General features: G+C 37.6%; 4 protein-coding genes across 5 annotated transcripts; 2 read left to right on the top strand and 2 right to left on the bottom strand.

The window, feature by feature from the left end:
• Nucleotides 1–26510: 26510 nt before the first annotated feature.
• Nucleotides 26511–44712, bottom strand: Tmem18 (transmembrane protein 18). The gene is made up of 5 exons (XM_089250410.1): nucleotides 44464–44712; nucleotides 39338–39455; nucleotides 36741–36795; nucleotides 34317–34410; nucleotides 26511–30676 (listed from the first exon to the last, which is right to left on the bottom strand). The coding sequence occupies exons 1-5, from the start codon at nucleotides 44545–44547 to the stop codon at nucleotides 30455–30457; spliced, it is 573 nt and encodes a 190-aa protein (XP_089106536.1). The 5' UTR covers nucleotides 44548–44712; the 3' UTR covers nucleotides 26511–30454.
• A 13631-nt stretch (nucleotides 44713–58343) lies between these two features.
• LOC149069093 (uncharacterized) lies at nucleotides 58344–62366 on the top strand. Its single transcript, XM_089251131.1, has 2 exons — nucleotides 58344–58453; nucleotides 59200–62366. Exons 1-2 carry the CDS (start codon nucleotides 58451–58453, stop codon nucleotides 60280–60282), a joined length of 1086 nt encoding a protein of 361 aa, XP_089107257.1. The 5' UTR covers nucleotides 58344–58450; the 3' UTR covers nucleotides 60283–62366.
• Nucleotides 62367–69561: 7195 nt separating this feature from the next.
• Nthl1 (Nth-like DNA glycosylase 1) lies at nucleotides 69562–82635 on the top strand. Of its 2 annotated transcripts, XR_016195135.1 has the most exons (6): nucleotides 69562–69666; nucleotides 71884–72359; nucleotides 73667–73837; nucleotides 75349–75614; nucleotides 80708–80932; nucleotides 82416–82635. XR_016195135.1 is itself a non-coding variant. In XM_089250908.1 (5 exons), the coding sequence occupies exons 2-5, from the start codon at nucleotides 71952–71954 to the stop codon at nucleotides 82546–82548; spliced, it is 978 nt and encodes a 325-aa protein (XP_089107034.1). In that variant the 5' UTR covers nucleotides 69562–69666; nucleotides 71884–71951; the 3' UTR covers nucleotides 82549–82635. The 2 variants fall into 2 exon arrangements, 1 of the variants encoding a protein (XP_089107034.1); XM_089250908.1 differs by lacking the exon at nucleotides 80708–80932.
• A 1358-nt stretch (nucleotides 82636–83993) lies between these two features.
• LOC149069095 (platelet-activating factor acetylhydrolase-like) lies at nucleotides 83994–94460 on the bottom strand. The gene is made up of 8 exons (XM_089250909.1): nucleotides 94133–94460; nucleotides 91897–92005; nucleotides 91638–91806; nucleotides 91229–91415; nucleotides 88639–88847; nucleotides 88232–88408; nucleotides 85601–85749; nucleotides 83994–84209 (listed from the first exon to the last, which is right to left on the bottom strand). Exons 1-8 carry the CDS (start codon nucleotides 94271–94273, stop codon nucleotides 84130–84132), a joined length of 1221 nt encoding a protein of 406 aa, XP_089107035.1. The 5' UTR covers nucleotides 94274–94460; the 3' UTR covers nucleotides 83994–84129.
• Nucleotides 94461–141084: the final 46624 nt, after the last annotated feature.

Here is a 141084-nt window from a genome sequence, read left to right on the forward strand (position 1 = left end):
AAGTTTCTGGCAAGGACGAACCGGGTATCGAACTCACGGAACACCTCTAAACGTCCTTCTGCACTTTATGCGAGTATCTCATCGACCTGGGCTACCACGCCCACAAAGTGTTTTTATACGACATAGCACATAAATCCATGATATGAGCAGAAAAACTGAAATCGGAAGAATAAATTACTCAAACATTGCTCTCAACCTGAAAAACTCTCGCGCATTTTTCTCAAGACTTTTTCAACGGAAAAAAAAATGGACACCAGAGGGAGAAAAATGAGATCCTTTTCACTGGTATTCAGTTTTTGTTCAGCATGCAATAAATTACAATTTCATCTCAAGAACGCTTACATACATACATGCGCTTTACGCGGCATCAACAAGGAACAAAACATCGTGAGAGTAATGTAGAAAATCGAACACAAAAGGAGGTAAATGGCCTCTTATATCTATATATATGTAACATGATCTAATATAATATACAGCAAAATATACAACAGGAAAAAAAATAGCTTAAAACGCAATTTGTCAAAAGAAAAAAGAATCTCTACCAATGAAAAGCGTTCTTTCGTTTCCTTCAAGTTCGAAAAAAAAAACGAAAGCTTCTTGACTTTACAGAATAAAAAACCCTCCTTTTAATGGGATGAAAAGAAAACTGGAAAAACAGGAGCGAGGGAAAAAAGTATATTCGAGATCATCGTCATAAAAATTTCAGGCATTTTTCCTGTGGAACAAATATCTACAGACAATTCGCCGGATTGGAATTGAAACAGCTGTCGAGAAGTCCATATTATGATATTCAGGGTGTCCCTGAACTCATGGGCCAAACTTTAAGCATTTTTTGTACAGCAGTGTGGGGTCGGAAATGAAAAATATTGGCGGGGAATGATGAGTATATGAAAAAAAACCTTTTTATTTGCATTAAATAATTGCAGCAAGTGCTCGAATGTGCCACCACCAACATCGATACAGGCCCTGGTAGCGCCTAGCAAGTGATTGGCGTACACTTTCGAAGATGCCAGGTGTTTCACGAACAGTTGCAGCAGCGACTGAAAGTTTCACAACGAGGTCCTCATCAGAGTCAATTGCATTTACAATCTTAGCGCTGCTCTTCCGTTACAATTCGCAGTCCCGTATAAGATGCATTTCTGTTTTCTCAGAAAGTGTAAATGGGTCCACCAAGCACCTCCTAGAGATAGAAGGACTCCGCAGTCTGCTTGTGACGTCAGTAAGTAGTTCATTTTCCCTCAGAATATTCAGGAAAAAAAAATTTCAGTATCATCGTTGTGAGAAAAAGAAATGATCGGGTTCAGAATTGGTGATTTCCATGGCCCACATCCAATCACTATGCAGTATTTGTGAGCCAATCGAGAAGATTCTACGCCAAAATAAGAAGAAACGAAATAGAATGCTGTGTTTCAACATGTGGCAAACGGTAGCCCAGGTCGATAAGATACTCGCCTAAAGTACCAAAGGATGTTTAGAGGTGTCGCGAGTTCGATACCCGTTTCGTCCTTGTCAGAAACTTTCCTGACACAGGGATACAACAGAAACGGTGGCGTGACCACAGAAAACGATCCCAAACACAGGGAGAGTCCCACATCGAGGGGCTAGCGCACCAACCTCTGGGTGAGTATAAAAAAGGCTGCCGTTTGTAGGTCCCGGTCTAATTAGCGATCGTGTGTATAAAAATTACCGTGGTGCAACAAAAGTTATCAAAAATGAAATGCGCCTTTGAAATGATATTGCCTACTTGCAGCAGAGGACCGCATCATGCTGCCCTCTACCGACCACAATGCACGCCAATCATTGCATCGACACTTCCAGGGCTTCACCACTGTTAATGGTAGCACGTTTCAGCATTTAATTGTGCCCATCACTCTTGGCAAGACTTTCACACAATGTGATGTAATTAAATTTTTTTTTTCGTTTCCTCAGCATTTCGTATTTTTCCGCTAACACTTTTCACTTCGAATCCCACATTGCGATACGAAAAATGCTTGTTTATGTGTATTTTACCTTCCCTTAAAGTTTGGCCCCGTGCGTTCAGGGACACCCTGTATATCGAAGATGATTTTTAGGGTGATTTTTTCACGGATTTTAATTCTTTACAGAAATCGTGCACACGGACAAATATAAAAGCAGGGCCGGAACTGAGGGGAAACTGCCTTGGGCTGCAAAATTTAGGGGGGGGGGGAGTGGCAGTTTTAGGCGGGAACAAAGAACACCGTTACAAAATTACCGAATTTTAAAGTTGTGGGGCGCCAAAATAACGTTTGCCCCAGACAGCAAAGATCCTAGTTATAGCCCTGATAAAAGGGATTCTTTTAAAACCAAAGTAGAGATTTTTCATAAATGAAGTAAAATTGCATAGATTTTTTTCCCTTTAACAAAAACGTGACATCGTATTTGCCATCGCCCAGAATGATGCAGTCTCCAATTATCTCCAACCTGTGATTCTCAACCGCGAACCAGATGACTTCCTAACGGTTATGAGATACCCTGAGATGGGGAAGGTTGGCACGAGTAGAAATCAAATGGAAGGGTGTTGATCCCCCCCTTCCCTCCCCCCCACACCAACCACCTGTCACGGTGGTTATATCGGGTATACAAATGGTACCTTTTTCAGAATCCTGCAGGATTCTTCTCATAGAACGAGCACCATCTTATCCGATGAGTATGAAACAACTCTGACATGATCGGGGAGGGGGGAATTCAGAAGTTCTTCCAACTAGGATCAAAGATGTTTGGGGTTGATTAGTTTCTGATTGTTAAATATACTATGTTGTACAGGTTTGGAATTTTCCAAAATCATGGAGAACCATGCGAAAATTATCTCTGGACACGAACCATCTACCATCCTGAGGCGAGATATGTCCATCGGGGGGGGGGGGGGCTACATGATGATGAGATCTTGTACTATAGACAAACATGACCACTGACCGCTCAGAGAAACCACCTTGGAATGGTCGGATGGTTTGGGCTCTTTCCCAAAGGGTTGGATGGTCTTCTAGTACTACAGTACATCTGTCTGTAACGATACTGTAGGGACCTAGAAAAATGTATTGTTATAGACAGATTATATCTTTGTGGACAGTTTGAGCATTTGCGCTATTTCCTACTGAATAGGAGGACCTCCGCAGGGACCAAATAAAGTATGTTTATTGGCAGATTTATCGTTATACACAGGTTTCACATTATACACATCGTTATACACACTGTATTATGACGGTCGGTGTTCCCCCATACGCGAGACGTGAATTCGAGCCGGTCTTCCATTCAAATAAAGTCTCTCCGCAGGCAAGCAGGCTGACCTACAACACGATACTGACATAACATAAAAATTCAAGCATTACATCAAGATAATATGGAAGACAGATGGCAGCACCAACAAGAACACGAAACTAACACAATTCTGAAGCACGAACACGTTAGGGCGATACATACCCCCTTTATACATAAGACACACATTCTGGCATGTTTACGAATTCGTTAGAAATTCCGTAGAGGAATATGTACGAGGTGCGTGTACGGTTAAGTAGTAGTTGTAGTAGTAGTAGTACTATTATGATTCTTGCCCAGAGGTTTCGGGATGTTAAGATGGCCCCTATTTGGACGGAAGCTCTTGAATCCATCTCAGGGGGTCCGGAGGCTGACCTTATTCCTGAGGTACTCAACTATAAATTTATTGGAAAAATCAGTGCAATTAATGGAAAGGGGTCTGGCTTCTGAATGATAGGGGAGGGGGCGGATTAGATAAGGAACCACGAAAACAAATGGGTTATAAAAAATGTTAAAAAAAACACTAATCTACGTGAACATGGTTCAAATCTGAAGTCAAAGAAACCGGATAATATATGTATGCTATTGTTATTGAAGTTTCGTGCATTATTTTAATCATCATGTAATAGAAAATGAATGGAGCGAGAGAATGTGATAAATTCCTCTTTTCTCTCTCTCGGAAATACAAGCTTTAAAATGCTGTTATTTCCTCGATAAAGAAAAATTTCCAAATTTTCTGAAATTGCATTTTATAAAACCGAAAAGGGGGTAAATAAAATACGGCAGCAAAAAAAAAGGGGGGGGGAGAGAGAACTTCTCTAGGAGCCATTTTTCTGATCAATCTTCGTCAGAATTGCCAGAAGCAATTCAACTTCCTTTTCATGGACATACACACACATACATATATATATTACTTTATATATATTAGACAACTTTTCTTCCCTTTTGATATTTTTCCCCCTTCAAGAAAAGCTGACAAGTTTCTGATATTTTAATACGATAAATCTGCAGATGGGGAAAAAAATGAAATAAAATAGAAGAGAGAATATTTTTCTCTTCCACGTAAAAAGCATTCATTTTGATTTCTTTGAAGATTTTGCGCGATATTTTCACGCGTTATTTGTGTCGAGAGACTCGCATCAACCCTTTATTTTGGCAATGTTGCTGCTCTCAAGCGCAAACATGGTTTTCTTATATTTTTCAAGTAACTTCATATCTCGCATTTTGAGCTGCTTATCGATGCTTCTGAGCAACTCCTAAACACTCGATTTTTACGTGTGAGATGTTTTAATGAAATTTCTATGATTAAGCAGCACACAATGGCTCAAAGGTACGCGTGCTTCCTATTCCTTTTCAAACCAAAGAAGAACGATTTTTAACCCTTGAATTCTGAAGAGAAATGCCACGTGGGAAAGAGACATTGCTGTGCGTAATCCGAAGGCCGCTAATCTTCAAACTCCAGATGAACCTCTATGGCCAAGGAGCTTTGCCCACCGATTATTGCATTAGAATCTATTGAAAAGACATGGCAATCTAGTTGGAATTCCATTGCAGCCAAAGACGCCATTAAAGTCCGCTGGCATCATCATCGTTTTTGACCCAGAGAAAAGACAAAGCACTGCCCATTTCCGGTCTTAATTCATTATAATTACAGAAAAACACTAGACTCTGCGAGTTTCATTAAAGTTACTTTACAACACATAAATAACAACTATTAAAATTTCAAAGTAAATTTATGATTTAACTAATATTATGGCTCATAAAATATTTACTGATATCATATTATTAGGGCATGGGCGGAGATACGGGGGTGCGTGGGCGCCCCACCAGCATCAAAGGTGAAGTCGACTGATCTAATGCCTATATGTATGTATGAATTGACATCATCATCATCATCATCATCATCATCATCGTGACCCCCCCCCAAGCAATGATGACCGTGCCACCCCCCCCCCCCAGACTTATAGACTTGCCTAATACATAGGCGGAGATAGACTCTCCGCCTATGTATTAGGGATACGTAAATTTCGTATTTACGAAATAACCGCGATAAATGCGAAATTTGCCAATTTTAACGAATAAATGCCGAAATTTGATTTTTCACTACTTTTAGCGAAATGTAAGTAAGTTACACATTTTAAAGTGAGAAATCGTAATTTTGCTCAGTACTTATGCTTGAAAAGGAAACCACAAGCATCAGTTCTTTCCCCTTCAGATATTGTGTTAGATGTAAATACAGTCGAGTTCCGTTATAACATAGCCCCTAGGTGATTCGGGAATCGTATGTAATAACCGACGTGTATGTTATAAGCAAACGTTAGTGTAATAAATTCAAATAGGTTCTCTCTATTTTCTTTCCTCTCTCTTTATCATCGCGGAGCTTTGTGAGGATAAAAGTTGCTCTTTTTAACCCTCCGTTTATTTCTGTACTCCTATTAGTGATTTTTTTTCCGACATGTGATGTATCCTTATGCTATATGCATGTAAGAACGAAAGAGAACAGGTAGGGTGAGGGTGAAAAGAGAAATTTATTTCGTACGTACTCTCTTATCAACTTATCTGTTTTTCCCCTTTTATTCTTTTTCGTTTCCTTTTTCTAACGTGTAGAACAATGTTACCGTATTTATCACCGATTCGTCAAATAACGATCATTCGAGTTTATTACCAACATCTTGTAAGCGAAGGGTCTCGCTTGTAAATCTCATGACGAGAAAGAGATTTTTTGTCGCATAAATTAGTGTGTATAGTACTTATACTATAATCGCAGGTCAGTGGACTGTCGCCACCCCGTACGTAATTTCCTGCTGCGAGCCGATCTCCCTCTTTAAAAAGTCTCGCCGCCGTCAACAACAGACCTACAAGGGTAAAATCTTCAAACATTACACTTCACTCATAGTTCGAAAAATATGTGGTAGATGGAAGCACCATAACAAGCATTACACAGAAACAAGCTTCACGTGAGGTTCACAACACGGACGTGCGCATCCCAACATGTACCAATTCGTTAGAAGTTCCACAGAGGAATATGAACGAGGTGCATGTGGGGGTTTAGTAGTAGGTAATTAATTACCGAAATATTTTAACAATCAATATTTTTTGTATCAATAATTTATTTCTTAGGGGCCGTTCAAGTATTACGTCATCATCGATGGGGGGGGGGTTCCGATTTGCTGACTTTTGATGACAAGAGCGGAGGGGGGCAGGATAATGTTTACGTCATCAACCACCCTTTATGAAAATATGAGTTAGGATTCAGAGGGGCAGAGCTGATGACGAAATTTTGCTGGCAGGGGGGGGGGTTCAGCGTTTTGCTGACTTTTGGTGACAAGGGGAGCCAGGGGGTCAAAAATAGCTAAAAATTTGCTCACGTAATACTTGAACGGCCCCTTAATACAAATATTTATTTATTAATACTCATTTAATTCGGCACACTAACGGCCGTATTCACCGACTAACAGTTTAAACTACAATTGCAGGTGAAAGGATTGGAGATCGACACGGATTGGTTAAATTCAGGATTTTAACCAATCCATGTCGATCTCTAATCCTCCAACCTGAGATTGTAGTTTAAACTGTGTCGGGGTGAATACGGCCATAAAAGTAATAGATGAAATTCTACGGTAAACACGAAAAACATAGCAACCGGTAAATAGTTAACCTGTGTGCAGTATTGAAGTGAATAAACAAATGGTAGCATGAAAAAGTTTACGCTTGGATAATAAAAAAAAACCAGTTTTGTTTTATTTGACAGGTGGCAGCAGAAGAGCCCGATGTTTTCTTTCTCCTCTCATACAGGTAGGGTTGCCAACCGCCCTCCTTTTCGATGCGATCCCCCCCCCCCCCACTGGTGAAACATATATTTCTTCATTGATATGAGTGTTTTTGTGTTTATATTTCCTCCACACGCATTCACCAATATATAGTCGTCGAAATTCAAAGAATTTTTTTCTGTTTCTGCTTTTTTTTTGCAGTTCTGTATTAGAGGTGGGAAAAATTATTGCTGTAACTGATTTTATTGATTGGATTTGTGACGCCATTTATTGTGGAAATTGGGATAAGTCCGAGGATGACGTCACACTCTCCGCTATCCATACAAAGGTTTTTAACAGCTGGCTGATGCAAAGATATATTTTGGAAAGAGAGAAAATTCAACTGCCCCTGCGGGGAATCGAACCCACGCCCTAGACCACTAGACTAGAGAGGCAACGAATATCTCGATGTTTCCTTGGAACTCGTGCGCACTGAACGGGGCCGTACATGGACGGTCGGACCTCACAATTGCTGACAATGCCACCAGATGGTGACTTATCTGAGGATGATGTCATTCTCCGCTATCCATAAAAAGGTTTTTACTTTGTATTGGGATAAGTGACGTCACTAAGGGTGAACCCGCAAGCGTCCTCCTGTCTCAGTTTGCGAATCTAGTAACCCTACATACAGGGCGCATAGGAAAATCCCTTTACACTGGAATAATTCGCGGAACCGTTGATCCTATTGAATTTTTCCATTACAATGAAAAGAATAATCATATGATAATAAATTCATGAAAATTAAAATTTCAAAGTAATCAAAACATTATTATTTTTTTCCATAACTGCTTTCCAGGAATCCATTAGAGATTATTAGAATCTTGATTTTCTTAAAACCCTTCGGGATGAAATTATTATAAAAAAAACTTCCATTAATTAATATCTACGTTTTTGGTTTCAACAGTTTTTTTTTTCCCCGTCGTATTTAAGAATCAATAAATGTATAAATTATTTATTAGAGACTAATCTCACAACGTTGATCGCGAGCTATATTTTCTCATTAAATATTAAATTGTGCTTTAATCATTTCATTGTATCTTTTATTAATTTGTTCATCGAGAGAGAGAGAGAGAGAGTTACTCATTACAAAATGATTACCTCTTGCTCAAAAACTATTCGAGCAAATTTCAAATTAATTTATTCGAGTAACATTTGCATTTTTTTTCTTTAGAAATGAATTCCAGTGATAAAGGTCACATACACATTATACGTTATGTGTAGGCGTATTAGAGAAACTGTGACGTCAGTTGCAATTTGACTCTGGAGCTCCATAAAAATATTTACAGGCGTTTTTTACCTTTGTAATCTTTAAAAATATATTTTTGTTTTTGACGTATGAAAGGTGACGTCAGTTGTCCGTAATATTTTGTGAAGTCAAAAGAAAACGAATTCTTCACTTCACCAACGTAATATGCGTGGGCGCCATTTTACCCTGAGTCCTCAGGTTCCGGTGTCTAAATATCATTCACATGCTCAGATATTTACCAAGTATTTGTTATATGCAAAAAGTTTTATTTATAGATAAACACTAGATGCATAAACACTACAGATTTCTAGACGTTCCCAAGGAGTGGTCCTTGGGAACGTCTAGAAATCTGTAAAAGATGCCCAACATGGTGTAGGTAAGATGCGGACAATATACGTACATACACAATCAGCATTGCGGATAATCGAATTTACGACTCAAAAGAAAAACAATTTAGAATTCAAACGAATGGCAAGCTAAACATTTTTGCGAAAATAAGACGAACAGCGGAACGATATTTTGCTGAAACGTGAAGAAAATTCGTGTCCCGTAAAAACGGGATGTGTGGTCTTGGTGTTAAAATTGGTGTGGCACGCACATCGAGGATAATCTTCATTGTGGCACGGCTTGAAAAAAAAGTTGGTCTTCCTTTGGCTAGACCTTATCAAGAAAAAATAAATCTTGGCACCTGACCAATCAGTGAAGTTATTTTTCCTGGATGTTATGGTAACCCCTCGTTAGAAATGGGCTACCATCTCTGTATCTAAATTCTTTGTGAACTAGAACTACGATTCTGGTGTATAGCTTCAATAAGCATGAGACGTACGACCACTTTTAATAACTTACACGTTAGTTTTGAAATGAAATGGCTTTTTTTAAAAAAGATGGATTCAGTAAAAAACCGAAGTGGCAACACTACTAGTTCGTTCCTTGCTAATCAAGCAAAACATTACATTAGATCATAGTTTCCCAAACCTTTCATTTCATCGGCCCCTTCTCCAGAATTATTTTTCTCTCATCGCCCCCCAACTCAAGTAAACCCATAGGATAGTTTGCTGAATCCGTAGCTTCTATCGCCCCCCTGGACCATTCCATCAACCACCAGGGGGCGATATTGCCCACTTTGGGAAACACTGCATTAGATCGTGAACAATCATGCCAAAACACAGTAGCTTACTAAACTTTTTTCTCCTTAATGTCTAGTGCCACTGGGACCAGTGCCGTCTTAACGCGTGGGCTCAACCAAGTACTGCGCGGGGGGGAAGGGGGGGTGACTCAAAAAAAAAAGAGAAGTAGTTGAATTTTTCAAGAATTTTCCAGTTAGGTCAGAAAAATCACTTGGCCCGGAAGCCCATGTTGCTCTTAAGACTGCCCTGACTGGGACACGTGTAAAAACAAACCTTACATTCCTACGTTTCATGGAACGTTTCATTTTCTCACGTCGGTAGTTTTTTTCGATTCTTGTTTTACTCAATGTTTTATTTTAATTACCTTTTAGTTGCACTTTTTAGTTGAAGTTTTTAGCATAGAACCCTTCTAGTTTAGCGCCCAGCGAGTTATTTGGCGAAATTCGGTTTCGCCAAAATCTCCGCTCTTCGTGACGTCTTGCTATCTTTTTTAGTTCGTAGTTACCAATCACTGCGTGCTAATGCCTTTTGTGTCACTAAGAATGTAAGGATTGTAATTAAGTGGCAGTACCTTCAAACCAGCATGTCTGGTCACCCTTATGAACGTTGTTCATTCTCATGATCTCTACCTCTCCCTACCGTTTACCTTACAGTTCCTGGTTGAATTTTTGAACATGGCTCTACGAAAATAGCAAAAGAAATTGCAATTTTTTTACTTACGTTAAAGACATATAAATTCCAAAATCTATTGTCATTTCAGACCATTTCCATTTGTGAAAATACATTCATGTATAGGTACACATTGGGAATTTCGGATACTTATAATCGGGAAAGTATAGGGGAATAATACAAATAAAAAAGGGATCATTTGGACAAGGGAAAAGAAATCCGCTATCCGTTAAAGAGCGAAAAAGGGATAGCAGCAGCAGCAGCAGAAATAAGTAAAAGAGACACATTAATGCTATCCTACCAACAGAAGAGGATAGGCGAAAGCAGGAGAGAGGGGAAAAATAAAACAGGAGCTAAAGTGGTTTTCGGGTTATTTGTAACGGGAGTCAGCAACAGCATTCCCGGGTATTTTAAAAAAAAATAGAATTTTTTTTCCTCCCTTTTCCTCTAAAAGAGGAGTTGTTTACGAGTCGGGAAAATAAGGCGTTTCTTCTCATTTATTTATGTATTATTTTCCGAACCGTGTGTGTGTCTCTCTCTTTCTCTATGTGTTGTGTATTAAACCTGATGTATTTTTATTCTCTGCGCTCCATTTGCTTCATTCTCCCCCGTTCCTGCCAGTATTTTCCGACACTCCCGGGAATAAGACCGAATGGAATTCGAGATTTTTAAAAAAATGGCAGCACAGCAAAAAATGCCAGATATGAACTTACTGTTTATTTTATGGGATGCGCATTCATATACAGTCAACCTGGGTTATAACGACTTTGAATTGTCGTCTAGGTGTCGTTGCAACAGACATTGAATTCTGTCACTTCTGTGACAATCTAGAACTGCTTTCGGCATATTGCGAAAACAAATGTTTTTGAAAACGAAACCGAATCTCAAGAACCATTTTTTTTTTATTGGCGAAGTTGAATATCGTGGAATTTTGACGGCTGATCAATTCGAAGAATACGTCGAAGTCGATGAAAACATTCCAACTGTTGGCAATCAGACAGACGATGACATTATCTATGCATGTAACCAAGACCAAGATATGAGTAATTCAGATGATGAATCAGAAGCCGACTTTTGACCCCTGCGTTTCGGGAAATCAAGCTACGAAAGATTTGGTAACACTTATTAGGGACTTTTTAATGCACCAAAGGGAACGCTTCCTCCACTCCCAACTATTTGGATGAAATTGAAAAGTTTCTGTAACTGCGAACTACAAATAAAATGAAGCAGTAAGCTATCCACAGACTTTTTCAGAACATGATTGAATGTTGCTGGTCCGCAAATTTTTCATTTTAAAAATTATGAAAAAAAAATAGTGTTTTAAAAGTGAGTTTGATCAATTTTCTTCAGTATATTATATTTGCGTAAATTCACTGTTTAAATTCAGACTAACGCCACAGCAGAATGTCAAAAAAAATGTCGGTTAACGTGAAAAAATTTCGGTGGAACCTTCAGTTTCACGTTAAAGCGATTCGACTGTGATACTTACTGCTCGCTTTTGTTGCTTTTCATCTCTCGTCATTGGAATGCGCAGGTTTCACTGTTTTGTTTGTTCAAAGTGTGAAGTAGAAAAGAAAAGAAGTAAAGTGTTCTTCAACCTTTTTATACTTGAAGACCATTGAAATTAAGTGAATGATTTCGTCGATCAGCGTGAGAAATAATTTTCGAACTGGTGGGAAAAAAATAAAAAAGGAGGAAGTTTCCTGACCTTTGGGGGCGGGACTTGTAATATTATTAGACTGATTATAGCGTAATTTGTTTTATTTTTGTAGACGATAGCAGGAGTTTTAATGTAGTGCTATGCTCTATTATATTATGCACGAGAGAAAAAAGCTTTACAGTGGGAGCACCGCTCTCAAAAAAAAAGCAAAACTATCTGTTATAACTTTTGAAATGAAATCGGTTGTTGTTTTAAACCGTGCGCAGTGAGAATGAGCATCATGCGGTATGATGCCGTCAAATTCCGTAGAGCAATGTGTACGAGGTGCGTGCACGATTGAGTAGTAGTTGCGATGACGTATGTTTGCTTTTAAACGACATACCGACGTATATTTTATGCACCAGATTACCGGTTTATACGTTCATACCGGTCTTTTTAAGAGATTATTGTGCGTCAAACTTAAAAACATAGTAACGGGTATTTTGGTACCGGTGTAAATTTTTGGCGCATAAAATTTACACCGGTGTGCAGTAAAAATAAATAATATATGGTATCATAATGCATTGTGTTCCTTTTCAAGCTGCATATACCGGTTTGAAACAAACAATTAACTTAGCTTCAAAAAATTATATCAGATAGTTTCGTTTTATTTAGTAGGTGTCAGATATTTCTGTGGGGGATATTTTTTACGATATTTTTCTGTAGAAAAGTTGAGGGGGAAGAAGAGGGCTCAAAAATTGTTTGAATTCGAAATTTTAAGCAATATTTATGTGCCTATTGCCCACCTACACGTAAAAATTCCTTCTAAAAAATCGGAACGAAGGAGAACGAGTGTGATTTTCAGTTCTCACTTAAAATGGGATGACCATATACATACCACCCGTATTAAACTGAGACAGGCAACGGGCGTCATTGCCAAATTATCTATTATCATTCCGTTAAAAATTAAACTTTTACTGTACTACACTCTTATACTTCCTACACTCACTTACTGTCACTTGATTTGGGGTCGTACATCATCTGAAAACCTGAGTAATTTAGCCACCATCCAGAGACGCTTTTCCTGAGAACAATTTCTCATCATTCCCCCTCCCATACTACTAAGAACCTTTCTTGTTCATTTACCCCGCTGCAGCTCGCAGTAATACGTTTTTCAACAATATAAATAATACGGGCCCACGATGCTGGAATATATGAAAAAGTCGCTTTAAGAGAAATTAATAGCCTACGCATGTTTGAGACCCGTCTAAAAATCTATTTAACACAACAGCCATCTGAGATTTAGTATATTTCTTCCTTTTCCTCATTATAATAGCATCAATTTATTTTGTTGTTTTCCGACTTTTTCATTTTGTTTTCCTGTTTGTTTTTGCCAACCCTTCTTATCGACCACGGAGCTCGTCAGGGCATTTCTATGCCCTTTTCTTCGGGTTCGACTGTACATGTACAGTTTTTTTTTTTTTTTTTTTTTTTGTTATATTGTTCAATGCTCTCACCTGTGTCAATAATCATACATGTTTTATAATGCACTGTAATATTCATGTACGGAAATAAATTGAAATTGGAAAGCGGATGAATTCCGAACATTCTTTTTTTTAAGCAATGAAATTTATCTTTCTGACAAACTCAAATGTTTGGAGTTATCTAGAAAAACATCTTTCATGTTCACATCTCGCGGCTCTAAAGTTATTGAGAAATCCAGTATTAAAATACTATTTTAATCAAATGAGGACGCGTGCCCTCACAAATCACACTGTTATTTTACCTCGGTTTACCCTATTAGAAACTTATTTATCATTCCATGAGTGCGCATACAGTGTGATATTTGATTATACATGATTGTTCCCCATAAATATCTGAAAATGCCTGATACTTTCATGCCCAGCCTGTGTAACAGAAAATCTGTTCCTAATAAGACTAGGCTTCGATAGTGTCAGTCACGCGTCACACATTAGTGTATTATTTCTCTCATTTATACCAAAAAAAAAAAAATCTCTCAGAACTGTACGATGCACGGCTGATAACCCCCTGAAGGAATTCACTCGAAAAATGACACAAGTTTTATACACGTACTAACTTTTCAGCGATGTATATTATCCACGGATGAATCTCTTCAACAGGGGCTCTAAGCACCTCGTAAATTCGTATTTACGTCATACGAGAAACAGAAATATTATTCATAAAATACCCGTTAGTGCTCGTAAATAACACGGAATTTCCAACTTGAAAACATATACATTTTTTTCGTGTCTATCTTATTCAAGTCGATATTTCCAGAATGCCTCCATACTCTGTAACGTTAATGTCGTATCCAAAACGATTCATGAATGATTCATAAGCATTAGAAAAACATTCGGAGGGGAAATTCTCACTAAATGGCGCAACTTAGATATAGCCAGAGCTTATGTGACGTTCATTCAAAAAAGACCGAACACGCCATTTCAAGTCATAGTCAAGGTCCTCTTTATGGTAATACGGTACACATAAGAATCAACAACAACAACAGGTCTCTTGGATTGTAAACACGCATCTTTGGATTCGAATCATGCATAAAACAACGGAACGCGACGTACAAAAACGAATGTGTGTGTGTGTGTGTGTAGCTTAGAGATTACGTCGAGTTGCGAGAGAGAGAGAGAGGATCATCGTCGTTCAAGAGTAAAGCTTTAAAATGCAACGTTATTACATCTAGTACTAGTATGTGATATCAAATACTAAAAGATTGTTTGATGTAGATGTCTTCATAGAGTGTCCATCTTCTTTCTGGTTCATAGGTAATGCTGCTACATCAACATTACAGGAGGCGTCAAAAGTTCGTTAAAGCTTTGAAAACTAATTAAAAAGGAACATATGATGACAAAAAAATTTGATTTTCACGAATCAGAGGGGTTATATTTTTTTTAAACCTGAAAAATTTGTTGCTAGGGTCATCAATAGATGGTGCTGAAATGCAATTGAAATATAATTCATAAGACCATCCAGGCATAAGGGGCCATTCAAGTATTACGTAAGCAGATTTCCAGCCATTTTTGACTCCCCACCCCCCCCCCCTTGTCAACAAAAGTCAGCAAAACACTGACCCCCCCCCCCCCTCCGTCAGCAGCTTAGAATATTTCATATCTTCAAAAGGGGTGGTTGATGACGTAAGCAACCTTCAAACCTCCCTCCCCCTTGTCATCAAAAGTCAGCAAATCCAAAACCCCCCTTCCCCCCCCCTCGATGCTGACGTAATACTTGAATGACATCTAATGCACTCATCATCTGCATTGGCTGATATAAGTGGGGGGGGGAGCCCCCAACCCTATTTACAAGCCATCAAGTTAGACGAGATATCTCGTCACTGCCGCTGAGTGGGATAAGCTCAGTTGAAAGGAAAAAAAATGTGAAATCATAAGCATTTCGGAATTATGAGGATACGCAGAAATTGTGGGATTCGCAATGGCTTTTGCATTTCATTATTGTAGAAATTTGTCTGATCAAACGGAAATGATGCTGGTTCCACGTATTGCAAGGATTTGGAAAGAAACGGCCACGTGGCATCATCTACCGTGAAAAATCGAAACCATCCACACTTTTGTACTTCGTTACTCGTTTCATTTTATTTATTGATTCACTATTGTTTGGCTGAGGCCTATACAAGAGGATACGGAAGTTATGTATGACGAAAATGACGATTGATATGGAACAGGAAAATTCGCAAATCGTAGTACAATCTACAATATTTGGTGGTAGGTTTTTCCAGTCGATAATAGTTCTTGGGAAGATGCTAAATTTGTGACAATCTGAAGAGGCAAAGATGGGCTGAAGTTCTTGGGAATGATTGAGTCACACACAGAGAAATGTGAGGGTTTAATTAGAATGTTGGAAAAGTGTCAATATTAAAAAACCCATAGAGGATTTTGTAAAGAAAAGTTAAACGAGAGATAAGAAGACGAGAGGAAAGTGGTTGGATATTGAGTTGGCGCTTCAGTTCCAATATGGAGACAGATGAAGACCAACAGTTAAAAATGAAGCGATTGGGCGTATTTTGGATAGATTCTAATTTGTCTGTGTTGGTTTGGGTATGGGCAAAGCGCTTGCAGAGAGCGCTTTGGGTATGGGGATCCCAGGCTTCACACGCATAGGGGGAGAGTAGGGAGAATGTCTTGTAGCACAAGTGACGGACATGACGGGTGGAGTTTTTCAGGTTACGGCGAAGGAAAAAGAGTTTTTGGAGACATTTATTAAAAATATAATCAACGTGAAGGTTCCAGCGGTGATCGTTAGAGATTATAATGCCCAGGTATTTATAATGGGAAACCTCAGAGATCGAAGAGTTGTTTATCGAGTAAGGGAAATCGTGGGGAATTCTTTTACGGGTAACTTTCATAAAGACAGTTTTTGACAAATTAAGGGGTAATTCCCAGGTTGAGCACCATTCAGAAATAATGTTAAGGTCGTGTTGGAGAGATTCTTGGTCTGAAAGATTGGACACTGTTTTGTAGATGACGCAATCATCAGTGAAGAGTCTGATACGGCAGTTTATGAAATCGGGTAGATCATTTATATAAATTAGAAATGGTAATAGTGAGAGGACTATTTTATAATAAATAGGACTCTATATATAATAGGACTATATAAAGTTTATTATGGGACACCTTGTCAAATGCTTTGGAAAAATCTAGGAAAATGATATCGGATTGAAGGTTTTTGTCAATGGTGTCTGTTAAGTCATGCATAAAAAGTGTTGTTTGGGTAGATGCAGATAACGAAGATCTAAATCCATGTTGGTTTGGAAAGAAAAAGTCATCTCCTACGTTTATTCACTCCACAATTTTTTGTGAACAAATTATTGAAATGATTGAAATGATTAATTTCACAAAAAACGGGGGTAAATAAACGTTCGAAGTAAAATGAATTCGAAAATGAGGGTGATTTCGACATTTTCCGATAGATGACGCAACCTAGCTGTTACTTTCCAATTTCTTACCACAGGTGGCACGAGCATCATTTTTCGATGCTACTTCGAAATTATAAGACTACGCGCAGAAATTTGTAGGATTCGTAATGTCTTTTGTTTGTCATTTTTGTAGCAGTTTGGCTAATGCTAAACAAACGAAAAACAATGATAGCGTCATCTATCGTAATAAATTTTAAAAATAACTGTTACGTGGCGCTATCTACCGTGAAAAATCGAAACCATCCCCACTTTCGTTTTATTACGTACGTTTATTTATTCAACATTTTTTTTCTCCATTAAGGCATTAGAGAAAGTCCCAATTTCCATCCAGTCGACAATGAAGTCATGCGACCACATTCTTAGAATATTTTTGAATTAAACAAAAAGAAATTAACATGCATGAAAATAATGTTTGTTTTTTTTCCTTTTCTGGAATGTTTGTATCCAGTTTGATTGCATAGTTTTCCTCAATGGAAAATTCCTGGAATGCTAGAGAGAGAGAGACGTGACCCCGGGATTTTTTTTTTTTTTCTTAATTTCCGCGATTCTCTGTTAATGAGAAGTTGGCGTTCAGTCATCCATCCATACATGACTCTCGCGCTTTTAATTGATGTTAATTAAAACTACAACTCCGGTGGGAGGGAGGAGAAAGAGAGACTGAAGAGGCTCCTTTAAATGGAATTTCTGATGAGAGCATAAATCAGTCCCGATTAATATACTGTGTATTAATGAGCATCGCTTGATGCGCATTCGATCGACACAGTTTCCTTGTCTTTGGGTAGAAAAAAGAAAGGGAAAATCGAACTCTTTCTTCCAGAAAATTGTCATGTAAGGTTTTAGAAGATTTTAATGTTTCAATTTACTTAGTCGATCAGCAATATGTAAATTTCTCCTGCGCAGAATTAGAATCCGGTTCCGATTTTATCGAGTTCCAGACACTCGGAAACAAAGCACGGTCATACTTGGTTATAGAGAAGTCGAAGGTTCCGCGAAATTTTGTCTTTGAAACCGAGGTTGACGATTTTCAGACCTTTTTCAGGTCAGGTTCCATCAAACGCTGTGCATGTTATATGATTGCGATTAGGGTGGCCAACCGAATTTCATCGTGAAACATACGGAATATCCGCCAATTCTCGCCAACATTGTTGCCGATTGCTTGCGAAATCACCGAATATATTGCTTATAAATAACTTTTTGCGAGAAATGAAGCCTTTACAGCAAGTCTGCAGTGATTTAAATTCTATTTCAAGGGAGGAAGAACTGAAACAGCGTAAATATATAAGATGAATAAAATTCTTGTACAGTGAAACCTCACTACAACGATACTCGATAAAACGATAAATCCCTCCATAACGATATTTTTACAAAACTTGTTTTTAATCGCTTATAGCATAGTTTCCCAAACTTTTTTGCCTCATCGCCCCCTTCTTCAGAATTTTTTTTCTCCCATCGCCCCCAACGCAAACTAACCCATAGGATCCTATGTTATACCCGTAGCTTCTACCGCCCCCTGGAACATTCTATCGCCCCCCCCCCCAAGGATCATTAACGACCACGTTGGGAATCATTGGCTTATGTCTAATATGCATACTTTAGTACGATAAATCCCTCTATAACGATATTTTTAGGATATTTCGAAACTGGCTGGCGCGCCCTTATAACGGTATTTTTTTTATATTCCGCTCGAAAAATATTATTCAATGTGTTTTTAAACTAGTCGCATATATTTTCGTTCTTCTGAGGGTGCATAATAACATCTGCATTTGGCACTAGCCTGCATTGGGCGGAGATACGGGGGGCGTGAGGGCATTGCCCCCCCCCCCCAGCGTCAAAGGTGAAGTTTACTGATCTAATGTATATATGAATTGACATCATCATCATCGTGCCCCCCCCCCAGACTTCCAAGTCTATCTCCGCCTATGCTAGCCTGATCACCGAAAGTGTTGATGAAGCTATCTGTAAAGCTACTTTTTGTAAGATACGTCAAAGTGTGTTGCGATAAACCCCTTTACAGGCGAATATATCTAACTGAATTTTGTACAACTACTACTTCTACTAAATACTACATACACATCGTCTACATTTGTTGGAATGTGCGTGTACATGTTGTGAACCTAACGTAAAGTTTGCTGATGTGTAATTCTTGATATGCGTAGTGCTGTGTCATCTGCTATCATTTTTTTTCTAACAATGAGCGAAGTGCAATGATTGGATAATTGCACCTGTTGTTCTCTGTGGCGAAACTTTATAAAGGAGGAGATCGGATCTCATTTTCACCTCGAAGTTAAGAACCACATAAAACCAACTTCAGCCGACCACCACTGCGGTGACGGTGGGGTTCCTCGCGATGAGAATCCGTCACTATTACCACCCCCCCCCCCTCGACCACTACAACGGCTCGTTTATCTGCTAGTCCAAATGCATATGTGCATATGCACTTGAATATTTTGGCCTTTTTTAGCATTAATGCATATAAATGCATGAAATTGAAGAATTTTCAGAATAAATGCATATTTTTGGAAGTTTATTTAAGCGTAATCACTTTTTTATGATTTTTGAAGTAAATATTGCCAATAATGCAGTAAAGCCTCTCTTTTGCGTTCTCCGGATAAAAAAATTCGTTCGTAAAAGAGGGGTGGTCGTTGACCAGGGATTTGAAATGTATACTTCTAATATGCAAGGGGGAAATATTAGTTGGCCGTAAAAGAAGGGTGACCGCATTTGACAAGTCTCCGTTAAGAGGGTGGGGTTTACTATTATTTTTATAACATCGGTTTTTCTGCCGCAGGTGGAATTTAGTGAATTAATAGAGATGTTCGTATTTTCCAAATATTAAGTATTCTAATACAAATACAACGCCACAACAGGCAAAATGCCCAACGAGGTGGCTGAGAAAAAGATGCCCATAAAAATACGGATGTCATATATTTCAAAAATACAGCAACCCAATTAAAAATACAATTAACAGAAATTATAAACAATATATACACATGATAAAATATTATACAATGCCCATAAAGAACACTTATGGTTGTCTTATTATTCTATTATTAAGGCTATTTCTGGAGATATGTCAAAAGCGTTCAATTTTTTCAGAAATAGTGTTGAAATTCTTTTGTTACTGGTATTTCGTTACTGAGCAGCTACAACAAACTAGAAATTGAAAATGCCTAAATAAAAAAATGTGTAGAAGTTTTTTGCATATGCAGGTATATTTTTGTAAATCAAATATGCACTAAGAAATAGAAAATATTCATTTTAAAACTTTCTCATGATTTTTTAGTGTATATTTTGTTTTTTAATGCATATTTGGGCATTTTTGAGTGCATATTTTAGCATTTTTGATTGCATATTTTGGCGTTTTTAAGTGCATATTTGCATATTTTTAGAGCATATTTCGGCACTTTTCAGTGCATATAATCCGGGATCTAGTAATCACGTTTCGTAACTTTAAAAAACTAGAATTAGAGATGAGATGTCCCATTACATTTTCACCCCGAGTGGTCTCTTTTGCTTCAATTCAACATGTCAATTATTTTTTTCTTCATGTGATATTAATGAGCATGAAACTAACGGTACCAGCTGTGCGAATAATATCGCGATGATTCGGCGTAACCTTGAATGTAAATGTCTCTTAAATTTCGTTTTAAAATGATGCATATGAAAGCTCGTTCACAAAATTAAAGTTATCTGAAGGGAAGGCCAAATAAGCCAGTTCTTCGAATGTTCCAGTAATTAGGAATTACGATATTACGGTTAGAATTAATTGGATTAATTAAGAGTTACTTCACCGTATTTTACTTACACACAGTATTTATTACTCAATATCGAGGCATGAAACATTTCTTTTCATTTTTTTCTGCTCTCTAATTCACGAGATCACACATATTTATCCTTCAATACATCGTGCAAACATAAGCAGATACAGGCTGTTTGAACGGGGGGGGGGGGGTGCGACTCACTGAGGGTGTGTTTGTGAAAGGGGGGATGGGGGAGGGGGCAAATATCTACCTCCAACCTCCCGCCTAGGTCAATAACACAGTTTTTTCACTGAAGGGGGAGGGGGGGTTGCCCCTCAGCCCTGCCACAGCAACTGCCTATTAATCATAGGTGGTTACAGTGGGCGTCGAACACTTCAAAGCCTGGGGGGGGGGGGGGGCACGATGATTGCTGGGAGGTATGATCATGTCAATTCATATATACGCAAATACATTAGATCAGTTGGCTTTAACTTTGACAATGGGCCTCGTATCTCTGCCCATTCTATGAGTACAGCTGATGAGCTCAACTCAATCGATAATAATAATTGATTATTCCACTTGAATGGCATTATGAGAGAAAAAAGAAACTCCTATTTATTTTAGTTCCAGCTCGTAGAAACTAATATTAACATTCAAATTAAAAGCACAATAAACAATATGTCATGTACCATATTAGAGAGATGGTAGGCTTAAAAAAAAGTGATAACAAAGGCTAGATGGACCTGAATGGGGTGCATCTACTGCTATCTATCGACCAAATAGAGAAACTGAAAAGCACAACATTTTGTCAACAGATGGCGACATGTATTAACAAATTACTTTTAATAATCTTTTCTGATCTCTCTTTACTATTCGTAGCACTCTTGTGAATGTGATTAGATTATTAAATGTTATATCTTGCGGCACTCTTGCTTGACCTCAAGACACGCTAGTAGCAATCCTAAAGTATGGTGAAACACTGAAAATTGCTACATTCGACTTCAGAAAACATTAAATTTTCAGTTGGAATTTCCAAATTAGTTACATGTTTTTGCAACAGATGGCACCACAGTCTAGAAAAATTAGGTTGTGTATTTTTTATTTTTTTCAAAATATCCACTGTTTTCAAAAAACAACAGCGAATTCTAACCGGGATAGCCTGAATTGAATTCAGACTAGGGTTACCAGATTCGAAAACTGAGAGAGGAGACCGCCTGCTCACGCATCCTTTTTAAATGTCACTTTTCTCAATTTCCTCAACAGATGGCGCCACCAGAATACAACATTGATTGTTGTTGCTTATTGTCATACTATTGTCTGTGTTTCGGAATGGAAGATATAACAGACAGCCTCCCTTCCCCCTTCAGCACACGGCATTGGTGAGCAAACAATGTTATCGTCAAACTGCGTGAATATTATCCTGGGACAAGCTGGGCTATGGTTAGAAGAGCATCTGCCCTGCTTGGAGGCAACGTGGGTTCTTTATTCTAGGAGTTTCGACGGCGATTGGTCAAAGCGTGTAAACATGTGTGGAAAAAAAACCCACAAACACTCATTTCAATGAAGTGAATGTGTTTCACAGTGGGAAAAAAAATTTCGCAGGAAAAAAATCTCACAGGAACAGGAGGACACACAGGACGTCATAGGAGGACAAAAGGGTGAATTTTCTAAAACGTAAAGGGGAGGACGTCTGGTAACCCTAATTCAGACGGAATTTTTAAATTAGTTAAAAAGTTCATTGACAAATGGCACTATAGTCTGAAAGACTAAAATAGCACATTCGCACGGGTTTCTGATAATTTTGTTCTCAGGTTAAAATTTTGAAAACATCGTATCTCAGTTCCCTCCTCTCAATACTACAGTGCCAGTGGCGACGGAGCTGTCGACCACCCACAAAATTTTGTACAACAGGTCCAAGCACCCCCCCCCCCCCCCCCAGAAGTGATTCATAAATCGAAATTTCTTACATGAAACTCAAGACGAGCAACCACAGATTCGAAATACAGTAAAACCTCGATAAGTCGTCACTCCGATTAAGTCATCATTTCTCTTCGGTCTCATCCATCTTCCATAGATGCGCCCGAGTGGCGTGGTGGTAGGTTGCTGTCACGGTCCTGAGTTCGAACCCGAGGGAGAATATAGGTATATTCCCTAACGAACTTGAGGCGACCACCAGTAGAGACTTCGACATCGCCGCTGTGGTGGTCGCGAGTGGTCATAGTGACGGACTCGCGTCGTGAGTTGCCGGGTTCGAACCCTCACCGTCGCCACAGTGGTGGTCGGCTGAAGTTGGTTTTCTGTGGTTCCCAACTTCAAGGCGCGAATGCGAGCCGATCTCCCTCTTTAAAAGTCTCGCCACAGAGAGCAAGAGACCTGCAAAGAGTACAAATGTGATTCAATCATAACACATTATTCACTTCTGAAATATAGATGGCAGCACTAAAAAATTAAACACAACCCCACAGACGCACTCGGACTGTTAGGTACACACACACACAGTTACACTTCCGGCACAACTCACTAGATAGTAAGTCGCCCATAGATGTCGATAGACCTGAGTTGTGCTCGATTTGAAAGAAAGTAGACAGCACTTTCATTTCCAACCTATCTCATTAATGGCAGTAAATTGCAATATAGCGATATGGCCAGAGTTGAAGTAGTAGCTTCCATAGATAACAATGCTATTGAATCCTCGGTTACTCGTCACTATAGGAAAGTTTGAGAGACAGAGGAACAGATGATGTCCATGGCTTCTTTTGAAGAAAAGGCTTGATAGCAACATTGCTATACGTTCGAAAGTGACCATAAACGTATTATATAACAAAACGGAACCGTCAAATAAAGGAAGTGACGCCGAGGAAGTTTATTTTTCCGACTAAAAAGGCAGAAGTTGAAGTGTTACAGACTGTTCGAGCTGGACCTAATTTTTGCATTGGCTCCCATTAACTCTGGGCTTCCTTCAACAAGGCCGTCTTAAGAGCATCACGGTCCAAGTGATTTTTCTGAGGAGCTACCTGGCAAATTCTAGAAAAATTCAACTACTTCTCATTTTTCTGAGGCCCCTATTCTCTTGAGGCCCCCCAGGCCGTACCCGGGTGGGACCCATGCGTTAAGACGACACTAGCTTCAAATTTAAACAAAGTGTCTTTGTTGATAAACCAGACTTTTTCTTCTAATTTGAGAAGGTTCACCAACGTGTTTTGCCTTGCCCAGGGACCAAGTGAAAATTTGGCCCTGTGTTCGAGATTACGTCATATTTGTATGCTGATGATTTTACCATAAAAAATGCTGATGAAAAGTTGAAATAACAAACTTAAATGTGCCATGTACGTATAAAATTAATGTGCATTAAATTTGGTTGTAGAGTAACTATTCTAACATTTGCACTGATTAGTGTAAATTAAAAAATATACTGGTATGAATCGTATATATGTTTACCAGTTTAAAAATTCAACCATAAAACAGTAAGTTGAATACACTGGTGAAATAAATTAAGAGAATTTGCATATTTTATCGAATTTCATGAAAAGAACTGAACTGAATGTAAAACCACTGCTTCTAGACAAAAATGCAAATCTTGTACGTCAAATACGTAAGCGTACACGTGTTTGTAGGCGGAGCCAGTAGAGAAACAGGCTTTATAAGCGCGCGTAAGTTAAGACGCATTTCGTTCGCTAGCACACCTCGGCGAATTTCTTGGTGTTATTTTGCAGCAATCGGTTAATTTCAAATTATAACAGTAAAAATGAGTAACCACCAACGTTTAGATGATGGAATGAGGTGGCGAATTGTGGGGAGGCTAGAAGCAGGCCAATCTCAAGTCCAGATTTGTAGAGAGTTCAATTTAACGCCCAGCGTCGTGTGTAACTTATGGAAACAGTTCCAGGATACCGGATCCATCGAGAAAAAGCCTGGGCAAGGTCGTCCACGAGGCCAGAGAAGATCGCCATTTGTCGATTATAGAGAGGCATAACAGGAGTACTACAGCTTCTCAGCTCTCTCGTGACTTGTATGCAGCCACAGGAACCCGTGTATCAAGGGTGACTGTTTCCAAAAGACTTCATGAGAGAGGGTTGTTTGCAAGAAGACCTGCTGTTTGCGTTCCGCTCACTTCTACGGACAGGAAAATCCGTTTATCATGGTGCAGAGAGATTGGAGTATGGATCAATGGGCGACCGTTCTCTTCACTGATGGGTTGAGCCTAAGCCACGATTCTCGCCGTACGTTCATATGGAGAGAACCAGGGACCCGCTACCTACCCTCCAATGTCCGAGAAATCGACCATTATGGCGGAGGAGGTTTAATGGTCTGGGCAGGCATCATGTTGGATGGCCGCACACCTCTCCATGTCTTTGAAAGAGGCACTGTGACTGGTGTGAGGTATAGGGATGAGGTCTTGGAGCCCTATGTTCGCCTTTTCAGGAGTGCAGTTGGCCCCGAGTTCATTTTAATGGACGATAACGCGAGGTCACATAGAGCTCTTCTGCTCGACGATTTTCTAGAGAGTGAGGATATTAGCCGGATGGATTGGCCACCCAGATCTCCAGACCTTAACCCTATAGCGCATGTCTGGGACGCTCTGGGGAGGGCAATTGCAACTCGCAACCCCCCTCCGGGAACCATCCGGGAATGAAAACAGCGTTGCTGAACGAGTGGGACAATTGCCACAGGAAATGATAAACTGCCTTATTTCAACTATGAAATCACGCTGCGAGACCTGTATATCTGTAAGAGGGGACTATACCCCCTATTAACAAATTTTTTTGTTTATTCTGCAACCGCTGTTTCATACCTTCCGACTCCAACGAGTGTTACGCACGATCATGCGTGTGTGTGTATTACAATTATTGAATGGTTATTTGTTTTGTATTGTATCAATGTATGTACATATCAAATTTCATTAAAATCGGTACAGTAGTTCTAGAGATAATCGACCAACTCTGCAAATTCTCTTAATTTCTTACACCAGTGTACTAAACGCTGAAAAAGTTCAGAGAAATTCGGTTTTTTTTTCATTATTCATAAATTTTATTGATATTGTAGTTTTAATTCAGTTTGACAAAAAAATGGTGTATTATTTTAAATTTATATTTTAAACTTGTAAACATGGAAATTGATGGCACCTCGTTCAAGTCGTCACTCCGCTTAAGCAGTCATAATTTCTCGATAACTGAGTAACGACTTATCGAGCCCCTATGCAGTGCCATTTGTTTCAAAATTTTGTAATTATTTTTTTAAATTCTGTTCGATAGATAATTTACGATTTTCCCAAGAAAAATTCAAAAAAAAAAAAAAACGGTACATTTCTTCCTCTTTCCCCCATTTAGGAAATGGGTCTGTGAATTTTGGGACACTCTATAAACGCAGGTTTCTGAAAAAAAGCGGTGTATGTGTTGCTCATAGGCGGAGATAGACTTGGAAGTTTGGGGGGCACGATGATGTGAATTCATATATAGCCCTACACATACATTAAATCTGCCCACTCCACTTTTGACGCTTGGGGGGCCCGTATCTCCACCCATGGTGTTGCTACCCATCTTCCAATCGGCAAACTACCAGTTGCTTACGAGTTCAAGTGTGGTGAGGACTTTTTTAATCGCTGTTTATTTTTTTTGTTCAAAGGAGAGTGGATAACATTTACACACCTAGAAATTGCAACAGAAAACCACACACAACTTCTGACCACCACTGCGCCTTCGACAGAAATCGAACTCGGCCTTAGTAATAATTATGCCTTTACAACCGAACAAAGGCCCCTTTGCAAATTTCTGTTTCAGGCCCTAAAACAGGGCGATAAAAAAATGTGAAATTTATCATTTCTACTCTCTTTTTTTCCGCTGTGCACACGCTGGGATGGGGGGGGGGTGAATTATACGATGCGACTCATAGCTTATTGCAAGTTTTTTTGGCAACACTTTTCTCAAACATTGTAGGATAAAAAAAATTATCTCGGAATTATGCAGTAATCGCAACCATTAATTGTATAACGTACAACTTCATAACTGTCAAATCAATGGCCATCTCAATGTAAACTATGACTGAAAACATGCTTTACGCACTTCCTCGAATACACTTGGAGGAAGAACCTTTATTATGCAACAACAATTTCCGCACAAGTGCAATACATCATTTCACCATTATAAAAGTGGCATACATGTACATGTTTAAACAATTTTCTCTTTTCCTCGTACAAAAATAGGTACTTCGTGGTGCATACAAATGAATGCAATGAAGCACAAGGAAATTCTCTTAGTTTGTTGAATGGTAAAACAAAAATATAACGAAACACATATTACAACAATAATACAAAAAAAGTCAATATTTAAACCAATATGAACATTGGGACAACTGTGTTATATCATTTTCAAATCACCTTTGAATTTTCTGAAGTAAGAACTCATAAGTGTAATGATATTCAAGCTAAAAAAAGTACAGATTCATGTATTTTAGAAACATTATCGTATCAAGACATCGTCTGCGTTATTCAACACAAAAAGATCTTGTTTGTGAAAGCAACATTTCCCCATATTTAATCCCCATAGAAAGCCTGATGAGATCAATCAATAGGCAATATTCTATACATGAAAGTAATATGTACATTGAATGGGAACTATGGACAGTTATGCATACACACACATGCCAAGTTATCTTTGGGAGACACATATAATGGTATTTGTATAGAACTTAGTGATATTAATCCAATGAGTCATAGTACTCAGTTTTTTTTAATGCAATAGACTGACTAATCCAGCATATATAAGACCAGGATATGCTGCATTACTGAAAGGTAGTTGGAAAAAAGTCCCCCCATCTAAATACAGTCAAATCCCATTTTAAAGAATACCGTTATAGCAGAAATCTCATTTTAGCAAAAACTTTTCTAATCATCCAGAAAACTTTACATAAGAACCACGTAAATTCCTTTACAACAAAACATTGTTATAATGAAGTGATTTTTCTGGTCTCTTGGAGAGAGTTCATTATAACAGGATTCGACTGCAGTATAAATTTCTGGATGGGCCGAATTGGCGCACAGCCAGATTGATAGAGTCTACTGTATGATGCTTTTCCAGTCAGATATAACTTATAAAAATATGTTTCATAATAATAACTCTTCCAGAAAATTTTACCAGTGAAAAGATGTATATTGACTTCTAAAAAGTAAGAATTATTTTTGGATAACACTAATTAAATCTCAAGATAATTGCTTTCAGAAATGCTGGAGGCACATCTACACGCACATGGTTTACATTGCCTTTGAATAGTTTGCCAAGATTTCCTATTCATGTGTAAAACTCTGTTATGAAATATTTCAGTTAGCCAAGCAATGAGCACTAGACAAATGTCAAACTTGAGACCAGCCAACAGTTGGCACATCAAAGGCATTCGAATTGCAACTATTAAATTTTGTGCAGCCGGGGTTGTGCTTTTCCAGCCAGATACAACTTATAAAAGTGTCTGAACTGTTTGTGCATGGGGAAGGGGAAAGAAGAGAAGAAAAAAAAGCGACACAGCAAATATTTTGCGAACTTTAAAATCACTGCGAACAAAAGTCAAAGCGAGTAAGCATATGTGGACGCACCTTGAAAGTCCATACAAGATTCCTTGCAAAATCTGCTTGATCATTTCTTTGACCCAAACTCCCTATGAAAGATACATTATTCACAAAATCCTAATCTTTCAAACATTTTTTCAAGTTTACATTTCCCCCCCCCCCACACCTTTTGGAGAATATTTCCCTGACTTTTATCAAAAATATTTTATATTTTTCCTTAACCCCATTTTTCATTTCCTTAATTTTCCAGGACCTTGCTGTAGATTTGACAAAAAAGTAGCAGAGACTGAAATTGTTCAAACCCTTTTTGATCATTTGGGTTTTTTTATTTTCCCAGAATAAAGGATATTTAATATCTGGAGAGAAGTTTGCATGCATAAACTGCTTCTCTCATGATCATACAGGAGGGAAAACTATTAGCCAGCATACCCTAAAACTTGGGAGTCACTAGCTCTGTCAAAAATCTCAGATATCAAATGCCTCCAGAAAAATACATAAGTCTTACTTTCTCCCCTGATAAAATGGGAACAGTCAGTAATGAACTAGGAGAAAGGTTAAAACAAGACATTAGAACTATGGAGGAGGCAGGTGGGATCCTCCATTGATGAGTGATTACACTGTTGGTTTTTACAAAAAGATGACAACACGATATGAAAGAGAAATGAATCATTTTTATAAAATACTGAAAAAATTTGTATAAATATTGTTTATTGTTTTGTGTACATACATGTACACTTTATATGGATATTATAGGTATGAGGGAAAAAAAATTTTTTTCCTATTTCATATATATAATGATGCATGGATATAATAAAATAACTATCATAATAAACATATTATAATTTGTTATTAAGAATATGCCAATAATCTTCATTTTCAAGATGTGCAAGTTTTTCATAATGTATATGTTACTTCAGAAAATGGCCATCATGCATACAGAAAAACTGTACATGGAGATTTTTTACATTCATATTTGAATTCAGCACCCCAAAATTAGTCAGGAGAAACTTATTTCACTCATGTTAAAAAAAAAGGTTAAAATTATTGACCAGTGTTACTGTCAACTTAATACAAAATAGATATTTCGCTTGCTTTTCCCATTTGTTCAGAAACTAATGTTGTCGATTTTGTATTATAGTGTTCTGCACTGTAATTTTTTTTTTTTTTTCACTCTTTCTATTCAAATTTTGCCCATGTGCCTCAAAGCAGAATACCGCCATGTACGTTACAGAACAGCCAGTGCTGCTGCAGAAAAATCTAGAGAAGAATTTTAAGAAAAGATCTTAGTAAAAAAATATGGGCATTTTTACCAGAGAAATATTTTTAGTCATCTGAGAGCTCATTGTAGGATTCAATGTAAAACATTCTGCTCTGTGACCCACATGATAAGGAATATAAACACTCTTTGCAGTCAACTTATATATGTCTCTATTTAACTAATTTATAATTTAATCCATGCAAAAAAAATATGCTCAGTATCCGACATTTTTAATGAATCATGACTTGTAATAGCAAAAGCAAACTAAGTTAGAAGCATCTGAATGTAGTTCCTAAAATCAAAAAGAACCCTAAAATGCAGATCAAATTGACCAATTTAATCTATTCTTAAAATATGGATATTCAAGAGTTATCTTGAATCTGTGACTCAAATTTTACAGAATGCTGGTCTCCTTCACTGTTTTGTCCTGGCATGTGAGTTAATGCAAGAGAACACAGTAATGATTTCCAAAACTGAGTGCCTAGAGCTATGCAGGAGAAAAAATAAAATGTGACATATTCCTGACAAGCGAAGATTTTTTTGTTGAATGATATCTAAAATACGACATTTAAAAAAAATAATGAATAAATGGCACATGTTTCTTTGATTGGATTTTGATTTCCCTCATGAAACCCCTTATACAAATCAAAAAAAAAGTAAAGAGCCAAAAACTACAAAAATCACAAAAAAAGCTAAAATCACGAGCAACAAAGAAACTTAGTTTGAAAACACTGTTTCAAGTTAAACACTCGTAAAACACCAGCTTGGTTACTATGTCATACTTGCGAATTCATGCAACACAGACTGAAGCTTTGACACGAATCAATACTACAATATACATGTGTCTTTTCAAACAAACATAGAAATGAATAAAAATATAAACAGAACGTTTGAGTATGTATCCCTATGGGGGAAAAAACAAGCAAATCTTTAACAAACCCAGATCAAAATTTCGGTAAGTTTTACAATTCAGGTGTATATTTTTTGGAAGGGAAAGAACAAATATACATATATAACACATATATATGTGTATATTTGAACTGCATTGACGAGACATCACCGTACTACCACAAGTACCTAGTGTACATTATACATGGACTAGACATTTTTTTTTTCATTCTTTTCACATTAACTAGGATGTCTTCACCTTGATGCAGGTAACAAAAAAAATTAAAACTTCATTCTTTCTTTGAGTGTGACGATGACCGATGCTTGGCATGCGGTGACTCGCGCTTAGAAGATGAACCTTCTCTATCATTTGAGGATTCTGGTTGTTTACCATGAGAAGACGATTCCTTTCGCAACTTGTGCTGTCTGCTCCGTTCCGCTCGCAACTCCCTGCGGAGCTGCGCTTGCTTCACTTTGACCATCAATATTCCTGATGTCCACAACCAGTGTCCCTGAAAAACAAGGAAGTTAAATTTTTAAGTTTTTTAGGAGGGGACAAAGTGAAGCAATACTCCCATGCACATATATTTATATATGCTTTAGCAAGATAAAAAATATTGGCCAAATATCATGATTTCACACCCAACATCTAATGTAAGCTTAGTAGAGAATCACACAAAGTATGAATTACTGAATACAAGCAGAGATGAATTTTGAAAATAAAATCCCCCCACATGCTTCTACGGAGGGAAAGACAACTGTCCCCTAGCAGTCCATACAAATGAGACAGTGATTGGATTCCCCGCAGAGGTATGTGATTTTTCTTTCCAAAATTCATCTTCACTTGGTAACCAGTCATTCCTATTGTATGAACAGCAAATAGAGTGACATTGTTTTACTTAGTAAAAACAAGGTTTGTTTTTTTTTCTCTCTCTCTGATTCACCAATAAAAAGATACCAAAGCAACAAATTTTATAAAATCTTCAAGTAAATTTGCACATCAGGAACATGAATGCATGACCTTTACTTTAAAAATTGTGAAAATATGTCTTATTCTTGATACAACACAGATTCAAAATGCACTACAAATGGTCAAATACTGAAACATTCAATTATATGCAAGATTAATGAGGACTGTGAGCAATGGCTGAAAGACCAGTCATTTTTCACTGCTATGCCAGGGCTCATTCGACCAGAAATTTGAAGTTGATTCTGAGCACCTGAACGAATCAAAATCTGGAATAAATCTAAATTTGCAATAACCATTCTCACAAACCTTCCTTCATATTAACAGAAAGATGGCATGTCCACAAAGTCATGGAATTAAGCTGGGACTGGACAAACCCTAGGTGCCAGGTTGCCCTGCGATTAAAAAAATTAGAATTGCCACTTAATGTTTTTTATCTATGATAATTTAATTGAAGTCAAAAAGCAGAACAAAATTATCAGAAATTATACCAGCGTGTCTGCTAGCACACAAGAATGGGGGGGGGGGGGTCTTCGAGTCCTGGACAAGACAAAAAATACACTAATTTGGATTGATTTTGTCAGGAAAAAAAAATTGCTTGGTGCCTAAATTTTTTTTTAGATTTGTAAAGCCCTGAATTAAGCAACAAGATGATAATTGAAAAGTTTAATTGTTCATACATTTGGCTGGAGTAATTAAAAAACATGAAATTTTATACAAAAACATTTTGAAGACTCAGTTGCTGTTAGCCAAGAATCAATTTTGCTATTTCGCAATTTACTATACAGGTATCCCTCACTTTACACGATTTTGCTGTAACACAATTTCAAAAAGTTTATTTTATAAATTATGAAATGCAAAATTTGGTCTGCAGTTGTATTTTAATCCTTGAAATGGACTTACGAATTAGAGGTATGGAATAGTTAAAAATAAAATGACAAAATCGGTTAGATTTGTTAATCTACCGTAGATGCGACAAGTACAGAAGAAACGCTCAAATCCATCTGAAATGATTTCACTTTTGGTAAAGTATCGGAAATGCCACACTTTTAATTGAAAAAAAAAACTATCCTGATGAATCTCTAGAATTGTCATATTTGCTAGGAATATTCAGAATTCTCTAGATTTGCTTTTAAAGTTGCTGGAGATGAAGAATGCTGCTTTTAAGCTAAATCCTGACAGCTTTCATTAAAAAGTTATCAGCCTATCACATTAGGCTTTTTAGAAAAGAAAACATCCACATTCGCACTAGAATCAATTGGAAGTAGCGAAGAAAGAAGCAGAAAAAGTATTAATAAAACAGTTATTCATACAGCCTAAATTGACAAGATTTATTTCTAAGTTTGAATAATTTAATTCAAATTAAGCCATTTATTTGCTGCTGGAAGTTTGGTTCACTTTTTCCTCGTTCTACTGAAGAAAACCCCTATCTTACTTATGTTAAATTTAACGTACTTTACACAATTTCATCTTATGCGATTATTTTGTGTAATCAATTAATTGTGTAAAGCAAAGGAATGCCTGTATTTTGTATCATGTTCAACTGCTCATGTTGATGACCTCTCAAGAAAAAAAAAGTTTACCCTTTAAGCGGCACTGACAAAATAAACCCTCCTTAAAATACAAATACAAGGCTACAACAGGCAAAATGCCCAATGAGGTGGCTGAGAAAATGATGCCCATAACAAATATGGATGTCATATTTCAAAAACGCAGCAACCTAATTAAAAATTAAAAGCTCCTTACTTCAACATTGACAAGCAAACATCTTTCCCTACACACCTTATTTTACATGAACTGAAAATCAGAAAATGTGTGGCATTTGGGGATAGCGATTTCTGCTGTGCTGCTTAAAAGGTTAAAGAGGTAACAACACAAAGTGATCAGAAAGTATTTTAGAGAGTGATCCATTTAAATTAAAATAATACAATCGACCCTGGTCATAATGTTGCCACATGGAATGTTTTCCCGTTTAGTGACTTATTTTCATGATCCCAACGCTTCTTTTACTCAAAATTTTCCATTTAACATGTTTTCCTACTTATGTTTTTCATGACGGTTTTTTGAAGTATGTTACAAGCAGGATCTATTATATGTACAGTGGAGCAATTTGTGTAACAAGCTTAAATTTTACATATATTTTGACTTGGTTAATGAGTGGCGATTTGAATTACAAGCAAAAATTTTGCACTTTGTTTATTTTCACTATCACACCTGATCAGATGGTTTCTCGCTTTTGTCCTCACACATACTCTGAAACTGGGTAATATTCTACCCTACAGTCTCTGGTCAGCACGACTGTTTCTCCAGAAGAAGAATCTGGAAGGCCATGGAACTGGAGGTGCATGAGGATGACATTAAAGAACTAGTGGAAGAACATGGGAAGGAGTTAGCTGTAAATACGCTGATGGATCTAGAGTCTATAAATCGCCCTAATTATATATATATCTTGTAGTTTAGAGCGAGCTAATTTGTAAACATCGCATTGCATGTTTATTCAGGGCATTATAATATTCATATTACATATATTTTATTGTATTATTTATTATATCATTGTGCTGTATTATTCATTGAATGTCGTTTTTATCAGTCATTTTTATATGAATGAATAATTGTGAAATGAATTATCCAAGTTCCATTATTTCCTATGGGGAAGTTTGGTTTGATACACTAGCAATTCGAATAGTGAGCATGTTGGCGGAATGAATTTAGCTCATTAATAAAAGTTCTACTGTATCATTTATTGATAGGCAACTAGGCATAAATCTCTTTCAAAGTAAGAGCACATATCTAAATGTGAACTCCTCTGGCATTCTGTTAATAGCTAGAAGTCCTTTATTTTGAAATCAGAAATTATGTGGATATACAGCAGAGAGAAGGGTGGCTAGCTATGTCATATAAAGAGACTATTCATTCTTCAGCAGTGAGAAACCGAGTGAAGAAAAGCCTTTCAGGTTGCTTCTATATAGCTTTAGGGTTGCTGCAGCCATTTTCACCATAGTGGCCAATTAAATGCTAGAGACTATGCATGGATTAAAAAAAAGCCTACTCAAAAGCTATTAATGTGTATTATCTATGAATGAATACACATTTTCTTTTATTTTAGCTATCTGAATACTTTTCGATTGCGCCACACATATGAATATTATACCATGCGCTTTAATATTTGAGTAAATGTGCCTTACCACCATGACAAGACAGTTCAGCAATATAGGAGATGAGAACACCACAGATATAAACATCCCGTTGCTGTCAAAGTACTGCTGCCTTGAAAAGTACCTAACATAGAAAATTACATTTTATTAAATATAACTACAAAATAAACAGGGAAAAAAACAAAATGAACAAAATTAAGTCACTTCATTGTTAACAAGCAGCTTATTGTCAGTATATAAATAAGGCGGCCATATTAGAGCGTGCTAGTCATACTGGACAGATCAGCAGTGATGTTGAATGAAACTGTTTGCAATGCATGAATATTATCAGTACAGCCCGGATTATATGCACTAAAAAAGTGGCAAAATATGCTATGCAAATATGCACTTAAAAATACAAAAATATGCACTTAAAAATACAAAAATATGCACTTAAAAATACAAAAATATGCACTTAAAAATGCAAAAATATGCACTTAAAATACAAAATGTGCACTTAAAAGGCCGAAATATGCTTAGAAAATCCCAAAAAATACATTAAACACCCCAGAATATGCATTATAAATCTTGAAAAGTCAAAAATTCCAAAATATGTATAAAAAATGAGAAAATATGAATTAAAAAAATCACCATGCAAAAAAAAGCAGATGTGTTTTTAAAATGCATCTTTTCTATTTCTCAGTGCATATGAATTTCATTTACAAAAAACTATATATCCCCCCTCCCATTTATATATACCGCATATGTACTACATATTTTCTTCTTCTTCTACATATTTTTATTCAGGCATTTTTTTAATTTTCAGTTTGTTGTAGCGGCTCAATAACGAAAATAGCAGTAACAAAAGAATTTCGACACTATTTCTAAAAACAATTTAACACTTTGACATGTCTCTAGAAATAGCTTCGTAATAAACGGTTAATATTCTTAACATACTTTATATAAATGTCTATTAATTCGCTAAATTTAATCTGCGGGGAAAAAAGCCGATGTTATGAAAATATTATGAACAATATTTGTTTGAAAAGTTATAAAAAAATTGAGTGAGCTGAAATATACCTTCAAAAATATGCACTTATACTAAAAATTCTTTGATTTTATGCATTTATATGCATTATTGCTAAAAAAGGCCAAAATATGCAAATGCATATGCACATATGCATTTGCATATAATCTGGGCTCTAATTATCAGTCATGAGATCACTTTATATTATTATTCTCTGAGACAGGTGACTTCAACCATTGACATAGGGCTGGTTTTTAAGCTTTTCTACGCACATTATTAAAGAACTTGGCAGGTTGTGCATTGAAGACTCCCTTTCTAAGGCCATAGTCTAGGTCAGGGGTCAGAATATGGCTCTCTGAGCCAAACACTTTTTGAGGCCCATGATTTAATATATTTCAGGAGCCAAAATTCAGCATTTGTAAGATATACATAACCAGGGACGTAGCCAGAAATTGAGTTCAGAGGGGGACCAAAGTGATAGAACAAGCCATTGGCCATCTTTTCCCTTTTTTTTGGCCATTTTCTAACATTTCGGGGGGGACCAAACCCCCAAGTTCCCCCACTATGCCCTTGTACATAACTATATAATTTACAGAAATGCTGAAAAACAACCCTTTCTCGGCGCAGTGTCCCCACAGTGAAACCACCTTCAAAATTCCGAAAAAAAATAATTCTCACACAGAAATCAATTAAATCCTATTAACTAGCTTAAGATTTATATTTTCTATCAGAGATGGTAGCGCCATACTGGTTTTGTTTTGCAAGTGGTAAAAATACATCTGCAATATATTTTCTCTATTTTTAAGATACTTATTTTAAAATTTATTTCCTAATAAAAAAAAAAATTTCAAAAACTGTGGATGGTTTTTGATAGATTTTGCCCTATTTGTGGAAATCAAGGCATTCAAATAAACTTAAGAATAGTTAAAAATCAAATTATGGAAGTTTTAAAAAGGTGGTTCCATACTGAGGACAACACATCTAGGGCAATGAGATATCCTAAGTGTCAGAATGAAATTACCTCTCTGAGATGGAGTGACCTTGTTTTTATTCATTTTCTCCCCTTTTTCCTTGTTTACTAGAAAATGGGTGACAGAAGCATGGTGTTGAAACATTCAGATATATATTTGTGGAAGAGTTTCGGGGGTTAGAAAGGAAGACAAATATGTCATTTTTTGTCCCGCACATAACCATTCTTTCATTCTAGTGGTTTTAGAGTTTAAGTCACTTCAGAAATGTCTTTTGATTTTGTGCAACAAATTCATTCAGAGTATCAGAAATTCATCTTTTCAGTGCAAATTGATTTATGGCACTCATAAGCATTACAGGTATTTCAAAAGTAAGGGCTGCTAGGCTACTAAAGGATAGTCTACTATCTAGGTTTTGTCAAGCACTGTTTTCATCTCTATATAATAAATGTATTTTTTTTTTGTCAACATAGTACTTACATCCAATTTCTAGCAGCCATTTCATTCAGGTTTGCAGATATGAAGACCAAGAGCACTGCAAGTAATCACAAAGAGACAGAATGAGTAGCCATACAATTCTTCATCAACATGGTTGTGCCTTACAAATTCTACACTAACAATCACTAAACAAATGTTGAATTACAGAACAGTGTTTTGTACATAAGTCTGTCAAACAATTTCATGCATACAAGATGCTGAGGAATTCAAGCTTTAAATTGCAAGATATACTGAATCAATCAGAATTCAATAGCAGTCTCATACAAATGACAAAAAAATTGAGACTGTTGGCAGGTAGTACTACTGTATTTGTCTTGTAAGTAAGTGTAAAGGTAACAGTACCATGTGAGTTCAATTTTATATGAGTATACCTATCACTATTTCAACATGCAAGACAAATTAACAGGGTCTCCAGTATTTTATAAGAGAAAAATGCTGCTTGTTTTAAAAATAGGATTGATGCCAAGACAATGTCTTTTCTCATTGAACTGTCAGATCACATATTTTAATTAAAACAGTATAGTTTGGCAGTAGTAGACGCATTTTAATTTTCCCCCCCCCCCTCCACTGTCAAATCATATAGACCTCATTCATTGCTCAAGGTTCATGTGGAGTGACTTTCAGACAAGTTCAAAAGTTCAAGGTAACTAAAAACAAACAAAAGATTGCATAAAGTCAACCATCGATAAATAAAAGCATAATTAAAACACAATATATTATAAGCGGGAAACGAACAGAGCAGCATGTTGCCAATTTGGTTGCCTTGATGGTACTGATATGTGCAAAGGCAATGGCTGCTCGCTAACTATACACTCAGCCATCTAGTAGTCTTTGCAGCGGTAATCAAGGCAATTCCTCAGGCCGGGATGGAAAATTAAAATTTGATTTTTGTAGCAGGAAAAATTATTTTTGTAGCAGCATTTATATCAGTTTTGTATCACTTTAAAATTTTAGCAGTAAATAAAATACACAGTTTATATGCAGTAGCGTACGCACGATTACTTTTTACTTTAAAAGACTGTGTTATCTCAGCTTAAAAGAAAGGGGTGCCCTCCCCAAAGGCACAAAATACATAGAGATTTCCTCAAGAAGAAGAATTTTTTTTTTAATTTTCAAATCTTAAAAAATTTTTGAGAGCCTTCTTTAGACATTTATATTTTTATATTCTCTACAATATCAAAAAATGAGAGGCTTATAACATATGGTATTCCAGATTTCAAAACTAATCTGAAAAAGAGTTTTTAGATTTAGCTTCTAAACTTGGTAATCACTAATTTAAAAAAATTTCACTGCAGGAGAGACTTGAAACACTTATTAGAAAGGTAATTATTTTTCTCGTTTTTGCCGCTGATGCAAGTATATATTGTGCTTTTGTTTGCAGTTTCAAGCATTTTTGAACGTTTGATCTTGCTTCTTTGATCAGGATTTACCCATTTCATATTTAAGTGTTTCTTTTTGAGTTCGGCTCTTGATCGTTATCTCAGTTTGATTCAATATACTTTGAGATTACTTCTTTTGCTGGGTCATTGTTAGAATATTTATTACAAATTCTAAGAAATTTAATACAGTGATTAAAAACTGTGTAGACTTAAATTATTTTTAACTTTAACTATTTTCTCTAGATTTTATTTCTATAATGATTAAACTATTAGAAATCTAATAGAATGATTCTATTTGCACAAAAAATTCAATCTGAGTACATGTTTTCACTCTCTATTTTTCACTTATTTTGTCTTTTTTTTCCCCCATTTCTTTACTTTTCCATGATTGTAGACACCCTGAATTTACCGAGGGCTTTCGCATCACAACTGGATGGGGAAGACAAATTCATCATTGCTGTTTTTCCAGTGCGATAATACATTCTTTCGCGAACTTTTTCATTCTGTTAAAGGATACGCGAATCTTTTGTCAAATACAGCCAGTCTAAGAAAATTGACGTAATTTAAAAAATAATTACTGTAAGGAACGCATAAATTTGAGAAGCCAACCTTTTTCATTAAAAAAATTAGCTGGAAACCGTAATTGAAAGGGTTTTTATTTTTGTTGTTCTGTGGTTTGACCCCATTTTATATGCTGTTGTACGCCTGAGCGCCAAATCCTGGGGCAGGGGTCTCAAGCTAAGGCCCAAACAAATAAAATTGTGGGGAGGACAAATTATGTTATTGAAAAGTCTGCTTTTATTGTGATGTAACTTCAAAGTTTCTTAAGGAGAAATTTTGTCTTTTGGCATTTTTGTAACAGAATGTAGCAAATGTCTGGAATTGCAGCAAAATGTAGCAGATATGGGAAATTGTAGCAGATTTTCCACCCCTGCCTCAGGTCCCTGAGCTTTTGGTGGACCCCTTGAAAAAAGGAGCTCTGAATGTACCCCGGCAACCTCGGTAGGTCAAGATAACTGACTGAGAATGTTGGATGCAAGATTCTCGTGATATGTACGAGTAATTTTCGGGAATGAATGGATCTCATAGGTGAAGGTACTGCTGTAATTTATCTACAGAAATAAAAAAATCTAATACAATGTTTTTATGGGGGGGAAACCATTAGAAATCAAGAGTAAAAATATATTAAATAAAACTTACATAAAATCATAAAAAATACAGCCTGGAAATTGCCATGATGACGGGTCGTCAGCGTTATGATCGTGACTGCTAAGTGGAAGATTATGAGGCATATTATCCAGGGCTCAGTCCAGTCCACCTGAAACATGTTGAACAGAAATTTAAGTCGATACAGATTTCGATCCAATACGTCACATGCTCGATATGACAAAAAAATAAATAACAGTAACTTTCTTTCAAACTGATGGTGATAGACCTGAGCACAATCAAGGTCTATCACCATCTATGGGCGATTTACTACCTAGTGAGTTGTGCTAGAAGTGTAACTGTGTGTGTACCTAATAGTTTAAGTACGTATGTAGTGTTGTGTTTGATTTTTCAGTGCTGCCATCTATATTTTAGAAGTGAAGTGAGTGACGTGTTATGACTGAATTATATTTGTCTTGTTTGTAGGTCTGTTGCTCTGTGGCGAGACTTTTTAAAGGGGAGATCGGCTCGCATTCCCGCCTTGAAGTTGGGAACCACAGAAAACCAACTTCAGCCGACCACTACTGTAACAACGGTGGGGTTCGAACCTGGGACCTCGCGACGCAAGTCCATCACTGACCACTCGACCACCACAGCGACAATAGCAGTAACTGTGAGAACAATAAAAGTATGATTTATGGTGAAATGTATGTGCCAAAACATACGAAGGGTCGGGGAGGAAAAACGGTTCCCAGTCCAAAAAAAAAATTGATATTTTTGCGGTTCTTTTACAGCTTGGAACCGTTTCTTTCGACCACGCAATACACCAGAAGCAAAAATGTTTTCGGTCCGCTGTAATAAAAAAAGAAAAATATGGCACGGAGGGGAACAATGATTTTAGTCACAGTGCGCAGATGGGAAAACAATCAGAGTCTATCACATGCGCAATAGAAAAGGAATTTGTGACATGTACAGAAAACATGATACCAGATTTCTAAAGAACTTTCTTTTCCATCTCCTGAAAAATTTGGTTTTATGGACTGAAACCATTCTCTTCCCCCCCCCCCCCGGACCCTTCATATATACTGCCCTCCTAAGCCTAAAAGGCATATCTCAATTTCTTTTTCATTTTTATGTTTTTCCAACTTAGCAATGTTTGCGAGCTACCTGATATTATACATAAATATGGAGACTACCTTATTTCGGAATAGTAAAAAACACTAAAGAAATAAGACGTATCTCCAAAAAAACTTAAAATCCTAAGAAAATTGGTAGTATCTAAGTTTTCTTACTTTTTCAAATGCACCTTTTAAACTTAGAATGGCAGTACAGGACTATAGAAAACTTTCGCTAACCCACCACATATCAAACCAAAGTGTGCCAAATAATCAAAATCAATAACTGGAAATCGATTGACAAAGCCCATTTGAATAATAAACTTCTGTGCACATAGTGTTTCAGATGTTTTCCTCTTCTATACTCGAAGAAAACCTGACTAAAACAACACAAGATGATCAAGAGTCTACTGTATATAATTGCCTTACGGGAACGCTTCGATATCTCCTTGAGATGGGAAGCGGGGTGTGTCCGGTCCTTCAATGTTCAATGTATATAATTGCCATTTAGCAGAAAGAAAGCTTTTCACAAAAGAAAAAAAAATTGTCGGACTGTATATGACTGAATGTTCTCTAACCGACCGTATATTTTTACAACTTTTCCAGGTTTTTGTGACCATCTTTCCATGTTGGCACATTATGCTGATATAATTTCCGGAAATTTTGCGTTGAACTCTGACTGCAATTTAACGATCAAACATAAAATACCAGGCACTAATGCCAATTTTTCAGTCACCATGATGACCTGGCACCTGGAATTTTTCAAGCCCTGGTATGAAATTTGTCACGTTTGATCTGATTAAGCTGGGTTAATTAGGCCTAAAACCTGGATTTCAAGTCTTTTTAATCAATCAGCATTTTCAGGCTGTATGAGGAACAAAAAAAAAACCTGTTCTTGGGCAAACCCCACTTTACTAATGCTCATATTTCATACTGGCTTATTTCAGTAACATATTAAACAGTCTACGCTTGTTTCAGGGACTTGAAAACTTGGTTCATAAAATTGAATGCTCATAAGTAGGCAAGAGGTTAAAAGAAATGTCATATTTCAGGGCAAAAAAAAAAATAGTCTAAAAATGTAGGCTATCAGTTCATAGAATCGAGCCCCGCCTGTGTGACGTTACAACTCTTACATATTGATGAACTCCCACAGATACAAGGGAGAAGAGAAACAGAAGCGGAAATCAGAGCAAAAAAAAAGGACCAAAGGGATGTGTGAAAAAAAACAGACGCTTGGCTTGGGGAGAGAAAAGAGAACAAGAAAAGCAGCGACTTACGGGACTGAAGTGGAAGGTCGTGGACTTGGAGGATCCGAGGAAAAAGAGTCCTTTATGATTTTAAACCGTTCGTTTCTCTCGACTTTTGACTTAATTACTACGAAACAAACGAATCTGTGGGGTCAGTTGACCTCACAGCATGTATACAGCTTTCTATTGTTCAAAACAGCTGTCGTAAACTTATTTCCCCACTGCTCCCCTCTCTTTCCATTTTTGACCATGACTGGCCTAGATATGTCTAGGACAGGGCTTGACAAATCCCAGGTGCCAGGTGTTGCCACACAGACTAAAAAAATGGAATTGACACCTAAAATGTTTCATGTGCACTTTAATTGAAATCTGAGGGCAACAAAATATTTCAGTATGTTTACTACCGGACAAAAAAGTCCCCCAGCTGGAGATTTTACATAATCACCTTTAAATGAAAAAAATTCGTAAAATTTATCAAACTTACCAAAATAGTAATTATGCATAATAAAGGGCAATCATGCATAATCACCAGATTAGGATTAATCACATTTAATATAACATATGTGTTCTAAAAAAAATTTTAAAAACGTTTTATCCAAAAACTTAGGATAAAGCAGATGATAAATTGTCAGGAAGGATGACATTGGCAACATTCACTGCTTTGGCATAGTTGAAAACGTTTCGTCAAAGAAATATACAGAAGACAGTGGATCCCACTTAGAATGTTTTCCCAATTAGTAAGACTCGTTTTCGTCATCCCACCTCTTACCACCGTATTTTAACCTATATAAGAACCCATTTTTTCCATGCATAGTTTTATAGACATATTTAACTTTTTTCCAAATTTTAAATCACAATAAAAAATTTAGGGGGATTCTTTTTTATACACATTAAAATACGGTAGTACTCTGGGATTTCCCATTGGAAGTGTTCGCCTGCTTACATTTTTCACAATGGTTTTTTTGGAAGATGATCCTTTTTGGGATCTGTCAAGCCATGCTCCTATTTATTCCAGGGAAATATTTTCCCACGGATCCGTTCTCTTCGTAGCACTTACTATGCCTAGACAAGTCCAGAGGCCGGGTTTAAGATTTCTTTGCCACCTGTGGGCTATACAAATCTTGCCACCTTCTTCTGATTATAGTCTAATTTTCTTGACCATTCATTCCTTAAATTCGCCACCCTGTGCTGTAACCCACTTGCTCGCTCCTGTAAATACACTTGCGTCTCAAAGGCTTTCTCATACACTACCAGATACAGATCTTTTAGCCTTTCACATACTTGTAGAGTCTCTTGGTCACTCTTTTGGCACGGCTGACTCAATTCAAAGATAACTGAAGCTAGATATCACATGACTTTGTCCATCTGACCTCTGCATGGCCGACTCGATGTGGTTGGTCACATGACACATTCTGACTGATTCGCAGGTAATGAACGAATGAAATACATTGAATCGCAGGGAATATATTCTGTAAGGTCAGATAGTTATGTGATCTCTAGCTTTGATGGTCTAATGTTGAGTCAGTTGTGTGTTTGGTTCACTAACCTGTTTTCTTACTCTCTAGGTGGTCTTACTCTCTCTCTCTTAGTCAGTCCCATGATCACATTCTCTATAGATCACTTTTTGATTGTTTACTGATCCTTGCTCACTCTTTTGTGAGTGTGTCATTTCTATGTTTGTACATTTCTCTAGGTCACTCTTTTGATCAGTCCCATGTTTGCGCACTTTATAGGTCACTTTTTCTGGTCCCTCACTTTCTAGGTCAGTCTTTTTACCATTAATATGGTTCCGCACTCTCCAGGTCACTCTTATGGTCATTCACATGCTTTGACACTATCTAGGTCGCGCTTTTAGTCGCTCTCTGAACTGGTCATTTGGTCCCCCCCAGCCCACTCTTTTGGTTACTCGCATGCTTGAGCACTCTTTTGATTACTGTTGTGATAGTGATCTATCTCTCTAGGTCACACGTTTGGTCCCACTCTCTCTGGACAGAGGTTAATTCATGATGGGATTTTGAAATTTTGCCGCCCTTCTCCTATTTTACCAATTTTCTTGGCTGCCCCTTCCTTAAATTTGCTGCCTGTCCGAACTTTCCACTCTGGGCTATGACCCACTAAGTGTTCCCCCCCCCCCCATAAATATATAACTGGGTCCCTTCATAGTGAATTTATAATGTGGCTGAAAAAAAAGAATCACTCAGAGCTAGAGCCTTGCAACCCCAACCATTTATGGGCCACGAGGTCCAACTCAACGCAATTTATGAATTGGTCCATACCAGAATGTGTGTGTACGTGTTGTAAACCGACCTTGAATTTTGTTTCTGTGTAATGCTTTCTTTCTTTAAACCGAGCACAACTCGGGTCTAGCACCTATGTGCAGTGCTACTAAACCACACATGCACTTCGTCCATATTCCTCTGCGGAACTTTGTACGTGTTGGACTGCGCGTGTACACGTGAAGTTTGTTGCTGTGTAATGGTTATGTGCAGTACTGCCATCTGCCATACATTTTCTCTAACTGCGAGCGAAGTGTAATGATAGATTAATTGCACTGTTGTAGGCCTGTTGGTCTCCTGCGAGACTTTTCAATGACTAGCACATTTGCGCCCTCTCGAAGTTGGGAACCACAGAAAACAGTCCACCACTGCGGCGACGGTAGGGCTACCCATAAATACTGATCACGTAGGCATATATTCGAATTTTGTTTTTTTCCCCCCTTAGTAAAATCCCCGAATTCAACAGAAATTCCCCGCGGGCCGATTCTCACGCAACAAAAAATCGTGTCAATAACAAAATGTCAAAATTTGAAAAAACGTACCCCTTGTACGAAGGCCTTGAAGCTGATAAGCTCTTTCTGGAACGGTTGGAAATACTTCATGTTCTCTTCCACAAACTCTTCCATCTTCTATTTCGCGTTATGCCAACTGCCAATTACGCACACATCCGAAAAAAAGCCAAATCAATGCAACAACATAATAGTGGTAGTACTTGGTAATACCAACAGCCTCTTCTCTTCAAGGAAAGGAGTCCTCCGTGTGCTGTGGTCCCTGACGCCACACGCGTGGATGCGTTATCGATTTTTAATACGTGATCGAGGCAGTTCCAAAGGCCAACCCCCTCCACCTGTACATAGAATCGACAAAAACCAGTCAGACCGTGCAAAAATTAACCTTAAAATCAAGGCTTAAAAAAATAAAAAAAATTGTGCATTCTGATGTAATAATGGCTCGTATTTTACTGTGATTTTGATCAGCCCGACTATTCTTTTGTTTCATTGAAATGTCTCTTTTTATTTTTAATTGTTTTATTTGAATGCTTGAGATCACTGAAATCATTAATGGAGACAATTTTTCTGAATGAAAGTCTTGTTTTGTTTTTTCTTTTTCAGGATAATTGAGAGAATACTACGCTGGTGCACCCCGGCGCCCGACCATCACCACCTAGAGATAGAAGGCCTCTGCAGTGTTTGCCATAAACGTCATTCAGAGACTACCTACGGGGGTTATACTTAGCAAGTTTGCCACATTTTGAAACACAACATTCTATTTCCTTTCTTCTTGACATGGCATGACACTTTATTTTACGTCCTTTATACCTACACGGGCTTTAGGACCGGTTTAAAACAAAAATTTACGCTATGTAGTATACATGTAAATATGTGAGTACATATACGTCCCGTATTTCCCGGGACAGTCCCGGTGTTTTCTGTTTATTTGGCTGTCCCGACTTTTTAGCGAAAGTGTCCCGGTTTTTCTCGTATTTTGCGTGAAGCCTACTTGAATTTTTATTCTTTATTGAAGTCAAAGATTGAAATTATTTTCAACTTATAAATTATATTATGATAACTGCAACTATAAATGAGTATATGAATCTCCCACATTTGTCTTAGTGAAAAATTTTTTCCGTGGAATTCATTTTAATCCACTGCAATTAGCAGTAATGCTGCATTTCCCGCCATTGTGATTTTTCCGTTATTTCAACAATATTTGGCGGTTCTTGGGTTTTGGCGTCATTTTTGGCGATAATTGGCGAGGCCCGTATTTGGAATCCCAATTTCCCGTATTTCTCTCGAGGAAATATGGTCACCCTAAGTAATGTGAATACATGAATGCAAAATTTACATTAAAGATGGTAAAATTTGCACAAATCTTTACATGATAGGGATGGGGAAAAATCACACTTGGAAATTCTAACTAAAAATTACACATAGAGAAAGCGAAATATAAAATTTCAGAGAGATTTAAAAAAAAAACCCACACGCAAACAAGAATTACGAATTTTCTTTTCCATTCAAATGCTTCTCACATTCTAAAAAATAAATACATAACATAGAAAATATCTCATTTCACAACTGATGTGAATACAGAAACCAAAAAAATCAAAATTCCACGCAAATTAAAATCTGTTACATGCATAAAGATATTTTTCAAAGGCATGAACAAATTGTTCAGCATTCGCCTTTAATAAATTCATCCAAGACAAATGATTGACATTGGGAATCGAGAGGCTAATAGCAAATTGACGGCGTTGTTGAATCCAATGTTTACAAATGCACATGAAATGTAGTGAAGTCTCAGGATCTGAACAATGGTCACAGATCGGAGATGAAATCTGATTTATTCTATGTAAATAATCTTTGGTGGGTGCTCTGTTTGTAAGTAAACGATAAAAAAGTGTTTCATATTTTCGTTTCTTCTTATTTTGGCGTAGAATATACTTGATTGACTCACAAATACCGCACAAATAGTGATTGGATGTGGGAGCATAGAAATCGCCAATTCTGAGCCCGATCATTTCTTTTCCTCCCAACGATGATACTGGCACGAGCAGGGAATTTTTTTTTCCCCTGAATATTCTGAGGGAAATGGACTACTTACTTGACGTCACAAGCAGAGTGCGAAGGCCTTCTATCTCTAGGTGGTGATGGCCCGACGCATGTTCACCATATCTACAGACAAAATGTTAGAAAACCCGTATTCTGTTCCTTGATTGGCCTATTCGTACGGGTGGCCATGCCTGGCCATTTATCGTTGGCAGCAAAATAATATCGTCACCGAATAGGGTGACCATACATCCCGTATTTCCCGTGACAGTCCCGGTATTTTCTGTTTTTTGGCCTTCCCGACTTTTTGGCAAAAGTGTCCCGGTTTTTCCCGTATTTTACACGAAGCCTACTTGAATTTTTATTCTTTATTGAAGTCAAAGATTGGCATTATTCTTCAACTCATGATAATGCAGGGCCCTTAGGCTGAGATCTTTAGCGGGCCCCAAAGCCAGACTTTTCACGGGCCCTTTTGTAATAAATTTATTGCGTGAAAAAAATTATTGTTATTGTCCCGATCCCAGAGCTGGAGCCCTCTCAGCAGTGTCAATACCTTCTAGAGCAGGTACCTTCAGATCTGGAAGGTATTGGCAGTGCCGTCTTAACGCATGGATCCACCCGGGCACGTAGGGCCTCACAAAAATGAGATATAGTTAAATTTTCAAGGAGCATACATGTAAATTTTCCTGGTAGGGCCTCAGAAAAATCACTTGGCCCGGGGGTCCATGGTGGTCTTAAGACGGCCCTGGCACCCGAACAAAATGATATACCTGAGCCCTTCACCCCCTTCTGGCTGGAAAAACTCACCTAATAATTTGCATGGAAAAATGCTCAGGAAAAAAAGTTCACCAAATCCTATTATTCTCAGCCCCCACCGGGTGGACCCTGGTCCGTAAAAGGACTGGGGCAACCAGAATACTGCTTCTAGCAAATGGGGGGCTAACAAAAAAATATTCACTTATTTGCATGATAATAAATCTTTTCAAGAGGCCCCCAAGAAAGTCTGCACCGGGGTCCCGAGAAGGCACGGTACGTCCCTGGGTAGACCCCACAGGCTCCTTCCCACAAGCAGTGTCGCAACAGGGTCGATGCTTGGTCACCGGGCAAGATCACATTTTGTCGCCCTTTGTAATGTTGAAGGAGTGTTAAAAGTTGAAATTGGTGCCCTCTCTGGTCCGGCGCCAGGAGCACTGGACCCGTTTGCTCCCCCCCCCCCCCACTAGTTGCTTCTCTTCCCACAAGAGTAGCCAGGACTGCAACTATATGCTTTATCAGTCGGGGCAAGCACGCATTTTGGTGCCCCCCCCCGATCCAACACCAGGGTCGCAAGACCTGCCTGCTCCCGAGGGCCGCAACTAGAGGGGAGCAGACACCGGGACGATAATTATCATTTTTTTTGTGTGTTTTCCCAGATTATAAACTTACTCTGGGGGAAGGGGCATGAAAAATTTGGCCTGGAGGCGTACTAGAGATCCCAGCTTAGTAGCCATGCTGTGGATATGGGATCCATGTTTTTTTTTATAAATTCATGAATCCGGTAAAAAAATATGACACAGCGGCCCTGCTTCTGGAGGGTGGAGCACCAATATGTGTTAAGAAAAGGGGTGACTCGAGAAGAAATCTGTACTTGTGCGGAACCTATTTTTGGTGCTCCTGCCCACGTTGTTTTTTTTTTTTTTTGTCGACAAAGCTTCTCACTTTTTCAACTCGAATTTCGCACTCCTCTCAGAGCAGTGCTCAAATGCAAATCCAGACGGCGGGGTGATCGCGTCTGGATAATATTTTGAATAATATGGGAGAAATTTGTCTGTCCCGTGAAATACGGATGATCCAATGCACCTACACAGGAAGTTGCTTTTCCGACGCATCGCCCTGGCTCCGCCGGCTTTCACTACATTCGAAGCTGAAGACGTCTCCCACGGCTTTATTCGCAGCTAAAGATCTCTGCCTCGGCTTTATTCGCAGCTGAAGATGCATGTACCTCCGCTCCATTCGGAGCTAAATATTTCTGCCGCCACTCATTTCGGAGCTGAATATCTCTGCCTCCACTCATTTCGCAGTTTAAGATGTCTGTCTCAGCTTCTTTCCCAGCTGAATATTTCTGCCTCTGCTCCATTCGCAGCTGAAGATATTCACCTCTGCTCCATTCGCAGCTGAATATTTCTGCCTCTGCTCCATTCGCAGCTGAAGATATTCACCTCTGCTCCATTCGCAGCTGAAGATATTCACCTCTGCTCCATTCGCAGCTGAATATTTCTGCCTCTGCTCCATTCGCAGCTGAAGATATTCACCTCTGCTCCATTCGCAGCTGAATATTTCTGCCTCTGCTCCATTCGCAGCTGAAGATATTCACCTCTGCTCCATTCGCAGCTGAAGATATTCACCTCTGCTCCATTCGCAGCTGAAGATATTCACCTCTGCTCCATTCGCAGCTGAAGATATTCACCTCTGCTCCATTCGCAGCAGCTGAAGATGTCTGCCTTTGCTCAGGGACGGATCCAGGGGTGGGGGCGATAGGCAAGAACCGAATAATATTGGGAAATTCTCCTGTCCCGTAAAATACGGGGACGATCCAACGAACTTACACAATTCGTTTCTCTCGACACATCGACCTGGATCCGTATCTGACGGTGCCCCCACACAGCCGCACAGGTCGCACGGCCAAAAAACGTCCCTGGTTAAGAGCATCGATCGTGGTTTCTTTTTTTTTCTTCTGAATATGTGGATAGATAATAAAAAGGGCTGGTAAAATCCACAAAAATTCACATTCATGAATAGATACTTTTTATGCAAGAAATGTATGCATGTGGTTGTGTGAAAAAAATACATGCCTCGTCAAAATATTTACGTTCCCCGGGCATTTCGGGCAATAGCCCTGATGATAACGTTGTCGTTTGTCGAAAGTATTGGTAGACATGTTTTTCTGTAAAAGTACGTGGTGGTTTTTAAGAGCCCCACTTTGATGTGAACGGGCCAATGATAACCAAAACAAGAATTAAAATCAACTACTAAGACCACAGTGAAGGGAGGGGATTTTACCTACCCAAAATGCGAGGAAAACGGCAGATGGGGATGGGATAACATGATCAAGAGTTTGCTGTTCAATGCTTTTGTTACACCCCCCTTCCTCCCACAAGGCCGTCTTAAGTGCACCATATGCACTGGCGAAGTGATTTTTCTGCCGCCCTCTCTCTCTCCAAGCTAGAAATACCCGCCTTCAAACTATTGAAAATTGTAACCAGATCTCATTATCACGAAGCTCCTTTTTTACGTGAGGGGGGCCCTCCGGATCGTTCTCTGGTAGGTAAATGCATTAACACAGCACTGCCCCTTCCAAAATAAATTGCTGGCTTCCACTGAGGTAAAATATTTTTGGTTTTAATTTGGAGGTCCGAAAAATTATGAGACCCCGAGAAATAGCCCATTTTTCCTGTGTAAAAATCGGTGCCCCCCCCCCAACACCTTGCAGCAGGTCCCTAGGCTGGGATCTCTGACGGGCCTCTCTAAAGTGAATTTACGGTGGTAAGAAAACAAAAATATGATAATAGAACCGTCTCTGGGAGCAGGCCTGTAGCCAGAAATGTTGTTTGGATGGGGGCCACTTTCATTTCGGGGGAACCAAAGTGATAAAAGATTTGGCCATCTTTTCCCCATCTGGGGACTCAGATCCCCAAGCCCACCCACCCCACTTCCACTATGGCCCTGCCGGGGCCCAAGGTCAGTGCCTTCTTAACACATGGGTCCACCCGAGCACAGCACAGGGGCCGTGAAATGAGATCTAGTTGAAATTGTAAGAATCAAGAGTGAATTTTACGATGAGAATTTTATGGGCGACTCCCTATTGACTAGTACTTTATCAGCTGATTATGCCCTCTCCCATTCTCGCAAGAGGAGACGGGGCTCAACTATAGAGAGGGGCCTCATGAATATACGATCTGATAGGAAAATTTAAGAATAAACACGCAAATTGGTGGGCAGGTATTTTTTTCTAGACAGATAGGAGGGGGGGGGGGGCTCAGAAAAATCACTTCGCTACAGGGCTTATGCAGGGCCGCAACTAGGGCGGAGCCGGCGGGTTTGGTGAATCGGGTGCTAGACCAGAGGGGCAACAAATTTCACCGTTTCATCTCTGCTTCAACATTACAAGAGGGTGCCAAAATGCTTGCTTGACACAGCTGACCAAACTTTTAGTTGTGTCCCCGGGTCTACGATGGTCTTAATGTACCAATGGGTAAGGGCAGAAAAGATAAAGGAATCTCTGCCCGTGCCTTCCAACTCGGATTTGGCACCATGTCTTAGAGAGGTGCCCCATGTGGCTTCAATGGTCGCACGGCCTCTGTGGGGGGCTGAAAGGCTTCAGCCTAGTATCTTACAATTCTTGTTTTTTCACACTAGAAATTCTTTATCGAGGGACCAGTGAAAAATCTGGCCTGTAAGGCTCCAACAAAGATCCCAGCCTAGCGACCCCTGCTGCAGGACGTGGGTACGATAAATGCATCCAGTCTTCCCGATTAGGCCAGTACGTCCTATAGATATTGTATCTAGGAAGCAATGAGTCCCGTATATACCGGGTGACTCGAAACGTTACGTCGTCCGCCAATAGCAGTTTTTTTTTGTCTTGTAGCATTTGCCGCGAATTCACAATGGCACTAACAATTTTAAGGGAATTAAAATTAAAAAAATTAATACTCTAGAGTCTAGAATATTTTGAGAAATTCATTTTTAAAAATATTGTTGTTGCTGCCATCTACTTTCAAAATCAGAAGTGCCTTATATGGTGATGACGAAGCTCATGTATAAAAAACTAAATTCTTCATTCGGCTTTGCTCCTTATAAACAAAGCTTATAAACTGACCTGAAACATCAAAATTCCAGTTCAGTAATTTTTTTAAGACCCAAAGAGACATCCAAAACAAGGGTCCTCCACACAAGCAGACGACAGGTAAGATCGTAAAAAGTGAATTTTTCCACTCTGCACTTTATAGTAATGTCTGCCATCTACTGTCAAATTTAAAAGTGACTCATGTGGGGATGATGAAGTTCAAAGTGAAAAAACGATATTCTTTATTCCGCTTAGCTCCTTATAAACAAAGCTCGTGAACTGAACTGGAAATTCAAACTTTAAGTTCGGTTATTTTATTTGAGCATAAGGAGACGTCCAAAACAAAGAGCCTCTTAATGAGCAGACGACAGAGAAGAAGTCGGTTCCCTACAAGCTAAGCTCACAAACAGAACTGGAAGTTCAAACTGCCAGTTCAGTAATTTTTTCGGGATACAAGGAGACGCCAAAAACGAGTAACCTGGAGAGAAGCAGACGACATTTCTGGTCGGACTTATTACTGGAGGGAGCATCCAGCCACCGCGACTGCAGCGACATCATATGCAAGGAAATCACGTGACTCGGCCAAAACAAACTTCCCGCCTGGCAATTTTTCCATAGAAATGCAGTTCGGGCTCTAAATATTGGGTTTTTAAAGAGTTAAAAAAAAAGGATAGATAGAAGAACTCATCTAAAGAGAGATGAAAAAAGGTTAAATTATTTTCATTTAATACCGGAATCATTTCTTGAATTTTCCTTGATTATTTTTTGAATATTCCTTCATTAATTCTGGAATTATTTCTTTATTAATTATTATTTCTTTCATTGCTTCTGAAATAATTGCTTTCATTAATTGTGGATTTGTTTCTTTCATTAATGCTGGAATTATTTCTTTTATTAATGTTGGAATTATTTCTGTCAATGATTCTGAAATTATATCTCATTAATTCTGGAATTGTCTCTTTCATTAATTTTGGAATTATCTCTTTCCTTCATTCTGGAATTATCTTTCATTAAGTTTATTATCTCTTTCATTAATTCTTTCACTAATTTTGGAATTATCAATTTTATCAATGCTGAAATTATCTTTCTTTAATGCTGAAATTATCTTTCTTTAATGCTGAAATTATCTTTCTTTAATGCTGAAATTATCTTTCATTAATGCTGAAATTATAACTTTCATTAATTTTGGAATTATCTTTCTTTAATGCTGAAATTATTTTTCTTTAATGCTGAAATTATCTTTCTTTAATGCTGAAATTATCTTTCTTTAATGCTGAAATTATAACTTTCATTAATTTTGGAATTATCTCGTCCATGCTGAAATTATTTTTTCAGTTATTGTTTTAAACAATAACTGATTATGCTGATAACAATAACTGATACTGCTATTTATGCCATAAGAAAATAACGGGGGATCGTGTTTGTTTTCGCCGAGTCACGTGATGTTCCGACAAAAGATGTTCGGGGACACAGTTCTCAGCCAACACCTTCTAGAGCAAGCTTCTGCTTTAGAAGGTATTGTCTCAGCACTGCCAAGGTGGAGACCGCTGAGGTCATACTCTCTCCGGAGGCTTGATTTATATACTGTTGGTGCTGCCATGAAAAAAGAGAGAGTTTTCTTTGTTATTTTTTGGCATAAAATTTTTTTATGACACGAAAATTTTGGTAACAAAAATTGTACATTTGCAACAATCTATTGCAATAATTTTATGTAGAAAAAATAATTATTTCTTTCCACAAAAACAATCGGACAATATGAATGATCGAACAAATAAGTGAAAACACGGATTATGTGGTCTTCAGATAGGGTTACCAGATTCAAAACTGAAAAAGGAGGACGCCTGGTGCGGACCTTAGGCAGTGCCGTCTGAAGCATGCATTTAGACGGCACTGCCTAAGGGTCGCACCAGGCGTCCTCCTTTTTCAGTTTTGCTTCCCCCACCCCGGGCCGTGCCCGAAGGTCCTCAAGAGAAGAGGTGCCTCAGAAAAACGAGAAGTGGTTGAATTTTTCGAGAATTTTTCAGGTAGGGCCTCCAAAAAATCCTTTGGCTCGGGGGCCTATGATGCTATTACGACGATCCTGCCTGTCAGCCCCACTTTGTGGGGGTCATGGAATTTCAGTACTTGGTTCTTTTACTTCTATTAATTTACATTAATTAAACAAAAACATCAATAAAAAATTCGAAAAATGATCAAAGTTATCGAATTGCAACGTATATTTGATAAAGAGATGATGAAACGCTTTAAAAGTATGACGAAACTTTGTCTATTCAATATGGTTGGAGCCACGATGAAGTGTCAGCAGGTGGACCACGCGCTAATTATTATTAATAATTTATGAATTTTTTAAAATCAATTTAAATGTCATTCCTTCTCAATGGATCGTGTTCGATTACGATCCAGACTATCAACGCGTTCCTGAAATAATGAAAAAAAATGACTGTGATAGAATTCGTTCTTTTCGTGAAAACAAAATTTCCCCTTCAAGATTTATGTTCGTAACTCGAAAAGTTTGTAAGTCGGGAGCAACTACATAAAAAAATTTTAGGGGGGGGCCACAATTTTTTTTTTTTTTTTTTTTTTTGCATTGGGCCGTGAAATTCTCTTAAGCCCGGACCTGTCTCCCATTTTTGAATTTAAATATCTCAGGGAATAATGCAGTTAAAAACATGTAATTTGTTTGTTGGTCTCAGAAGGGAAAGAGCAACAACTGTCTAATTGGACTTTAGAGGACGGGGGGGGGGGGGAATCGTATGAAAATTTCATTTTTTATTTTGTGTACACTGTATTTTCATCTTTAAAACACGTACAGGGATTTCTGATGACATTTTGAGAATTTTTAAAATTAGAACCATACCACCACGACGAACGGTTGATGAGATAAAGTCTGTAACAACACTCCAAGGAGAAAACATTGAATCTTAAAATGGCCATTATAAATGTATTACCAATAGGCAGGACCGCAACAAGTGGGGGGGGGGGGAAGCAGGAGGGTCTGATACCCCGGGCGCATCACAAAAGGGGGCGCAAATGTCACCATTCAACCTATCCTTCAGCATTACGAGGGGGGTGGTGCCTAAATGAGTGGTTGCCCCGGCTAACCAAGTATCCAGTTGCATCCCTGCCAATAGGGGACCGTTCAAGTATTACGTCATCATCGATGTGGGGGGGGGGGGTTTCCGATTTGATGACAAGGGGGGAGAGGGGGTTTGGATAATGCTTACGTCATCAACCACCCTTTATGAAAATATGAGTTAGGATTCAGGGGCAGAGCTGAAGACGAAATTTTGCTGACAAGGGGGGGAAGGGGGTCAAAAATGGCTAAAAATTTGCTTACGTAATACTTGAACGGCCCCTAGGTATCTTATTTCGGATGAATCACCGTTATATTGGGTATTTTTTATTTTTAGATACATTCTCAAGTTCGTAATTACACCTGGTAGCATTTATTTTACTTCTATACATCAAACTACACAGTTGATCCACTAATGACCCACAAAATTCATACCCTTATTCTGTAGAACTTGGTTTACTGCATGGGCCCCATCTGGGCACTTCGCGATGTCAAGTGACAATTAGATCTGGTTCCGATTTTCAAGAGTAAATATCCAAATAGGTAGGTAGGAAATTTTATCTAGGTACTAGTGCCTCTCTCAGAAAAATCGCTTTGTATGTGGACGTATGATAATGTTAAGACAGCCCTGGGCGTACTTCTCTGAAAAAGCTAATCGAAAAACTCAGCAATAATTTGTGATAATGATCTTCAACTATACAATCAAGTGTTCTTAAAATTTTAAGATCTTCTATAGGATGATCGATGTTGAAAAAATTGTACATTTAAAAAAAAATACCATTGATATCTTTCTGTGGTGCCCCTTTTGCACTGATGTCCTTAGAGGTTAATCCGGCCCTGAATAGCTTATCTGTCCATATTGCTCAAACTGAATAGTTTGTGATAGTTTTTTTTATAGTTTTCTAACCAAGCCTAAGATTTAAAAAAAAACCAGTAAGTGAACCCCATTATGTATATATATTATTTTATTTTCTCAAGAATTTTCCCGTGTATATATATATATATACGCGGGAAAGATTTGTTCAAGAATTCGGGAATTATCAAGAAGAACACGGGAAAATTCTTGAGAAAAAGTAAAATAGCATAATACACACACATAGGGGGGGCGTCACCTTTCATACATGGAGGGAAAAATTTAAACTTCCCATGAAGTCCGCGGGCCACCATCTTATGTAATTTAGTGGCATCTTAATAGAAGGGGGGTTAATGGGCTCCGACTAAATAGGGAGAAAAATAATTGAAGACTTTTATATTTATATGCTGAAATTATTATTATTTTTTCAATTTTGATTAGTTATAAAATATTTTTTGACTAATCCTGAAAATGTTTTTTCATTAATTACTGATCAAATTAATTAATTCTGAGATTAATTACAATCTGAAATCATTAAAATTATATTGTAATTATTTATTTAGGTAGTTTTCTGGAAAATTACTTTCCTTCTCCCTGATTTAGACCTATACATATCTTGAAATCATTTCTTTCAATAATTATGCAATTATTGATTGTGAAATAATTTCTATCAGAAATTATGAAAATATTTCTTTCATTGATTTATAAGTTGTTGTTTTTTTTTTCACTTAACGAAAATTAACTTCAAAAATTATTCTGAATTCTCATCAAATCTGGGATTATTTATTTCATTAATTCTGAATTTTCATCGATTTGCTCTGGAATTATTTCTTAAATAAATTACAGAAATATTTCTCTTTCATTTTCATTCTAGAATTATTTCTTTCATAAATTCCGAAATTACATGTTATGAAAGAAATACTGCAGTATTCCGGAATTATTTTTCTTTATTGAGAGAAAGAGAGAGATTCCGAAATTATTTCTTTAATTTTCTGAAATAAATAATTTTTGAATATTTTCAACCATTTTCTGAAAATGATCGGTGGGCTACGACAAAAACCTCCAAGGGTAATTGAAGATCCCTGCTATTACTGAAAAGCTAATACAGTACTTACAATGTGAGGGGAGGGACTTGGGGTCGTCCCTCCATGGGCGGAGATGCGGGGGCGGGTCGCCCCCTCCCACCCCCCAGCGTCAAAGGTGAAGTCGACTGATCTAATGTATATGTGCATATATGAATTGGCATCATCATCGTGCCCCCCCCCCTAGACTTCCAAGTCTATTTCCGCCTATGCCCCCCCCAAATATGAGAAAATTACTGAAAAAGAAGGAAACGGTGGCCAAATCTATTGTTCGAACATTTTGCCCCCCCCCCCCCATCGGAAATGCAAGTGGTCCCCCCTCCGAACGAAATTTCTGGTTACAGGCCTGAGCATTTACCACATCATTCTGAAAACAACAGTTTTTCTCTCATCATTTCTGATCACGTCATTATAACAGTAATTACTAGGAAGATCCTCCATTGCAGTTAATTTGGCTTTGAGAAAGGAATTTTGTTAAATTAATAAAATAAAGAGTAAGATTAAAATTTAAAGGATAAAAATCGAGAAAGGGGGAGGAGGAAAGTGAGAAATATATGAAGAATGTGTGACGCGTAGTATGAAACGGGAAAGTAGCTAACCAAAGAGGAAAGTAGTCAAACAGCCAGCACTCCCGCAACCGTCGTTTCGGCCAATCCGGACGTAGAATCTGGGCTCTCGAACATTTTGTCTGTAGATTAGATATGGTGTACAGCCGGGCCGACCGCGATTTTTTTTCCACACAGTCAATCACGTTGCTTCAACCTCTACGATAATTTACGTAACTCTACGATATCTTCATTTTCATATCTGATCGCGCGATAGTGGTGCAAACAAGGTAGACATTTCCACTGATGTTACGCGAGGCATTTCAAATGTGCAATCGCGCCATTTTCAATAAAATCGATTTTAATTTTTAAACCACAAAATTTATGCATGTTGAAAGCATGGGCCCCACATCCTGGGATCTTTTGCGCCCCCCCCCGGTCAGATTTTTCAGGGCCCCTTCTGCAGTTAATTTATAGCGTGAAAAAGCAAAAAATCATGGAAACTGTGTCAAACATGGCAGAACCGTGGCTCCCACAAGGGTGCGGCTGACAGGACTCTAGCCCTGGGGCAAGAGACAAATACCATCTTTTTTTGTTTTTTCATGCTATAAGTTCACTATAGAAGGATCCGAGAAAAGTATGACTTTGAGGCTGGCCCTGCCCAAGGATTAGGGGACCATGAACTGGACCACAACTGGGGGAGGGGGCAGGCAGGTCTTCTGGTGGGTGCTGAACCAGCATCGACACCGAATTAATACTTTAACTGCTTCTTCTACACAGGGGCGGCAGAATTTACATGGCATCACGCTTTTGAGTCTTATCTCGACAACGGAAAGGTTGAGAAAATAGACAGGGCCTGTAATACCAGAAACAAGAATGTAAGCTACCAGGGCGGCTCGAGACAAAATCTGTATCCGTCCGGGACCTATTTTTTGGCGACCCCCCCACCCCAACATCGTGCGTCAGACCCTTAGGCTGGAATCTTTCCCCTAACCCAAGCCTGCCCTCAAGGGCCATGTCCGGCAGGGTAAATCCGCTTAAAAATTTTTAACACATTTTTGCAGGAAGGTAATTTCGTACGTTAAGAAATGGTTCTGCTGGGATCAATGCGACAAAAATTTGGAATAATTGAAGTCATCACGAAATAATGAATTTAATTTCGCGGAAGAGATGAGAAAGTCGGAAAATCTGGTCCTCTGCGATTGGTCCAAATTCCTGAAGCCCTGGGATTAGCTGGATTCCAATGAAAAGAGATATTCGGAAAAACAAAGTTCCTAGACAATAGGGAAGTATGTTAGAAAAAATAGCAAAATGTTAAATAAAAAGGGTTCTTTTTTTTTTTTTTTTTTTTGAGAATATTAAGGGTTTTCGGGGTTTTTAGAGTTTTTTGTTTGTGTGTTGCTTCCTAGATGGCAGAACAAATCCAAATATTTTGGGCATCTTTCTTGGATACTTTGGAAGATGATTTGGCCTGGAAAATGTTTAAGCATCTGGCAACTCTGTTGGAGATTGAAGAATCGGTGGTTAAAGCCGTCCGTCACACTCCACAGTTTGAAAGATGAAATGAGCATATTTTGATGAAAAGAATTTTGATGGATTCATAAACAAATGGTTGGTATCATTCGATTTCGGGGCGAGATTTGGATTAAAATGCGTTTATTCGGGTATTACAATTCTTGTCAGTAGAATATTTAGGGAGTTCAAATTAACAAAAACAATAAAAATGTGAATTCCAGCTTGACTACGTTCTTGTTTGTGCCTCGCTATTAAACTCATTTTATTTGTTTTAATGCTTTAGTAATCAATTTACAATGAAATTTTCGCAGTCAACTTCATCCAAATTTAATTGCTTCGGGGATTTTTCTTCCCGACATCTATTACGAAAACGTAATTTTTGAGCATTTTTACCTCAATGTCTTGAAATCAGTTCTAGTATTCAATTGATTGTTTTTGTTTGAATTGCGCATTGAGCAAGCATGTCTTTGATTGTTGTTTGATTAGTACATTGAAATGGTTCAGGATAAACAAAATAATAGCGTGACTGGTATTAATTGATGACAATAATTGTGTATACGAGGCAGAAGCTGCTTATAGGGTTGGGCGTGGTAGCGCAAGTCGATAGGATACTTGCGTAAAGTACCAAAGGATGTTTAGAGGTGTCGCAGGAGTTGTCTGAACAAATGGTAATTTTTCTGGTAATGTTCAGAGAAAATCACCCTTTTATTGAAGTTAACAAAGGAATGGTTTTGTAAGAAAGAGGAAACCAATATTTTCTTGTTTTTTTGTGTGAAAAAATCTTTTTCATGCATGTGTTGTGTTTGCAGAGAATGTCTATTATTATTTATTAATCATTACAGGAAATAGTCTTCGCGAAGCCAGTTGGTGAAAACAAAGTTGATTCTAGGCTTGTGCCGGCCATGAAAAAAAAACACAAGTCTCACAAGAAATCAGCTCCATCTCTCAGAACACTCCGAAGCGATTCAACGTTCTTGTCTGCAAATCGGCTCACAAACCGTATCGGCTTATTCTGCAAAGGCAAAGCTTCGCACCACGTGAAACGTTTGTCTAAGAGTTCCCCTCAAACAAAAGCTAGAGTCGAACAGGATTTACAGAAAGTTCTAGAACTTGTTTCCAGGCGTGAAACAGAGGATAAAAGATCTCCTGACATTCCTTCTATATACGTGCCAGAAATCAGATCGCGTGATGTTTCTCCTGCACCATTGTCTGTTAGAAAAGCACCTGTATTGAATACCTCCCTTTCCATGACCGAAAACCAACAATATGTTGAGGCTTGGAGCAGCGTAAGCTCTTTCAAAAACACAATAGGCATCCGAAAGTCGCATAGCAGCTTCTTTTCCTCGTTGTCTGAACAATTCAAACACGAAGTGAAGAGAAACAGTCTCTATTATTGGAACAGGGCGAGGTACCTGCACTTAAAGAGAATATTATGTCCAAAGCCAAACAAAGATAGACTATTGTCATCATCTACAGCTCCTTCCCCGAGCTGCTTTTCTCCCGTTGCTTCGGCAAGTTCTGCAGAGCAGGAAAAATCTGCTTCTGATGACTTTGTGCTCAATGTGTGCTCCGAATTCAAGAAGAAAATTTCTCCCAGAGCCTTGGATTGTTTTCAAGAAAAAGAAAATCATTTGCCGAGAGTTATCGAACGAAACCTCGAAGCCTCAGACAGATTATATTTCAATTCGTTGAAACATCCTTTCCGAACATCTTCATATGATGCAGATGTGAATTGGGAGCCAGAATCTGTAGATCTATTCAAACTTGATAAACTAGTATATGAAGAGCAAGCTCCTAGTGCTCCGATTCGTAATGATACTGTTCTTGAAAACTTGAAATCTTACAAAGGCTATGATTCATCACCTGTCAGACCACTGTTATCCAATGAAACACCAAGAGTATTCTTCCGCAGAAAAATGTTTTAATTGAATGCTTGTCAATCATTTTAGTGTGAATTTCATTTCTAATTGTCTACGTAAATGGTTTTCGAATGAAGAATGATGTTTGTTATGTTATATATCTGAAGTATGGTCAGTTTGCGAATTGGCAGAGAGTTTTGGCAGATTTTCAGAAATGACTAGTGATTTTTTGAGCATTGACCAGCCAATTTGCAAAAGCAGCTGGAGATCCATGGCAGAAGTTTGATGTGCTGATGTAAGACAGTTCGGTAGGCGCCAAATCCATTTGTTTTCATCGCCAATGTGTGATACATGCCTACATATAGTAACTACATTAGATTAGCTCCATATGACGAGAGAGAAATAAAATTGAGAGAAAAAGCTTTAATAATAATATAGACATATAGTTTATCCCGCCAAATTGAAAAAAAAAAAAAGATTACATCATGACTGTGATATGATTTGTACTATATGATTGGTTGCCATAGGTAACGTGGACATAATTATCATGAAAAAAATATGCCAACTTGAAATTCAATTTACAATGAAATTGAATACTTCACGAACTGTTAGTACTGCAGAAAGTCTGAAACTGCCAGTTTCAGACTTTAGCTGTAACATATACATGGTGTCTCAAAAGTTCACTTACAAACTTTGAGGAGTGTAAGCAAACATGTTAATCAACCACATTTCACTTATGCATGTATGATTAAAAATGCATCCTTTGACCAAACAAAATCAAAGAGATGCAATCAATGTCATAATTAGACAGTTGCACCCGCACAGGGCCCACTTGGAGGAAGTCCCAAAATGGGCCTAAATGCAAATTTCTGCACAGTTCACAGGAATGGTTAGTTACGACACCAGATGTAATGGTAGCTCCTCCTCTGAGCCCATCGTCGATTTAGCCTTCCAAATTTGGCGTTTGTCTAGTGTGTATTACTTAGCTCATGATGCAATATTTTTGTGACAGCCATATACACACAAATGAGAAATCCCAGCAAACCAGTGGGTGTAGACGTACCTTTAGAGATACGAGATACATGGATGCTAAATCTCTCGGATTTTCTGGAAAGTTTCTAATTTCTTACTTCATCCTGACTCCCAAAAAAAATCTTGTATCCCAAATTTCTACTATGATCAAAATAAAAGCCCTAATTTTAGGAGGGGGAACATTTCCCTTGTAAAATGTCTGTTGCCTATGTCCTCCAACCGAAATGCCATCACATGCGTGAAAGAAGTTGTAATCATTGTATCAAATCATGAAGAAATGACTCATTTTTTGACAGAGGAATGACAAAATTTGCTTAACAGCAAGCGTGAGTTTTATTTCACGGTAGTCGAATTGCAGGTGTCCTGAATGACTGTACATCCTGTGTGGTCCGTCTGTTCTGTTTTTTGATTTGATGGGTTTTTTTTTTGCAATTATGTTGATTTTAGTGTAGTGATGATAAGTAATTTACCCCACTGTTTGGATATCATTGGTGACTTATTTTCACCAATTTATGAAGGCTAGCACAATGTTAGTGGCTCAATGTATATTGTGGATATTGTACATGGTTTCAAAACAGATTCTCTTGAAGTCAGCAGTGATGCACGCCACAAAGACGTCCTATTGACTGCCTCATAAAACCAGATCATACAGAATTTCAAATCATTATTTGCAAAGTGCCTAAATCTGAACATCAACATAAAAAAAATCAGAAATATGATATAAGTGAAAAATGTAAAAGTACAGAGAAACCTCTCTACAATGATACTCGATATGACAATAAATCCCTCTATACCAATATTTTTTTCAAATCTTTTTTGGAAATGTCTATGCTTTTATGTTAAACTGCTGCCTTTTGATATAACCATAATTCCTCTATGACAATATTTCTCTCGGTCCGCCGAGTGTCATTATATTGAGGTTTCACTGTATTTCAATCCCCAGTTTTGTACATATACTAGTTCATTTTCATTGTAGCTCGACACGGATTAACTAATTGGCAAATTTTATTATTTCATGGGCGAAGCAATATGATAAAAATGTAGCTTCCCTTGGTCTGTGCTAAGTTTTATGTAGGCTTTTGTTGCACTACGTGATGTAAAATATATTGTACATAACATATGGTTCATATTTTATTGTTTAACTTTTTTTTATTTCAATCGAAATGCAGGGTTTCCCAATAATTAAAGTTGACATATTCTGAGCTGTAATTACAGCATTAATTACACATTTACCGTCGGGGATTGGGAATGTCTTAATGGAGCAGAGGTGTATGCAGGCGGGGGGGGGGGGGGGCATGGAGGGCCACAGCCATTCCCAAAACAATTAAAAATTAAAACAAAAATCAAATTATAGGGAAAAAACCTTTATATGCTGTTTAAATAGATTTTTTATTAATTTAAATGCTTTATGAAATTTAGTGGCTCAAATTTCTCTGGTGGGTGTTCCCTAGAGATGGGGCAGATTTAGTTCATTAACACTGCTTTTTTTTCCTAACTTTCCTCCATTTTTTGAATTTGAATATCTCGGCGAATATTACACTTAAAACTTCGAATTTCTTTTTGCACCAGGAGAGACAGGGCAACAACTTTGTAACTGAGTTCTTGAGCACAAGGTGTCCATATAAAAAGTTAACATTTTTGTTTTAATAACTATACAGCTCCTTGAAACATGAATAACATGTCTGAGTACATCATGTTATTTGGAAGGGCAAAGCATTTACCTCGTGTTTCAGTTAAGATACTTGTATTATTTCTGGGAAGCACATGTTTTCAACAGATATAATTTTTGATCAGCGTGTGTTGCAAAACTTGTAAAAATGTTTTTCTCCTGCTATTAGGTAATTAGAAGGAAGATTTAATCATAAGTTGGGGGGGGGGGCAATTCAAGTTTCTAGGTGACATCATCAAGCTGTAGTAATGTTTCATCTGAAGACTTTGATTTGATTATCAAACTTGTGTTCTAGCAAAAAACAAAATAGACATCTGTTGTCTGCCATAAACTTAATGAATAAATGGAATTGACAAAAAATTATTCAGAGTATCAGTACTTGTCCAAGTTGAAAATTAACTAACAAAATATATAGAACACACTGCGAAAGTCAAGTATAAATATCAAGTGTTGAAATAGGCAAAATGCCAGGTCCCAATTTGCCTATCTCTTTTAACATGGTTAAACTTAAATAATTTTTTACAACCTTCACTGCTGACTATATTTAATTTATCAGCAGGAAACAAGTATCCTTAAGAATTATTTTAGATTTTTTTAGCTGACATTTTATTTTTTGGTAATTTTTTGTCGAATTTAGTGAGAATGACCCTAATATGCTTTGAAGAGACAAGCCAGATCTCTTGGAAACAAATGTGTGACTATTAGGCGGTGTTCAAGTATTATGTCAGCAAATTTTTAGTTATTTTTGGCACCCTTATCAGCGAAAGTCGGCAAAACTCAGACCCCCATCAGCGAAATTTTGTCATTGGCTCTGCCCCCTACCTCCTAATGCATATTGGTAGGATCAGAGGCATAAGCAGGGGAAGGGAGCATAGTGCCCCATGCACCCCCCCCCCCACCCCCGAACAAAAAAATTTTTTTTTTAAATTTCCGAAGAAAGTACCTTTCTTATTTTAATTGATTTCTGTTCACTTCAATGCTACTTGAAGGCTAAGAATTCAAAATTTCTTGTTAAGGAATTCATTGCGACCCTAGGTCATATGTGGTAAACCCTTGGCCCGTGGGTCTATCTGATGTGGCCTGTCCCCTCAAACCTAATTTTGTAAAAATTAGCTAAGCACATTTATAGATCGTTTAAGTGACCCATGGCACAAATCCGGAGCATTTAAGTGGCCAGTGGCACATTTTCTGATCACTCAAGTTGACCTGTGGTACATTTACAGATCACTTAAGTGACCTGTGACAGTTCCAGAACACTTAAGCAATCCGTGGCACAGGAATGTCATTTCAACTTTTTCTTGGGGGGGGGGGGCACAAAGAGAACATGTACTTAATATATATATATCATTTTTAGTGTATTTTAACGGGGCAACGGTCCCCTTGACCCCCCAAATGATAGCCCTGCCATGGAACATTTAGAACTCGCTTGAGACACGTGGTACAGTTTTAAAAACCCCCCAGTGTGGTTCTACATCACTCAAGTTACACGCAGCACATTCCCATATTACTTTAAGTGATCCACGGCATAATTACAGATCACGAGTGATGCGTGCAAAATTACAGAGCATTTAAGTAGCCCGGACACATTTCCAGATCACTTGGATCTGCGAAACATTTAGAAATCACTAAAGTGGCTCTGTAGAAAGGGGGAGGGGGAGAATCAATAGGGGTATATTAGTTCAGGTGCCCCCAAACTATCAAAAGGATTTTCTAATTTTTATCTTCGCATCTTCTTGAAACCGAGTAAGATGCCATTAAGAATATTCAATAAAGGGTGGTTGACGATGTATTATCCAAACCCACTATCATCAAAAGTCAGCAAATCGGAAACCTCCCCCCATCGATGCTGACATAATATTTAAATGCCCCCTTATCTGCGAATGGACTTTGGAATGATGAGTCAAAAAGTTAATGAATCTGTCCAACTTTTTTTAAACGTAATATATTTATTAAAAAATAAAATCGAAACTTTCTATGTTCATTCTTATTCCTCAACTTCTCAACCTCTGAATCAAATTCAGAACTACAATTCATCTGCTATCAGGCCAACTAAAAACACAACTCCGCTGATGATAACATGTCTGGAGTTGCTAAAGTAAAGTATTTGTCTAATTCTTTTGTCAAAAGTACATTTCCAACATGCTTGCGGTTTTCGCCACATTTTTCAGTACTGCTCAACATTTCTTCCCTCACTTGATAATACACATGACCAAAGTAATTTTCATCTGGATTCGACGAGTTTCCAGAATCTCTAGCATTATGATTTGCCAAACACATTGTTACAAGGTTGATCATCTCCTTATACGATCCTTGTAACTCTCCGAGTCTTTGTCCTTCATACTCGAAGTAGTTCAGTTGGTTTTTCGTACATTCGATTTTGAAAATATCTTCGAGGGAGACGTTGAAAGTTTGTGAAAATATATGAATCACATGCTGTAGAGTAATCGTCTGAGAATTTTCTGTCGAACTTGGTCTATTGATGTTGTCTCTGGTTTTTCTTTTCCGCTGGCAAATAAAATTTTCTTGCTCCATGCGTTGACAGCTGCTTGCTTTTGTCATCTTTGAATGCAACTTCTCATAATAACTCTTGTCTATCTCATCGAAGATATCCATCTTGAGCTGATTTCATTACGTTCGTTATATGAACCTGAAGAAATAAAGACCAGTAAAAACAATGTACAAAGCAAATTTTGCATGTGACACTAATTAAAACTACAGTGGATCGAAATGAGGAAGCCCCTGCTTTCACATTCAAGAAGTTCTCCTTTAATATGTTTATATTGTTTAGTCTTGACGATGACTACATATAAAGAGAGTGGGATCCACTACTACTTAACCTTACCTCGTACACATTCCTCTGCAGAATTTCTAACAAATTGGTACATGCTGGAATGTGTGTTCAGAGTGTACATGTAGTCCTAAAGTATTTCTGTTGTCAGAGTTGCGATTGTTTCGTGTTCCTGCTGGTGCTGCCATCTGTATTCCATATTTTCAAATGAAGATGGTAAATGCTTGAATTTCTGTGTCATGTAAGTACAGTATGTATGTAGAGTGTTGAAGGTCTACCTGCTGTCTACGGGGAGACCTTTGCAAATAGCAGACAGGCTCACATTCTCATCTCAAAGTTAGAAAATTGTAGAAAACCAACTTTGGCCAACCACCATTGTGCCATCAACAGAGTTCGAACTCGGATCCTCACGATGATCCTTTGGCCCTATAGGCAAGTATCTTATTGACTTAGGCAATTTTTCTCCAAGCATTCTGGCTCGATTCCATCAAAAAACAACACGCTAATGAGAAGCAACTAAAGACTGCTCCATTCTTCCAGCCTGTTTACGGCTGCAGCATGGACCCCCCCCCCCTCCACATCATAAGCAATAAGCGCTGTATTATCCAACGTCCATTATTGGTTAAATATCAACTTAATTACTTACTTAATATAGGGGCAAATATCAAAATGCTTAACTACTTAAAATTTAGTTGATTACTAAATTATGGTATTAAATCTTTGTAAACAGGCCTTTAGGTGAGGCCAATAATGTCTTAACGTACGGGCAAATTTACAGGGTGACTAGTTCGGAAGGGCAGCTAATTTGAAGAATGAGTGGTCAAGAAAGTTAGTAGAATGGGCGAAGGGCCCATAGATCCATGTCTAGAGGAATCAGGTCAGTGATTGACCAAATGAGTGATCTAGAGAGTTTGCAAGGATGTGAGTGATGAAAAGAGCATATGCAAGCGACCAAAACCGAGTGTGCAAGCATGTGAATGACCAAGAGAGTGACTTACAGAGCAAGAGACCAGGTCAGTGAGTCACCAAAAAACTACCTATAGTGTGTGAGCATGGGAAGACCAAAAGAGTGACCTAGTTCATATGTAAGCATGGGAGTAGCCTCCTCTTTCTAACCAGATCATAGCCCGCCGCTCTGTCTCAATGAAGAGATTTTAGCAGATGATCGAAAAAGACTAAGGCCATGCTGGAAGTTGTGTATGTATGTGTTGAAATCTGTTTCTGTGTAACGCTTGGTGCATGTAGTGCTCCCATCTATCATCAATTATTCTAAGTATGAGTGAAGTGTAATGATTGAATAATTGTATCATTGTAGGTCTGTTGCTCTCTGTGGAAAGACTTTTGAATGGAAAAATTCACTCACATTTGCACCTTGAAGTTGGGAACCACAAAAAAACCAACTTCAGCCAACCACCACTGTTTCAATGGTGGGGTTCAAACCCAGGTCCTCGCAATGCGAGTCTGTAGCTATGACCACTCCATTGCAGATGGGAGTCACCATAAGTATGTTCTATAGAGCAAGGGACCAAGTCAGCAAATGACCAAAAAAGTGTGCAAACATGCGAATGGCCAAAAGTGTGACCTGGAATATGTGAAAACATGCATGTCCAAACAATATGCAAGCATGTGAAGAGCGACTTAGAGTAGAAAAGACCAGTTCGGTGAGCAACCAAATGAGTAACCTTTTCTTTGCAAGCATGTGAAGTGCATAAAACTAGTTATTTAGACAGTCTGTTAGCACAGGTGAGTCTAAAATAATGATGCAAGGAGTGTGTAAGGCATGTGAGGGACCAGGTCAGTGAACGACCAAAAGAGTAACCAAAAAAATGTGCAAGCATTGGAGGAACCATAAGAATAACTTGAAGACAGAGATGCCTATTTACGGGAGGCAGTAAATTTGAGGAACAGATCAAGGAGATTAAAGGAAGTGGGGGCAAAATTTATGTAGTCCACAGTAGAAACTGTGGACTATATAACTCAAAGGGACTACCCACTCAAAGGGAAAGTGCCCATACACTGTCCGCCATAAGCAAAATCTTCTATTCTGAAAATTTGTTTAGAGTTACAAGTAATTTAAAAAGTGATTTAAGTAACTCAACTCATCACCTAATAGTGCTGCAAGTGTGGATTGTACTAAATAAATTTTTTCTAATCAAAAAAATAAAATCACAAATTTTGGTTTTCATCAAAGATATCCTTATTCCCCCTCCCCCCTTTTTTTCCAGTTATTATCTGCACATTCATTTTAGTTGCTTATATTTATTAGTTATATATAATAATTAGTTATATTTATTACTTTATTATATTGTAAAATTACTTTTTTTTCCTTATGAAAAGACGAGGTCAACAAGTGATCATACATCCATCGAAATGAATCTAAGTCAGGAAAAAAAATATGTCACAAGAAAAGTACATTATGAGTCTCCTAAAATCCGTCCCTGGGACCAATTTGAGATACTCTGAGGGGATGAATTTAGAAATTTAGCTATAGCAAAAATTGTGGATGCTTGTGACTAAATGGCTACAGCTACATGACTATGACGAACATGCAATGTAATTTTCAACTAATGATCAATAATTATCAATCACTAAATAGAACTTTTCATACATAAGGCACAAACATAACTGTTAAAAGTTGATTCCACACTGTAAAAAGTTATAACAAAACTATTTTTGAAAAATTAAAGCGTAAATGAAGAGAGTAAAGCAACTGCATCACTGCAAGTACTCAACTGAATGGTTCTGAAGATTCCTGGCAACTTCGCAAGATAGGGGCTCTGTATATGCAAATTAGTGAAGGAGACAAATTTATGGCAGGGGACGAATATCGGGCGCTTTTCCCCTTAAACCTGCTTTTGCACATAGAGCCAGGGCCATAAGTAGGATTTTTGCCACCCCCCCCCCCCAACAACTTCAAAATTTGATAATTTTATAACAGTGTTCTTTGTTCCAACTTAAAATTGCCGCTCGGAGCATTTGCCCCCCCCCCCCCTCAGTTCCAGGGTGTGCAGGAGACCTTATGTCGAGACCAACATTTCAAAGTACATAATATAATGTAAAAATTTTATGGTGAAGCTAAATCAAGTATTGTTATCATGCCCCCCCCCCGCTCCAAATCCTGGAGCAGGGACTTTTCACGGGCTCCTCTATAGTTAATTTACTGTGAAAAAACAATAAAATAATGGCAATCACATCCCAGGCCCCTGGGCTAGAGCCCTGTCAGCCCCACTCTTGTGGAGGCCATGATTGTCACCTACGTTTTTGCAAGAGGGGACCCAGATCATCACATTCCTTGGGTAGCCAAGATGCTGTTAAAGGTGGCTCTGGGCGAGGGGGTGCCAAATATTTGAGAATCATGGTCCCATTGAAAACTCTTGATTGTTTATAAACATGATGAATTCAATAAATTAGAGTTTCTCACCTGAAAAGAAATAAGCATTCTACATTATTTTAAGGCAGTATTAACACATCATTAGTTCTAAATAATTAATTTCGATAAAGTAATTGTGATCAAATATTCAGAGAAGGTAAAACCGACATCCATACAAAAGCATTGAAATGAATTGTTTGTTGCTCAATTGAAAAAAATTCAAAAAAAAAAACAAACCCCAATCATATCGAAAAATTGTGGGGGGAAAAAAAAGCAGACGACACAAATCATTTCGATTTCAAGTATACGGACGGTCTTGACTACTTTGTTTCAAAAATATGGAAATCCGATATTTCTTGCGCAGATTTGATCAAAACTACGAAAAAACATTTTTTTAATTATTAGCTTAGTAAATTCACTGTTGTAGTAAAAAAAATTTAATGATTGTTAGAAGTTTAATGATACTAATTAAATTGCATACCTGGTAATGGGTGGAAAGATACATGCAAGTGTTGTGTTACAGCAACACCGCCAAAATGTAAACAACATGCTGAAGATCCTTCACGTGCGGGTGGCGCTTCGTCTAGTACGGTATGATAATATTGGATTAATATTCATAGTTTCCACGTTACATTTACTGCGTGCCCCCCCACCACCACATCCAGGCTGACATCTTCAATGGGCCCCCCAGGCCAGTCTTCTCAAAGCCGCCCCCTCCCCAATAGTGAATTGATGTTGTGAAGAAACAGAAAATGGAAGACGAGAATTCTGGAGACAGGACAGACACCTGTCCGCTCGACCCTTGCGGGAAAGAGAAGAGGGGGCGCGCATGAGATTTACTGCATTAAAATTAGGGAAAAATTAGTATTTATTTTACTGCTAGTATTTTTTTTTACGCTCATTCTTGTCTTCGACATTTCGTGTTTTTTTTTTAGTTTTATATAAAGCTATCCCTTCTGTAACCCTAATAAATAGTGTGGCGATAAAAAAGTCGCCCAACAGCTGTATACAGTATATTGGGAATTTACCGCCTATGAACATGAAAGAATTATTTCCTTTGTTGTTATTTGGCGCTGTTTATTAGAGTTACAGGAGGGATAATAGAAACAACCAAAGCATTCGCAAATTTGTGTCAGGTGGATTACGGTGGCGACTTCTCACTGTTTTGGCATTGTTAAACCTGTGTTCCGTATATTGGGAATTAACCATTCAACAGCTGCAAAATGGTCTTTTTCTGTTTTTCCCGTACGCCGGTCGGGCAGCATATTTTTCTACGCTAATCCTCTGATTTGCTTGGCTTTTTGTCTTTTTTTTTTAAGTTTGCAGTGTTTTTAACTCTTTAACGCCCAGATAGAAAACCTGGGAGGGTCGTGAAAATACCAAGTTTTTTGTGTTCGAAGTGGACTCATCCAAATTTCTGCCACTTTCCCTCTCCCCACCCTTTCTCCATGAGTTTCTATTCATGCCACCCTTTGCATTGACGTTCACCCTTTCATTTCAATGGATTTTCGGGAGATAATTTGTCTATATATACTAAAAACACCCCTTTCCTCACAGTATTATCTCTTTGTAAAATGCATTGAGTACCCTTAGTCCATTCTCAAGGAACATTCTAGTACATCAGCTTTTAAAATCCCATTGATAGGGCGTTGCAGTTGTCTTTTCCGTTCCCGCCTCTGACAAGAGCTTTCATCTTCTTCCCCGTTGGTGACAAAAGCCCACCAAAACATACCCATACCCCCTAGCTGGGCTGACTTGAGGCGGTTATGGGCATTAACCTACTCGGCCGACTTCGGGCGATCTGGGCATTATAGAGTTAATAGATGGCTCTAGTTGTCCAGTAAAGTTTCAAGTGGGTGAATATGGAAATTGGTAGGTATCTCCAGACATCACTTGGCCTGGGCCCCCATGTTGCTGTCAAGATGGCCTTGGAGGTAGCACACAATTTTGTTGTGAAAAATTGTTGTGGCTTGAAGCTGGAGCAATATGTACGATTTTGAAATGAGAAGCTTGAAATCCTATAAATGCTTGTTGAAAATCTGTTCTAATTTTAAAATAGGGTTTTTTCATAATCTCTAGCTAGAGAACAATCGGTGTGCAGATCAACATTTAAACCTAAACTGATAATTTTTTTTATGTGTTTTTTTTTATTTATGGAATTCACTGCCAACAATTCACAGATAGAAAATTCATGAACAGCAACTCAGCGCCATGCAATTCACCAACAGAAAAATCGCTGCTAGAGTGGATGAGTGAGCGCATGAGTGACTGAATGAGTTGGTGAGTAAACTAGTGAGTGACTGTATGACCGACTTGCTCACCTGCTTGTTCATTTGAGCACACTCATAATTTGCTCACTCACTAACTCTATCATCCACCTACTCTATCATCCTCTTATTTTCTCATCCACTTACTCCTTTATTTGCTCGCCTGGTCATTCATTCACCTATACACTCACTTACTCATTCATTCACCTGCTCACTAACTCCCTGACTCACTTGCTCATCCACTCGCTCACTTAATGAACTGTTTGTCTGTGAATTCTCCTAGCGGTAAATTGTGTGGCAGTTAGTTTTATCAGTGTTGAATTTTCCCTTTTGTATGAATAACGAGGCGGTGAATTGTTGATGATTCATTTTCCACACACAATTTTTTTCAGTGCACGCATGAGAAACAATTTTTCGCTGATACTTTTTGAATGAAGAAATGTCTTACATTTTGCCATATTTGACTGAAAAAACAGTTTTTGTTTTTGCAAATGAACAATATGTGCCAATACTTACATTCATCTTTCTTCCCTATTTACAGGTCTTGTTGTGTTGAAATCCTATCGGGCAGTTTCTCATCGTCTAAACAAAGTATTTTCTTGTAGGAGAATGTCGAGAAGAAATTTAAAAAATTTTGAAGATCAAGCTGATCACATTCCTTTACCAAAAGCTCGTGTTCTAAGGTCACGAAAGGTTCAGCCTTTGGAAGCCTTGGCAAAATCAACAGAACAAGCAGGGAAAGACGCGTTCAATCATGCAGCTGCTTCAGAAAACTTATCAGGAGTCGAGCCCAAAAGAAAAAGGACTCTGTCAAAGAAAAATAGAAAAAAGGGATCAGCCGTGAACACAAAAAACAAGAGCAAAGACAGTGACACACCAGATATCGAGAACTTGGTATGGGAACCAGAAAACTGGGCTGAAGTTCTAGACAGCATAATGAAAATGCGGAAGATGTATGAAGCACCTGTTGACTCTATGGGGAGTGAGCATTGTCCCGATCAAAATGTGCCAGAAAAGGTTTGTCAATTTGTTTTTTTTTTAAAGTCACAAATTGCTAGACATAAAAATAATAGTGTGCTCTGATGAAGAAAACTTGGACATCCAGCAATTCTCTGGAACCAGGTTCAAATCCAGCCCTGGAAAGCTGAACTTTTGCCGCTGTGGTGGTCAAATGGTCATAGTGACAGACTTGTATCATGCGAGAACCCGGGTTTGAAACCCCTCTGATGCCATAGTGGTGGCTGGTTGGTTTTCTGTTAGTTCCCAACTTCGAGGCTTGAATGCAAGCTGATCTCCCCATTAAAAAGTCTCACCACAGAGAGCAGCAGGCCTGCAACCGTACATTTATTCCTTCATAACACTCACTTCACTCATACTTAAAAAAATTGATAGCAGTGCTGTAACAAGCATTATGCAGAAATAAACTTTGTGTCAGAGATCACAACACATGCACGCACATTTTTCAGCATGGCCCATGTCGTCTTTGATCACCTGCTAAAATCTCTTCATTGAGACAGCGGCAATCCATGATCTGATTAGGAGGAGGGATATCAAGCCAATTGTTGCTTAACAGCACAGTGCACGTTTCTTCATGTGATTTCATCAGGACTCTGTATTTCTAATGACTATAACCGATTGATAACTATATCCAAAGAAAGTTCTGGTAGTATGATGACCATATGTCCCATTTGGTCAAATTGGACATGAAAATGGGATATTTTTGTATTTTTCCTCCCACCTAACTGGTTTCAAAATGATGAATTGTGTCCTGTCGTCCTTTTTTTATATTGTACATAGCAGGATTATTTTTCTTTTAAAACCCGCCCCCCCTTCTTTTTTCAATTCAGAAGTTAAAATTTAGAATGGAACTGTTTTGCAAAAGCAGCGCTACATATACATGAATCATAGTGGCTCTTACCAACACCAACTTCTATAGGTGGTGTTGCTCTTATGACCTGATTAAAACATTGCGAACTGATTGCTGTAATTTTTGTAAAACAGTCTTCTGACTTCATACATGGTCTTGCAGGTTGATGACTTATTGGGAAGAAATGACTCTGGTTAAATCTTAACTTCAAAATGTGCAAAAAGGAAAAAAAAAAAATTTGGAAAAAAATTTCTAACATAAACCAAAGACTGATAACTATATAAACAAAAATTTTTCCCCATATTATATGATATTGATACGTTCCGTTCTTTACAGAAGTGATAGCAATACCCAAATGATAACATCTGTGATTGTAACAAGAGGCATGGACTGTATCTCTTTATAAAGCTATTTCATATTTGTAACTCAATAAAAAAAATTTCAATTTCTCTTCAAGGTTCATCGTTATCAGACATTAATATCGGTGATGCTTTCAAGCCAAACAAGAGATCAAGTGACGCATGCGGCCTCTCAGAGATTGATAGCTCATGGATTGACTGTTGAAAATATTCTCGAAACATCTGATGAAAAATTGGGAGAACTTATCTACCCTGTGGGTTTTTGGAAGGTATATAAGTTTTGAAATATTTGCTGTTTTGAAGTACAATAGACATTATAATGGACTTCACTTATAAGGGACAGCTAACAAAATTTTAAAAAAAATTTAAATTTTTATCTGATGCGTTTAAAATTCACTTTAAGTATCTAAAAAAAATGATCGTTTAAAAAATTTTTCCAAGCAAGCAATTAAACAATGATCATTGTTTTGTTTTGTAATTACAGTAAAACCCCTCTTAACGAACACCTCTCGTATGCTTTCACTGCTCTTTTATGACCAAAAAATAATATCCAGTTGTGAAATAAAAATATGTATTTCAAACCCCTGATTAACAGTCACCCTTCTTTTATGGACAAATTTTGTTGTCCCGCTGGTGTCTGCAAAAGAGAGGTTTTACTGTATGATGGATGTGCTGCATGGCTCATGCTACCCACTGGCTAGAAAAATTTAGATTAATATAGTATATATGTACACATCTTTTTCAGTTCAACTTACATTAAAAGCTGTTTTTTTATATGATACACAGGGTGATTCAAAAATAGTCATCAGATTTCAAAAAGTTTTTTTCCCCACTACTTATAAATGTTCTATGTGCCCTCCTTTCATTATACGGCACACATACGCGGTCCAATTCATTTCCAATAAAGCATGTCAGTAGCCTATTGATGTTTGTAAAAGCAGTGTTAATTCTGTTCTTGAGCTCATTCAAAATGGCTATCTGTGAAAGCACATGCGCAATCTTTAATGAAACCCCAAAGGAAAAAGTCACAAATAGTAAAAGATCAGGAGACCTCAAAGGTTCGTCTGATGGGACTGCGACCGTGCTATATATTTCCTTCAGTACACTCATTGCACTGAAACAAGCAATGAAGATATCACATATTCCAAAACACAAAATTCATTTGCAGTATTGAAATGTGTGCGAATTAAAATTTAACTTTTACTTCTTCATACCCCGTTTACTATTAAACTTTATATATTTTAAGTTATATATTTTTTAAAACCAATGATTATTTTTGAACCACCCTGTATCATAAACAGATTTTACAGCTAACTACTGTACTTTCATTAGTGTACACACTGCATCATTACACCCCTATGAGAATTATGTGTTATAAACCAGACTTCCTCCATAACAGACAACCTTCAGCCCTTATTAGTCTGTTATAACGAGGTTCTGCTGTAATTAGTTTTGTTGAAGTATTTTAAAAATTGTTGGAGGAATTTGCTTTTTAGTGTGTCATTGCAGATGCCTAAAGTCTGGGCGGCTTTCAAGATTGCAAGTGAATTTGCAAATCAACCCTTTTTTTTGCCAAAGTCTGAAGTTTGCGTGAAGCTGGACCATTTCAGGCTTTGGTCAGCCAATTCGCAAACTGGCTAGACTTACTACATTGGCTGTAACATAGGCCTGTATAGAAGGATCCAGAAGATTGAGGACTGAGTGTAGAATTTCTTATATCAAACAGTTTGAAATTTCTCAAATTTCTTTTTACTAATTTGTCTTCAATGTTATCTTTCAGTCAAAAGTCAAATTCATTAAGAAGACAACAGAAATACTTAGGGATGAATATGGATCCGACATTCCATCTGAATACAAAGGTCTTTGCCAGTTGCCTGGAGTTGGCCCGAAAATTGCAAATCTAGTCATGAGTATAGCATGGGGAAATACTGTTGGAATAGCTGTTGACACCCATGTCCATAGGATAGCCAATAGGTTGCATTGGGTTCAAAAGCCAACGAAAGAACCAGAGCAGACTAGAATCGCTCTACAGAGTTGGCTTCCAAAGTGAGTTCATGAGACAATTTTTTTTTTTTTTTTGCATTTCAATTCAGTAAAACCTTTGTTACCCAAATTAAACAGTGTTAAATGTATTTCAGGTAAGAAAAATAATCTGGAAATGAGTTCGGTGAATATCTCTGCATTTTTAGCATCTGCAGGTTTTAGCATTGTTCTTATGTAAACTTATCTGGGGCTTTAGAAAAGTTTTTGTTAAAACAAGATCAGCATTAATTAAAACAGGATTCAACTGTACAGTTTTACAAAGATCTGCAAAATTAGTTGAAGTGTTTGTATGATTTCTTTGATCACTGATCTGAAGTATACCTTAGCCCTCGCGTACCTTTCAACAAGCATATTATTTTGGTTGTAGGGTGCAGTAACCTCGTCTGAAGCACCAAAGAATGTTTAGAGGTGTGGCGCTTTCAATACCGAGTTCGTTTTTGTCAGAAACTTTTCCGACACAGGTGCAATAGAAACTGCAACATGACCCCACAGAAAATGATTACTACTGCAGGGAGGCCCACATCAAGGGGTTAACGCACCAACCTCTTGATGAGTATAGGAAAAGGCTGCTGTTCGGAATCGGCAATAAATTGTAGGTCCCAGTCTAATTTGCCTTTGTGTGCAGAAGATGACCGGACAAAAAAAGATCAAATGATTATTTTGATTGTATCAGATATGGAATTCTTTGCTGTAATATTTGAATCAGTAACTATATTTTATTGTGTTTACTGAACTGTATTTTTATATGCCAACATGTAATCGAAAAAAACTAACATTTTGTTGGGCAATACATTTGTCTCCAACCCCAACTTCTAGTCATGAATGAGAGCTGGTTTCCCCATTTGAAAAAGCCTCTCCTCAGAGAACATAGTCATTCATCATGATACTTATCATAACATGAAAATTCAGGCATTTCTCATTTTCACTTCAGAATGTGAACGACACATGGCATCACCAGTACAACATGAAACAAGAGAATAACTCTCACACCCTATATATATTGGGCCGCACACACACACACACACGCACACACACACACACACGCACACACACACACACACGCACACACACACACACACACACACACACAACATGTTCATGCATGTACCAGTTCGTTATAAATTCCCCAGAGGCATGTTCAAGGGGGCGGGGGGTGGTCTGTCCCGACATTTTTTTAGGGCCCTGCAGGGTTGTTTGGTTTAAACCACGTTGGTTTAAACCATGGTTTAAACCTTGGTTTTAACCAACTGGTTTTTTTTAAAAAAACCACTTTGGTTTTTTTCAAAAAATCAGATAAAAGTGGCCTAAATATCATTTTTTTCCCTGAAAAATATCATATTTGTTCATTATTAGCCAAAATGTTTCATTTTTACCTCATTTTATATCCTTGGGGTACATTCTGACGGTATATCTTTAAATGACATAAGATTTTATAAGTGGTTTTTTTCAAAAAGTCTCATAAAAGTGGCCAGAATATATATATATTTTTCATATAAAGTATCTTAGTCATTTAAAGTTATATATAAAAGCCAAAATTTCTCATTCTTACAACATTTTCTAACCTTTGGCTACATTCTGATGCTCTATCTTTAGCAAATTCATGAATAAGGATTGCATCACACATCTAAATGTAGTGGTGTATTATCTCACAGGGTTTCTTTTTCCCTTCACAAAGAAGCAGCTACAGTAGTGATACCATCATGCTAGGGGCAAGTGGTCCTATAATCCAATAAAGACACCAGCTGTCCTTAAAGGACAAAGACTAGTGTACTAGTTGTTACATTACCTCACATACATTTTCATTCCCATAAGAAGTAGCACATCTCCTACTGTATATCTCCCAGTCTTAATATATTTAATAGTTGTTTTCTTTATAATTTCACACACACACTGTTAAGCCCAGTTAATCAAGGTTCTACTGTATAGTAGTAACAGATTTATAAAAAATAATCAGCTATATACAGGGTGATTATAATTTAAGTTTTGATTCCAAAACTATACAATAAGTACTGATCAGAATGACCTGAAAATTTGCATGGATACTCCTGAAGCAATGGACGTTTCCTTTGCAAAAGAAAAAAGTGCAAAATGTGCAAGTAGACGATGCTGTACTTGGCCAGCAGTATAATCTATTTTGTGCAACCACATCATTTCGGTACTTCCACAGCATCAGTGTGTGGATAGAACTTCTATCAAGATGCACATTGCAATACCAGCAAAGCAGCTGCTGATGACCCATCTTGACAGGATGCACCTTAACCCTTGCAACTTCTGGCTGTGGGGTTACCTCAAAATGTTATAAACAGTGGTCAGATTGCAAACTTTGGTGAATTGTAATCTCCAGCACATTCCCTATATGTTAGAAGTTCCTCATTCCTCAGGAATATGAACGGGGGAAAGGGGACACGTTTGGTTTAATAAAGCTGAATTGCAAGCACATCCACATTATGACCATGGCATACTCCGATTCTGCTGTTGAACAAGAATATTTGTGCTTTCAGCCTCATAGCCAGAACACGCGGTGGACAACATATTTAACATTTTTTGAGTAAGTTGTAGTTATTTGTTCAATTACTTCATTTTTTTGTGATGTTTCCGTGAATTATGGACTCGTGCAATGCTATAATTAAGTTATAATTTTCCCATGACTGGCTATCATTTCCATTCTGCAAACAAATTTCCCACGTGTTGGATGATGTAATTAATTTTACATTTTTAAGTATTTTTTCCCCTTTATCAAATAAAATTGAATTTTTTCAGGAATATTCATGTCAATTTTCAAGTCATTCTGACAATCGCTCTTTTTTTACAGTATTTTGAAATCAGAACCTTAGTTATAATCACCCTGTATATCGTAAATCATTGTCAATTAATCTGCATTATTTATGCTTCATTAAATGCATTATATTCACCTAATTTATATTACTTTTTGCAAAATAGCTTCGTAATTAAGTATACTGAAAGTAACTGGAGAAAAACCTTTATATATTATATGATTAATAATAACATTAAAAGAATTTTCAAACACACAGTAATCCATTGAGTTAAGCAAAAAATAATTAAATGGCAAAATGGTTTTTGTTAAAATGTAATAAATATTTATTGATTAATTAGCATGGGAATAGTGTTAATTGCATTAATAAACATTTTATTTTAGTTAATTATTACAAGTTTGAATGATTTTTCAGAAATTTCATTGTTTTTAATGTCAATACTATTTAAAACAAAAAACCGGTTTAAACCAAAAAAACCTGGTTTAAACCAAAAAAACCCGGTTTTTTGGTTTTTTTCAAAAAAACCGGTTTTTTTACCAACCCTGGGGCCCTGCTTTTGTGAAGATTTTCCTTATTTTTGTCAAAATGGTTATTAGTCTTGTGGAAAGCGAAACACTCAATTTAGTTTATCACAAAAGAAATGAAATGCCAGATATATGATTTCGTTTATTTTCATTTTATGAAGGGTCTAGAACACAGTCCCAAAGTTTGGCTGGACAGACCCCCTGAAGTTATAGTAATAGATTTGTCCAGCGTTGTATGAATTATCTCCCAAAATTTCCTTATGATCAATTCTCTTATCAACAATGGCCCAGTGGGAGAGGGAAGCTGACAGAGCTCTAGCTTTGGTTCCTTAATGTACTTACTTTTTGTTTTTTACACCATAAATTTACTAGAAAGGGGCCTGTGAAAGATCCTGGCCTGGAGGCTGTTCAAATTTTTCTACCTAGGACTATATTTTAGGATGTGGATGCTCCACTGAAATGATAATTATGGTACTGATTGACATAAATTCTCATCTGTTAATTTCTTATCTTCACTATTTCTTTGCTCATCTTTCTTTTTTCTGTTCAATTCACATCAAGAGTCAATGTATAAGAGGTCTTTTGTGTTGGAACATTTAATTGGCGTTCGTCTCTGGTCATCAAAAACTTACAAAACCATAGAAAATCCTTACTTGCATGGCATGTTTTCTCCCTACGAATAACCTCAACTTTGAGGCACAGGTACGGAAAACAAATCATAACTGCAATATCATGATTTTTTTCTTTGTCTTAGATGGCCCTAGGGACCTAGCAAAGGGTGGGCTATATAACATGTTTTTCAGCTCGTTTTATCTCTTTCGGGCTATATAGCGCTTCAGGTTATAAATGGAAAATTATGGCAATCATCGATACTGTTGCTAAAATTTTTGTTCTTTGTTCAATCACTTTATAGTTAATTAAAAAATTTTATCAATGTCTCAAAATACTTTTTTAGTTATTAAAACAAAATCTGTTCGTATGGAAAGATGAAAAAATCTTTAAAATAAACAACATTATATGACGAGGGGTGAATGCCAACATAAAAAGACAAGAAAAATAAAATATGCCTTGTTAAAGTAATGCGAGCCAACTTCCAAATATTCAAGTCTTCCTGGACCTGTGTGATGAGGAATGAGAGTATATATAATTGCACTGAATATTTTAAAGGGGGAAATTTAACAAGAAGAATAAAGTATGCCTTGTCACATATCTCCCCCCCCCCTTAAAATGTTCAGCGGCTCGCTGCAACTGTTTAGTCTAACTCCTCGTCACAAGTCCAGGAAGTCTATGAATATCTGGAAGAGTCAGCTCGCATTCGCTTGTATAATACCTTTAACAAGGCATATTTTATTATTCTTGTCACATAATTATCTATTTATTGCTAAAATAATAAAATGAATTCAAGCATTTGTGTGGTTCTCCTTGCGTTTACTTTTTCTAAGCTTTCCTGTTAATTTCATATTAAAGTTTTTGTATTTTGTTTCGTTGTTGAATTCAAGATAAGATATAATTTTGTGTGCTTAAAGCAACAGAATTTAAATACAATTAATATTGTGCTAAACAGATTACATTAATTTCATAATTACATCTAGATTCTTGCCAAAATGTAGTCTAAATAAGCAGGTTGTACTAAATATATTGTTAGTGCAATACACATCTCTGGGTAGAATTCAGAGTTCAGATAAATCTGGCTTTAAGAGCTTATTCTTATATTTTAAAAACTTCTATTAAAACTCTTAATTTTTTAAATATTTTAAATATTCAATGATTTGGGTTTTAATCTTTTAAATATTCGCAGGCCTCTCTGGCTAGACATTAATCATACATTGGTTGGATTTGGCCAAACCATATGTCTACCAGTGGGACCGAAATGCTCTGTTTGTCTGAACAAAGATAAGTGTCCAAGTGCAAATAAGGATGATAGAAGCCCCAGAAAGAATAGCTCCATTAAAGTTAAGATGGACAGAAAATGACATTTTTTCCTGCAAAATTTGAGGAGTGTTGCTGTTGATATCCCATCATGGTAATTCATTATTGTTAATAATATTTTAGTCTCCAAAAATTGGAAAAAAATGTCAGAATTTGAATTATTTTAGTCAAATCTTTAACTTCTGTTTTGAATAAAATTATTTTATATAATTAAATGCTAGTTGAACATCAATGATAATAGTCTATAAGGTTTTCGCGGCCATCATTTGATAAAAATTGTTTTTTCGGGTTCGAAGACCGTCGTCCGTTTGAGTTTGTTCTCAACGTTTCCCCAACACTAGTGGTTGGCATCATCAGGAGAATTGATAAACTGGATCAAAGTCAAGTTTTCCGGAGTCTCAGGTTGTATTTATGCACATAAGTGGCTTGAACTACACTATTGTTTTGACTGACCAATCGCAAAACAATAGTGTAGTTCAAGCCACTTATGTGCATAAATACAACCTGAGACTCCGGAAAACTTGACTTTGATCCAGTTTATCAATTCTCCTGATGATGCCAACCACTAGTGTTGGGGAAACGTTGAGAACAAACTCAAACGGACGACAGTCTTCGAACCCGAAAAAACAATTTTTATCAATGATAATGTTATGAATATTTTCAAAATAATCCTTTTTTCCTATCCCCAAACAATGATCTGGTGTGGTTCAAATGCTTTCATTTGGCTGTTTTATTTGTTGTTTTTTTTTTTTTTTTTTTTTGGTGTTTTGAAGCTAGAGATGGTTTGAAATTCAATGTAAAGCTCTTTGTTAACTTGAGCCTTGTTTTGCATTGGTTGTTCGTAGTTGTCTTGTAATGTTCCATCAGTTTTCTTCTCCATACTTTTATTTGTCACTTTTTTACTGAACTGCACGTCGCACAGTCCATTTCCATGCAAATTTGATGGAAATATTTTAGCCCTTAAAATTTGGAAATTTCTATGAGAATCTTGTAACTCATTATAGCAAAACAAATATCTACATAGTACTTTTTTTTGACCGAAAGTAAATCTGATTATGATTGATCTGTCTTCTATCACAACATTTTCAGTAATTAACTCTTTCGCCATTTTTAAAGAATTGGGCGTAAAAGGAATGATCTTGGTATAATTACCATTCCAAAGCTATTTTTTTCTTCCTAAGAATATGAAATGTTAAAAAAGCATGTCTATGACTTGTCTGTATGATTAATCTGTATCTAATTAATCATTAATCTGATTCGATCGTTGTGGTCAGAAATGTTTACCACATTTGTAGTTTTTTTCTTCAAGCTATTTATTTTCACTGTAATAATTTTATTGACTAATACAAATATTCAAAAAGTACCACACTTCACTCAGACTTTGTAATATAGATGGCCCGACAAAAATTCATACACAACGCTATATGCTCTCAGACTATTAGTTACACATACTCTCACTTCTGGCACAACTCAATCGGTAGTAAATTGCTCATGGCGATAGACCAGAGTTGTGCTCTGTTTGAAAGGAAGAAAATAAAGTGTGCATCACGTAATATACACTATTTTATTTATTTCAGAGATCTCTGGGAAAGTATAAGTTTCAACCTGGTGGGATTCGGCCAAACCATTTGCAAGCCCATTAAACCTAATTGCAAGGAGTGTTTAGCTGTTCATATGTGTCCTTTTGGAAGATCAGCTACGAAAAAGTGATGTTTCAACATATTTTATTGTCGTGTTCATCATTTGCTATTGTTAATAATAGGATTCTTTTTACAAATAAATTTTTTTACTCAATTAGGTAAGGCTATGCAGTATTTTTCAGATCGAATGTGATTATTGTGTTTTTTAAAGATAAATGCAGGTTTTGTGTGTGTAAACTGTTTAGAAAAAACTGGAGGGGTGATAACACCCATCGAGACGAACAACATTTACAATGGAACCTGTAGTTGCAATCCACTCACACAGTGTCAGGAAAACAAAACTTAGAAACATGTCTAACAAGCATTGTCCTCACTTTTGACATCATTCCTGTCTTTTCCGACATCTTGTAGGAGCACCTGTGGAAAATCTTGTTGCAAGAATCCTCTTGTTGCACCAAACGAGATCAATGCAACACCAGTAGTATACAAGAGGGCGCATCAGTCGTTCATTCATTGATGTGAACTGTGCAGCAACACCTTTCGACTTTACTTTGAACATATCCTTTAAGTCTTTCACAAATCTTCACAGGATTGTAAATCTTATGATTGTTACGTATCTTTTTTTTCACTGTTAAAACTTCAACCTGGATGCTTTTATGACACTCTGAGTGGATTGTTGCGACCATAGGTTCTATTGAAAATATTGTCTTGATGGTTATTATCACCCCTTCAATTTTTCCAAAGAGTTTGAGCAAATACAGATATAAGATGTTTGTAATCTGACAAATACCTCCATTACAAAATATATTATCCCTGATTGTAATGTGCACCTCACTCATACAAATAGGGTTGTTTCTTCAGGGGGGACATTTTGTTAGGTTAAGGAATTGGTACATGCCGGAATGTACATATTGTGAACCTAACATGGAGATTGCTTATGTGCAGTGCTACTACTAAACCAGACATGCACCTCGTCCATATTCCTCTGCTGAACCTCTAACGAATTGGTACATGTCGGAATGTGTGTGTGTATATATAGTGAACCTTGTTTCTGTGTAGTGCTGCCATCTGCAATCAATTTTTCTAACTATAAGTGAGGGCAATGATTGAACCATTATAAGGCCTGATGCTCTCTGTGTGCAAGACTTTAACAGGGAGATACTGTCGCATTTGCAACTCAAAGTTAGGAACCAAGGAAAACATATTTCAAGGCTCGCATTCCGGTGAATACTGTAAAGCAGTGGTTCTCAACCGGTGCTCCGCGAAGCCCTTGGGGCTCCGTGGCAGTTCGAGAAAAAACCAGTAAATTTGGAAAAAATAAGTATTTTTTAATAATACATCAGTAACTTTAATGAATGAATAAAAATGGCCTGCGGGACTCCTTCATAGAAATTATATACCAGAAAGGGCTCCGCGAGTCAAAAAACGTTGAGAATCGCTGCTGTAAAACAACTGATTTAAGCCTATTGATTAGCATTATGTTTTGAATAATTTTTGTAGGCAAACTATATAAGTAAAAGTTTCTAAAAAAATATATTTATTTTAACATACATAGTATGTACAAATGACATGAAGGAACATTTTAGATGATAATTCATAACAATAACCACACCAACACTTGATTTCATGTCTCTTCTCAGCATCGTTTGACTCACAATGATGGTATGCCTTCGATTAAGACATTATGGTGTTTTGCCACATAATCTTCATATTCTGCATTTGGAGGTAAATCTGTGAAATAATGAAATATAATTAATTCTTCTCTATCTTAGGGCAGTGCCAAGTATTTTCATGTGAACTTTGAAATTCTACATTGGATTTCAACCTCATTTTGTAATGGTTTGAAAGCACACTTCATAAAAAAAAGTATGTGCGACTCTCAAAGTAATTTTTTGTGCTAGTAGAGTTTCTATGCATCCATGCTTCAAGATCCCCAAAAAATGCATTTATATGGTTTATTAGAGCTTCACAAATGGAAAAAAATTAAATTTATGAGGCAAGCATATTTCTTTTGCTCAAGGTTGTGATCACATACAGAAAATTTTATTAGTCGCCAATACCAATTTTTTAGCCTCCATGGACACTGTACAACAAGGCAAGACAAATCCCAGGTAACTGACGCCTTTATTACTTTACTCATTTTTCTACTATAGCTGATCATTTATTGTGTACCATCATGAACCATTCATCTGAAAAATCTAGCTATACTCTCAAATATCCCATCATGAGCATTGTGAAATGCACATAACGTAGGCTGGAGACTCCTGCCATGCACTGTTAATACATTTTGCAGGGTTTGACAAAGATTTAGGGATATTTTATTCATCAGTCTTTCTCATGTCACCTTTTCGGTGTGTTTTCAAAAAATTAACATGTCTCTTATGTTCTGCTATGTCATCCTGTAATTTCTTCTCTTGTCATGACAATACACCAAAAGACAGACAATATCAGGGCATAAGGATGAATTTTTTACAACAAATGAGCAGAGAAACTATGCAAATTGTTTAATTGTATTGCTACCAAGTCTCCAACAGTACAACTGCTTAACCGTATATGCACCAACATTCCTTTGGAGAATTTTTAATGAATTGGTGCACTTTGGGGAAAATGTGTGTTTATGGAGTCCTAATGTATTTATGATGTCAGAGTTTTACATGTTTTTTGTTCAAGTGCTGCCCTCTGTTTTCCATATTGGAAGTGAAATTAGCAGATGCCAGAATTTTTTTTGTTCATGTAAGCGTTGCGTTGACTGCCTGCCAGGTTGCTGTGGAGAGAGTTTTCTAATTGGTAGATGATTTACATCTCAAAATGAGAAAAATGGAAAACCAACTTCAGACAACCATCACTCTATTGCCTTAGCTTGGGCCCTCACAAGGTAACTCGAGAAACATTAGTTGCAGATGATACTCAAAAACGCATGAACATGATTTGTCACAAGAATGAACAAAACAGATTGTTGCACTTAGCATAACTTAAATGTTTTCAGTTTTATGCAAATACAAACAAATTTTATACTGGCAAACAAAAGAATTCTTTGAACAAATATTTAATTATGTTAGTGTTATGAACATATGGTTTCACTATTAATAGTTTTGATATTCTATAATCAGTAATTAATTCACCTAAATGCCTGTTAAGAAAGTTCATGGAGAGACGAGTTGTGATATCCATGGCTGTGAACCGATTCAGGCTGGATTGTGCACCAAAAATACGCCTCATTGTTCCATCACATAGAAAAGGCACATCACATTGGTTCAGGTGGACTGTGCCTCTGAAAAAAATATTAATAAATAAAGATTATAAAGAAGGAAAAGTAAATTGGATTTTTGATCATATTTGGACTTGCGCCTCTTTTGCGATGTTTATTTGAAAAATAATGACACATGAATGCAACTTTTTTTTCTTGAAAAGGAGGTGTCTATATAATTAGTTATTTTCTGATCTGTATACAGCCTTAACTACCCATCAGAAACTATGGGATTTCAGGGCATGGGTTTCCAACTGGTGTTCTGTGACAGCTTATTTGAGGTTCTGCATGATCAAACGCCACGTAACCTTTAAAAATCCTGGAACCCAGAGAGCTTTCAGAAAGGAAAACTTTCCTTGTTACTAATAAGTTACTCGAAAAGCTGTTCTTTATTTTAAATTTCAACGAGATAGTCTTTTTAAAAAAATAATCCAGACCACTCTTGGATGATTAAACTTAAAAACAGTGACATTAAATTTTTTTAACATCAAATTTTCGAACCAGAAGCTCCAGAAATTCATGTGGATGCCATTCTACGTTTCATCAAGAATTTAAGTTGCTAAAACAATCCACTAGCAATATTCTTCAGAGAGAATTCATGAATAACAGAATTTACGAAACACCCAGGGCCATTTCAACGTATAAGTTCCACCCGGGCATAGGCAGAGCTGGACTTGGAAGTGTGGGGGGCACAATGATGTCAATTCATATATGCACATATACATTAGATCTGCCCACTCCACTTTTGATGCTGGGGGCAATGCCCCGCCCCATGCCCCCCCCCCCCTGCATCTCCGAGGCAGCAACCTCATAGGCATGAGGGGCTTCCATGATAAGATCTGTCACAATGATTTATGACAACAAATTAATCTCTCTTATTTTGCCCTGGGGCTATAAGATGGCAGTAGGTGCGCATTGGTTTTTTTTTTGATAAATATTAAAAAATTAGAGTTCTCGGTATAACCTCATGGCTATCAAGGGTTGCGTGAGAAATTTTACATCGGAAAGGCCCCTTACACTTAGAATGCAAGCATGTGAGGCGTCCCCCTCCACACCATAAATATAGAGACATATTTGCGATGGGGGGGGGGGGCTAAGCGAGCTATAGTCCAGGGTGGCAAATTTGGGGAAATAAGTAGTCAAGAAAAATAAACTAGAATGGGTCAAGAATGGTAAAGTTAGTACAGCCGCCCATAAGCAACAAAAACATAAACCTGCCTCGGGCAAAGCCCTAAAATTGTGGCCCTTGTTAATTGCTCAAATTTCCACTTGGAAAAGCGAGACATTTGTCCAAGCGGCACTTGCTATTAATCATAGCGCCTGATCCCATTATTGTACAGTGCCCCGAGAAAGCCTCCCGGGCCCATGCGTTAAGATGGTCCTGGGGTAATTTATCAAAAAATAAGGCAATCTCTTCCTTCTTCAATTCAGAAAAAAATGGGTGAAATAACACTCAATATCTGATAATTAATAACTACCCTCCATTGGAGAAAGCACTGTTTCAAAACCCTCGTCAGAGGTCATGGTGCTCACTTGAACCATTGAGGATGTGCTTGATTTCGTACTCGGGAAATATTCACCGACAACTCAGATGAACAAAAAAAAATAAAATTTTATTCTTCCTTAAAAATAGGTAATTAAAAATTTGTAAAGTTTTCGTGGCGGAATACCATTTTCGTAAGAGCGTTGAACAGCTAAACATGTTCTTGTAAATCAATGCGTCAAAATCAATCGATCTATTGTGAAGAAATAAGAATGGATATTATTCTGCTTGGAGGTATATGAAGCTTGAACGATTGTTTGGAGCTTGAGCAATTCGACTTTTTTATGCGTCAAAACTAATTTTATTTTGATCTCAATTACTTTTCCGTCCCTTCATTAAGACATTCCCCAAGTTTTGTTTTTCTTTCAAGGCTTCAGACAGCTCAGAAAACGCCAACTTCTGCTATAGTTAGATACGAAATTCAGACTGTCAGGTACACGCACTGTTCCAGACTTTTGCCACGAAGCTGGTCTGGAAGAGATCTCGGCAACAGGATAAGTACGGTGGCTGAGTTCTGGCGTTCATTCGGCTATAGTTCGCTAAGGGCCGTATTCACCGATATGGTTTAAACTGTAGTCACAATTTTTGGATAAGAGATCGACACGGATTGGTTGAATTCAGGTTTTAACCAATCCGTTTCGATCTCTTATCAAAAAATTGTGACTATAGTTTAAACCTGTCCGTGAATACCGCCGTAAATGTTTCTTTCACGAATCTTTCGGTTCAGCAATCTGTACGGCAAGCTCCTTCAACTTTTGACACAGTGTTGACCACATTTAACATTTTAATGAAGCTTGCGGGTCACCAACCTATACTAAACATATATTACTGAAGAGCTCGGCGGGTCAGGTGTTGGGACCTCCCCTCCCAGCATAGTATAGTACGTAAACAAACAAAGCACATCAGTGCACATAGCATATTGAGATTTTAAACATAAAATGTGCGGCAGAATATATCACTTACTTGAGCGTGACTATTCTCCTGTCAGTTTTGTTTGATTCCATATTCTTCATCACTTTCAAATTTGTCTTTGTTTGAAATTTTTTCATGTTTATGAATAGCATAGGTTGTTCGACTTTAGGAAAGTTGGAAGTTTCCTCTCGTAGCGGGAGCATCCACGTATCAAGTCCAAGTCCTGCCCTAAGGTGAAAGACACATTTGAGTCTGTTTAAAATAGTAATAATTGTGACAGATCTCTTAACAGAATTAAGAAAGATCCTCTAGGGGAGATTGATGTTGCGATACTGTCTAAAATATATCTGTTCTAAAATCGTAAAATTGAGCTTCACCTTCACCAATATGCATCTCACGGTATCACCCATTTCAGAACATGAAGACTGTAAAAACTTTTATTTTGCAAATTTCATTACCTGAATCTTTGATCTCCAGCCATAGTTGCTATGACCGTTGCTCCCCCAAAAGAGTGACCCCCAACAGCAGCTCTACTGACGTCAATCAGTCCTTCGAATGATTTCAGTGAGATATTCGTTTTCAATACATTCTTGATTGAGGTAGAACCGGCATTCATTGCCTCCAAGAAATTCAAAATGGCGCAGCATTCCTTCGCTCTGTGATAGACCTGGAAATATTCAGTGAGGGCAATTATTTGGCGTTATTATTCTATGAACAGTTGGACCTACGCAAATGGATAACGGAGAAGAGGATAAATTAGTTGAGTGGATAATTTTTTTTTTGTTTCGTACACAGAATTGCATTGAGAAATCGCATTAGACGTATACTGTTTAGTGGAAAAACAGCTTAACTGAATGGTGATCTTCAGCCTGAAATTTTCAAACTCGCCATAAATAGCACTTCCCAAGTTGATGTTGAATTTTTATATTGGTTTTCTGGTTCACCTCGTTTGCACAAAATATGTAAAAAGTGCGTTTGTAGTGGAAATTTACTCGTGGAAAGCTATACACAGATACCTCGACTAATTTTTGCGGGTTTTCAACCTCAGCTAACGAATACAGATGACGGGATTTTTTTATTGACAAGGATGCATATAGGCTAAAACCGGTGACTCAGCTTCCGATATTGATGTGTTCGGTGCTCTTTGCAGGGTTCTTTGGTAGAGTATTTTTTGGGAGCATATAGAGTATTTTGGAGCCACGGTTGAACATTGACCAAGACAAAAGTTTGAGAACCACTGGTATAAGCGGATACAGGGTCTTCGAACGGAGGGGGGATGCCCACCTCTAGCATGCCGCCCACGCTAATAATGCAATTTTTCACAGAACGGGCACCCCTTCTCCGTGTGTGCATACGCTAGCATAACGCTGCCGCGTTGAGAGCTAAATTTTTGCATCCGTCATCTGTCTGAATTACTGTCACTCTAGCCTGGTTAATTATACCCTCCCGAATAACTTTCGCGGAATTTACTTAATTTGCTCGGATTGCAAGAGGACCCGGGTTTGATTCTCGGCAGAGATCAGAAGACTTATTAATGTCGAGAGAGAGAGTTTACCTCGACATTACATTCAGAAAAATGCCTCTTTCCTTGACGTGGTGGGTTGAGAAAAAATCATCTCTCTCTCATTGACCTTTACCGTCTTCAGCGGTACTAACATGTGGAGAAAGTGAGTGTCATATTCAGGAATAAGGATAAGTCGACGCCAATTTCTAATCCTCTTCTTTATTGGTCTCTGAATATGTTTTACGACTGACAGCAACAGCAAGTGATTCTTTGTGTTTATGAATGAATACAGATGACAAGAGAATTGGGTTCCTTTCACAGGTTTCACAATGATTGAGTTGTATAAAATAAAGGTGATTGCACCACCTTGACGAGCAAACAATGGCAGGGGAAAAGACAGAGGGTTCAAAAATTAAAAATTGCCAATTTCAATACGAAACAATTGATAAGTTACAGTCTACAATATTCTATGCCGCGAATTAAAGAAACTCCCCGAACCTCGAAAGAATAGCAGTATAAAAACATTGCGCCATGTAGAGAACACTTCTCTGGCCAAATTAACAGTTATTATCACTGGCTATTTTCTCAATAGATGAATAATTTGGTCCCGATCCTATTCCCCCCAATAAAAAATACACAGACCTTAGTTGTTTTGAGTTTGCTATCAACAAACTCAAGAGTCGCGAATGTGTGTTTTCTACGTAAAACGTGATAGCTGGAGAGAAGACGGAAAAAGTTATTGAATTTTTTTATGTGGTGAAAACTTAGCTGTTTGCGGTAGGTATTGAATGACACACACACGAAACAATTTTTTTTTTTGCAAGTCTAGATTTTCAAATTAGAAGGTCGCTGTAGAAATTTCTGAATTTTATGACATTGTACTTTTGGTGCAAAAAAAAAGCAATATTTTTCTAGTTTTTAGCATTTACGCGATATGAGAAAAATGAAATGAAATTCGAATTTACTTATGCGTAAGACACCATGAAATCTGTTCATGGCTCATTAATTTTTTTGCTTTTGAGATAGTTTGGTGGTTGTGTTTTGCAGTTTTCCTCGGCGTTTCGAAAGGATATTCTTCGCTAAGAATAGTGTCATGGTCACTGATTGTCCATGTGCACAGTGGTTGTCAAAGTACGCACCCACCAACAATTGTCGGGGGGTAGGGGGTTGCTGCGGTGAGCTGTCCTTATTAATATGTGTCTACTCCACACCGTGAAGCGTTTCTTTGTTAGAATTATGGAAAGCTGTGAATTTGTGTCTACTAGAGTAAGGAAGCCGCGGAAGATTGAAGTTTGAGAACCACCGTTCCAGCTTGTTGAATGGCCCTATTTTTCTTTTTACATAGCTCCATCGGAATCTTGGTCACAAGCTCCTCTAACAGCCATCTGGAACTTTTCACGTGTCACCCCGGGTTACTAAGCATCTAGTTGCGGCCCAGTCTGGAACTTTTGGTATGTGTCACGAGTACCCGTTGACCATTTTTTACGGGTGTCATGAATGATTTTATACTTGAAAAGAACCTAAAAATCGGAAAACAATATTACCTGTTTATTCCGAACGGCGTATTCACCTTTCCCAGCTTTCACTTTACGAAGGAGCATATATTCTTTCGTCCAAGTCGTCGTACCATCGTGTTGTCCATCTTCGGATATCTCAGGTGTGTCCCTATCAATATTCCCTGGGTCTGACGGCGATTTAACGAAGTAAAACGAGTTGCATGCCGAGTAATCTCTGAAAACACAGATAATTATCATTCCTACTGTTAAATATTAGTGTCGATTATTAAATCATTCATTTTCCTGTAAATCTCACGTGACGGTTATGTCTCGAAACGAGAAGAGATGCCCAATGGTCCTGTACGAAATACAATGTTCCGAATAGCAACGTTATTTCGTTTCGGGAATTAGTAACGAAACGATAGATAAATGAGTAAAAATCTCATTATTTATTTACCTGTGCTCAACTGCAGCCACGATGTATCCATTGGAAGCCAGTTCTAAACAGAATGTGGTGTAGGAAGTTCGACATCCTCCTAAACCGTGAGAGAATACCAGAACCGGGAACTTCTTGTTTGGTATCCTTAGTGGTGGAGAATCTTTGGAAGCTGGGATGTGTACGTCACCTGCATGGACATTGGAGGAAAGCAAACTAAACATTTGTTGACGCATTAAACTGCATATTTCCTTAATTCATATAAATTAGTTTCTCTTACCGACAAATTTGGGGAAAGTCTTGCAGAATAGAGGGGGCCAGATCTTGAAAAATATGGCGTATCCTTCAAGATACCTCTCGTCGGGCAACCAGTTTGGTTCTACTGGATTCTGAAAAGAAATTTATTTTTAGTTTTTGTTTTTTTAGGGATTTATCCGAATTCTATTTTTCTTTATACACAGGGTGAGTTTGATCTATTGGTAAAAACTTGAAGAGGTGATAGAGAGAGAGCACATTTCTTTGAAGGGCCGGGATTACACTATGTAAATTTTATAAAAATCCTTTTATAAAACTCGAAAAATGCAAACGATAAATGCATCAGTTACATTCGAGAGAATGCAATCAATAGGCTGCTTATTGGTTGTTGTTTTTTTTTTTCAAGTTTTGTAAAAGATTTTTTTTTTTATCAAACTTTTATAGTGTAATCCTGGCCTAAAGCCGAGATTACACTATAGACGTTTCATAAAAGTCCTTTCATAAAATATTTGAAAAATTCTACCAATAAGATAATCGGTTGCATTTTCTAGAATGTAACCAATAATTTTATTAGTGGCGTTTTCAAGTTTTATAAAATTCCTTCTTCAAATTTTTACAGTGTAATCCCGGCCTTATATACAATTTTTTTTAAATCAAAGAAAACATGAGTGCAAGTAAAATTGTCCATCTATTGAAACTCTAGTAAACTCAGAGTCATCATTTACGACTGTGGTTTGGTAGTTGATGGTCAGAACTAGGAATTTCTAGAATGCGTCAGCACAAATTTACAATCAAATTCCAAGACGAACAACAAGCTAATCGGTGCAAAAAAAACACCATTCGTATGCATTGTAAACGAGAAATTGTTGAAAAATAATTTTTAGGTGAGCAATTTTTTTTGCAAATTTTTGAGATTTAATTAACACAAAAAGACAATACAGTTAACACAGACACCAATATATATTGCATTCATATATAAGTATCCGTCCAGAGTGCCGAATTCACCCTTTAACAATTAATAAACAATCATTTTTTTTTAAATTTTTCATCGAAGATGATGCAACTGTTCTTACACGCATGCGAGAAATTTCATAGCAATGCTTTCTTTGACGACCAAATGATGCAAATGTGTAGTCGACGCATTTTGATATATTTTTACGGTCTTAATATTCAGCAGTCCAGTGCGGTCATGGACCCCCCCCCCCCCATGTACCGCAACTCATAGGCTGGAATCTTTGGCGGGTCCCTAGGCTAGAAATTTTGCACAGGCCTTTTTCTAAAAATTTCTCAGTTCCTTCATTTTCACTCTTTAATGAATTTGACTCTTTCGGTAAAAAGATGGATGGTCAGACGTCCCGGTTTCCAGGGAAAAATTCCCAGTTTTCAACTAATAAATGCACTGTCCCGGAATATGCTTTTGGAATATAGCTGGTTTGTCCCGACTTTTTCTCCACTAATAAAAGATTCAATGAAATCAAAATATTTTAAAGAATTTAACTGTTTTATTTTGACGCTTCAAACTAAAGTACTCACATTTTTTTGTAGTTTCGAATCGAGAGGGCATCAACGCGGTCGCAAGGTCAGATAGAACATCTATCTCACGGATCAATGCGATACTGAGGTGCCAGCTCGGTACTAAATCAGGGCCCACCCTTACTAGACACAAAACGTAGGATCGATATTTTTTAAACAAATAAATCAATTTTTTTTCCAATTAAAATGGAAAAACATTTGCAAACAATTCAAATACAGTGATAGTATTTTTCGGGCAGGTATCTATTTAAGTTACTTGCCCGACTGGGCATGTAAATTTTTGAAGATTTGTCTAGCCCCGGTATATTCTGCGATCCCTATCAAACCTCACTTTTCCCGGAATGCCGGTAAATGGTCCAAACACCAAAATTCAAAAAGCTGTTCTCCTCCCCCCCCCCCCCCCCATGAAGTTTACGGCATACCAACTAATGTGGGGGAATACGACGATTTGAAATTTTATTTTATTACTAGCATTTTTATTTCAATTACAGCATTAACATTTTTGAAGTGAAATAGCTACATGGCCTGACGAAGACATTCCAAGCAATATACACTGACCTTTAAATTATTCCAAACTTAGATGGAATTTTAATGGTTTTTCCGAATGGTTTCCAACTGAATCACTGCTCAACCTAAACATGATATTCCAAACACATTTCTTTTCCATATTCTATCCTGCCTGATCTGGTAAAATAAATTTTAAAATAAATTAAATTTAATAAACTCACCTGGACGTCTTCAGAGGGATAAAACAACCTAAAATAAAGACCGTCGATGGAATAATCCGTCATGACGTCCATACAGCCGACGGGATAAGGCCCTTTCGGCTTCGGGACATATCTCTGAGGTTTCTTCGACTTCGTCAACATAGTGTTCTGTGCTATTTGGATCTGCAACGGGACTTTTTTTTTCCTACGGCCCGTGGTACCTTATTTTATAAGTTCGGGCCTCGCCAGCCCTCACGCACTCTGTCTTTTCTCTAACACAACACGCGTGTGATTTAAATCGAGTTTTTGACCCAGGTATAAGAGGTTTTTTTTAAAAAAAAAGGAGCATGAACTCTCGGCCGACCGAGTGTGTGTTTTTAAAGACAAGCGTTGTCCTTGAACCAATGACAGAGAAGGAAAAGAAAGAAATCAAGAGGTAAATAAAGAGAATTTGATAAGAAAAAGGGGGTAAATAAGATCTTTTTTTTTTCCCCCACTTTCTGACTTTTAATAGTTACGTCAAAAAGAGCGAAAGTGTTACGCCAACTTGACCAATTATAATTTTACAGAGAGAGAAATATGACATAACATATATCTCTACGTGCGATCTTAAGGTACATTTTTTTTTTTATTACACAATTTTTCAATAATTCGATTGTTTGTTTATTTTTAATATAAGGTCATTGTTTTCGGATATCGAATTTGATTGTTGTCAAGTCACTGAAAATGACGTAACATTGTCTGCCAGGGGAAAAAAAAAAAAGAGAGCACCCCCTTCGGAAACAAATGAGGACATAATTAAATCGTTACCGATTGAGTGTAAAGCGTTTTCATTGTCCGTGAACATTAATTAGACTGATAATTAAAAAAAAATAGTGGGTTTTTTCTGTCCCTTACAATAATGATTCATTGTTTGTATTGTTAGGATCGAAAGAGTTGATTCTTTCTCCTCTGGGGGTGATTGCGTTATAACACGCACGTGATAATTATAAGAATTATATTCTGTTCGGAAAAAAATTTATTTTTGCTTTTGAAAATGCATATAATTAAAATGTTTAAGGGGATAAATTCAGTTGAAATCATTTGTTATTGTTCGTTCGGTCCTGGAAATGTGTGTCATGTCAGTCATTTAATGCGTCTCGGATATTACACCTTTTATGTGACAAAATTGTGTTAGATCACTATTGGGTTCAACTCCTAGGATTTGAGCCTTGTCTGGGACATGAATTGCTTTACAGCCTTTTTGATACTGGCTATTGGTTTTAAACTGGGCCAATCGTTGCTTGGTGGAAGGAGTAACTTTCTATTAGAGAAATCTTGTTAAATTTTGTTTTAAAGATATCATAATACAGTAAAGCCTGAGCAAATCTTAAAAAATTTACATGCCCGACCGGGCGTGTAACTTAAAATAATAGATACCCGAATCAATATATTTAACTTGTCCGTAAAATATTGTCTTTGGTATTTAATTACATATAAAAAAATTTAATAAATAATTTATTTATTTGCATGAAAAATATCGAAAGTGATATGAATTTGTTTTTTAAATCAAAAATTTTGAAATACATAGAAAAATTCAGAAGGAATGGAAAATTTTAGCATTTCGCAAGCATCAGAATGCCAGCAAAATTCGCCTTATGGCAAAGGAAACTTATGGCAACCCAAAAAAGAACAATTGGCACTCTCAGAAAACTAATACACATTAAAATAAAAACTAGGAAAACTAATTGGTGAATGTGGTCACCAATCAAAAATCTAAAATAAGTCAAACCTCTAATTATGATTTTCCACGCCATTGGTGTCAGAAAAGAAGTCACTGAGTTACCATTCACTTCACTTATACATTGTATAAGTTGTATTTGTACCTATATTCCCAGTTGGAATCGCAGGCGATGCGTCTATTGTAATGCGCCGGCCCATGTTAAATATTAATGTTGTGATTATCACCCGCCAGTAAAATGGTGGGTTTTGTGATTTTCTTAAAGTACTATAAAAACGTGGAGGTGTCGTTGCGAGGGGAGTACGGGAGACGGATCTCGGGGTGGCGGCCTTGGCTGCAGTATTAGTACCATGCGCGGAACTCTCTTCGGGCTTTTTTAAAAGAGCAGATATTTTCAGAAATAATTGCGAAAAAGAGCAGAAATTTCCAGAAAAAAGTAGAAACTTTCAAGAAGAAACAGAAATATTCGAAAATTAGCATAAATTTTCAGAAATAATTGCGAAAAAGAGCAGAAATATTCGAAAATTAGCATAAATTTTCAGAAATAATTGCGAAAAAGAGCAGAAATTTTCAGAAAAGAAATATTTCAGAATTTATTTTTATTATTTATATATCACTCTATTTTATTATTTTAACATTTTTTCGTTTGGCGATGTTTGTTTCAGGGCGATATTTTGGCGCGGAACCATATACGAATTTCGGAAAATACAGACGTTTCGCTTATTTTACGAAAGCACGGTACGGGCACCGAAAAAAATATGGACGTCTGGAAACCGTATTGAATCTGCAATAAACCAACCGTTTCATTGCGAATTAATTATGCGTGCTTAATGAGACGCTCATCGACAGTCATTGATACAAAATTGCGATTAAAACGTTTTCGTTAATTTTTTCTTTCCTATTTTAACGGCAGCAAATTGGATCATGTTGCAAGTTCGTTTCTTTGATTATGCATTGGCTCAATGATCCGTTCACTCATTATCATAAAGATATCCATCATTACCATGGGTAATGAACCGGGTAATGACATTTCTTTACCTCGTACCACGAGTCTTACAGCAATCTATTTTGGTTTATAATATTCTTCTTCACCATTCATTCTGAATTATTGAGTGATGTTGTAATACAGTCGAATCCCGTTATAACGAACTCCAAGAGGTCGGAGAAATCACTTCTCTATGACGAAATTTCGTTATAAAGGAATTCCAGGTTTATGCATTATTCCTATGTAAGCTTATCTGGGGGATTAGAAAAATGAACTTGCTCTTCGTTAAAACGAGATTTTCGCTGTATCGGTATTCGTTAAAACGGGATTACGGGATTCGACTGTACTATCTGTTCGTGTTCGTCATTCACAGTCAACGACAGGACATATTATGATAACTACGCTGCTGATTTATTGACTTTATTTGAAGATTGCGTATCATCGGCGACTCAACAATGTGTGATTCCAGAAAATGGTTTTAACTGTGATGGTGAGCAGATCAACTTGTTCAAAAATTTCGCGTCCGTCACGCTTCCTTCGTCATCTGTGGTCAGAAATGCCGCTAAGGATCAAAACTCTATTGCCACGAAAACTTTTGCTGATGTTTCAAAAAATGTAACCATCCCAGTGCCATCGCGTAAGACGCCTTCATATACAGTGTATTAAGGAGTTCTACCATCGGGTAGCGATACACACGTCATATCGCATTCGGCATGTGTATTAAAATCATCCTCTTCGTCTGTAATCACTGCATCTAAAGCTGAGCTTTATTCGGATTCCTCTCGATCTGAGGATTTTGTTGCACGTACTAATTTGAATGTCTCATCTGTCACGAATTCCTGTGCATCTGTGAATAACCCATCAAAATCTGCTTATTCTAATTCGTCGGGTTCTGCGAAAAACTAAAAAAAAAAGGATTTTTAGTAGTATATATATATAGAAATAATCAAAATCGTGTGTTCTTGAAATCGGCGAGTACTGTAAGAAAAGGGGCAGTGTTTGTTTCAAGATTGAGTTCCGAGACTTCCGTTGATGATCTCAACGAATTCATAAAGAACTTGAATTTTACTTATTTTGTTTGTACCAAAAATGAAAACGAAATAGCAATCGCACTCGTCATTTCATACTGAGGTGCAATTAAAAGATATAGAAGTGCTGTTGAATGAAGCTATTTGGGGCCCGGAAAAGTTCTATGATATCCGAGTTTCGGGAAAGTTATATCAGTCCCAGATTGCAAAAAGTGAATTTGGTTATCCAAGATCAATTAGTGACGCAGACAAATCATGCTCTATAAATAACCTGGTCGAGGTCGAATCGGAGGCTGTTAATGACTTGGTTGAATCGGGTCATGTTAATAACTCGGTTAATTCAAACATCGAAAATGGCATCGAGAAGCTATCTCCGGAAAATTACTAGGTTTCGCAATTTATCACCAGAATGTTCGTGGGCTTCGAACCAAGACTTCGGTTTTAAAAACAGCAACATCGTCAAACGATCATGATTTTATAAATGTTTGACTGAAACTTGGTTGAATAGTTATATTGATGACTGCGAATTATTTGATGATAGATACGTTGTGATACGCAAAGATAGAAATTATGGTGAATTATTATGTGAAAGGGGCAGGGGTTGTACTAATTCGTTATGAACAGCTAGAAATTCAGTGTTATCGAATTGGGCAATTCTAATCTAGAAGCCGTTTGCATTAAAGTTTGTTGTTATGGGGGTGGGGGTCTCTTTGCATATAAAGTGAGTACGATTATTCTATAAAGTGAGTGTCTATTGCAGTCCCAAATGTGGTTTATCTTATTATATTGATTTTTATAATGCTAAACCAGTTTTCTAGTGATCAAATAATAAATTTTGTTATTTGTGGCGATTTCAATTTACCAGACAAAAAATAAAATGGCTCGATTCAGAATTTTTAAAACGTGATAAAAATCAAACTTTATTACTGAACTGCTGAAATTCATCCAGTTTAACGACCTTGTTCAGTGCAATGATGTTGCGAACAGTTTGAATAGAATACTTGATTTGATTCTAGTCAATCTCAATGTTTTTTCTATTGAAATTTCAAGAGATTTTTTCCCACTTATCATCCATCTTTTGATTACCATCACTAAACTTCGCTTATCCAAACATAGGTTTATTAATATGAATAATTAACAAACTCATCAGTAAATCAACATGGTTTCATGCCCAAAAGATCTACCGTTATCAGTTTGATGAGCTTTAACATAATCGATAGAAATGCCCAATTGGATGTCATCTATACTGATTTTGCTAAGACATTCGATAAAATTCATCATGCTATTTTATTTAAAAAATTAACATTTGGTTTTAATTGTGAACTTGTGAATTGGTTCAGTAGTTACCTTCAAGGCAGAATTTGCTATGTATTGTAATGTTCGGCATTAAGCAAAAGTGTTATTGTAACATTCTCGGGGTCCCTCAGGGATCGATTTTAGGACCGTTATGCTTTTTAATTTTCATCAATGATCTCGCTGAAATCTTTGAAAAGTGTCCGATGTTCGCCGATGATTTAAAGATTTTCAGAATCATTTTGATAATGTTGAATCGTGCAATAGACTACAACAAGATTTAAATCTTCTATCCCAATGGTGTGATCGAAATAATTTGTATCGGAATATTGATAAATGGCGTGTGTGTTTTGTTATCACTTATAGTCGCAAAGTTTCGCCTATAATTCATTCATACCATGTAAATAATGTCGCTTTGTCAAGGACAGAATCAAAGACTGATCTTTGTGTCTTATATTCTTCCGATTTTAATTTCTCAAAACACATAAATGATATTGTTTTTAGTTCCTACAAAAAATTTGGCTACTTTATGAGAATGACCACAGGGTTTTCAGGTACTGAAGTTCTAACTGTCCTGTTTAACTCCCTTAGGGCGGTATTCACCGACATGGTTTAAACTATAGTCACAATTTTTGGATAAGAAATCAACATAGATTGGCTCGAATTTAACCAGTCCGTGTTGATCTCTTATCGAAAAATTGTGACTATAGTTCAAACCATGTCGGTGAATACGGCCCTTATTCGATCCAAACTTGAGTATGCATGCATTATTTGGAACCCAGTTCGTGATTACCAAACAAAATTATTGGAGTCTTTATATATTGGAGTGTCCAATACAAATTTCTCAAGTATTTGTTTTTGAAAAAATTCGGTGTTAATCATTATATTCTTATTGCTACGTTTTTACGCGCGTTATTTCATGTTAGGTCTAAGTGATCGTAGAGATTTTTTTATTTTGATATCATTTTTCCATAAGTTATTTCATAAGATTGATTGTATGCAAATTTTACTGGAAGTGAATATTAATGTTCGAATGTATCGAACGAGATTTTATAACTTATTCGCAACTAAGATCCAAGGATCAAATTTGTCATTTTGATCCAATTCATCGATTCAGTCATCTATATAATTGTCGAACAGGACATCTAGATATTTTTTATTCCCCTTTGGAGAATTTTAGAAATCACTTTTTTAAACTATAATTTTTTTGGTTTTTATTCTCAATTTTAAACATTTTACGTTTAATTTTGCATTTGTTTTTTTAATTGCAATTTAAAATCAACTTTATTTGACGTTTTAAAATATTTCAATTTTTTTTAGTCCATATGAGAGTAATGTATATTTGTTTTCATTTACTTTATACATTTTTTGATCTTTGTTCATTTATTTTATTATCTGTTGTTTTCTTGTGCACTTTGTTCGTTTCTTTTTTACTTCTCTCCAACTATAACTAGACTTTTTCCTCTATTGTTGAAATGATGAATAAATAAATTATAAAACCCGGCCATCTTAACGCACGCGCACATCCTGGCATGATGCAGGTGCCTCATGCATATAGAGGGCGTACACGTTCAGATGTGGTGTCATGATTTTTGAAAGTAAATATGTGTTACTTTAATCTCTTAAGAGTATCGTAGACTACCGGTCAATGATTTTTCTGAGACACCCCACCCCCAGGTCGGGAACAGCTGCTTACTAAGTCACATTCATGGTCCCAAAAATTGTTACCAGGTTTTATCATCATGAGGCCCCTCTGCACTTCAGGCCCGTAAGCCAGGAGTTTCCTACGTAAATATTCTCGCGGAGCTCTTGATAGTTATAAGGTTGTTACGCGAAACCCTGGATGATAATGTGAGGCTGTTCTACGTAACTCAAATAAATTTCTGAATATTTATACAAAAAATATCGTTCCTATTGCCGTCTCAAAAGCATCATAGATCCAAGACAAAATGGAAGGAGGCTTAGGCACCACCTCTAAAAAAATATTTATTGTCATAAATCATTGTGCCAGTGAAATCAAATCCCCTTTGCAACTGAGTTCCTGGCCTCACAAAGGAGAGTGAGGCTGACAGGTCTCCAGCCTGGAGGAACGAGATGATTCTCATCATTTTTGTTTTTCGCATCGCAAATTAATAACAGATGAGCCCGTGCACAGCCTGAGCTAGGGGGGGGGGGCCCGCTAAAGATCCCAGTCTTGAGTCCCTACTTCAGGATGTGGAGACCATGGGTCTGCGTGATATTCTCAGTGTGGGTGGGGGGGACTCGTGTCTAGATGGTCCTGAGTGTCCCATAAAGTGCACGTAAATTCTGCATTCCAAGAATCCTAACTTCTAGTGCATAAAAAATTTGCAAAAAAACCATCCTTTTTACAACTTACTGTATCGTGATGAATCGGAAAATGAAATTCACATTTACCAGCGCTTCTGGTTCAAAAATTTGAATTTTATAAACAAACGAGTATGCGTGGGGTTTTTTTTTTGGCATCAGAAGAGACAGGGCACCAACTTTGTAACTGGGTTCTTGAGCACAAGGTTTCCGTATAAAAAGTTAACATTTTTATTTTAGTAACCATACAATCCCTTGCAACATGAATGACATAGACACATTATTTGGATAATTTTTCTAATTGGAAATAAGCATCTCTCTCTCTCTTTCTCTCTCTCTCTCTAGGATCAACAGTTTGCCAATAAAATACCACTCACTCTGTTACACCTATGCACCCTGTATATTATATTACATGTAAGAGGCATCGTTGAACTGTAACTACTGCTCTCACCTATCAAATCGTGATTCTGTAACCTATTAAATACAACTTGTGATTCTTCGATTGAAATTGATGACTAGTTTTATATTAATTGTGTTGTATAGAAAAGTCAATATAACATATAGGGGCCATTCAAGTATTACGTCAGCATCGACGGGGGGGGGGGTTCGGATTTGCTGACTTTTGATGGGGGGGGGGGTGTTTGGATAATGGTTACGTCATCAACCACCCTTTTTTAAGATATGAAATATTCTAAGCTGCTGACGAAATTTTGCTGACAAGGGGGGGGGGGGGTCAAAAATGACTAAGAGAGAGAAATTATAATATTAGGTGAATTTTTGTAAGTTTCCCTCAAGATTTTAACACTTGTTGTTTGCTTGTATTCGGTAAACTAATGTAAGATACGCAAGATATAGTCTAGAACAGTGGTTCTCAACCGGGGGCCATATGGCCTCAGGGGGGGGGGCCCCTAGGATAATCCAGGGGGCCACGGATGAAAATCTAGCAAAAGGGGAGCCACGGTTACTGATACGGGGACCACGAAGAAGTTCGTGGAACTAAATTTTTTTAGTCACTCTGACTAAAAAAAAATTTAATTGCAAACGAAATGCATAAATATTTTTTTCCTAATTTTTCCCCATTCAAGTAACATTAACATGAGGAAGAAGGAAATAAAAACAAGTGGTTCATGTAATCTCGGTGGTTTTACGACTTGGGGATGATAGTAGGCCCTGACACAAACTATAGAAGAGGTTTAAAGCAAAATGGAGTAACTGTAAAGACAGAAAGTTGTGTGTGTTCGAAGACTTTTCATTCAAAGAGGGCTGCCATAAAGAAAGCAGACAAAAATTTGTTGACCATTCATTGACATTCTTTTGAGTGCTGGTAGTAAATGCAATCCAAGAAGTAGATGGGTGAGAAATGAAAGCTTGTAAAAAAACCCATCGTTTTCATGCAATTACAGACGGATAGCCATCTAGTTTAGCTCAAAGCTATCTTCAACCGGCACTGAGTGGTCTGATGGGGAATATATTTATAAAAATCGAATAAAGAACGATTTCTCTGGGGTATTTTTTATGAATTTTTGGGGAGAGTTGTGCCAACCCATTGCCTCTACTGAAAACAAATAAAGTCGAATTCAGTTATAAGAAACTGTAATTGCATAAATTTGCTGTTGTCTCTCAATCGTAAGTGTTTATATGTCATTCCTTTCAATTTAACAGGAAAAACGTAATTTTAAACATATTTAAGACTGTGTTAACGTCATTTGGTTTGCTGATTGGTTTCTATATGCAATCCAAGCAGATAATGTATTGGGACTTCCTCTAAGATTGACACCACATCTTTAAAGTTTTTTTAATCTATACTGTAATGCTTCCTATTAACTGCCCTACTACGTAAACCTGCTGCTAGCCTACTACTGGCCTGCAACATCCCAAATAATTTCAATGCAATTTTCCTATCCTGCAAGAACAATGTTGTGGACATTAAAGAAATTTAAATCCGTTTATTTGAGACTCACTGCATCTGCTGATTTCTCAGAAAAGTGCCATAAATTCTCACGTAAGTCTTCACTTTGAAATGTCCACAACCGGCTCAATGCGTCTCTTTGTATCTGCCAACCTAAAATTTATGGTTTTTAGTGTTGATAATACGCATGCAAAACAAATTCAGTGACGCATTTTTCATAATCTGCAAAAACCTCGTGGATTTGATAATTGGAAATGATGTCTAAATGCCAAAGATTTGGAGCTCGAGTCAAAATGAAAATGTCAAATAATTGAAATTGTGCTTCGTATAAATGAAATATTTTAATATTGAAAGCTATATATGTATAGAGATTAATCGTAACCATAGTCAAACGTCTCATGAGTGTGAAATTTGGTCATAAAACTGAGAGTGAGGCCCGAATCCCCTTGCGCACAAGTGGAATTTCGAGGCATTTACGCACAACCGAGCCCGTCTTGGCCATTTTCTTTTTCTCCCCACCCTTTCTTCCTTTTGTTTCCTTCTTAAATTTATAAAAGTAAAATGACATAATCATTATAAAAAGGATTGTTTTCACATCAATAATTGCAAAAATATCAGATTTTTTTGGTGGGAATACAGTCAACCCCATTATAATGAACTCCAGGAGACCGGAGTATTAGAGGAATTTCGTTAAATTTTAGATTTTTATATTGTTCCTATGTAAACTTATCCGGGGGGATTAGAAATTTTCGATAAAACGATATTTTTTCCGTTATAACGGTATTCGTAAAAACGAGAGTCGACTGTATTTCGTCTCAAACTATTTATGCAGACTGCATGGGTAACAGGGCGTATGGCAATACTTGCGAGCCGTTAGTCTTAAAGACATACCCAACTAGAAAAAGTATCCAAATCACGTGTCCAACTGAGATATGTCATTCATGTTGTAAGGGGTTGTGCAGTTATAAAATAAAATTAAAAAAACAAATTTTTATACCATCCCCGTGTGCCAAAGAACCCAATTAAGAAGTTGTTTCTCTGTCTTTTCCGATGAAAACTAAAATAATTTCACGTTTCTAAGAGCAATATTCACCGAGATATGCAAATTCGAAAAATTGAGGAAATTTGGAAAAAACAGCATTAAATACGGGTAGAATGGTTTCCTCGTATTTAATGATGTTTTTTTTCCAACTTTCTTCGAATATCTCAGTGAATATTGCACTTAGAAACGATGAATTTTTTTGTCGGAGACCGAGAAACAACTTTCCAATTGGGTTTTGGGGCACACGGTGTCCGCATAAAAAGTTAACATTTTTATTTTAATAACTATGTAACCCCTGGCAACATGAATCAAATATCTGACTACTACACATTATTCGGGTACTTTTTCCAACTGGAAGTATGCCTCTAGGACCAATGGTTCGCCAGTAAAATGCCATATGCCCCGTTACCTATGCGCCCTGTATATTAAATACAGTACGGACTGTTATGTGAAATATTGTGTTGTGTTTAAGCCAACACGCACGTTGCTTCGTTCTCCTGTGAGAGAGCGGCCACATTATGAATCAAAAAGTCACTTTAAGGTAGCTTGTCATCCACCGAAGTATCAAATTTTCACCGTATCGAAATTGAAGTCAACAAACTGATAATTTTCTTATTTGAAAATCTGATTATTTATATTTTCCGATGGGCTTGAAATCCTGATAATGAATCATTATTATGTTCACACGAACAGTTTTGTCACTGCGTTACGCAATGACAAAACCCGTATATACCGGGTGAATCGAAATGTTACGCCATCCGCCAATAGTAGTTTTTTGTTTGCCTTGTAGCATTTGTAGCGAATTCACAATGGCACTACTACTACTACTAAACCACACATGTACCTCGTTCATATTCCTCTGCGGAACCTCTAACGAATTGGTACATGCGGGAATGTGTGTGTACGTGTAGTGAAACCTGACGTAAAGTTTGTTTCTGTGTAATGCTTGTTATGTGTAGTGCTGCCATCTGCCACCAGTTTTTCGAAATACGAGTGAAGTGTAATGATTGAATAATTAATCGTTGTAGGCCTGTTGCTCTCTGTGGCGAGACTTTTTAATGGGGAGATCGGCTCGCATTTGCGCCTCGAAGTTGGGAACCACAGGAAACCAACTTCAGCCGACCACCACTATGGTGACGGTGGGGTTCGAACCCGGATCCTCGCGATACGAGTCCGTCATTATGACCACTCGACCACCATAGCGGCTCACAATGGCACTAACAATTTTAAGGGAATTAAAATTACTTTAAACTCTAGAATACTTTAAGACATTCATTTTTAAAAATGTTGTTGGTACTGCTATCTACTTTCAAAATCAGAAGTGCCTTATGTGGTGATGACGAAGCTCAGGCAGTGCCGTCTTAACGCATGGGCCCACCCGGGCACCTCAAGAGAAAAGGGGCCCCTGAAAAACGAGAAGCAGTTGAATTTTTCGAGAATTTTCCTGATACGGCCTCTGAAAAATCACTTGCCCTGGGGGCCCACGATGCTCTTAAGGTGGCCTTGAGCTCAGGTATAAGAAACTAAATTCTTCACTCAGCTTTGCCCTTTATAAACAAAGCTTATAAACTGACCTGAAAGATCAAACTTCCAGTTCAGTAATTTTTTTAAGACCCAAGGAGACATCCAAAGCAAAGGACCTCCACACAAGCAGACGACAGGTAAGATCGTAAAAAGTGAATTTTTCCGCACTCCACTTTATGGTAATGTGCTGCCATCTAATGTCAAATTTAAAAGTGACTCATGTGGTGATAATGAAGTTCAAAGTAAAAAAAACTATATTCTTTATTCCACCTAGTTCCTTATAAAGCTCGTGAACTGAACTGGAAGTTTAAACTATAAGTTCGGTTATTTTATTTGAGCATAAGGAGACGTCCAAAACAAAGCCTCTTAATGAGCAGACGACAGACAAGAAGTCGGTTTGTTCTGTTCCCTGCAAGCTAAGCACACGAACAGAACTGGAAGTTGGAACTACCAGTTCAGTAATTTTTTCAGGACACAAGGAGACGTCCAAAACGAGTAACCTGGAGAGAAGCAGACGACAGAGATTATATTATTGGAGGGAGCATCCAGCCATCGCGACTGCAGCGACATCAAATGCGAGGAAATCGCGTGAATTTAAAAAAAAATTTTAGCACCTCGAATTATCCGGAACCTCGAACTTTCGAGGCTCTACTGTATTCCGCCGAGATTTTATTGTGACGAGACGAATAAATCAAGAGGCCAGTGACCGACGAACTATTTGATGGGAAACCCATTCGCTGTCACCATGAAATTAAATCACGCGGACGGGAGCCAAGTTCAACAGCCCGTACACATTCGGTATTAAAATTTTCATATATGGAAATCGTGGGAAAAGAAAAACAGCTCTGTCGACGGATATTTCCGCTCCAATGATGTTCTAATATTATACAAAAAAGAGTGGAGGTTTTTTTTACCGTAACATTATTTATCTTCGATAATAGTTTATAAAAAATATTTTAATACATATATTAATTGTTAATACAATGGAATTTCTTTTCTCCATTGGAGCTTATCCAACAATACTCACGCATTGTTCCCCGTTATAGGCTTCATTTAACTGTGTAATGGAGCTCTATATTTTGACAATACTAAGGAATGTAAAATAAAATGTAAATTTGTTATTTTTCATAAATAAGTCCAAGCTTATGAATCCATCAATTGCCCTATTTCATTGTTAAAATACAACAATGAATGACGGGGAAAAAACAATCCGAGTGTTTTTTGAGATTGTGGTCCCATTGTGAAAATTTATCATTTCATTGTTTGAGAAAAAAAAAATTCTTTTGTTTTATTTCTTTTTTAGAAAATTTAATTTTTTTCTCTATTTTTAGAGAAAATCCTTGTTTTCCCCCACTTTTGAAAAATGTTTCGTTTCCTTTCCAGTTCATATTGTTGATGGGTCCTATTCTAATTTGATCAATGGTGTTTACGTTGAAATGTCAGCAAAGCTTTCTATAACAATGATCAGGACAACAATTACTTATAACAGAGCTCTATGCAACAATGGTTTTAGATGATTATGATCTGTGCCGAAATGATCAAACAATGTTATTCAAACAGATTTATGTAACAATTGCTTTAAATGATTGTGTCTCTGATTGACCGAATAGTAGTGCTTAAACAGACATTTATGTGACAATCGTTTTAAACGGTCATTCATGTTTTTATGATGAAACAATGGTCACAATTTTGAAGATATTTTCGAAAACAATGGTGTCGATTCTGACGAGAATTTGACCAAAAATGGTATTAATTTTTACGATAATTCGGAAAACAATTATCCCGTTTTAATGATAGTTTGATCAACAATGGTCCTAATTTAAACGATCTGGAAAGCAGTTTTAAACGATTTTTCTATCAACAATGGTCCTAATTTAAACGATTCGGAAAGCAGTTTTATAAATGATAGTTTGTCCACCAATGATTTTAGTTTGAAAGATAGATCTGGAAAACAGTTTTAAACGTTAGTTCATGGTTTCGTAAACAATGGTCTTATTCAACGAAATACTTATAATCGATCTGAGAAACCGTTTGAAACGATTGTTTAGCCACCGAGTGTCTCAATTTTAACGATCTGAAAACAGTACTGAATGGTAGTTTGGCCAACAATTTTCTGAATTTTAACAGTAGTTTGAACATCAGTGGTCTTAATTTTAACCAACAATGATCTTAATTTGAACGACTTGAGAATCAATTTTAAACAATAATTTGTGGCCAACAATGGTCTCAATTTTGACTATTATGGTCTTGATTTTAACGATAGTTTTGCCAATAATGATCGTATTTTAAATTATCTGGAAACAGTTTCAATGTATTTTTTCGGCAACAATGGTCTCAATTTCAACGATCGCGAAAAAGTTTCAAACGATAAATTGGTCAACAATGATCTTATTTAACGGTAGTTTTGCCAACAATGATCTTATTTAACGATTGTTTTGCCCTCGATGATCTTATTTAACGATAGTTTGCCAACAATGGTCTTATTTCAAGCAAACTGGGCAACAGTTTCAAACTGTAATTTTTGGCCAGCAATGTGTGGTCTTATTTAACGATAGTTTAGTAAAGCAGTAGTTAGTTCATAGTTTAGCAATGATCTCATTTTAACGATAGTTTCACCAACAATGCTATATATCTCATTAAAATTAATCCCAAACAGTTTTAATTGATGGCTTAAACAAAATTTTGCGACAGTGTTTTTTGTTTCCCTTCGGGGAAAAATTCTCATTAGGACCATTCATTGCACAACAATGGTTTTCAAGAACATCAAGAGTGGTAATAATTGAGAATACACAAACACACACAGCCCCATAAATTATAGCAATTTCATGGGGTTTTTTTAATTTTCAATGCCACGTAAGTACGGAGTGTGAATATATAACACAAAAAAATTCCAGTCGGACTTGTAATCAACAATAATTCTACACTTGTGTTTGTTGAAACCACGAAAAGGGAAAACAAAATGTCGAAATGAATCACCGAAGCAGTGACGCGAGAGCGAGACTGACTCCATTGTTTCATTCATTCTTGTTTAGCGAGATTCACGGCGTGGAACGAAGTGCTTTTTCTTCATTTGCATACGCAGTTATTTCCCCTCATATTCAGCAGTTGATCCGACTCAAAAATCGTCTCCGAAAATCAGGATGGAACATCGAAAGATAAGATGGCGCCCGAAGCTGTTTCAAAACTGACATGTAGAAGAAGCCACTAAGGTAAGAGATTATGAATTGTGATCCTAGGATCGTAGGCGAAACGAGGGGGGAGGATATAGGGAGTAATCACCCCCCCGTTCATTAAAAAAATTAAATTATTGGGAGGGCGGCGGTGGACATTTACCTCCCCCGTTCACCATACACATCATCGGTGATTCCCCCCCCCCTTCCGTTCGAGGATCATGTACCTGTATTTATTCGATCAATATTGCTTGCTTGGTCGAGGCCTGTGTAAAATAAAACGGTGGAGAAATTTGACAGAGGTGACGGTTGATGTTGCAAGTGGCTTATTATGGGGCACCCTGTCAAAGGCTTTAGAAAAATCCAAGAATATCAGTTTATTTTTGCTCAAGTTTTTGAGGATATATTAGATGAATTGTGCATGAAAAGGGGCTAATTCGGTAGATGCTACTATATACTATATTATCCCTATGATTCCCCTTAACACTATTTTTTTTAATTTAAATTTTTATTAACAGAAATACCACGATTAGTTAGAACATTTTAATTCTATCGAATCATGTCCCGACCGATACGAATGGTCAGAACCGGACCCATGTTTAAAATCTTTTATGCCTTGAGCAGTAAAATGCCTTCTATATGTATTCTGTATATACAACTTTCAGGAGGTTCAAAATTAGCAGATAATTTTTTTAAATTAAAAGTTTGCGTACCCACGTTGCGCATGCTTTATATATAACCAGGTCGTTGACCATTCGTATTGATCCGATGGAATGAAAAATGCACTGACCATTCGTGCTGTTTGAAAATCTAAAGTGATAGAACAATAGACTTAAGCATGTTATTTTATTTATTTATATATATATATATATATATATATCAACTATTTTGCAACAGCCACATTCTTGCATTTGGACCAACACGGATGATCATTTTATTTCAATTCTCTCGTGTCTCGCCATTCTGGTTGGACCATAATCAAATCTGAAAAAGACTACATAATTCGACGAAAACGCTGACCATTCCACAGGAAGAAATACCACGTTTCGATTTGTTTCCAAGACATGTTTAAACTGTAATTAGTGGAGGGCTAGGATCATTTTTCATATTGCACAACACATTTTTTCATGATCTTCAGAATTTAAGGCATATTTTCGACCATTAACTTGCTTATTTCAGCATAACAATGTGAAGAGGGACCCCCCCCCCCCCAAGCTCTCTTCCCTAGTAGCTTCATTTCCCGCATTTGGCGATTTTACCAATAATTGGCAATTTTATTTACCTTTGACATCGTTTTTGGCAATCATTGGGGATTTTTCGGTTATATTAGCAAGTTTTATTTGTGTACCTTTGTCAATGATTGACGATCTCCTGTAATTTCCCGAGGAAATATGTGGTCAGCCTATTTTATAAAAGGATATTTTTAGGGCATAAATGCATCTTGTGTAGAGCATATTGTCAGTTTTTAGGTCAAAAATCTTAGCCTTAGTGAATACGCTAAATTTTACAGTGGCTTCTTAAGTATGGGTTCAATGAGTCAACCATGGGCCTAAATCATACACAACACAATGTATAAATACAGATTTTAACGTAATTCGGAACGTAATAACGTAATTAACGTTAACGGATTCTAACTAAATTAGCTCCACTAGCCTCAAAAAGGTCCCTGAAAACGTTAAGATGACCCTGATTATGTCATACGTAATCCAGTAAGGGCGGTATTCATTACCGACATGGTTTAAGCTATAGTCACAATTTTTTGATAAGAGATCGACACGGATTGGTTAAATTCAGGGTTTTAACCAATCTATGTTGATCTCTTATCCAAAAATTGTAACTACAGGTTTAAACCACGTCGGTAAATACGGCCCTAAGTCTGTTATGAAAAAAAAAAAATTAAAAGATCAATCCGATTCTTACGGTAAAACAGTGTCATCCAAGTACCAAAATCACAAAAAAGCAATTGTCGAGAAGGATGTTCACTTCCTTATTAGGCTGATAACAATGCGACTATTGTTGTAACTAGTTATTAAAAAGACTCGTATACAGTCAATGACGGCTTCAACAAGCAACAAAAGGACGCTCTTCTCCAAAAAAAAAAAAAAACCCATCCAAATGGAGAAGATTGCCTCATTTGCATACGATTAACCTAAAATTACGGACCGGCTTCTATAGTTTTTTTTTTCCAAGTATCCGAGAAGAAAGTCACGTGTTGTTCCAATTTGCATAACATTAACCTTAAATTGTTGTTACATAACGCGCTACTGCCAAAATAAAAATACAGAGGGAAAGGAAAGTCCTTGATCATCCGCCGGTTCACTTCGAAATCGTCTCTTTTTATGGCGCAAACACGTGCCGATGTTATTTATTATACATAGGTATGTACAGTGTTGTAATTTAAAAGTGGTGGTGGGGGAAGAGGTGTAACATATTTTCGATTGGAATTATGTAACGTGTGACGTTTTGGAGGTGTTACATAATGTAACTATAACTCAAACCTGTTGTACATTTGTGGGTGGCACGTCTTGAGAGTGGCATTTCTAGATTGAATAATCCCTGCGTAACCAGTTACAGAAAGCTTTCTTTTTGGCTTTTAATATAAATAACTGTTACGACACAATGTGTGATGGAAACTGACATTGGACCAGTTTCTTACCGTTCTATTCTGCTGGGTTCGAGATTTTTTTGGGGGAGATTAGACTCTAATTATATGTAGATAATTGTTTTGGCTTGGAATTGTTTAATTGTTCAATATGTTGCCTCCACATTGAAATTGTGGAAAGGCTTATGCGGTGGTTCTTAACCTGGGGGGGGGGGCCCACCCTCCTTTGAACCATATTTTCACCTTATGCCCGCCACCACACCACACCATATCTTGTCCAGGAGCGTGTGCGGATAATTCACCGCGAAGGAAATTTATCGCTGGGAAAATACAACGACATGACAATTCACTGATTGACATAGTGACGAGTGGATGAGCAGCGTATAGGTTAATGAGCAAATGATCGGAAGAGCGAGTAAGTCGCTCCTACGGTCGCTCAGTCAATCACTCACTTGGTTACTCGCACAGTTATTCACTCACCCATTCACCGGTTACTTACTCTGTCACTAATGCGGTCACTGGCTCACTCAATCATAAATGGTTTACCGTCTCCCCCATTAAACGGTTTACTCATTCGCTAGTGACGATAGTCACTTTATCTGTGAATTTTCCGTAAATCTTCCTCGGAGTGTGACTTTTTCTACTTGTTCTGTTGATTTTTTTTACATATATATAGATAGCGAATATAGTGCATAAAAATTTTAGAAATGAAACTGATCTCCAGATTTCCTGGCTATATACGGCCGACTCAATATCATGGGTTCCTGGTGAAAGTGATGTTCTGAGGGTCCTGTACTTAGCTGGAAGTAACGGCTTACATATATAATCCTACCTCCGTTTAATGGACACCTATATGTCTCCTGATCCATGCCCCTTTTGAATAAGAACTCATTTATCTCTGAATAAGGGACACCTACATTTAAGAGACAAAATGTTTGGTTCCGTGGGTGTCGTCCCTCTCAAACCTTGGTGCCACAAATATGTGGGTTGCTTTTCCTCACTGTAGAATTTCTCTTTTGACCTCACGGAGTTAGGCCCTGACTGGAAGGATTGTGTCAGTTTTCAGTTAGGTGCCCGAGTGGCATGGTGGTAAGATGCTCGTCTACCATCGTGAAGGTTGTTGTCAGGGTCCCGGGTTCGAACCCAAGGGAGGATATAGATAAGATATTTTCCCAAACGAACTCGAGGCGACCACCGATAGACAGCACCTTCACTTCCAACCCATCTCACTAATGGCAGTAAATTGCAATATAGCGATATGGCCAGAGTTGGTGTTTGGTGAAGTAGTAGTTTTCAGTTAGAAGCCCCCATCAATTCATATTCATCATATTTCCATCAGAGGGTTGAACTTTAAGATGGCTTCCAGGAGAAAGTGCATCTGGGAAAAGCGTGATTTATTACATAAAATTGATCAACAGAATTATGGGAAAAATATGAAGATGAATATGCCCTGCATCATCTTAGCTGAAAAAATTTGAACAAAATGAATTTCTTCACAAAAAGAAAGAAAAAATTTAAATTTGAAAAAATAAAGGTTTGGTGACATTCATATTTTTAATGAGTTTTTGGAGTGTCAGAATGCAAAAACATTTTGGAAATTCCAAAAATGAATTGCTCGTGTCTCAAAGGGTTAAGGTATTGTTTGGCAAACTACGACCCGCGAGCCAGATTCGGCCCGGTAAACGTGTTTCGTCCTAAAATATACACAATAACTATATATTTCTTTCATAAAAATATGGGAAATAGAAAACCCATGGCTCCCCATACGGGATATCACAAGTTACCGCCAAAAAAAATTGTCAAATGCAAGTGAAGTTACTAATTATAGCACCTACTAATTATTTGGGAAGGGAAGTTGTCAATTACAGCCATAAAAAAAAGTCGAAGGCAAATAAAGTTGCCAACTATCGCTAAAATTGCCGAGAAATCACCAATGGCGGGGAATAGGGAGCTCCCACAAGATGCAATGGAGAGAAATTTTATCATTTACAAAAATTTTATAAATTACAAAGCGTATATGTTTTACAAATATGTGAGATGCACATGTTTATGTGACGTGATAATTATGACTAAATCATGAGAAAAAAAAAACCATAATTTTTGATTTCAAAAGTTCAAGTAAACCTCATTGAAGATAAGAAAAAACGGAATGTCCAAAATTATGGAAATGTCTCGTGAAGTACAGGACATATGGTCACCCACTATACGTAGAGTTGCTGGCCCGCAGACTGGAAAGTTTGCGCACCACTGGGTTAAAGGAATGAATAATACTTGAGCTAGAAATTAGATCGAAACGATTAACTTCTCCGCTAATTGTAAGAAGTACAGATTACTGGACACCAAGCAAAGAGAATATTCTTCTTTCCATTCTATTTTCTTCCTTCTCTTTCCATTGGTAACCTTTGCTTGGTATCCAGTAATCTATTCTTCGTACAATTATCGAAGAGATTCATCGTTTCGTTCTATGTAGCCACGTGGAGGCTGAGTTAGGAGGCTGTCTATTGCGCAGTCCCATACAGCCCCAAAGGAACACAGTATTCTTAGGTAAAGAAAATGTCTGTCCTCTGTAGCTTAATGGCAGAACACGCGCCCGGAAAGCGCGAGGTTGGTGGTTCGATTCCCCGCAGAGGAATGTGGCTTTTCTTTCCAATTATCTTTGCTTGGTATCCAGTCATCTGTACCTCGTAGAAATTAGGTGTTACTGTAGTGGAACTATAGGTTGTTACTACTTATAGAGGAACTAACTTTACCCATTATGTGTCATTGTCCTTTTTTTGGGGGGACACTTTCATTTTCATTTCTAATTAACCACTTCGATTACAAGCGATTGGCAACAAATTAAGATGATTTCTATCTTTGACGAATCGGCGATAAATATAGTAACTTGCCCTAAGGGGCCGTTCAAGTATTACGTCATCATCGATGGGGGGAGGGGGTTTTCGATTTGCTGACTTTTTGATGACAAGGGGGGGGGGAATTTGGATAATGCTTACGTCATCAATCACCCTTTATGAAAATATGAGTTAGGATTCAGAGGGGCAGAACTGATGATAAAATTTTACTGACGGGGGGGGGGGGGTCAAAAATTGCTAAAAATTTGCTTACGTAATAATTGAATGCCCCCTAACCTAACCTCAAGTTAGAAAAAAGAAGGGGGAAAGGTAAAAAATTATAAAAAAAATGAAAGGAGAATATAGTATAATAGATGTGTGTGGGGGGGGGGGGGTATATGAGATTATACTATACTTTTATTATTATACTCAATTATTATACTCTTTCTCTCTTATCTGTAAATACTTACTGATAAGAGAGTAGGTACGAAGTAGATTACATGTATATAGTAAGATGCATCACGGCGTTTAAAAGGACTAATTTTATTCTCGTAGGGTTGCAACAAAGCTTCGCGGTGATGAGGGGAGAGGAAAGAAAACAGAACTTTTCTGAAGTTCTCTTTCTGTTTAGTAATTTCTTTATTCCATTGGTGTTTGGACGCTATATTACGTCCTTGATCGTAAAGTGATTAAGCAGCGAAATTTTTAGTTTTGATTATTTTTCCTGATTTCTCTGTTCCACATTTGGGTGTGGCATGTTCTCGAGATTGACATTTCTAGAACGAATAATCTTTAGGCGCGTTTACATTAGCGCGCGGATCATGCAATGAAAGCATCTGCAATTGGTTGTTCAGTAATTTATACGGTGTTGCGAACGATTCTTGAGCTGTTTTGAACTTGACCAACACCAGCTGGAGCAGAAGCTGCTGGTTTTGACTTGACCCACCTGGTTGGAATCGGTTTTTTTCAACGAACGCAAAGGAGAGAAAAAAGAACACACAAAGGAGGTTTGTGTACTCAAAAACGAACGGATTAGAACCGCTGCAGGGGGGAGGGGGGTCTTGCGTTGCGAGATTGGAGCGCTAATGTATTATACGCGCTTTTTGCGTAACCAGTAACAGAAAAGTTTTTTTTTTTTGCTGGATTGGCATCGCATGTCCAGCCACTGCGATTACGACACAATATGATGGGAACTGACTTTAGACAAGTTTTTCTTTTATCGTCTTTCACGCTGGATTCGAGATTTTTTCGAGATTAGAATCTATTAGGTGTGGATAATTGTTTTTATTTCTCGTGATTTTAAGGGAAAGTGACAGCTTTTTGGATTTTTCTAAGTGTTGTGAGAGGAAAAGCAAACATTTTCTCCCATTGCAATAAATGCAAAGTCTAACCCAATGTTTCTTAACCTTGGCCTGCTTTGAACCATATTATATTCTCAAACCCCTCGCCCCATGTCTTTTCCAAGGGCGAGACACTTTCTACTTGTTGAAATGATATTTTCAGTTAGTTTATGAGGAACAATTTTTTTAAAATAGAAAAATGAGGACGGTCTTCTCTGCACTTTTCTTTTCTTTCAAACCGAGCACAACTTGGGTTTATCGCCATCTATGGGCAATTTACTACTTAGGGGGGCCATTGAAGTATTACGTAAGCAGATTTTAGCCATTTTGACCCACCCCCCTTGTCAGCAAAATTTCGTCAGTAGCTTAGAATATTTTATATCTTCAAAAAGGGTGGTTAATGACGTAAGCAACCTTCAAACCCCCCCCCCCCCGATGCTGACGTAATACTTGAATGACCCCCCAGGGCCGTCTTAAGAGTATCATGGGCCCCCGGGCTAATTGATTTTTCAGAGGCCCTACCAAACAAATTCTCGAAAATTTCAACCAGATCTTATTTTTGTGAGGCCCCTCTTCGCTTGAGGCCCCCGGGCCGTGCCCGGGTGGGCCTATGCCTTAAGACGGCACTGATGACCCCTTAGGGAGTTGTGCCGGAAGGGTAAGTGCGTACCTAACAGCCTGAGTGCGTATCTAGTTTTGCGTCTGATTTTTCTGTCAGCCATCTGTATTTCCTAAGTGAAGTGTAATGATTGAATATTTGAACTGTTTGTAGGCCTTTTGCTCTTTGTGGCGGCGACAGACTCTTGGAGGGGGGGGGGGCATATAATAAATTTAGATTTTGTATTTTATGACACACTGTATTTTTCCTCTTAAAACCGCTACAAAATGTTCCCTGAACACCTTTTGAGCATTTTTTTAAATCAAAACCATACCCCTACGACGTAGGGCTGATGAGATAGAGGTCGGATTGGGACTTGTAGGACACCCTATATATGTAAGCTGTTACTTCAAGCTGAGTAGGGGGGGGGGGTCCTCTTCCCCAGTGCAGTTGTCTTCCCTCTTGAGGCTGAGGGTTTTTAATTGTACAACGCCCTCTCAAAATCATGCCCCACCTCCCAATGAAAGATGTTATGGGGGTAAAATTTTAACAGATAGTTTAGTTTTTATTTGATAGATGGCACTGTATAGCTCTAAAAATTTTCCGGTATTTTTGTGTAGAAGAGAAATAGGCATAAATATTTCCTACAATTTTGAAATCAATCGTAGAATTTTTATCCCTTTCGGACTTTATATACTGTATAATGGGGGCCATGTGATATACAGGGTGCCCTGTAAGTCCTAATTTGACCTTTATCTCATCAATCGTTCGTCGCAGATGGTTTTAAAAATGCTCAAAATGTGTTCAGGAAACATTTTGTACCAGTTTCGAGAGTGAAAATGCAGTGTGTCATAAAATACGAAATCTAAATTATTATACGCCCCCCCCCCGCACGTCCTCTCTGTGGTTCCCAACTTCGAGGTGCAAATGCGAGCCGATCTCCAAGTCAAGAAGTCTCGCCACAGAGAGCAACAGTCCTACAAAAGAGTACAAATATTCAGTCTCTACACATCACTCACTTCACTTCTGAGATATAGATGGCACCACTGAAAAAATAACACTAGATACGCACGTTGTCTGTTAGTCTATGCTGTTCTTTCCCAACGATTTTGAGTTCAAATATCTCGGCGGATATTGCTGCACTTAGAAATGTGACGTGGAACTGTTTTTTTTTGTTGGTCTCAGGAGAGACAGGGCAACGACGACTCTTTTAGCTGGAAGTTAGAGGACAAGGAGGACACCTTTTAAAAATTCAGATTTTTTTTTTTATATTTTGTTACACACTGTATCTTCACTCTCCAAGCTGCAACAGGGCGATGATTCCTGAACACATTTTGAGCATTTTTTCAAATTCGAATCGTACCTCTACGACAGGCGGTTGAGATAAAGGCCGCATTAGGACTTACAGGACACCCTGTATATTCACATCTTCACTCTCGAAAAGCAGTGGTGGCAGATTTCATTTATGTAGACTTCCTCCATGGACATGAGACAACGGGCCGTGATTAGATGCGCCCATTCGTTAAGATGGCCCTGATTCCATGGGCAGTTCTGCTGGATTCTGAAAGCGGTCTGTTTTTTATCTGAATTTTTTATACAGCTCTCTGTGCTTAAACCTTTTCCTGATTGTCTTATAAGCATAGGAATATAAAGACTGAAGCTATTTGAGCCTCTCCCAAAAAATTTCGCGTGGTGGGGGGGGTCAAAAACTGCTGAAAATCTGCTTACGTAATACTTGAATGGCCCCCTATGAGTTACACTTAATTTTTTATATAAATTGGTAGGCGGGTGCTTCTACCCAGGTAGGCTCCTCTCCCCCAGGAAAAAAAATTTTCCTGGGGGGGGGGGAGATTTGATGCTTTTAATAGGCCCCTGACGGATATCCTTCTCAGGCCATAAACTGGTCTGCTGCATCATCTAACGGCGTTGGAATTTTGGGTTAAACCCGCACCTATACCCTCCCCCAACTTGCGTACGCTAGCGTGCATATACGTAGTCACACACACTCGTATGCAGGGCCGCAACTAGAAGCGAAAATTCATTCTGTCGCTCGGAGTGAGGGCAGTGTCCATTTTGGCGCCCCACCATTCCCGTAATTTTGAACTGAAAAATAGTAAACTCGGCGCCCTTCCTAATCCAGCTCCCGGGACCGCTGCGGTGGACGAATGGTCATAGTTATGGATTCCCAACACGGGTTCGAACCCACCGACGTCACAGGGAGGGTCGCCCGGCTGAAGTCTGTTTTCTGCGGTTCCTAATTTCGAGGATTGAACGCTAGCCGATATTTCCGTTAAAAAGTATCACCGACAGGCCTACAACAGTACATGTAGTCCATCATTGCGCTTCACTCACTATTTGAAATGACAGCACTCAAATATTCAGCACATTCAGAGTTCTGGCGTTCACTCGTTCGTGGTCCAGCTCCCGGGCATCAATCTCCCAGCCCTACCCTAATTGCGGCTTTGCTCATGCGCAGTATGGTCCCCACATCCTGGAGCAGGGCCCTTGGCTGAGATCTTTGGCGTGCCACAAGGTAGATTTTTCACGGGCCCTTTTATAGCTGAATTTATAGCATGGAAAAAACAACAAAGGGTTGGTAATTGTCCCGGGCCCAGTCAGCCTCGCCTTTGTAGAGAGCCATGGCAATATATGTATATAATGTATTTTATGTGCAGTGTATACGGGGTGTACCCACGCTCGCGGACTTCCAGAAATCTATTCAGAGGACCCCTGGTTCAGAGCCCCACCGTAGAGGAACTTAATAATTGTGTATAAAATTCATTTAATAAACTGTTGCAGCAGATTTTCACAACTTATCGTTGAGTTTTGGAATGTGCCCTATAGATGGCAGCATAGTTTAATCTCGATACCACTTTTCAGTTTTAAAATGTGTGGGATTTTCGAATTAGTGCGCCGAAGAGAGGAACTAAGTTTTCCTTTTTTTCCACTTTGTGAACTTCATAAAAATAAATCTAATACAATCAACGTGTGATGAGTACGCGAATACAACGTATTTATTAGTTTTTAATATTTTTCATAGATGGCAGCACTACGTTTTTTAGTTTGAAGCCATTCCAGTTACATAAGCAGATTTTCAGCCATTTTTGACCCTCTCACCCCTTGAAGCAAAATTTCGTCAGCAGCTTAGAATATTTCATATCTTCAAAAAGGGGTGGTTGATGACGTAAGCAACCTTCAAACCCCTCTTCCACCTTGTCATCAAAAGTCAGCAAATCCGAAACCCCCTCCCTCGATGCTGACGTAATACTTGAATGACCCCTTTCTGAAAAGATTAATACGTTACGAAAAAAAATTGGCGCTAGGATTTGAGTTTTAAATAAAAGACACGCAGGATTTTTATTGTTCCTCCTTCACACATGATTGGGGTGACCATGCATCCCGTATTTCTCGGGACAGTCCCGGTTTTTTCTGTTTTTTTGGTCGTCCCGGTTTTTCGTGTATTTTCAATGAAGCCAACTTGACTATTCATTCTTCAAAATCAAATCAAAGATTAAAATTACATTTTTAACTCACAAATTGAATTACAATAATTACGACTAACAGACAAGAATATTCATCTCAAACATTTGTTGTTTTATTTATTTTTAATTCACTGAAATTTGAAGTGGCGCTTATTTTCCGCTTTTTGGTGACTTATCTTATTTTAGCATGAGTTGGTGACTTTGCTCACTTTTTGGCATTATTTTTGGCGATAATCAGCGATGTCCCGTACTTTCCGTATTTCGAAGCTCAATTTCCCATATTTTTCCTCAAGGAAATATGGTCAGCTCACAAATCACGAGACCATGATGGCCTTCTCGTCTAATTTTTCTTGACCACCAATATACCAATTTTGCTAAACATCTGAACTTACCAGACCGGCACGAATAGGAGAAATACATAATAGGAAAATTTCCTAAGCTCTTATATAGTTCAAAATCTATTATACATGAGAGAGATATCTTTGGGATTCCTGCTGCCACCAGGAATCCTTGAACAAAAACAGAACTGCCTGTTATAATTTTTCAAATGAAATTGGCTGTTGGTTTTTTAACCGATTTACAGCATAAAAATGTTACCATATGTGGTATAATTCATATTGTTTATTTTTATGCCGCACACCAGTGGAATTTTACACACCAAAAATATCGATTGTTATGTTTTATGTTTGGTGCAAAATCACTGCTGCGAAAACATAAAAACTTGTTAACCGGTATTTACGCTACTAGCATGGGATTATTTATTTTCATTCTATACAGCGGTTTTAAACAATTATTGTTATTTGAAAAATAATAAATGCTTTTGGTTCTAGTTGATAGGTGGCAGTAAAGTCGTCCTAGCACGACATTTTTCTATTTTAAACAACATTATACGCATTTTTCTTTTAAGTGAATAAAATTTGAACTCATTCGTCAACGTTCATGGCAACGTGAATAGTAGAGCGTAATTATCCAAAACAATTGGGAACTGGAGGTGTTCGGATAACTCATTTTTTGGATAACCAATCATTCACGGAAAACAATTGTACCGATTTCATGCGAGCAATATGAAACAAAGAGACAGTGATATTAAACACAAAACTGTATATATTTTGTATCACAAGTCTTACAAATAACCCAGTGAACTGATTAGCCTGGTTTGACAAGTTCTAAATGGCCACTAAAGTAGGCATACAGTCAGTGCCGTCTTAAGGCATGGGCCCACCCGTGGGCCCAAAATATGTTGACAATTAAATGAGGAAAATTGAGGATGATGGAGACGGGTTATGAACCATTCATAGTGTCATCTACCAGCAACCTGTTAAATGAATTAAGGCTAAGGTTCCATTCTCCCCCCCTTCCCGTAGCTTCATCGCACTACATTAACTTTTCTATTCGGTTTCCTCTATTTGGTTTATACTGCTAACATGGCTGAATTGTTATTCCTCTTCATGTAAATGAAAATTCTAAAAACATCCCTCTCACCATGCTAGTGGTAGTGGCTTCAAGAATGTGGCGAAATGTTTTGCGTACCGGCAGGAAATTTGCAGACCACAGGTTCAGGAACACTGATATACCTAGGAGATATTAGCAACGGCTATCAAAACTACTATTGCATTACAGTATGTACAGGGTGCGTCAAAACCTCGTTAAAACTTTGAAAAGCAATTAAAAAGGAACAAATGATGGTAAAAAAACAGCGAGATCGATTTTTCTCCCCTAATTATAAAAAAATAGTCCAAAAAGTCGACTGTAGATGGCGCACACACGCAGTATATGAATCGGATTATACAAATCAGGCTGCCGGCGTCGAATGAAGAACGCACAGGCTTCCATCCAATTTGTTGATGGCTTGATTTGTATAAATCTGATTTGAATATTGCATCTCACTTCCATCTATCGGTGACGTTTGTAACATTTTTTCCCTATTAAAAAAAACTGATCTCCCTGATCCCATTCGAGCAAAGCGCAATATTTATCATCGTTTCCTCCTTTTTAATTAATAATTTGTAGTTTTAATGAATTTTTTATGTATCTCTTTTCATGAACGAACAATCGAAACAAAAACTAAAACTTCAATACTACGCCGATAGATGGCGGTAATATATTTAAATAAAAAGACCCAAAACAATACGCATTTATATGCGTATTTCACGCATCAAAGTTCGTTTTTACCGCTTAAAATTTTTTAAAAGAGTGAAAATACTCAAAATTTTAAGGTGAAATATTTTTTTTTTTTGAAAATACGTGTTTAAATATTAAAAAAAAGAAACTAAACCCGTGCGGTAAAAAAAATACTACTCTCTTACAACGTACTTTTTTTTGGATAGCTCTACTAAAGACCGTTTCTGATCTTGAAATGTTGCTCATCGTGACATTTTGGCTCGTTTTAGGTGAATCACGAATCAGGTTTATGAGCGTTTTATTATTGGAACGCGGAGAAATCAATAGAAAGTTTCAGACTAACGCGCTGGGGAAAACACGTCACTAGTGTACGAGACCCGATACTATTGTATCCGTTGCTTCAGTGGTTATTTAGTCACTGATTTAAAAAAAAAATGGGTACATAAATATTCAGGAATCTCTACAAAATATGGCCTGATTTAGAGAATAGCGGACATTTCGGCCTTTGTTTCTGAATGAGCCTGCCCGGTCTCTATTGTTCTCAGTGAATGGTACTTGTATCACGATGAACTTAAAATTTATTGTGGATTTTCGAGAGCCGCAGTGAAATCCGGGACCCATTCTCTCTATTTTAAACTCGCCTCGTAATTAATGGTGACGGTATTTCAAAGACCCCTGCCACGTTTGATTCAAAGAAATGCGGAAAAGATTTCTTGAAAGTAAATATTTGAAGACGTACATTCGTGTTTCTAAAAATAGTGAAATCATTGAAATATGGTTTTGACATCAAGGAATTGAAAGAAAAATTGTCACTTTTTGAATTTCAAGCGATGGCAGGAAAAAGCTAGAAATTTTTCATTGAAAAAAACAAAGAAAAAATTGATATTTTAAAAAGATGAACGTTTATATTTTCTTTGAAAAGCAGTGATGGTATTATGACTGCCTTTTTAAATAAGCAGCCGATTTGTTAGTGTGCTAGACAGATCGAATGGATATTGCGCTGTTTCGAATCGGCTTAAAAAGTCTTAGTGCCAGCCTAGTTGGCCCAAAATGAATTCATGAAATGACATTGATGCGAGAAGCTCGACCGCGAAAGATAGACGTGGAACGAAACGAACCAAATGAATGTGCGTTAACCAAATGAACCGAATTTCGATTGAGTAATGAAAAGAGCCCAATTTCGATTGAGCAATGAAAAGAGCCCAATTTCAATAGAGTAATGAAAAGAGCCCAATTTCAATAGAGTAATGAAAAGAGCCCAATTTCGATTGAGCAATGAAAAGAGCCCAATTTCAATAGAGTAATGAAAAGAGCCCAATTTCGATTGAGCAATGAAAAGAGCCCAATTTCAATAGAGTAATGAAAAGAGCTCAATTTCAATAGAGTAATGAAAAGAGCCCAATTTCAATAGAGTAATGAAAAAATCCGAATTTCGATTCAGCAATAAGAACTAAATTTGGATTTAGCAATAAAAAGAGCCGAATTTCGATTGAGGATTAATAAAAAAGACGAATTTTGATGGAGCAATAAAAGAGAGCCGAATGGCAATTGTGGGTTGAAATGAACCGAATGGCAATTGTGCATCGAAATGAACCGAATGGCAATTGTGCATCGAAATGAACCGAATGGCAATTGTGCATCGAAATGAACCGAATGGCAATTGTGCATCGAAATGAACCGAATGGCAATTGTGCATCGAAATGAACCGAATGGCAATTGTGCATCGAAATGAACCGAATGGCAATTGTGCATCGAAATGAACCGAATGGCAATTGTGCATCGAAATGAACCGAATGGCAATCGGGGAGCAGAATGAACCGAATTTCACTTGAGCAACGAATGGCAATTGTGCAGTAGAATGAATCGAATTTCGATTAAGCAGTGAAAAGAAGCGAATTTCGATTGAGCAATAAAAGGAGCCGAATTTCGACTGAGCAATAAAAAAAACTGAACGGTAATTATGGAGTAGAATGAACCGAATTTCGATTGAGCAACAAGAGTTAATGGCAATTATGCAGTAAATGGAGCGAGTCGAATGGATGTTAGGGGCCATTCAAGTATTACGTAAGCAGATTTTCGGCCATTTTTGAGCCCCCCCTTGTCAGCAAAATTTCGTCAGCAGCTTGGAATATTTCATATCTTCAAAAAGGGGTGGTTGATGACGTAAGCAATCTTCAAGCCCCCCCCCCCGCCTTCTTGTCATCAAAAGTCAGTAAATCCGAAACCCCCCCCCCCCCCCGATGCTGACGCAATACTTGAATGACCCCTTACCTAATGCCCATTGTGCAATAAACTGAACCGAATGGCAATCGTACTGTATAATGAAATGGACAGATTGGGCATTTGTGGAATGAAATAAACCGAATAGTTTTCGAATAGTAAGGGGACACCAGTATCGATTGGTGAGGGACAATGCAAGGTTATGGTGTCGCAGGGAATTTTTCTCCAATAGGGTTGTTAATAAATGGAATAGCTTACCCCCGGAGGTAGTAAATTGTAACACAATTGACACGTTTAAAAAGAAATACGATAAACATGTTGGGGTAAATCGAGAAGCTATCCATTCTTAAAATAAGACAACCATAAGTATTCTTTATGGGCATTGTATAATATTTTATCATGTGTATATATTGTTTGTAATTTGTGTTAATTGCATTTTTAATTGGGTTGCTGTGTTTTTGAAACATATGACAACCATATTTTTATGGGCATCTTTTTATCAGCCACCTCGTTGGGCATTTTGCCTGTTGTGGCGTTGTATTTGTATTTGAATAGCAATAAAGTAAACAAGAAATAACTACGTATATGACAGTAGTTCAGCTCTAGATATGCTAATGGTGCTTGTGTACAATATTAGGAATGCATAAAAGGCACGCATAACTCTAGAAATGGGTAAAAAGTATGGGGGAGCCCCCTTCAAGGCAGTCATATGCGAGTACTAGAAGTGTTTATCCTTAGTAACGCATAGGAAACTTGTTGACTTTTTACACCATGCGTATGAAGCTCGTTTACATCTAGACATATGAAGTGGGAGGGCTGCGTAGCCCTAAAAGTTGCGTTGAAGGCATGCTTATAACCATTCAAATTCATAGGAAGTTTCCGCTTTACTAGAAATGAGTGGTAGATAAGCATGTATACACTCTGAGAAATGCGTAGGAGAAGCTTGCGTACCTCTTTTACTCGTTTTTTTCCCGTAATCGCTAATTATGATCATGTAATAATGAATGCCCCGTCACGCACCCCCAGACCACTTGAGGTACGCACGCGTATCGCAAGATGGGCAGAGCCGCATATATGGTTTTGCCGCCCTACTTCCATTCTTGTCTAATTTTCTTGACTACTCTTTCCTCAAATTCGCCACCCTGTGCTATTCCCGGTATAACCCGCTTGCCCCCCCACCCCCCTGCAAGTACACTGTGTCTCTAAAGTCACTCACATACTTGCACACTGTGTTTCTAAAGTCACTCACATACTTGCACACTGTGTTTCTAAAGTCACTCACATACTTGCACACTGTGTTTCTAAAGTCACTCACATACTTGCACACTGTGTTTCTAAAGTCACTCACATACTTGCACACTGTGTTTCTAAAGTCACTCACATACTTGCACACTGTGTTTCTAAAGTCACTCACATACTTGCACACTGTGTTTCTAAAGTCACTCACATACTTGCACACTGTGTTTCTAAAGTCACTCACATACTTGCACACTGTGTTTCTAAAGTCACTCACATACTTGCACACTGTGTTTCTAAAGTCACTCACATACTTGCACACTGTTTTGGCCACACACATGCTTGCATACCATTTTTGTCACTCACATGCTTGCATACTGTTTTGGTCACTCGTTTGGTTATTCGCATGCTTGCTCACGCTCTGTAGGTCCCTCGTTTGGTTATTCGCATGCTTGCTCACGTTCTGTAGGTCCCTCGTTTGGTCATTCGCATGCTTGCTCACGCTCCGTAGGTCCCTCGTTTGGTCATTCGCATGCTTGCTCACGCTAAGTAGGTCCCTCGTTTGGTCATTCGCATGCTTGCTCACGCTCTGTAGGTCCCTCGTTTGGTCATTCGCATGCTTGCTCACGCTCTGTAGGTCCCTCGTTTGGTCATTCGCATGCTTGCTCACGCTCTGTAGGTCCCTCGTTTGGTCATTCGCATGCTTGCTCACGCTTGAAGTCACTCTTTTGCTCACTCGCGTGCTTGCACACTTACTAGGTCACTCCTTTGGTCGCTCACTCACCTAGTCCCTCACTGTCTGGGCAGAGGCGAATTTATTGAGGGTTATATATACAAGTTTCGCCGCATTTCCCATTCCACTAATTTTTTTGACCGATCATTCCACAAAATTGTCGCCCTGGGCCCCCTTTAAATACGCCACTAAAGTTGGAAAGCACTGACCTATCATAAGAATAAACATAATCACACAAGGTAAATAGTTCGATGACATCGTTTCATTAGAAGCAGAAAAAAAAAACCAAAAAAACCACCGCAAAACTCACATCTAAGCCCCGCGCTCACCATTTTTCCATTACAATTTTTTTTTTCAAGATTCAAAAAAAGTCATCGAAATTCATATTCTTTTCCCCAAATACAAAAAAAAAAATGACATAATCATTACAACTTCCGTTTTTATTAATAATAATCCTGTCATATATGGTCATTGAATTAAAATAACGCTCATTGAATCTTTAGTGGACCGTAACGCGCACGCCAATGGTTTCCAGAGCGTGCAAATCTGGCGAGCGTTGCGTAAATATGGAATAAAAGGGTTGACTCTCAGACTTGATGGATTTCGGGAAACAACAATAATGATAATAACAATATTTAAAAGTTACTACTAAAAAAAAAAGCAAGAAAAGGCAAAAAAAAAATAAAGAAGTCCTTGCCTGGTTACTAACCCTTTTCCTTTTGTCAGTGAAAACAGCCCTATTTTCGAAAATACTGTAATATTAAAGAAAGCCCTAAAAATAAATGTTATTTATGTGTTTCCGTGACTCAACCCAGTTTTTACCTTTAAAAAACACAACTTTTTCTAGATTTGGATCTTAAGGAGTGTTTTTTTTTTAAAAAAAAAAGGGTTAGAGAGAGAATATGAATCTCTTTTCTAATACAGCATGTGTATGTGTGTGTGTTCGTAAATTATCATCGTCTACTATCGATGTTTTTTTGTTGTTTTCGGAACTCGAGGTCTCGGGGCTTTGTGTGAACGCACTGGTGCCGCGCACAACTTCTTCAATCAACACCGCGCCAGAGGTGCAATGTCCCGCAATCCGACTGACGGTTTCCAAAAATTGGGATAGGCAAGAGAACGTTGACGGATATTATATCGCTGAGTATAATAATCATCGTTTAATCTCATTTTTTGTCGTCGCACCGTGGTCATTTTTTCTGCGCACGAGGGCTAGTTAGACAGGGGATCCTACAATTTTTATTGCCCATTTCAAACTGTCGCCACCATGGCCCCCACATCCTGAAGCAGGGCCCATAGGCTGGGATCTTTCACGGGGCCCCTTTATGATGAATTTATAGCGTGAAAAAACAAAAAAATGATTAAAATCACACCGGGCCCCCAGGGCTGGAGCCTTGTCAGCCCACCCCTTGGGGGGGGGGGCATGGTCGCCACAGTGGTTGGTCGGTTGAAGTTGGTTTCTCCTGTGGTTTCCCAACAGAGAGCAACAGGCCCACAGCGATAAATTATTCAGCCATTACACTTCACTCATAGTTTGAAAAGCTGGTGGCAAATGGCAGCACTACACATGACAAGCATTACATAGAAACAAACTTCACGTCAGGTTTCACTACACGTACATTCCAACATGTTCCAATTCGTTAGAGGTTCCGCAGAGGAATATGGGCGAGGTGCATGTGTGGTTTAGTAATGGTAGCTATTTTTATACTCGCCGAGAGGTTGGTGCGCTAACCTCTCGGTGTGGAACTCCCTGCGATGGCAATCCTTTTCTGTGATCATGTCATCGTTTCTGTTGTACCCCTGCGTCAGGTAATGTTTCTGATAAGGGCGAATCGGGTATCAAACTCCCGACACATCTAAACATATTTTGGTACTCCAGGTATCTTATTTACCTGGGCTACCGTGCCCTAAGGAATATAATTGCGCGAAATCAGGAATTTCAGCTACGTACGTCACTCATGTTGCAAAGGGTTGTGTAGTTATCAAAATAAAAATAAACTTTTTATATTGACAGCCTGTGCCCAAAAACCCAATTAGGAAGCTGTTGCCCTGTCTCTCCTAATGGCAACAAAAAATGTTCACGTTTCTCAGTGCTATATTCGCAGAGATATTTGTGTGGCCAACGCTTCTTTCCCAATTTTTTCTTTGAAAAGGCGAAGAAAAATTGGGAAAGAAGCTTTGGCCGTTAGTTTTTTGTTGTTCTTTCTCAACTTTCCTCAGTTTTTTGAATTCAAATATCTCTGCGAGTATTTCTCTCAGAAACGTGAAAATTATTTTGTTGTTGCCCCAGTCTCTTATGGTGCCAACTTTTCAGTTTTTGGGCACAGGGTGTCTGTCTCAGTATATTTCATTAACTATATATATTTTAACAACTACGCAACCCCTCGAAACACGAATGACGTATCTGAAATTCGTACATTCATATTCCGCAAGAATGACTTTAATATTCTGTCACCGTTTTCTCTCTATCACATTTTGAAAACAGTCAGTCGATTGTGTGGGACACTCTGTATCTCTAGTGTGGTGCTGCTTCAATTGCCTTAAGAAAGCCATAGCTTGAAAAGTTTATCGAATGGCATATAAAAAAAATAATATACCTAACGCCAAGGGCTTGACGAATCTGAGAAAAATCCATAGGAGCCAAAAAATTTCTTATTGGAAGTAAAAGGTCCAAAATAATGCCTCTTTTAACTTTTTCAGAGCCTAGTGGAATTTTTTCATGTTGGCAGCAGTACCGTCTTAACACATGGGCCCACCCGGACACGGCCCGGGGGCCCAAGAGAAAAGGGGCCTCACAAAAATGAAATCCGGTTGAAATTTTCTAGGATTTGCCAGGGGTAGGGCCTCCGAAAAACCACTGATACTCTTAGGACGGCCCTGGTTGGCACCCATACCACTATAAATTCCAAACATTTTGTGCTGCTCTCAACCTGCAATCTAGTAAGTACATAAAGAAAAATTTAGGAGCCAATACCATTTTTTTTGTTGCCATGATGACTTGACGCCTGGTATTTGTCCAACCCTGTCTTCCGCCTTATTAAAAGCGTACTGAATACAAACCAGAGGGGCGAATTGTGTAAGTTCTTCGAATCCTCCCGTATTTTACGGAACAGACAAATTTTCTCCCATACTATTCGGCTCTTAGGAGGGTCATTCCTATCTCCCCCACTGGAACAGCGCCTGAACGGAGTCAGATATCTTCAGCTGCGAATGAAGTGAAAGTAGACGAATGAAGTGAAAGTAGACGTCTTCAGATTAAAATAGAGCGAAGGCAGGCACCTTCAGCTGTGAATAAAGCGAAAGCAGACATCTTCAGTTTCGAATGGAGCAAAGGCAGTTATAATCTGTGAATGGGGGGGGGGGTGGTAGAAGCAGGCATTGCCAGCTGCATATGAAGCCAAAACAAATATCTTTAGCTGTGAATGGAGTGGAGGCAAGCAAATTCAGCTTCGAATGGAGCGAAGTCAGCCAGCTGAGCTGCTAGTGAATCCGAGGCAGATATCTTGAGCTGCGGATGGAGCCGAGGTAGATATCTTTAGCTTCGAAGAGAGACATCTCCAGCTGCGAATGGGGCGGCGGCAGGTGGATCCTGTGGATGATCTGTGGGAGAAGCGACTTATTATGTAGGTGAATTGAATCATCCCTTATTTTACGTGACAGGCAAATTTACCCCATATTATTTGGCTCTTGGGAAGGGCGATCGCACTCCCCCCCCCCCCACCTCCTCCTCTGGATCCGCGCTTTATACAAATACATGCTTTCATATCCTTGAATGAGGGGCGGGAGTTTTGATAGGATCTTCAGATAGACTTTTATCTACCCCCTAGAATTAATTTGCTAACCACAGGTCTTTATCAATGAGTGCCATACGTATTTGTTTATTTAACATTATTCAAAATGGAGTTATGATGGTTCGGCTCGATCTTAGTTAACAATTAAATAAACATTCCTCTATACAATTTTTTTACAGATCTCTCCAATTTCCGAAACCTCGTGTTTTGGAAAAAAAAAACAACTAATAAATTCCAATATCTTCGATCCATGGATCCATATCCACTGTCCATTCTTAATAGCAATATCCCTTTCTTATCCATGAAACCATGAAACATAATTATCTGGTCGTCTCATACGTTATCAATTAAACAGAAAACGGAGCAGATTCGCAATGAGGAAGTTGCGTTAATTTCCAATATAAAAAATAATATACATACAGGGGGGGAGAAAAATCGCAAACGTAGAAATTCATAAACATGCGCATGCGCTATTTTTTCTTTTATACTCTTCAACCCTTTCTCTTCTCTCGGAACATTCTTTTGATTGTGAAGAGATTACGGGAGGGTAGGAAAAAAAAAAAGGCTTTCAATCACGTGACCTCGAGGGTTCTTTTTATTTATATTTCGTCTGTATGTATGTATATCATGTTAACCTGAGCCGAGACCTGCTTTTCATCGAGGATTCTTTAATAGAAGTGACCCCTTGGAACGGGAGAAAAAAAAAAGAGTCGTGTAGAGAATAGAGGTTTGATGACCGCAACCACGAGGTTTTTGTTTACTTTCCTGCACCAGTTCCTACAAAATTAACACTACAAAGAGGGAGAAATAGGAATAAATTAAAAAGAAGAGGAGGGAAAGAGAAGTTTTCTCCACGCAAGAAGAGCTTAATTGAACTTGTTTCTATTGTTTACTAACATTTGTTTACATCGCTTCCATCTCTATTTCCTCTCCCTTGAGTTGATTTCGGGTGGAATTTTCTTCGGCAAAGAGGAAGTGAAGTTATTATTTCAGTTTCATTATCGATCTGATTATTAGAAAACTTTCAAGTTCAATTTTAAGTTCGTTTAGTTCAATGAGGAAATCACGATCCTAACATTTATGTGCACTCGTGCTCTGAAGTCAAGCAACAAACTAATAATTCTTCATTGTAAAGGTATGATGATCTGGAGAGAAATTTCTAGTGGACGCATCGACCTTCGTGTCTTCACTAGATGTTCAAGGGCGAGGGTGCACTATCGAGATGACATTCCGGCAGTGCCGTCTTAACGCATGGGCTCACCCGGGCACGGCCCGATGGGGCCTCATAAAAATGAGATTTAGTTGAAATTTTCGAGAAATTGTCAGGTAAGGGCTTCTCAGAAAAATTACACCGTGGCCCGGGGGTCCACGATGGTCTTGAGATGGCTCTGCATCCCTGCACCGTATGCTCTCACCATTTCTTTCTGTCACGGGACCTGATCAGGCCATGGGCGGAGATACGGGGGGGGGGGCATTGCCCCCCCCCCAGAGTCAAACAAGGAGTCGACTCATCTAATGTATATATGCATATATGAATTGACATAATCATCATCGTGGTCCCCCCAGCAATAATGACCTTGCTCTCCCCCCCCCCAGACTTCCAAATCTCCGCCTATGGATCAGGCGCGGATCAAGGGTGGTGGAGGACAATCGCCCCTCCCGAGAGCCGAATAATGTGGGAAAATTTGTGTGTCCCGTAAAATAAGGGATGAGCCGATGCACTTTCACAATAAGTCACTTCTTCGACACATCACCCTGAATCCGCTTGCCTCCGCAGCTGAAGATATCTGCCTCTGTCCTATTTGCAGCTGAAAATATCTGCATCAGCTTCATTCGCAGCTGAAAATATCTGCATGAGCTTCATTCGCAGCTGAAAATATCTGCATCAGCTTCATTCGCAGCTGAAAATGCTACACTGCATTCGCAGTTGAGGATGTCTGCTTTCACTCAGATGTGGATCCAGTGGGGGGAGGTGGGAACGAACGCCCCTCCCAAGAGTTAAATAACATGAGAAAATTTGTCTATTGAAATTCGGGACGGTCAAATGAACTTACAAAATTTGCCCCTCCCGTCACATCGTCCTGGACTTGATGCCATGTTTATGGACGATGATGCAAAAGTTAAGTTTCCTGTTGTCGAGCATTACGTTCAGTCTGGAAACTCTGACTTGTACGGAATAACCACTCATTTCCTTTTCACTTTAACCCAATAGAGCAGCGGTTCTCAACCTTTCTTGACTCGCCTTTTCAGTATATAATTTTTATGGCGGAGCCCTGTTTGACTCGAGGAGCCCTTTTGCTGTGTAATTTTAATTCCGGAACCCTGTGGGTTTTTTTTAAAATTTATATGTATCAAATTTACTGATTTATTTTATTTTCCTTGAGTCGCGACGGAGCCCCTGGGAATAGCACACGGAGCCCCGGTTGAGAACCGCTGCAATGGAGCATGCATCAGGCATCCATGGGAAAAAAACATTCAACTGCTCTCCATGACTCTTCCAATAAAGTCTCTGTGAGCTGCGAACAAGTCTTTCGCTTAAATGAATCCTGATACCGCAAAACTGAAAGTCTGTCTTTTTTGAAGTTTAGACATTTTTTCTCGAATTTCTAGATAAATACTGGGTGAATCGTTCTGAAATCTCGGTCATAATATATACCTCCAATATCACCTCGGAGTGACGGTAGCAGCTATGGATTTAGTATAGGATCCTATGGAAGGTATAGGATCCTTTAGTTATGGGGGCGATGAAAAGAAATTCTTTAGACGAAAGGGGGCGATGGGACAAAAATTTTGAGAACTATGGATTCATACAGTGCCGTCTTAACGCATGGGGCCCACCCGGGCCTCACAAAAATGAGATCCGGTTGAAATTTCCAAGGTAGGGCCTCAGAAAAACCACTTGGCCTGGGTGCTCGTGATGCTCTTAAGACGGCCCTTTGATTAAATAATGGCTTTGTAAAGTAGTGAAAGCAAAACAAATATGTAATCAATGCCTTTAGATTTGGTTTAACGACCCCTTATATTTAGCAGCCCGGCGATACCGCACGCTTCGCACCTGCCGAAGTCCAGTTCTGTATAACACTTCCCGAACGCATTGAGTAGTTTTCCTGGCTTCGTTTTTTGGCAATTCTCGCAATTTCTCAGGAAATGGCGTCAAGCAGATTAATTGCGGTATATATTATGATATTATCTCTCAATAAAAACAGATTATAAGGCTTAAACATTTTCTTCTCAAAAATTACTATCCGTAAATGAACGAACTGTTTCTTTTTCGTGGATCGTGATCCGAAAAGGTTCAACGACCCGTTCACCAGTTTCAGGAAATCATCCTTTAAGGAAATGATGAGTATTTTTTGAGTGTCTATTATATTCGTTTTTAAAAAGAGTGGGATTTTGTTATATATTTAATAAAAGGCATTACAGATGTCTTATTTCCTTCATTGCGAGAAAAATAGTCTTCCCTTTTCTCACGCAAAGAAAAGTAAATCTCGCATATAAATAAGAGGATTTCCAGTGATTTTTTTTTTCTCCCAAGTGTTGACATCACTTTGGGATAATTTTCGTAAATTTTCCTCTTATATTTTATTTATTGTTTCCAATCTCTTCCTTTTCCATGCGGTTATGGGAGAGTTGAGTGTGAATGATGATGAATGATGTTGTTTCTTTGTTGAGTTTCGGTCACCAGAAAGTTCATCTTTCTCTTTCTTACATGCAGACTATTTCAGTGTTGAAGATGCTGAATAGAGAAAAGCAATGCAGGGCCATTATAATTAGATTGACTTCTTTTGTCGAAACATCGGTCATTATTATCGTTGTAGAGGACGGAACAGACTAGGACCTGATATTCGATTGGTTAAAGTGACATTTTGGATTGAAACCTCGAAATCTAAAAATTTCCGGGGAATTCATTCTTTATGAATCAGGGCAACTCAGAACGTATAGTGGAAAAGATGGGTACATATTAGCATTCAAAAAAGGTGTCAAGAAAATTCATTGTTGAGAGAAGCTTCTTTCTTAAATTAAAAAAACTGAACTTCCGAAAATTTGTCTTCAGGTGAAAAGTTGCTCTGAAATGACTATTGAATAGTATACGACTTGAAAATTATTTTTTGGCACATTGTGTTGGAAATCTTTTCCTTTGAAAGATTAATCTCAGCTGAAAAATTGTTGCAAAGCACTGAAACCTAGTTGAAAGGTCAATGTGGGATACATCTCTGTTGAAAGATAATTTTCAAATTATTTCCAGTAATTGCACTGGGAAGAACCATATTATCAGCTTATACATTTTTGAAAGCATTTCTAGAAGAAATACTGTTGAAAGAGCATCAAAAGTCAGAAATCTGTTGACAGATTATTGTAAGTTAGGCAGTTGAGCTTTTTTTGTTGAAAGATCATTGCCGATAAACCTTTGTTGAAAGATCATTGCCGATAAACCTTTGTTGAAAGATCATTACCGATAAACCTTTGTTGAAAGATCATTGCCGATAAACCTTTGTTGAAAGATCATGGCAAGTAGACCTTTGTTGAAATATCTTTGCCGATAGACATTTGTTGAAATATCTTTGCCGATAGACATTTGTTGAATGATCATTGTGAATTGAGGTTTGTTGAATGATCATTGTGAATTGAGGTTTGTTGAATGATCATTGTGAATTGAGGTTTGTTGAATGATCATTGTGAATTGAGGTTTGTTGAATGATCATTGTGAATTGAGGTTTGTTGAATGATCATTGTGAATTGAGGTTTGTTGAATGATCATTGTGAATTGAGGTTTGTTGAATGATCGTTGTGAATTGAGGTTTGTTGAAAGGTCGTTGTCATTTGAGCTTATTTGAAAGACCATTAGAAGTTGGAGTGAAAAAAAGAGTTGGAGTATTGATGAAAGATCATTGTCAATTGAGCTCTGCTCAAAGATAATTTTTAAATCATTGCTAGTAAAACTTTGCTGGAAGATCGTTATCAGTTGAAATATTTTTGATAAAAAAAGAATATTCTTAAAAGATCATCAGCTGTTAGAGCATTGAAGAAAGACCACTGCCAGTTGAGTAAATTGAGTTTTGTTTAAAGATCACTGCGCCAGTCGAGCCGGACTTGGTCATTTAGCGGAGTGGTGCGACAACAGTTTTTCGTCCCTCTCCAGTATTACGGGAGAGATGAACTTATTTTTGCTCTGTACATCCACCGAAATCCAATTTAGAAAGTCTTGAAATTCGGATCCGTCAAAAAAAAAACCCTTCTCGAGGAAGTTCCAGAAAGCAGGGCCGTCTTAACTTACTGGGTAGTACAGGTGCCTCACGTTAATGAGACATATGTAAAATAAAGTAGTGTCTAATACATGAAATAAGATTTTGAATCGGGGTGACTAGCGCTTCAAGTCTTATAGAGAGACATACCCAGAGAATCTCTTTTCCACGGGATCATGGTGCTGTTAAAACCATCCCCCATGGAAAAGGCTGACAAGGCTCTGAGAGCCTTAGACATTGGTCTTATATTTTGTTCAACCTTTAAACGATATTTAAATTTTCTTGAAAATCAATATAAGGAGCCAGCTAAAAATCATTCTAGGGTCCTGTGAAACATCAAGGCCCCATTCAGGATCGCAGGAGGGGGCACGGATTAATACTACCATATCCGTGTCTGTAAATAAATCGACATTTTTTGCATTCATAGATGAATAGAATTTTTTGCATTCAAAAAGCAATTATATATATATCGTAAAATATACGTAGCCAGTGTCCAATGTAATCCAGTTTTACGGCCCCTAATATTCTGCACCTTCGCACCTGTCCAAGTCCAGCCCTGCTGCCAGTCCAGCTAAGTTGAAAGATTGTTGTCTAGCAGCTTTGTTGACAAACCATTGCTAGTTCATCTTTGTTGAAAGATCATCAGAAGTTAGAGTATTGATTTATTTTTATTTTTTAAATCTTTATTTCATCAATAAAGATCACTACCAGTTGAGCTTTGTTGAAAGACCATTGCCAATCGGGCTTTGTTAAAAGATCATTGCCAATCGGGCTTTGTTAAAAGATCATTGCCAATTGAGCTTTGTTAAAAGATCATTGCCAATTGAGCTTTGTTAAAAGATCATTGCCAATTGAGCTTTGTTAAAAGATCATTGCCAATTGAGCTTTGTTGAAAAGCTGGGGTCAGACAAAACATCTTGAGGAAACAAACGATCATCACAATACCACTACCGTGATATCTCTTCTCGAAAAAAGGAAACTAATTTGATGTTTGTTTTTGATCGAATGAATTGACCTATAGCTCCATTCTACTTCGATGAATTACGTTATGATCAAGATCTTGATCAAGGAAATCCAAATCCTATCAAGAAAAAAAAAACATGGACATTGTGCAAAATCAAAGATTATTCCCGTAAAATCAATAAAAGAAATCCAAATTACGTTTAGATACCAATAACGTTTTAGAGAAGAAGAAAAAACTCCATGAATGCGGAATCGCGCATGAATGCAACAACAACAACAAAAAAGTCATTGTTATCCACGGTCCAATGGATGTCTCGCATGTTTAGGCATTCCGTTTCCAAGCTCTCGTATTACCAATGAAAATATTATCATGCCTAGGCAAGCAAATCATTGAAATAAGACTAACAATTCGGTTTTTCTTGATACTCTTTAAAATAAAGTTCCCGGATCTTCACAATTTTTTGAATTCCCGAATCTTCTCTCTAATTGGTCCAGTCGTCATTTGACCGTCGGGCCAATAACGGATAATGTTCGTGAGACAAGAAGTCCCTTTGACCCGTAGTACGATCCAACTTTGATGTGGTTTTAAAAAAAAATGAGACTGGAAAATTACGGGGCAAACTGTTTTTTATATGTGTGTGTGTTTGTAAATAAAAACACAATAATAGCCCCACATGCGAGGTAGGTCATAGCAGAACAATGCTTGTACTACGTAGGAAGCTGAAACGAGGCTATGAAGAAATGTTATGGTGAGACCGTTCCTCAAGAAATAGCCGCTATCAAAAGTCACGTTTTTCGATAGTTCAAAACTGATAGTAATATAACTACTACTATTATGATGTACTATATATCTATATATAAAATTTTTTTTTAGATTGGACAATATGGTGGAGTCTCATCAGATCGATAAGTCGAAGAGATAACGCTGTGAAACTATTTCGGCCACTTTTTTGTGTGGATTATTATATTAAATTGCGATACTGGAATTCGGCATTGCCGAACTTACGCAGCCGTAAAATATTAGGAGCCTTGAAGCCGGATTAAAATTTGTTGATTACGTATTTGAACCTTGAACCTTCGGTTTTCCTGGTTGGCATGGATGGGATTATAATAGCTCATACCCACTCCATCATCGCTCTGCCAATTTAATTCAGTAGCGCATTGGAGCCATGGCTAGTAGAATAGGGATGGTGACAGTATGACAGTTTAAGAGACGTCTCGCATCATCTCCAAGGCCAGGATTACATTATATTTTGTAAAAGGGCGACCAATAAGCTGATCGGTTACATTCGAGCAAATGCAACCGATCAGTTTATTGGTTGTATTTTTCAAGTTTTATATAAAACATTTTTACAAAACTTTCATAGTGTAATCCCGACCGTAGATGGTTAAAATTTTGGAAACCAATTGAAAGGTGGCGGGTAGTATATCTTCCAGTACCAGTATATTAAGATTTCGTGTTTTATTTGGACTTAATGTATGGCTTTGTTAAGCAGTTAAAAATGCTATCAATTTATGAATATGTCATATGGGGAAATATAATCGTGAAGTGTTTGCCAATATGCATCTAGGTGTATGATTCACGCATCAAAATTCAATTTTACTCATCCAAATTTCATTGAAGATTGAAAATACTCTTTCAGATTTTAGATTTTTCCCTTAATCGAGTTATTTGTTTTTCTTTTAAAAAAAAAAATGACCCTCTTTTCACAAAACTACCTGTTAAGATTTTAGAAAGGAGTGAAATTACTCTTCAAAATTATTTTATCGGAAAACACTGTAGTACGGTATTATAAAACATATAAGAAACATCATTAAACTGGAGCTTCCGCTGCCATCTATCGTGTAGAAAACACAACTGTTATAATTCTGCGATTAAAATTTTAACCGATTTTTGATTGATGTGGTGCACAAAAAAAAACAAGGTGTGATATTACTAAATATTTTATAAGCAATAATATAAATTCAACTATTGAGTTTGCTTCTAAATTTTAAGTTTTTTTTATATTGTAACAATAGTAGTAAAGCAAAATATGGTTTTAGTTTACAACTAAGAACCAAAGAGGACTGAATTTTCCATCCAGCTAGTACTGAGCAACATCTAACAGGGAAGCTTATGGGAGTCTATAGACTCGGTACACCCAGAGAAAATGCATCCACTCAGTCAGTCAGTTTGGCTTTCAAAAATTGTAATTGAAAAAAAACCATGTAGTCCAGAAACAGGTAGATTCTTATTTCTTTCCTTTCCATTAAAAAGCCATAGAAGGATGCGCAATGCTTATGTTGCAACAGCTGTTAAAATTTCGAAGCAGACTCACTAATAAAGCTAATATATTATTGCTTATAAAATATTTAGTAATATCACACCTTTTTTTTGTGCAGCGCATCAATCAGAAATCGGTCAAAATTTTAATCGCAGAATTATAACAGTTGTGTTTTCTGCACGAAAGGTGGCAGCAGAAGCTCCAGTTCAATAATTTGTTTCTCACATGTTATACAGGGGGATTCAAAAATAATCATCGGATTTAAAAGTAATATATTTCAAAAGTATTACAGGTAGGTAGTTATGAACAAAAATAAGACACCATTTTTTCATGGTGAATAAATTCACAAAATATACACTTTTTAGAGTTTAAGAATGACTGAGAATGTTTCCATGTACACAATTTTTTTTTTCTGTGCAGAAAAAAAGTTCCCTGTATTAAATAAGGTAGCACGTTATTTGTCATTTCACATAGATATCAAAATTCTGTGTTCAGAGAAACAACAGATCTGTGCAGGTTAAATAAAAAGACAATATGCCCTATCTGGCGGGGGAAGGATCCCTGGTCCTCTATACTTAAATTTTGTTATAATGCATGAAGTTTTGGATGTGCCGATTCCCTCCTTTTCACACAGAATACATAAACTCTGATCTAAGTGGCCCCGAAATTATTACGACGTCCCTGGCCCCGCTATCATTTTCGCACCGGGACCCCACGTCTGGTAAGGGTAGCCCCGAATCATTTAATCATCTCTCCACGAAATGATGAAACTTCAACGAATGGCGTGGTGAATGAACAATGATAAAAGTCGGGGTTTTTTTTCTTCATTATTTCAGCTGCCGGACGGAAGTGCAAAAAATAAAATACCATGTAATGATTAGATAGTGAGTGGGCGTGTGCCATCACGCGTTATTTATTTTTTTTTTATTTTATTATTTTTATTTTCAAAGCAGAAATCTCCAAACGTAATCGTGTGTTGGTTTCGGGCTATTGTGTTCGTGTGTCAAGTGACGTCATCCATTCCCATAAAACCAGTACATTCACTTCAAGTTTCGAGCTCGTGGACGAATTCAAGGCTTTGAATGAGACGTTGGAGACATTGTGGTTTCGTCATTACGTTATTTGTATTTTTAAAGCTTCGGATTATAGTGAATTCCGAGATCTCTCCTCATTTCAGAAAATAGCCTTGGTTGCCCAAAAAGTCAAGTCAATAATTATAATGATGATGTAGATTCCCTTGACGAGAACATTCCAGTATAAGAGCTCATTTTTTTTCATTTTTGCACCACCCACGTTTGAAAATATCAGCTTAAAAGATCGGGGCTGGGTTTTATACATTTTGCGGACTGAAACGGATCGATTTTTGCGACAACTTCAGATTGTACAACAAACAGAATTGCTTTCTTTTCGCAAGGGAGAAGCTAGCAGGGTTCTCAGCCTAGACAACCGGAGATCGACTTGAAATTTTTTGTTTTTCCTAATGAAGTTTCAATAGAAATACCTGGGGGCGCTCTCTAAAATGTTTGACTTCGGTGTTTGGTTGTTTTTTATGTGTGTATTTGTTAAGTCAGTGTTAGGTCCGGATTACGCTATATAAGTTTGATAAAAGATCGTTTACAAAAGGTAAAAAACAACCAATAAGCCTATTGGTTAATTCGAATCGTCTGTTGATTAATGATACGCTTATTGGTTGTTTTTTTCCAAGTTTTGCAAAAGATATTTTTTCAAACTTATTATTTTTTTATTTGGGTCCTACAATTTTTTATTTGAATTGAATTTAAATTAACTCACAAAATTAGTTTTTCCACATAATTTCTGAAACAATGCTAGGAGTTGTCTCTTTCGTTTATTTTGAATTTTCATTATTTTGTGTTTAGTGTGCTCATATTTTTATGTAGATATTTTTCAGCATATATCCGTACATTCTATTATAATACAATACGCCTTTTTTGGATGCTAACTTCACATCAAAATACACAACACCGTGTCTCCACGGATGTCTCTAAGCCTGTTAAGAGGGGCCCCTGCTGAAGTCTAGTCCTGCTAAAGATATTTCTTACCAAATAAACTAAGGCAGCAGGTCTCCATATTCTTGCGCAAAGCCCATAGTCCAAGATTTTCCCTGGTGGTTCGGATTTTCGAGAAGTTCCCTATTTTCTGGTAAATATGTACCGTAAATTAAAATACAGTAGACTCTCACTACTCCCGCACTAGGTTACTGGAAGGCAGTTGAAAAAAAAAAACCAGAAAAAAACCATATCTATAAATAGTATAAACTTCTGCGCAAGCTATGCAGTAACATGTTTTGCCATTCTACATTTCCACGGAGACTACCAAAAAAAACGCTGGATTATACAGAGTCTATTCTGATAATATGATTGATCCCTGGTCCACCCGTCTGGAATCAGGTATATGGTAAATACTATTTACCATATTTTATTTCTTGAAATTTGACTATCATTCAAAGTGCGTGTCATCAGGACGTTCTGTGGAGCCTCCCATAACGGATACTTCCCGTTAGCGGACACCTCCCGTTGTACGGCATTTTTTTTT

This window comes from Pholcus phalangioides, unplaced genomic scaffold (assembly GCF_987345545.1).
Source record: "Pholcus phalangioides strain wild (caught in Gottingen) unplaced genomic scaffold, Ppha-v1.0 ptg000024l_1, whole genome shotgun sequence".
NCBI classification, from domain to species: Eukaryota; Metazoa; Arthropoda; class Arachnida; order Araneae; family Pholcidae; genus Pholcus; species Pholcus phalangioides.

Coding starts and splice junctions, on each gene's coding strand:
- Tmem18 (XM_089250410.1), bottom strand. CDS start 44,547: ATGGAAGAGTTTGTGGAAGAGAACATGAAGTATTTCCAACCGTTCCAG. Junction 39,456..44,463: donor TCAAGGCCTTCGTACAAGGG/GTACGTTTTTTC, acceptor AACATGTTTCAG/GTGGACTGGACTGAGCCCTG. Junction 30,677..34,316: donor TGAACTGTCTTGTCATGGTG/GTAAGGCACATT, acceptor CTTGTTTTTCAG/GGACACTGGTTGTGGACATC.
- Nthl1 (XM_089250908.1), top strand. CDS start 71,952: ATGTCGAGAAGAAATTTAAAAAATTTTGAAGATCAAGCTGATCACATT. Junction 72,360..73,666: donor ATCAAAATGTGCCAGAAAAG/GTTTGTCAATTT, acceptor TTTCTCTTCAAG/GTTCATCGTTATCAGACATT. Junction 73,838..75,348: donor ACCCTGTGGGTTTTTGGAAG/GTATATAAGTTT, acceptor GTTATCTTTCAG/TCAAAAGTCAAATTCATTAA.
- LOC149069095 (XM_089250909.1), bottom strand. CDS start 94,273: ATGTTGACGAAGTCGAAGAAACCTCAGAGATATGTCCCGAAGCCGAAA. Junction 92,006..94,132: donor ATCCCTCTGAAGACGTCCAG/GTGAGTTTATTA, acceptor ATTTCTTTTCAG/AATCCAGTAGAACCAAACTG. Junction 88,409..88,638: donor GCTGGAGATCAAAGATTCAG/GTAATGAAATTT, acceptor CTTTCACCTTAG/GGCAGGACTTGGACTTGATA.